Source organism: Vanessa cardui, chromosome 9 (genome assembly GCF_905220365.1).
Source record: "Vanessa cardui chromosome 9, ilVanCard2.1, whole genome shotgun sequence".
Classification (NCBI taxonomy): Eukaryota; Metazoa; Arthropoda; class Insecta; order Lepidoptera; family Nymphalidae; genus Vanessa; species Vanessa cardui.
The window spans coordinates 5,779,413-5,901,308 of record NC_061131.1 but is presented as its reverse complement, the minus strand read 5'-3'; the positions used below and the strand labels follow the sequence as shown (position 1 = coordinate 5,901,308).

General features: G+C 31.0%; 9 protein-coding genes across 31 annotated transcripts; 4 read left to right on the top strand and 5 right to left on the bottom strand.

The window, feature by feature from the left end:
- The first annotated feature begins 2,782 nt into the window (after positions 1-2,782).
- LOC124532199 (glutamate-gated chloride channel) lies at positions 2,783-69,861 on the top strand. Of its 18 annotated transcripts, XM_047106950.1 has the most exons (17): positions 2,783-3,347; positions 47,827-47,921; positions 49,983-50,072; positions 53,097-53,185; positions 53,489-53,584; positions 54,886-54,950; positions 55,075-55,227; positions 55,507-55,657; positions 56,689-56,829; positions 57,733-57,807; positions 58,320-58,472; positions 58,700-58,852; positions 59,566-59,780; positions 60,786-60,836; positions 61,437-61,499; positions 61,825-61,935; positions 62,544-69,861. In XM_047106950.1, exons 3-17 carry the CDS (start codon positions 49,993-49,995, stop codon positions 62,688-62,690), a joined length of 1,743 nt encoding a protein of 580 aa, XP_046962906.1. In that variant the 5' UTR covers positions 2,783-3,347; positions 47,827-47,921; positions 49,983-49,992; the 3' UTR covers positions 62,691-69,861. The 18 variants fall into 18 exon arrangements, 17 of the variants coding, with proteins under 17 accessions (XP_046962906.1, XP_046962890.1, XP_046962889.1 ...); XM_047106934.1 differs by lacking the exons at positions 53,489-53,584; positions 57,733-57,807 and having other exon boundaries at positions 2,783-3,048; positions 3,276-3,347; XM_047106933.1 differs by lacking the exons at positions 53,489-53,584; positions 57,733-57,807 and having other exon boundaries at positions 2,783-3,182; positions 3,276-3,347.
- Positions 69,862-71,985: 2,124 nt separating this feature from the next.
- LOC124532202 (ELMO domain-containing protein 2) lies at positions 71,986-73,670 on the top strand. Its single transcript, XM_047106952.1, has 2 exons — positions 71,986-72,790; positions 72,863-73,670. Exons 1-2 carry the CDS (start codon positions 72,272-72,274, stop codon positions 73,283-73,285), a joined length of 942 nt encoding a protein of 313 aa, XP_046962908.1. The 5' UTR covers positions 71,986-72,271; the 3' UTR covers positions 73,286-73,670.
- Positions 73,671-73,715: 45 nt separating this feature from the next.
- On the bottom strand, positions 73,716-76,034 carry LOC124532201 (thioredoxin domain-containing protein). The gene is made up of 6 exons (XM_047106951.1): positions 75,628-76,034; positions 75,324-75,509; positions 75,026-75,164; positions 74,734-74,895; positions 74,389-74,514; positions 73,716-74,188 (listed from the first exon to the last, which is right to left on the bottom strand). The coding sequence occupies exons 1-6, from the start codon at positions 75,758-75,760 to the stop codon at positions 73,975-73,977; spliced, it is 960 nt and encodes a 319-aa protein (XP_046962907.1). The 5' UTR covers positions 75,761-76,034; the 3' UTR covers positions 73,716-73,974.
- A 955-nt stretch (positions 76,035-76,989) lies between these two features.
- Positions 76,990-105,896, top strand: LOC124532257. Of its 4 annotated transcripts, none has more exons than XM_047107047.1 (14): positions 76,990-77,151; positions 77,422-77,655; positions 77,907-78,101; positions 78,221-78,331; positions 78,497-78,517; positions 79,503-79,608; positions 79,985-80,102; positions 81,949-82,084; positions 95,917-96,056; positions 100,340-100,458; positions 101,756-101,910; positions 102,888-103,017; positions 104,190-104,365; positions 105,593-105,896. In XM_047107047.1, exons 2-14 carry the CDS (start codon positions 77,490-77,492, stop codon positions 105,706-105,708), a joined length of 1,689 nt encoding a protein of 562 aa, XP_046963003.1. In that variant the 5' UTR covers positions 76,990-77,151; positions 77,422-77,489; the 3' UTR covers positions 105,709-105,896. The 4 variants fall into 4 exon arrangements, with proteins under 4 accessions (XP_046963003.1, XP_046963001.1, XP_046963005.1 ...); XM_047107045.1 differs by having other exon boundaries at positions 78,497-78,550; XM_047107046.1 differs by having other exon boundaries at positions 76,998-77,301; positions 78,497-78,550.
- LOC124532258 lies at positions 84,597-87,097 on the bottom strand. Of its 2 annotated transcripts, none has more exons than XM_047107050.1 (4): positions 86,903-87,097; positions 86,027-86,194; positions 85,194-85,351; positions 84,597-85,023 (listed from the first exon to the last, which is right to left on the bottom strand). In XM_047107050.1, the coding sequence occupies exons 1-4, from the start codon at positions 86,932-86,934 to the stop codon at positions 84,839-84,841; spliced, it is 543 nt and encodes a 180-aa protein (XP_046963006.1). In that variant the 5' UTR covers positions 86,935-87,097; the 3' UTR covers positions 84,597-84,838. The 2 variants fall into 2 exon arrangements, with proteins under 2 accessions (XP_046963006.1, XP_046963007.1); XM_047107051.1 differs by lacking the exon at positions 86,903-87,097 and adding an exon at positions 86,321-86,519.
- LOC124532259 lies at positions 93,491-95,426 on the bottom strand. The gene is made up of 3 exons (XM_047107052.1): positions 95,227-95,426; positions 94,368-94,510; positions 93,491-93,863 (listed from the first exon to the last, which is right to left on the bottom strand). Exons 1-3 carry the CDS (start codon positions 95,379-95,381, stop codon positions 93,634-93,636), a joined length of 528 nt encoding a protein of 175 aa, XP_046963008.1. The 5' UTR covers positions 95,382-95,426; the 3' UTR covers positions 93,491-93,633.
- Positions 105,897-108,191: 2,295 nt separating the features above from the next.
- LOC124532326 (transcription initiation factor TFIID subunit 13) lies at positions 108,192-110,893 on the bottom strand. 2 transcript variants are annotated; one of them, XR_006966637.1, is made up of 6 exons: positions 110,758-110,893; positions 110,500-110,678; positions 109,677-109,834; positions 109,275-109,325; positions 108,401-108,434; positions 108,192-108,305 (listed from the first exon to the last, which is right to left on the bottom strand). XR_006966637.1 is itself a non-coding variant. In XM_047107186.1 (5 exons), the coding sequence occupies exons 1-4, from the start codon at positions 110,785-110,787 to the stop codon at positions 108,430-108,432; spliced, it is 372 nt and encodes a 123-aa protein (XP_046963142.1). In that variant the 5' UTR covers positions 110,788-110,886; the 3' UTR covers positions 108,192-108,305; positions 108,401-108,429. The 2 variants fall into 2 exon arrangements, 1 of the variants encoding a protein (XP_046963142.1); XM_047107186.1 differs by lacking the exon at positions 109,275-109,325 and having other exon boundaries at positions 110,758-110,886.
- Positions 110,894-111,262: 369 nt separating this feature from the next.
- On the top strand, positions 111,263-112,763 carry LOC124532353 (RNA-binding motif protein, X-linked 2). Its single transcript, XM_047107240.1, has 5 exons — positions 111,263-111,404; positions 111,503-111,655; positions 111,738-111,867; positions 112,090-112,236; positions 112,611-112,763. The coding sequence occupies exons 1-5, from the start codon at positions 111,391-111,393 to the stop codon at positions 112,725-112,727; spliced, it is 561 nt and encodes a 186-aa protein (XP_046963196.1). The 5' UTR covers positions 111,263-111,390; the 3' UTR covers positions 112,728-112,763.
- Positions 112,764-112,891: 128 nt separating this feature from the next.
- Positions 112,892-115,042, bottom strand: LOC124532568 (inositol polyphosphate 1-phosphatase). Its single transcript, XM_047107524.1, has 4 exons — positions 114,487-115,042; positions 114,209-114,353; positions 113,853-114,052; positions 112,892-113,365 (listed from the first exon to the last, which is right to left on the bottom strand). The coding sequence occupies exons 1-4, from the start codon at positions 114,920-114,922 to the stop codon at positions 113,133-113,135; spliced, it is 1,014 nt and encodes a 337-aa protein (XP_046963480.1). The 5' UTR covers positions 114,923-115,042; the 3' UTR covers positions 112,892-113,132.
- Between the last annotated feature and the right edge of the window lie 6,854 nt (positions 115,043-121,896).

Here is a 121,896-nt window from a genome sequence, read left to right as displayed (position 1 = left end):
TTCGAGGACGGTACGGTGTATCACAATCGGTTCCGGTAGAACATGTTCATTGAACATGACCTTGGTTTTATCCAAGTTCATCCGTAGGCCAATACGCATAGAAGAATCAGCAAGCGTCTGCAAATCTTAAGTGAGAGATGTATTCGCCATTGATGTTGATGCCATGTCCTTTTCAGTTCAGCGTCTTAACATATCCTCCATTGAATTAGTAAACAATTTGGGGGAAATAACGTCCCATCGTCTCACATCTTGATGCAATGGTATGGGATTTGTTTGCTGATTCTGTACTTGGACAGAAAATACACCTATTTGGTTGGACTCCCTTAATGCTCGTAACAAGGTTCTTATCTTACGGGACCGTGGGAACAGTGCTACTGACCCGCTTCGCCGAAGAAGACCAGTAGAAGGGGTCTTCGCTATGGATGTCTTCTCCTCCCCCCATTAGTGTCCCGGGGTTAAGGGTTTCTGTACCCTGAGAACTCCCTAGGAAGTTAGGAAGAAGGAAGGAAGAAGAGCCTAGCGTTAGGACGTCACGGTAGTATGCACAAAAGATTTCGTAACATCCTCCAAAAAGACAGAGTGGGTCGCTAACGTTGGTTTTTTAGCAGGTATACACCCCGCCCCCACCTCATGTGGAGGAATAATAGTATGCGTTTTTGCAGAGAAAGAAAGGGCGGCATAATAGGTATTGCACGCGGGCGACAAAACAGCTAGCGGCGGGCCTGTTGCGGACTAAAGATCATCCGCGATTTATTATTTCAATATTTTCGGTAGTAAGATGTTTAAAAATTACTTCCTAAAATATATTACTAACCTCTTTCTCTTAGTTTATTTTAATTCGTAGGTTGAATATTATTATTTATTTGTTCAATTTTAGTTTATTTGTAAAATATCAAAGATTTAGTATTTTCAAAGTCTAAATATAATAATAATAGCATGAAACCAAGTGTTTATCTGTACTGTCTGTACTTCTATCTAAATCACTCGATAGATTTTGTACTGATATTTTTAATAGAAAGTGCGATAATCGAGGAATATTTCTGTATATAATTGGAAATATTTTGTACAATATGGCTGATTCATGACAACGTTTTCATCAACAAACTATATTAGTTGTCTTTCATAGCTAACGTTGGCAAAACCTGAGGATGTACATCAAACACATGTACATCATAATATAATTTACGTAACGTAATTAATAATTACTTGCGAAGTTTACTTCTCATTTTCTTTATTAATAAATTTTGCACGTGCGAAACCGTGGCGTGTTGCTTGTCGTAAATATAAAGAGTTGCCGCATAAAAAGTTGTAAACCGTTCCGTTCTTATTTTAGTATTATTATTTAATCTCTAACATTAACTTTCATCCCCTATTTAACCTACTTAGAAGGCACATTATAATAATCCTTTGTTAGTTAGTGACGTAAGATCTTACATATTATTATATTCTTGTATTCTTATTTATACTAATATTATAAATGTGAAAATATATCTGTCTGTCTGTCTGTCGCTCTTTCACGAACAAACTGAATTTGATGAAATTTGTTATGAAGCAAACTTGGACTTCCCAAGGAAGGGCATAGGCTATTTTTTGCCTAACACATGACAACCAACCTGCCAAAACGCGAGCAAAGCTGCGAGTGACAACTAGTATTGTATAAGAACTGTTTGTGCGAAATGTTATCCTGGCTAGGACCACCAGCTTGGTCTGTTTATTGTAGGAATACGTCAATTAGTCTGACCTAGTCTTCTAGTTTTAATAAGTCAATAAAAACATCGCCTCCTTAGTTAATAAGTATAATACATAAATATAATCACTACAGCCTGCCCCTGCCTTAATATCCTAGATATAGAACACAAATCGCTTACAAAACTCGTGTCGTATTTTATAATAAACTCGTAAGTATCGTAATCCGTATTAAGCAATAACTCAAAAATTAGTGAAGCTTCCGTAAAAATACAAATAATGTAATACACAATCTACATTCCACATAAATTTAGAATGACGTCAACATAGATGACACACATAATATATTAAAAGTTGGCATAAGACTGTAGACTTTTTCATCGCGTGTCTACGCTTACGATAGAGTTATTGAAAATTCAATTGAAAGTCAATTCCAATAAATGTATTTCAAACCTTAGAAGTCATATAGGCCTGTTATAAGTCTGTTATAAGTAAAGTTACTAGAATAAGGTAAGTAAATTATATGCAAAGCATAAGTATATAAGCGACGCATCGACTAACATTATTTCCAGTTTATACCATTAAATTTATGTATTAAAAGTTAAAATGTAACTCCCGTATCCAATTACTGGTACAGTTGAGTTTTCTTTGTTATTTAAAATAAATCATGTTTCCAGAAAGTTTTAAATAAAAACTAGCTTACAAGCGAGGCCGTGGATTAAACTCGCCTGCCGTTTTGCCATTATCGTGGTTCACGCGATGTCTTAACGCCCTGACCTCCAGCCACTTTTGTTATTGACTTTCTTATGCCTTACTCGCTATGGATTAAATAGGACGAAGCGACAAATAACGAATCCTAAAAATAAAAACAATTTAAAACAGACCGTACAATGATTACTGGCATATAAATTAATATAATTTACGATATATTATAAAAAATATGATAGCTAAAAATCTCCTTTACGTTACCTAGCTTTGAAAACAAAGGATGTTAAAATTAGCTGGACGAAATACTACTAAAGGTTTAATCGGGAAACCAAAGTTTTTAAAAAGTATGTACGTTTTTTATAAATAAATAATAAACAGTTGTCGTAAACTGACTTTATTTGTTATTAATGCCGAACAATAAATATGTATGTGGCTGAAAATAAAACAAACGACAGTGTAGTGATGTGTCGCAGAGGTGGAGAGTGCGCATGCCCGCCACTGCGCCACTAGGCGGCGCGCTGCCCCCTGGCGGACTCGCGTCGCAGTGAATTGCATAACAAAAGCACACTCGCCTTCAGACGCTACGCTGAAAACTTCAGCTCCGTGCGCGCCGACGGTATGGGGAAGCGTAAATCGCCATAAAACTTTCCCGCGGTGCGCGCTCAATTAAAATAGCGTTTTTTTATTTATTTATCAACTGTCAAAAGGCATTCGAACGCCAACATTATTTGTAGCTTGTAATTGATAACTTTCTATAGTTTTTGTTCGAAAGTTGACTGTGTCGAAAAGTGAGTCGATGCGGATTTCGCCGGTTACGTATGAAATAGTGCGAACGTTCTAAGTGTGTGTGTTCATTTGTTTTGTTTTACTTTGCTTGGTAGCAAGTGGTGGCGGTGCCCGGTGGGACCGCGCTGGTGGTACGAAGGAATCGATACTGCGGTGGGAGCGGCAAGGTAAACTTTTACCGTCCTTTATTATTTAGCTGTATTTCTTTTGCGAATATAGCAAAAGAAAACAATTCATTCAGTTCATTCATTCGTCTTAATAATATTTTCAATGAAATGGATTTATAGGGTTTTAAATTTTTGTCGCATATTTTTTTAGATACAATTCAAATCGATCAACCAATGATTACATTTTAATTCATAAGAATGATTAGTATGTATACGAATATTCTAATTAAAAACAGTAAAGTCTAAAACATAATCTTTGTCTTAGACTTAGCTGCTCACGTAACTCAAGTAAAAAATTATATTCCATATACATTTTTACTATTTTTTTTAAACAGAGATAAAATAAAAATTAACGAAAATTATAGTGTAGTTACTGAAAGTAACTCTTAAACTTAAAAAGAAGCTATTTGTGTATAAATTCAATTAAATATTAAAACCTTGCTTTCGTTAATACGTAATATACTAGAACGCTTACTTAGATGTTATTCTTATCCAACTACAGTCAAGTTATAGGTAATACTTACTAGTTAAAATCAATATGCTTGTATAACGAGAAGTACAACATATACATATATGTAAACATGTTCCACGCATTATGCTTACAGTAAATGATAACATGTTTTATGATACACATCCTATTTATGGACATATATTTTTTTGCAATTATAAATATTGGGTTTCGGCCAAAATGTGACGTAAAGTGAGTATTCTCAAAGATGTAGGTCATAGAGATGTCCGAATTCGTATGTACGAAATGTATTGTGAAGGATTTAATTGTTAGTTCTAATAGTTTAATCAGTTATTAAAAAAAATCTGTATTTAAACCAAGAATCGTTATAATTATAAATTTTAAATAGTATTGATGCGTAAAATACGTACGTAAGCCATCATTTTATAGATAAATTATATTCTAAGTTTAAAACAAAAGTGTAAATATATTCAATTAGTTTCCATTTCATGCTATTAATTTAATATTGATACAATTATTGACTGTTTAATTAATATATAATTAAAGAAGTAAAACATAATTAAATATGTACGTATTGTATATATCATAAATATAAATTTTAGCTTTTGTATTAATAAATAAACGTCAGAAAACATTACGACATTCTACTTACGTTTTATTATTCTTTAACCTTATTTAAAATATACACGTTAAGTAATTGCTGGCTCTATAAATATAAATATGTAGGTATTATTTTCTTAATCGATTGTAGCAGTACACGGCGATGGTCTACATGAAACGCTATTTACAGAATTAAAGAAAATTTTCTAAGAATTCCAACGGAACTGGAAGAGGCATCAACATTAAACCGATCTGTCTTGAATAGATTGGCGTGTATCGCTCTGTTGTTCATTAATAATTAATTCGACCAACATCTACGCACCGATCGTTAACATTGGTTTAAGGTCTTTGGACTAATTAAGACTGTAATAGTCAATTTTCATATACAACAATCAAGACAGCGTCCATCGTCATTATTTAAGTCTTAGTATATACTTAAACTAGCTGTGCCCGCGGCTTCGTTCATTGGCACTTAACAAAAAGAGTTATTGTTGTAGCCTTTTATTATTATCACATCTTTCTATCAGTGAAAATCCCGTCAAAATTGGTCTAGACATTCCAGAGATTAATCGGAACAAACAGACAGACAGAAAAAAAGGCATGCTTACAGTATTAAGTATCTATACTGACATTATAAATGCCAAAGTAACATACACTTGTAACCTCTTCATGCTTAAACTACTGAACCGATTTAGATGGAAATTGTAAGGGAGATGTTTATGCTTTGTAGAAGGATATAGCGTTCTTTAGGTAAAGTTTTATAAATTTCGCTCGGGTAAAGCCGCAAGTTCAGCTAGTAGATTTATATTATGGAAATCATAGTTAAAGAACTATAAAAATATTTAAATTAAATGTACTGCTAGCGATTAACTCAGTAGTTACTCTTTTTTATTTATCAAAACTCCAAGCTTTTGTCTTACAGTCATGTACGCAATACAGTATCTGTATATTAAGTAAATTTTTTTTTTACATTAAACACTTAATATGTTTGCGTAAAAGATCTTGCTGTGTGCATTTAAAAATACTGTCACCATTTATTGTTTGTGGTTAACACGCGTGGGCAATGATTATGTTACGCAATGTCGCCGCAAACACAAATGTAACAAATATATAACACTAGTACATTCAACAAATTAATTTTGCTTTGCGAACAAAATATTATGCCATTTGTTTCCTTTTTAAGAATAAATGCACAATATTAATATTTTTGTGATTATTTTATTTTTTATAGGAAATATTTTTTTGAAATAGTTAGATTCATATTCCCTCTTTTTTTTGATTAGGAAAAAGTTTTAATCCTTAAATAAAGTTAGATATGAAAGTAAGAAATTAAAGTCACGTATACCTATTAGAGATAATCCTCTTCTGGCAATGTCAAAATATTATCCCTTTTGTCTGAATGATATGAACCCTTTGAGATAAAATAATAAATTCCCAATATACATATATGTATAATTAATTTTAAACATTTTTTATTTATTATATTTTTGAAAGGAAATATTTTTTAGAAAGAGATAAGATAAGATTCGTATTCCTTTTTCCCTTAGAATTTCTTAACGAGAAAATTATAATCCGATAGATATGAAACAAAAAAATTAAGATAAGTCACGTTTTTATAAAGATATTATACTCTACTAGACATAGACAATGACATATTTTATTATATGTTGGAAATACTACATCAAGAAGAAGGGACTGTTTATCATTTAAAAACTTTTCTAAAGCTGTCACGAATTACAATATCTTAAGATACGATAAAGTATCTCGTAGTGTCAACCGTTTGTAAAATGCAGTACTATTTCAAGCTCTTCAAAGTCAACTGTTTAAATTCGAAAATAATGTAAGAAAATATATACATTATCTTCGACGTGTATGACGATTCATTGAATTGAGTGTAATTAGTAATTACAGTCTCATGTAACATAACATTGTAGCTCATTTTAGTTCTCAGTGTGGGCGGCGCATTCGGTGTAGAGAACATTTCTTAGAGCGATGTATATAGTACAGTGAACTTACCATAAAGTATTTTATTTGCTCACAGTATATTATCAAGTATAAAATTTACTTTTATACAAACTATGCCCGCGACTTTAGTACGCGTTTGAATTGAACAAAAAAATTTGAAACAAAATTATTGTAGCCTAAGTTACTCCTTATTATATCAGTTATCTGCCAGTGAAAGTCCCGTCAAAATCGGTCCATCCGTTCCAGAGAGTCAGTTAGCCAGATCAAACAGACAAAAATTAAAAAAAATGTTATTTTGGTACATGTGCCTTGTATACTTACATATGCATTGAGTAAAAAAGGGATATTTTAATGTTACCAACAGACACTCCAATTTTGTTTTATGTAAGTATAGATAAATATATATAGCAACAAATACTTAGTCCAAATATTATATGTTATAAGATATAAATATTAGATTGCATATGATCCGCTTAAAAACTTTTGATACATTTGTATGTAAAAATTACATAGTAAATCAACAAAAGAAAATCGTCATAGTAATGACGTATTCTTAATATAAATAAAAGACTTCACCAATTTAACAACTAATTTATTGCTCCTGAATAAAAATGTTTACAATTTCCAATGACGAGGAGTAAAAATTAAGATGTTGAAAGATCTAATTTAAAAATAAAGTAATGACGTATCGTACTACAAGATGTATTAACACAGTACGAACGGACATATTGCTTGATTAGATTAGCTGATTGAGTTAAGTTTATTATCTTATTATGTATTTACAATATATATAGTACTTCATAAAGTAAAATATTAACGAAAAGATTCAAAGCTATTCTATATTTAATTGAATGTCCACCAATGTCTAAATAAGTCTTATCGAATAAAATCTTGCGAATGATCTATATTACGTTCATTATTTTTAACGAGTTTATGGAGCAGTGAAATACGTAGCTATATTTATACTAAATTAATGAAATACCTAGTCACGAAATAGTGTAAAACAAAGTCGCTTATTCTGTCCCTATATCCCTATGTATGCTTAAATCGTATTCTAATGCGGTTTTTTTAAATAATAAGAGTGATTCGAGAGGAAGGTTATTGTAAATAATACATGGACAATATAGTAAAGAAACACTGATCATTTTAGAGGTTGCTAATGTGATGTCGTAAGTAAATAAAGTCTATAGTATATTTAGTACCAGCAATACACCCGTGCGAAGACGGGGCGAGTTGCTAGTGTCCTTTAAATATGACATATCAACAATACAAATACAACTATTTGACTGGTTTTATATTATTAAGTAGAGGTTAAGGAACCCAGTAAAAGATGATTGATTTTTTTTTAATTCTAGTACATATTTGCCTAAAAATATCATATTAAAAATTCCATTTTTAAATAACGCGCGGAAACACTACTTGGACAATATGGCGCTGCAATGGGGTCGGTGACGTCACTTTGCTGTATTTGAATCTGTGGTACATATAGTAGAAAAGCAAGGTTTACAAGAAAGTGACTTCATCATAAGCCCGGCCAATCAGAAGCGTTTTGTGTCACGTGACAGACGTTTGAAAAACTGCATTTTTATTTATTGATTTTTGAATAAATTAAGTATTATTTTCAAGTTTCGTTAGTAAATAACCATTTTTAAACTCATAATCCACACTGATTACAATAATTCACAATTTACTTTTCGCATTGTCAAATAGCCTATTCAGTATAAATAAAGAGTATAGTTAACCACGGAACGACTTGCGCCTTATATAAATGTTTATAAACAACAGTTTTACGACTTTACACTATTTTTGGACGTAGTTTTATTCCTGACGGTTTTCTTATTGTATTCCTTGAATATATATTAGATATTCTACATCCAAACAACAGTAATTGGTATTGTTGTGTTCCGGTTTGAAGGTGAGTGAGCCATAACTACAGTCACAAGGGACATAACATCTTAGTTGCCGAGGTTGGTGGCGCATTGGCGATGAAAGGGATGGTTAATGTTTCTTACAGCGCCATTGACGATGGAGACCACTCACTATCTGGTGGCCCATATGTTCGTCCACCAAACAATAGCATAAATAATATATTTATATAAACGGTTGGCTATAAAACTGACTACTGTACAATATAAGTGGAACCTTATAATTAAAGACAAATTTGCAATTACAAAGCAATATAAATTAATACCAGTAAACGAACCGCCAATTGTACAATAATTGTGCGTGGGAAAACACATGTGATATATTTCGATATTATTATTTTATTATAGTGAAATATAACATATCTAAATACAAACGTTCGCATATTTTAGGATCACAAGCTATGTTTGATTTAATACGTATTTACGTATAAATTGCATTATAGCAAAAATTACATAAGGATATAGTATTAATATTTTTTTTTAATTGTGACATATCAGAATCGTTTTTTATGGTATACATTGGCGGACGAGCATATGGGCCACCTGATGGTAAGTGGTCACCATCACCCATAGACAATGACGCTGTAAGAGATATTAACTATTCCTTACATCGTCATTGTGCCACCAACCTTGGGAACTAAGATGTTATGTCCCTTGTGCCTGTAGATACACTGGCTCACTCACCCTTCAGACCGGAACACAACAATACTGAGTACTGTTATTTGGTGGTAGATAGCTGATGATTGGGTGGTACCTACCCAGACGGGCACAAAGCCCTACCACCAAGAGATCGTTTCACTTATCATACTCACTCGTAGTTCAATAAACACAATATTGTAGTTCCTATAATAATACTTTTTTAATATAATGAAGTAGGTAATAGCGGCAGATTTTGTTCGCGTGTAAAGTTTAATGAACCTAAAAATGACGACGTATTATTTCGACATGACAGCATGTTTAGAAGTGAAAATTACTCAAATGAAATTGAATTATATACAATCTATATTAATATTATAAATTTGAAAGTAACTCTGTCTGTCTGTCGGTTTTTCACGATCAAAGCTTCAAAATTACTTGGTGGTAGGGCTTTGTGCAAGTCAGATATTGTACCTACACAACTGTATGCAGTATTGTTGTGTTCCGGTTTGAAGGGTGAGTGAGTCAGTGTAACTACAGGCACAAGGTACATCTTAGTTCCCAAGGTTGGTGGCGCATTGACGATTTAAGGAATAATTACTATTTCTTACAGCGTCATTGTCTATGGGTGATGGTGACTTACCTTACCATCAGGTGGCCCATACGGTCATCCCAATCTCCAAAAAAAAGTGCTAAACCGAATTTGATGAATTTTTTTGCCTGACACATGACTACCAACACCCTAAAATGTCAGTGAAGTCGCGGATAACTAATAGTATAAAATATACAATTTATAAATTCCACATAAAATAAGCAGAAGATGTATTGTGGTAGTTACGATAATAATTATGTTTAAATAATTAAAGAAATATATACTGATAAAAAATGTTCTTTACACGCATAATAAATTCTAAGATATCATGTACTTAGTCTAATTAATATCAATACATTTTTGTCTCGCATATGTTTAGTGCAAATTAATTTCAAAGAGTCTTTCTATTGTTATATTAAGTATTTATATATTGCAAGAATTACTAGAGTACTAGAGTTTGGCAAAGCTTTGCAAATTTATGGCGTCTGTAAAATATAATGTTGTACGCAGTCGTGAATAAAATACAAAAGTAAATTAGCCTACATGTACTCTTAACTTATCTATTACAATTTATTTCACAATATTAGAGTATGAGAATAAATAGTATGAGAATATTTAAAAAAAGAACATTTTTATAATGTTTTCAAAATAGGAATGACATTCGCCTCATCCATTGTCCATACAAGGGTTTTTTTTTTTTAATGTCTTTATTATTGTTCCTATTCAAGGAACAATGCATAACAAATGTTTCGCATTTTTATGTCATGCGATTAATGTAACACCAAAAAGGTTATATTTTTAATATACGATATATTATGTATCACTGTCTAATATTATACGTGTAAACAATGTTTTGATGAGAATACTTGTCTTGGACACTTGTATCGGCAGCGAATGTCAAACGTTATAATTAGAACGGAGACGTACGGCACTCGCCCTTGAATTGTACTGAATGCAAGAAATGAAAAGTACATTAGCAATTAAAGAAGCATTTACAATTTTAATCTGAAGATTTTTTAGCAACATTTACGTACAAATTTAATCTACACGGTTATTAATGTGTGAAACATAAAGGCGATTATCGTATGCACGTATTTATGTTTCACAAGTACAAAACGACGGTTGACTTGTTTTCGTTTCACCGTTTACTTTATTATATGAAACGTTTAAAAGCACAATAGCAGCAGTAACGCGTGTGTAACAAGGGAAAATGATTTTTATTTTTATTTGAAATTGTATACATCGACAATCGTCAAGCGCTTTTTAATTGAATGGCTTGATTGCTATTCTCTGCATCAAACACAGATTTCATTTTGATAGAATAAATATTTTTGAGGAGTATTTATGCAGTATATCCATGATAGTCGAATAGTCTTTATTATTGAACTTAATCATTACGGGAAATTTTTGAAATTGTGAAATATTTTAATATTAAATTTCCTGTTTCGTTCAATAAATAGATTTTACATATTGCTACTAGTAGATAAAACCACAAAAAAAAGTGAAATGCCAACCGATGAGAACGAAGTTGTTTTTGCCATATATTCTATATCATTTGTAATAAATAACAAACATAAAGTATCAACGTTTGATAACTAAATGACGAGAATTAAAATAAATAAAATTCCATATGAATTAAATCAATAACAAAAAATAAGTTTAAATAATATTATATAAAACCGAATAAAATAGAAATAAAAGGAAAAGGGAGGAAAAGGTCGCCTGGAGGAGATATAACACTTTTCCTTTACGTGACGATTCAGTCTAACGTAAGCCGCGCAAAAAATCTTCATTGGAAATCTCACAAAAATTTCTACTTCGGAAAATTCTTTATGCTAAAGACATAATAAGCACCTCTTATTGTTTATAATTTGCATATTAATTAAGATCATGCACGAAAACTATTACTATTTGACTACTGTAACTCACGAGGTACGTCTGAAATATTAATCCCCATCCAATATCCTATCGCAATCTCTTGCGTTCACGTACAAACCATTACTCCCTTGCGAGATTTGTAATCTTCCAAAACGACTTGAACTTTCGCATTACATTTTATCCACGAGAATGTTACATGTGTAGTCAAATGAGACTCATAAAAAATAAAAAAATGTCGTTATGAATCGATAACATTACGTAACCTTGATGATACATCATAAAAAAATACTGTTTTTTCCGAATGTTTACGGATCTTTTTTGAAGCACGCGATGTGATTCCTGACCAATTTTGCGATCGTTACGCAACGACGAGTACGAACCAAACTGTATAAAAAAACAAAGCTTTTTAGCATACACCTACTGAAAACACAATGATTTAATTTCATGCGAAAAATATCTTTGATAAATTCATAATAAATGAGTCGAAATGAAAAATGTACAAATGATGTAAATTGAAGACGCATATCATATAAATTCCGTAGTACCTAAGTAAGTACAAATGAATGTCATTAAGACCCACTTGCTTAAAATTGGTGTCAGTGCTGTATTAGACTGAAACGAGTGAAGTAAAAGAAATGAAATTCTCCATTTCAAATTAAGCCAATTATAAATATGAGTAGCTTGAGACAATTCCAAAAAATTGGGTACTATCCAATATCCAAGAATTTGGCCATTCGTTTATGGTTCTTAATGATATAATCCTGCCATTTATAATTAGTATGTGTATTTCAATGCAATTGTTGAACAAAATAAAATTATATTTGTAAAAGGAACATGATAAGCAATTGGAGGCTTAGGTGCGAATAAAGAGGCGTGGTCGAACAAACCATTAAATCCAGATATTCCCATGTTTCCGACTCGCAACATTATTCTCAGACAAGGCTTTTAGAGCCGAAATACCTTCTATTTTGTTGCCTCTAATGGACTTTATTTTGGTTGAGAGACTCATTCTGTTACTCACATTTTTTTGTATATTTTTCTCGGTCTTCTTTATTTTTGTCCTTTTCTTTTTAATGCGTACTTAATCAAGCAAAATATTCCTTTAACCATCTAAGACTGCAACTTCTAAACTACACTAAATATCATGAACTATATTCATAACAATTCTTTACTAATTAAATATGGCAACTACGTTTTATGTAATGTACAAATGTGTTGGTTTGGTGTTAACGAGAAAACTCAATTAAACAAAACCTCCATGTAAAATTCAATCGCATTAACATACCGTAACAATGGCAGAACATTCAGTTTATATTATGTAGTTTGGTTAAGCCGACTACAAATTAAACATTACTGATTTAATAACTCACAGTGTAATTGTATTTAATAAAGATCATCTATGTATAATCATCATATCTCAATCAGGCCTTGCTCTCCCAATAAAGAATATTTGGGACTTATACCAGCATACTTTTTTTGGTACAGGTTAAAGTGCTGATGTGATTTTATCTGATTAATATAACCTTTTCCTTTCCTCTCCTAACACGAGCTGATCTAAAAACACAAACTAGACATTAAAAACATTAACTTCATATTCCGTGACATCTCGACTCTTTGAGAGTTTGAAGTAGATAACTTTACCAATTGATTTTTAATGACTATTTATTTTTTATTATCTCTTTCTATCTACTTATGTTATGCTAATAATTTTGTTATGAAAATGTTTCAAGTCATTTCCGACAAAGAAGAAGAGTGGCACCCCCGTATCAACCTGTGTATGTGTGTGTGTGTCAAAATATATATTTTTGTTTGTGGTAAGAGCATCCTACGCTATAAATAATTAACGCCTCAAAAACCGTGTGGTGGCTGAATCTAACCCACCATCCGCCCACAAGGAGGCTTTACTTAAAACAAAGGGCAGGCTGTTAAGTCTAAATCCTTTTTCTCCCAGTTTTTTACACACACTTCGCCGCAAATTACATATGAAATAAAAACTAGTAGATTTAATTCTAAAATTTTAAACACACTTTCTTAAGATAATGTGCAGACAGTACTTAACAAAATCAAAACAAATTTAATGTTTGTATCAATTGCAATCCAATATAATTTCTCAATACGCCGAGATTAAATAATTACACTGATTTTCGTATTAAAAAAAAACTAAACATGTTATTTTGTTAATTTAAGGATGATGTCATCATAAATTTTCTAAAAAAATATATTTGTTTTGAAATTTCTTGCTTTTATCAGAGACAGCCTTTCGCTTAAATTATAAGACTGCGAGTTGAATAAAGCATAACGAGACGACTCCGAGATATAATGAAAGGGCCAGAAATCCGTCTAATGAATAATAAAAATGGTTAGAAGCAGTACCACTCTAGACAATCTAATCCCTTTTGTAAAATATGCAAGAGGGACTTTAAGATATCTAAAGTACCTAAGCTATTAACTACATTAAAAAACGAAACGCGAAACTTCCGTTAATGCTCATTTCCTGCACTTAATCTTGTTAATTTTAATCTATCATTGAGTTGAAGCAAGATTCAGATGACATCGTCGTGGGCCATCACAGAACTTTTAATTGATAAAACGTCATAAAAACCGGTACATTTGTTACATAACAAAAAATCATCATAAAATATGTAATCTAAAAAATAATGATTTTCTACGATTACGAAATTTTTTATGTATCGTCATTAAATATAATTAATCTCAAAATAGGATAGGATATGATAAAAAGAAAAAAAGTAACACAATTTCAGTATATACATATTTGTAACTTGTTATCGCTTCACCAATAGTGTAAGACTGGTCTATTATCGGCCAAACGTAACCCAACGCCCAGCGCCAAGGTTTTTGCACAGGGTGCACCTATATTAAGATAAGTATTCCATTTTATTGGATATTATATGCTAGAGTGTGCTATATGAGGAAGAGGCTGGAGAGGTTGAACTCTCCCGACCTCTCTGGAGGCTATTTGATTTCAATATTGGAATTTAAATTAATGATATTAATTTAAATAGGTTATTTGCTGGTGTTATTTGTTCCCGCTTCGAAAATGTTAAATTCATTTTGCATTAAACGACCAAAAAAAAGATGTTTTTAAAAGATCAAGTTCAGCAATCTTTGCATATGCACTATTAAATAAAAGAATGAAACTAAAACTTACAAATGGTTATAGATACTCGCATTTCTGACTCCAGAGAAATCAGTAATCATTGTAATTACCTAAACTTACAAACTTCAGGCAATGATTGAGAAGTATATAACAGCAACGTTATATTACATGTGTAGGTGGAAAATCAATATCAAAATTAATTTATTTTTAAACTAATATAAACATTTTTTTTTCTTTATTTGTAGTGTAGTAAGTTGGAGTGCACGCGACGCGTGGAAACAAAGTTTTTTTATACCCTTGGGAACGCTTTTGTTTCCGGCCATAAAAAGCTTTCTTTGAACATAGTATATAATTAAGCTATCACTATGCTGAATTTTAATGAAATCAATTTACTGATTTTTACGTGAATGAAGCCTTCGCATGAAAATAAGAAACATTAAAACGTACTAAAAAATCAAAAATCAAAAAGTCTTCCAAAATTTTAAGACACTTTCACTAGATACATTTATGAATACGGTACGTTGTTATGTGCATTTCAATATACTAGCGGCAAGATACGATGGCCGTTTTGACACATTAAAAAAGTGATGAGAAATGTAAATTTATTAGCGATATAATATATTCAAATATTTGTTTTTTTACAAGTAGTATATGATTAAAAAGGTTTAATAAAAAATATATATAAAATAAGTTTAAGTAATATATTCGATCTAAATCAATTTAAATCAAAAATTGGAATTAGAATGAATAACTTTAGAAACACATTACATACAAGAAATAAATTGATACAAAAAAGAAACCAAAAACACTAGTGGTTAGATTTAATCGGAGTCGTCCATACTGCTGCTTTCACGCTCACTACTATCGTCACTCACATTAATTATAAGTTCATTTTCTAAAATATTATCTATTTTCACATTTATTTCATAATCGTTAAAAAGTTATCTTCGCGGTATCCTAATATTTGTAGTTTAGAAATCACATTCGATAAATTTTATGACTAACTGCACGTCACTATTGACAATAAAGAACAACAATTTGCTCCTTTGATGTAATATTTATTAAATACGAAACTTCATGAGCGGGCAAACGTCAAAACGGCCATCATAGCGTGCCGCTACTATAGGTATAATATATTAATAATAAATTTGACTATTTTTCATACTAAGTATAAATAAGATTGATGACTTATTTTTTAGACTATTTATGGTATAAGATATCCTTCTGTCACAACTGGAACTCTGGTAAAATACTCGTCATCTAACCGTGTAAACACAGCTAACCTTCACATGACAGAAAATAAATAGATTACACATAATCGTGGACAAACATACATGCTTACAGGTCAAACGCAGAACCACCTCTTTTTTTATTCGGTAAAAGCACTAAAACCTTCTCCGGAATGTAACAAATACTTTTCTGAAAACCGCACCACAATGGCTTTAGCCAAACGCTAGATAATCGCGGACAAACATACCTACATGCATACAAACAATCGAAATGAGAACCTCCTTTTTTGAAGTCGGTTAAGGATATAAGTGTAATGTCTCTTTAAGTATAAATTTAAATAAAACGATAAAGTACCCAAAGCTACATAAATTTACTATTTAATATTGCTATGTAACGTCAGAATTTGTTCCGATAAAATAGTAATACGCCAAATTGAATATGAAACAAAATACCTAAATATATTTTGTCCTAAAATACAATTATAATAACATTTTTGTTGTTCAAAAAAACAATAAATAATTGAGTATTCAATACAGTGTACTGAATATTCAATGACGTTGTAACAGTGCCTTTTACGAGCCTTCAATTTTTAAATAAAGAATGTCTTGATTTTGATTTGGATAGATTTGCAGTACATCTATAAAGTCGTCCACAAATTGCTCTAACATATCTATGTAATTATGTAAGTCGATGAAAATCTCGTGAGTTCTATGAGGCTGACTCATACGCCACGTGATACTCAGCTAAGATGAAATTTGTTTATCGATTAGATACAAATTTTCTACAAAGGTCTTTATTATCATTCATTATTTATTATTGCTTACATATTCATAAATACATTTTGGATGTTTTATACATAAATATAATAATATATTCTTTATATATTTACTACTATAAACTATTCACATTTAATCGAAATGTATTAAAAATACGCTACAAAATTACCTGGCTGTATGTTCGAGCTTCCTTGCAAAAATATATTTCACCAATAAAACGTCGTACCCGCACATAAAACTTCATCGAAAACTATTACAAGTTTAAAACTTATAATCATTATTTGTGACAGATATGGATAATAATGTCCCCGAAGCCTTACAAAATTATCAAATTTGGGTAATGGACCCAAAAATAATCTACTATGAAATATAAATGAACCTTTTCGACTTGAAACTTAGTAATCTATACAGATAATAAAATTGGAGTGTCTGTTTATAATATTATAATAGCCCTTTTTAACTCAATGCATACGTATGTATACACGTTACATACACCGAAATAACATTTTTATAATTTTTATCTGTCTGACTATTTGTTCCGGCAAATCTCTGGAACGGCTGGACCGATTTTGTCGGGACTTTCACTGGCAGATAACTGATATAATAAGGAGTAACTTAGGTTACAATTTTTTTGCGGGCGCAACTATTTTATAATAATATTTTTAGTTCCATGCAATAAATAGGCAATCTTGTAATGACAATATTTACCTACATAGTTTATGTTTTCATTTCACTAGACAAAATTTAATTCTTACTGGCTAAATAGTGCCTATTGATTACAGAAGTAGGTCTGTTACGAACTGAATGAATTAAATTGTATTTGACTGCAGGTGCAAGTCGTAGATGCAGGACAACATGAAAAAGTTAATTCTCAGCGCAAACGCTCACAGGCCGAATTGAATTAACGTCCCATCGAATTGAGAGTGAACGCTTGAGCTCTGTAATGTTTCTAACCCGGTTGGCATTTCCCAGCTAAGAAAATACATCGTGACAAGGAAAAAAATCCTATTTAACCGCTGCAGAGCTTTGTGTAGACTCTCTACCAAACAGTACTCAGCGCTGCTACGTTCTGGTTTTAATAGCTAACGAGCCAGTGTAATTTCAACCATTTAAGATCCTATATGGACTTATGACTGCCTAAGTGGTTACATACCATCAGGTAGTCTATTTGATCGCCCGCCTATATAATTGAAAAAGTGAACTATGTTAGACTAGTCATCTAGATTATATTTTTAGTGCCAAAACGTACAATTGGTTTGTATTTAAGGCTAATAACGTAGACACCTTCTTGAAATATATTGAAACAAAAATATTAAGCCGAGATGGCGCTGGAGCCGAGATGGCGCAGTGGTAAGAACACGTGCATCTTTACACAAACCCAGGCCAGCAGCGCTGAATATTCATGTGCTCAATTTGTGTTTATAATTCATCTCGTGCTCGGCGGTGAAGGAAAACATCGTGAGGAAACCTGCATGTGTCTAATGTCACAGAAATTCTGACACATGTGCATTCCACCAATCCGCATTCGAACAGCGCGATGGAATATGTTCCAAACCTTCTCCTCAAAGGGAAAGGATGCCTTAGCAAAGCAGTGAGAAATGTACAGGCTGTTGTTTTTCTTTAAAAAAAATTGAAACAAACTAACCACCGTTTTATTTATAGTGATCTCTGAATCATCAGCTCGAATGAAATGAGTGGTTAATATAACTACCAACATAAAAACAATTATTATGTGTAATAAATGAATATACATATAGTCATATATACACTACGTGGATTATAAACAGTCGATTTGTATTAGTCGCGTGAAGCCAGCATTACAATGTGATTTGCCCAACTGTGTAACGAGCAGATCGGTTAAATATAGATATGTCATTTCCACCTGTTGACTCTACCATTTGCACCATCATAATTCTAAATAATTCCAACTAATGTTTAACTTAAAATATTTTGACTATTGAGACATATTAAATAATTATAACAATTCACAAATATTAAGTCACTATGACAAATAATATTAATTAAATTAAATTTACAAAATATATTATCTCGCATGTTACCTACATAATAACATTTTTCCCGGACTATAAAGAACCATATACAATCTTTCATGTGATATAGATATAATAAATAAAATCTTTTATTAAATGAAGTCTACGAGAATCTTAATAATTTAAAACTGCATTACGAAATAATATTTAAAGCGACAACTAAGAGGAATTAAAATGTATCTATATTTTATTTCACTATTCACTGAACATTGCGAAGCCCTATATGGGTAGTGTTTTAATGTAGTGTTGCTTAAGTTTAATGTAGTGGATAAATGTTCATAATGTATTTTTATTATCTCTAAATTTATATCGTGTTATGTTTAATAATTTAGCTGTGTTCAGAAGAATGCTTCAAGATAAACGACACCATATTTGCTCGTTGTGCTTAAAATAATTAAATCACAAATAAATATTAACCTCATTTAATTAAATAAATCTTAAAATTAACGTATTTTTTAATGTATCAAAACTCCTCATAAAATTTTATAGGCACAATATCGTATTACAAAGAGGTTCTAGCAGCTGAAGTCTGGTGTTAAGCGATAATGGTACTTAGTGCAAAATGTAATAGGAAATCGTTAGAATATCATCAACATTTTGCGCCCTATACAAAAGGTAAAATGTAGGATCAATAACGTCTCGACCTAAATGATTCACTTTGCCGCCTTGTTGTCTGGCGTTAGAGTCAAAACAGGCCACTATGAATAGACTTTATGCTGCCAGTTTTTATCTGAAGATATAGACCTATCAGTAATAAAATAACTTCGGGACTATAAAGATGACAAAATGTTGAATAAGATACTCCTACACGTAAAATTTTTTTGTAGACCAAAATAATGTCTATGAAGGACATGAGTTTCATTACTTAATGTTAAACATAAAATATGTATGTACATAATTGTTGGTACCTTTTTTCCTGTCTGTTTGTAATATTTAGTTACATGTTAAAATAAATAAAAAAATCTTCTTCTTATTTTACTTTACTGTATATTTATTTTAAAACTATTACAAAAAAAAACAAATGAGATATGAGCTTAATATTTTCATCATTCCTTACTCTGATGAATTGTTATATGATTAGATCAAATTTACTACCTCTAAATGTGAATATCTATGAATGTGTAACTAAACTAGAGTGAGGCCTAATAACATCATCTCGCTGTCTTTAATTTAAGGGTCATATGCCAAAAGTATTATGCACGATTTTACCATCATATATGATAGGCATGTAATATGTATACTTTGTTCGTCGCAACACATAAATTTTTGTATCGACTTAAAATTAAGGTCGGTTTTGGAATGATTGAAAGTGATCAGAATCATCAAAACTGTTTATTTCTTTGAAGAAACATACCGATCAGCCAGACTAGTCCTTTTTTTGTAATTAGGTTCACCAACAACTTAGAACATAATAATATACATCAATGATAGATTAAAACTTTGAAAACTACTAAAACAAAAAGATAAGCTATTTAATAAATCTTTGTTCGTAACATTAATATATTGTTATTTGTTATATAACATTTATTATAATGTTATTTTTATTATTACAGTTATTATTTACGGGATATTTACCATGTTTTTTTTATTTTTACCCGTTGGAGCTCGATATTTCGACATTAAAGTGAACAAGACATTCGTAGATAATGTCGCTCCAACGGATAAAAAAAAACATGGTAAATATCCTGAAAATAATAACTATAATCAATATATAATTCTAACAGTGCAAGTAATACGAATAGCTTATTACCATTCCAATAAACGTTACATGTGACATAAGCGTATCAAGCAAGTGTTATGTCAATCACTGTGAAAAAGTTTAACCAGAATGACTGAAGATTTTTAGAAGGCGGAAATTCAATTGATCGTTTCCAATATTACAGCAATGCGGCCTATTTCCCGATATTGCAATTTGTAAGCACATTGACAATAGATGTTTCTAACGAGGTCAACGTTTTTGATAGCGCAAAATTGCTTCGTCATATTCTAATATAACGTAACATTAATTTCAAACAACGATCATTATTCTTTCCAGTGTTTTAGGAAGCGCGAAATTTTCTGAATTATGAGACAAGCGAAATGTCTTTCAACAGGAAATTTATTTCATATATTCTTGTATATGTCGAAACACATGAAAAAATTATACCAAACACTAGACAATCTATGAGTTGAGGTTATATTATAAAAAATAAACGCAATCTATGGTCATTTCTTTTTTTTAAAAAAACGAACTTAATGAACGGAAATGTCACTGTGTAATAACAGTATGTTTTTTTTTTAATTAACCAAAGAATTGTTTTGTAGTTTGTTTAATCAAACAAATAACCCAGTTCATTATAAACTAAATTAAGCAATACGAATTTGAAGTCTATTTAGAAACTAATTCTGTTTACGAGTCGAGTTAATATATTCTGTGCACTTGTATCCACTCAGTCTCAGTAGTATTAAAACGTACTATATTATGAAAGTTTCCTCAGCATACTACAAACTTAATAACTCAATTGTTAGGCACCCGCGCACAAGAAGTTTATCTTCCAACGATATAGTAATTAATTTTTGTTTCGCAGTACAAACATTTAGAACATCAGCTTCTCAAACATTAAATAAAGAACTAGAATAATATCATATTTCAACTGACCTGATTAGCTTTTTAATAAAGATTTTATTACTTTTAACTGTTTTCCATAAAATTAAATAAGAATTTAATGGATTTTAGTTGTGTTTTACTACTGTTTATAAAATATCTAATTCTCTTAACCTAAACACCCGAAGTTTAATATTAATTCTTTGACGCAATAAAGCAAAGTCATTACTGCGTATTTATACTATACATAGTATTCAGAATGTCTGGCTTGAGAATATATTACGAGATAATAATAGTTATTATTATATTTTTCATCGTATCGCGTCTGATGAGACCATTGTCTTCTTAAGTATTTTATTTTTGAGATTTTGAAAACATACAAAACTATTTGCATTGGAACATGAAAGCTTTGCCGTCGTTATTTATAACACAACAGCACTATGTGCTAAACCAACCAAACCAACTCGCAAATATATTACTGCTGGTCTTGCAAATGTCTTACTGCAGGGCTAAGACCTCAAGTTGCAACTCGTATATACATATATGCGTCACTTTTACATCGGAAACTTACATCTTGCATCGTCAGCTTCCTCTCGATATTTCCCTTCAACAATTAAGCATATGAAATTTAGTGTTTAATCTTGCGATTTGCGTGTGTAACCTGGTCCATTTCGACATATTTAGTGAAGTCATCATTTATAAAACTAAAATAAATATACAAAGTAAAGAAAGAAATACTTACAAACAATAAAAATAATGTTTTTTTTTTACGTATTCCCAAATACAAATTTTAATAAGATATAAAAAATGCAAAGGCTTATCAAAAAACGGTATTGATGTATTTATTTTTCTTTTCTATTTTTTATATTAATTCTGTCCCTTCACAACCTTTCATTTATCTTTGAGGTAAACTTGCAAAAAAAAGGTTACATCAAGCGGAAGACCTGGTTTGTAAAACAAAGTACTTAAAAAAAAAACAATTAAAATGTTGTTCTATATGAACTTTCATAACCAGCCAATCGGGTGCTATGGATCGATAAAATTAACCAAGCGAGTGGTGCCAATTTGGCCGGTGCCCGTGACCGAGTAGACTGGGGCATGTTCGGGCCGTGCTGGCGATTAGTCTGATCCAGAAATTTGTCTTACAAATGAGACATTACTATGAGTACACATCATTTAGCTAAAATAAGGAAAACTAACATACAATGAGAGCTCTTAATACATCTATTTGATGAACATCTGTAATCCTATACTATTCAATATTATAAATGAAAAAGGAACTCTGTAGGTCAGCTGTTGGTTAATCTTCCACGGCAAAACCACTAAACCTAATTTGATGAAATTCGATGAAAAAATCATGTAAGACACACTTGAAACCTAAGAAAGTACAAATACTACGTTTTTATGTTAAAGTTTGAATATATTTCAATGAGAGAAGTACCTAATATAGTAGGACATTACTAATATTACCTAATTGCTTAAATTATTGAAATGACTGTTTAAAAACATTGCTATTTTAAAAGCTATATATACGACGACGACGATATGATTACGACTAAGTTTTGTTTTTATAAAACAAATATTTTCTCACGTACTCTAATAACGGTTTGTTAATATAGAAAGGGTTATACGTAATAATTCCACAGCCAACGGAAATGATCGCTTCAATTTTGGCCAACCCTCGTCCGTCATGGAGAAGCGCAATGCATACAAAGCATCTCGATATTAATATTTTATGCGGATACTATACGTAATCAATTTCTGACTAAAGTTAGTGCTTAAAGAAGACTTAGTAGCACTTACTGATATCTTAGTTTATATCAATTACACATTATGAACCCATAAGATAATTGGGTACCTACTTACCAAGTACCAAGGGAATACCGCCAAGCAGTAATACTTAGCATTTTTGTATTCCGGTTTGAGGTTGGCTGACCCAATAACTACAGATATAGGGAACATAACATTTCAGATACCAAGGTTGGTGGCGCATTGGCGATGTAATTAATCGGTACAGCACCACTAATGACCACATTCCAAGGCTAATGTCTATGGGCAGTGATGACTACTTACAATCAGGTGGACCATTTAACAGTCCGCCCACTGATGCTATAACAGTTCATACATACATAAGTACAGTATGTATACTGATTTATATAACCAAAAACTATTTACGTATATAGTACGGATAAACTTTTAATCATTCACTTAAACCTTACGAGATTTATATTGAAAAAGCTGCAGGCCATTTTCGCACATTCGTCACAAAAAAAAAATTATATTTTAATGCTGAAATGTAAGGTAACATTGAATAAAATATGTTTCAATTTATTTTTTAATTAAATGTCGCATTGAATATTTTGACACGCAACCGAGAAATATTTATATTAATAGAAATAAGTAAATGATTTTATGATAAAGGTAACAAAAAAATAATACCCATAAAACATGCACACAAAGGCATTTTATAATAATTAGGAATGTAAGCAATATCTTAAAACAATTGGTGAGGAAATGTTTATTCTGCTTATTTCAAAAATGCTTCAGCAATAGTTCTAGTTACTATATTCATCATTATCTTGTCCTTACCCCAATACTTCTCTGTCTGACGTCATCTCACATGTAACATTCTTTCTAGCCATATCGCCTTTCACATCCACCCATCGTTTCTTTGGTCGCTCCCTTCCTTTATATCCATCCATGTCCATGCTCAAAACCATCCTCGTAACATGAACCTCATCCCTCCGCATAACATAACCCTACCATGACATGACAGTGACCACATTACAGCTATATAATAAAAGTCACATGATATTAATATTACAAATGAATCAGAACAGTCAAAGAAACTCACATCTCATCAAAAAATAGTATCAAGAAGATTATTTTCTAACAACTACTTTCTTGCATAGAATATTCTCGCTAAAGTCAACAACTATACATTAAAAAAAAAACTAGATTAAATTTTGCACCATTTAGGAGCTACGATGCCACGGACACAAATGTGTCTCAATAAATGTGTGTCTAAATAATGTATATACATTAAACTTAATTTAGTAAAAAGTTTAAAAACAAAACGTTTTTGTATTTGAAAATAATTCAAACTCATAAAAAGCATCACATAACATAAAATAAATAACAATTGTTGTGTTTTGCTAACGCTACTGTATTCTAACTTTATGTTGCCTTTTCATTGTACCATTCACGAACATAAACATTTTAATACGCGAATTACGTGACTAGATTTTTTCAGCGTTGGCTGTTAGGTGGGTGGTAATAGGGCGTTGATGGTAACAAAAAATATCAGGTTAGCTGTGCACCCCTTTCCCCACACCATCGATATATATTATGTGTGAGCCTTACCTTAACTAAATTAACTTGTTCAGCAATTTCCTCTTGAAAGTTTTAACCCTCCGTAACAAGTATTACCTGAAATATATATGCTCGTAACTTATATGGTGTCTGTGTACGGTATTCATAATGTACTTGTAATTACTCAGCCATCTATTTTCAACCTTCCCTCTATACGAGTGATAACACAACGTGAATAGTCAATAGAATAACCTCTTTTGATAAAGGTAAACGTGTATAAAATATTATACTGATAATTTATGTGATCATGTTATAGTGTAAGCAAAATATATAGAAAGCTATAATGAATTAGGTTATTCTGAATATGGTCGTATAACGTTACGACTTATAAATGTTCACGTTTCCATCATACACAATTAAGCACTGTTAAATGGACCGTGTTCTACATATTCGTATTGAACGATAGTAAAAAAATTATATCCTGATAAACTAGTTTTATTTATTATATACTAGAGTACTAAATCTATATACTACTTTATCAGTCGTCGCTCGCAGCTTCACTCGCGTTTCAGGGATGTGTCATGTATTAGGCAAAAAAGTAGCCTATGTCCTTCCCTGGACTTCAAGTTTGCTTCATACCAAATTTCATCAAATTCGATTCAGTGGTTTGGCAGTGAAAGAGCAACAGACTGACAGAGCTACTTTCGCATTTATAATATTATAGTATAGATTACAGTACCATATTTGATACATATTTATACAGAGTTTTTAAAAGGATATTATATTTATAATAAGCGACATATTTATTTTAGTCCGTTCACATAATTATTGAAAGTAATTTTTTTTATTCACTTACCCTTACTTAAATTTAGTTTTACAACTGTTATTATGTAAAGTCGATCTGCCAAAATGAGGCTCTTGAAAATAATCCATTAGAAAAACTCGTACCAGAGTTTACTAAATTAAAATCAGGTAAACCATTTAATGAGATTACCTTAGGTTTATTGTTTACGACACGGCTTATTTTTATATTACTTACGTGAGAGTTGAAACACGTGCAGTCATTTCTTTGTAAGTAGCTATAAAGCACAACCATTTCATATATAGTTTCCCAAATGTACTGGCTGTTTTTAATTTATAATTAATGGTAGTCAATCCTCTTTCGTAACTAACAATTTAAAAAAAACTGTTCTCTTTGTAATGCAAAATTTAAAATGTTTATTGGAAACAGCGAATTCAAAGATATTAAAGACCAGTATTCTATTCTCAGCTGAACAGGTGTACTGAATAATTAAACTTCCACTTTACTTTGATTGCCTCGTTTAATAAAAGATGACGAATCAAAATATACCCGAGTGACGCTTTCGAATAGAAACTGATATTTAGACGAAGTAATCTGAATCATAAAATTTGTATCATAACTTTTTGGAACGAAATGAAAACTCTTTTCTACATTCCGACCGGGCTTAGCTTTAAAACTATTTTATTTCGTTCTTTTCTGTTAAATGGCTATCAATATAAGACAAGTAACAAATATTTTTTATTTAATTATAATCATAACAGTAATCTCGAAGATTGCAATTAATATATGTAAAAATATATATTTAATTCAAAACTCAACAATTAAAAATACGAGAAACACTTCTTCGAATTACCTTTTTCATAACATTGAAATAAAATATACTTTAATATTCGCGTAGCACTAGTATATATATAGTTATGTATATTTGTCATCACTAATATAACATTGAAAAAATCAAGAATATCATATCCTTATTACCTAATAACAAAAATATTTATCAGCAACTTGATTTATAATATATTTCTTTTAAAAACCAAACAGCATATGCCATTAAAGTATTCCTTAGTAGTATTAATATACCCATAAGTACATATAATCCACCAAACTTCCTAAAATATATGAAAACAGAATCTAAATACTATAAGTAAATAATTAAAACGCTTAATTGCTCAACTTTATTATAATTTGAAACTTTGAATTGCTATTTATATTAAGAGCACTTAAAAATACAGCTTAAGCATAAAGAGCCGTTATAACAGAGCCTAGTTCTTTTGTTTACAAGTGGCTGCTAAAATTATTCAACCAACTGAGCTTACGTTTCTAAAGGAACAATTAAGTACTATAATGCGACGGCTATTGCAATTGTTTTGAATTTAATTTAACATCCAAATTGAAAAAAGATTGTTATAGCTTAGTAGTAAAATTTATGCAACAATTGTTTTAAAATTTGAATAATAGCTAAAGCACAAAGATTGTATGTATGCTTTACCCCTTAGTACCTGAAACTAAGGGTTATAACGTCAACCTCTGGTCATATATGAATCGGAATGCATTCCGATCACCAAGGGTCACCAAGGTAATGTGAAAAGGAAATGCCTTCCACTGTAATAGAGATAGATGTAGAGTGACGAAAAGGATAGAGAATTCGAAATTAGTAAGAGGAAATATCTGAAACGATTTAATACAGAGTTAATATAAGGTTCATACCTATAACCCGACCATTGTAAGATGACTATGAATATTATAATTTAACTAAGAATGTTTTAAGATTGAGATATGCATAAAGAGAATGATACTGGTGACTAGATGACATCTTAAAACCCCGTACAATTAGAGTTTACTAGTGCGTCTATGATTTTTTTTTTATTTCAGTACATTGTAAACTATTGTAATTCATTGTAAGCCCGTAGGTAGGTACCACCTACTCATCAGTTATTCTACCGTCAAATAACAGTAATCAGTATTGTTGTGTTCCGGTTTGAAGGATGAGTGAGCCAGTGTATCTGCAGGCACAAGGGACATAACATCTTAGTTCATAAGGTTGGGGGCAAATTGACGATGTGAGGAATAGTTAATATTTCTTACAGCGTCATTGTCTATGGGTGATAGTGACCACTTACCATCAGTTGGTCCATATGCTTGTCCGCCAACCTATACCATAAAAAAACTGCAAGTCACCCATTAAATTTTTAACGTTAAATATTCAGTCATCAACTCGTTAGAATTGGAGTTTGTCAATAACATTTTACTATAAGTTTGTTTATTTTTTTATACAGCCGTAGCATCGCTCTCTAACCAGCCAGTAATCCGGTCTTTCAAATTAATTATTTGTTCAATCGTAATAATTTAGGAAATTGCAATCAATAATCCTCATTATTTATAACGAGGCAGTGATTTGTTTATAAAATTACGTTCTACTAATTTTATTTTCCACTCAAGAAATAACATTCTACATATACTATGAGTAAAATAAAACGGATAATTTACCCTAAAAACACTTATATTTATTGCTAACTGTACCTAATGTTGCCATTAGCCTTGACACAGTTACATTTGTATCTCATTTACACAATTCTAACTTGAACATAAGCCCTTTGCTAAACGACATGCTCACTTCGGTTTATATAATATTTAAATAAGGCAACAAAACAAATGTACACACTAAAAATACATTTTAACTTTATATTTATAGATATGAAATCGTTTTTAAATAAAATAAATAAATTATTTTCATAAAAAATATGTTTGTTTTTATTCTAAACAATAAATTCGATTATGCTGAGCGCTCGTATAAAAAAATATGACATATGTAAATTAAATTATTTGTAATTTAGAAAGTCTAAATACATTTTATATTCTCGACTGCACACATACATAATAAACGAGCATTTTGAAACAAACACGACTTAGAAGGACTCGGTAAATCCCAAGCGATCTCAGATTTGCCTTAAAGAATAAACGTTACACGTTATGGCACGTATCTTGGATAAAGTTTGGCTTAATTTTATTTTCTTCGGAAAACGCAACTTAAAAGATGCTTTTAGATCTCGTTATTTGTAAAATTTTCGTTTAAATTTTTATCTGCCTGGTAATTATATTAATAGGTTCTTTGATTGTACTAGAACCTTAATATAAAATATAATAGTTAGTATAAAAGAGCTGGTCAATTTTTTGATTGGTGCTTTTGCCACTAATTTAAGACGTCCTGGGTTGTGTAGAATCTATTTTTAAATTTAATATGTGCATACTGAAAGCCTTAGTATAAATAATTATGTAAGTTGAAGAAAAATGTTATTAATAACACTTAAGTCACGCCAAAGATAGTTTCTAAAATCGTTTTAATTGTTTTGTTGTTCGTTTTTATTTTTATATAGACATTAATAGTACATAAGCCCTTATTGTCATACAAAAAAAGCGAGATGTTGTTTCAGTATAACATACAAAATATATTAAAACACACCTAAAACTGCATACGAGTTATAACCAAATATCATTCGATAAATCATAACTGCAAATTTTATGAGATTAATATCATAATTTATTGACTTAAAACTAATTAAAGTAACACAATAAACAAATTTAACGGCATAAAGTATAACGTACACATTAAAGTGTGAAACTAAAAGTTTAAACGAATGGCTTTACCGTCGCAGCGCAAACAAGGAAATAGTTCCGTACTTGTTAGTGTTGCCACATTGGTTTATTTAAAAAAAAGTAAACGATTTCGAAGTATAAAGCGAATTACTTTTAATTATACCAATATTTTTACTATATGAATTGAAATTATTAAAAATTCAATCACACACAAATGTATTGCAGTTATATAAATTTTCAACTACGGGGCAAAGGCTTTTCATTATGAAACAGCAGTGAGATTCTATAAGGAAATTCACACAGTATCTCATTCGTGAAATGTCGATAACTGACTTACGATGATACGCAATTTTATGTTAAATGTTATTATCATTGTACTCAATTTCGGGTATTACATTCTGACCGTTCAAGTTTGTATTTTGAGGTGAATTTGAAAGGAGCGTCAGTCAAGTTACCATCCGCTCTTTACCATCATTACCTGAATACAAATACTTATTTAAATTACAATTTGATATATCGTTATTATTTTTTGAACAAATATTACACAAAATCATCATTATTTTTACATGTCTAAAAATAACTAAGTATTAAAATCACTTTAAACACGTGATACATGTACAAATATAGGATTATGCAAATACTTTTAAATGTACATTTATGATAAATTTTGAAAGTTTTAATAAAAGACCGTTAATTATAAGGGTAACAAATAATTAAGAGCACCCCTCATAATAATAGGAGAGAAAGTGTACCCAAAAACACACTTAATTTTAATTGAGATCTCGACATGACAATGATCTCGAAATTGTAAAGTCATGACATGGATATAAACTTATGAACTTGGTTATCTATATCTATACATATAATAAAATCTGTTTGTTAATATTAAAATAACCGTTTTTTACTTAAAACATATGTATTTACACGGTACATAACCAAAATAACATTTTTTACATTTTTTGTTTGTCTGTTTGATCCGCAACGGCTGGACTGATTTTGAGGGGACTTTCACTGGCAGTTAGCTGATGTAATAAGGAGTAACTTGGGCTACTTTTATTTAATAATATATAACATTTCAGGTTAATACAAACCCGTGCGCTCGGGCACAGTGAAACTATCAAATTATTTGCGTTTTCATTTTTCTATTTCATTTTCCAATCCCTCTAATTATATACAATGACGTTATTACCTATAATATGTACTGATAGATTATTATATTATAAAATATATTATACTTTTGAATTTGTGTGATGTTTCTTGTTAGGTGATATTCTTTTTATATCAAGAGACTACTAAAAATATGCTTGTATAATCTTGAGCTATTTATATCATAGATTTAAAAAAGGAATTCAAATAGTTCTGTTAAATCAATTAATTTTGATCAACGGAAGAACAAGGAATATTTCAATTATAACAACCTTGAATTCTCAATGCGTCACAGTTATTTATAGAACTCTTTTACAAAGTTCTATAAATACATTTTAAAATATTATGCATACAATTGCGGTTTTTTCACGAATTAAAATGATTAAAACTGCTCTATCGCGAGGCTGGTCCAATAAAAATGCTCCGATTGTATAATGGATTTAATTTAAGACGAGCTAAGCGGTTTCAGCCGCTTTTGTTGACAAAGAAGACATTTTAAAGTCATAAAGAAAAAGTACGAAACAAATAGAACAAACTGGCCTGAAATAAAATAATATGAAAATTTTATTATTATAATTTTACAAGAAATTGCAAACATTGATAAAGAATATAAATTATAAATGTATAAAATATATTTTTAAGTTGATGGTTAAGTTTTCATTTTTGTTACAATTACAGACTACAGCCAGATTGTGTTATGACTTTGTGTCCTATCGAATATATTTTTAGATGTTCCTTAAATAAATATAAGGCTTTAATAAAACAGTTCTATTATTTATCAATAACATTCGGTATGTTGCCGCCGTTGCTTTCGAGTCCACCTTGGCTTAAAGCATATATTAAGTATATATTCCTGACATATACCAATATATATTTCCAAAAATACTTCAATAATTCTGTAGTAGATCCAATAGTGTCTATACTATATATAGCATCTATTATGCTTGTTATTTTCTTTTTTATGGAATAGGTGGCAAAAGAGCAGGAGGCTCACACCTGATGGAAAGTGACTACCACCGCCCATGGACATCTGCAACACCAGGGGGCTTGCAGGTGCGTTGCCGGCCTTTAAGAAAGGAGTACGCTCTTTTCTTGAAGGTTCCCATGTCGTATCGGTTCGGAAAAACCGCCGGCAAAAGCTGGTTCCACAAAGTGGTATTCTAGTGGTAGTCATGGCCCTGCATGACAGCGATCGTTATACTGTTTTCCGTTAAGAACTTGGTCATACCAATGACCTTTCAGAGATGTTTCACATAATTTCTGCAGAATTTTGCAAACAAATGAAAAGCAAATTAATCATAAAGCAATGGACAATTAAAACATTGAAAGTTCTTCTAAAATAAATTAATTCATAATTTATCTCAATTATAAAACGTTTTCAAATACGTGCCTGAATTACTTGTCCTAATTAGTCCATTATACAAGTTCGTAAGTGAAGGCAGAAATGTCCTGTTATTAACATAACTAGAATTATTATGCAAGTACTCAAAGTAATAAGTAACTTAGTTCTGAGGTTCCCCCACTGAGAATTATGCTGCTCCTAATATTACACGCCCGCCCAGTCGCGCCTCTAATATTGTTGGTTTATACACTTTAGTTATGTAATTTAGATGAACTAATAGTACTTTTTAATGAAAAAATTAACCACTGTTTTTGTAACTAATATTTTAAATTATATTTCAAAACATAATTTATAATAGTGGTCGCCCGTTGTTCAAAATTCGACCGTAATTAAGTCTATCACTACAATTAAAAAAAAACACCGGTCATCTTTAATATGATGTGTGTTGTCATTGAGTGTTTCATACATTTCAGTGTATATATTAATGTTTCATAATAAATACAATGTAGATAATAGCATAACTGTTAAACGGGTCGTAGTGTGTGATGTTTTTCTTGTTATTTTAAAGTATTTTATTTTTTTTAACTTTAATACTGATAAATAACATACACCTCCGACCGCGTCCTTTTGATATAAAGTACATAGGTATTGCTTCTCCTGTGAATATATTGATGTTTGATAGACATTTACTTATGATGTATTCTTGTTTCATTACCTATATATAAGAGATTTAAGATTTTACATTTAGATGCATAAAATTTGTCACACTACTTAGATGATTTAAGTACAGCTATGTTCTATTGATTTTATTCAGAACTTAACACATGTCACGAAGGTCGAATCATTGTTATAAATAATGCAAAAACTCTTTTCCACCTTCAAATCAAGGTGAGTCATTTCAAAAGAGAATAATATATCATTTTCAAATTAGATTTTCCCTTTCATTTGAACACGATTTATATGAATTTACTCATACACACAATTTTCTACGGCGAAAAATAAATTATCATACCTACAACACTCAGACTTGTATTACAAAAATCAATACTCCGTGTTGCTGTGTGCCGGCTTAAAGGATGAGGTTGCCACTGCAATACAAAGTCGAGAGACCTTAACATTTGTTATAGAGTCCATATATAGCAACAGCCTGTAAATTTTCCACTACTAGGCTAAGGCCTTCTTTTCCTTTGAGGAAAAGGTTAGTTGTATATTCCACCACGCTGCTCAATGCTGATTGTTGGATTCATGTGTGATAGAATGTCGTTAAAATTAGACACATGCAGGTTTCCTCACGATATATTCCTTTACCGCCAACGAACACACATATAAATCACATAAAAATTGAGTGGCGTTACTCCTGTTACTCGACTGCACAGAGTCAGTGAATCCTTTGTTATTGGGCAATGTATACGGTTTTACAACAGGATCCTTGAAAGCGTTCAAAATTGCCTCTGTTGCCAAATTAAAAAAAAAATTAAGGAACGCTTGTGTGCAAAAGGTAATGGCACACCTGGCTATTTCTTTCACATTAAATTGTGTATTTAATATATGAGACAAAAAAACCCGCTGTGTTTCTTTCTTCGCCAGTTCTTCTCAAGTTAGGGTGTTTTCTTTTCCGAACCAGTGGTACTGTTTCAATTGACCGTCAATAAGAAAGTGTAATACTTCTATATTGAATAAGCTAACTAGAGTTTGAGTTTGCCTGGGCTTGAACCCGCAATCATCGGTTAAGATGTACGCACTTCAACTAATGGGCCATCTCATCTCAGCAGCCCATTGACAATAAATTGGCAATGATGACTAATGATGACCAATTACTATTACTGTAAGTAATCTCTTTAATTGTCGGACTTTCTAAAGTAAATATAAAAAAAGAAAACCGCGTACACAAAATTAAAAGCTTTCCAGCAATCAAGTGGATATCATAAAGTCACATAAGAAAATAACTTCAAAAACGTACGTTTACGGGTGAAAATGTAAAATTTTCAGGAATTTTCTTTTCACATCTCACGGCCTAATTTAACATCCACACGTGGCTCAACTGAATAATTATTTTCATATTGTATAAGTCGCTGAGCCGAAACTCGCGTAAATTTAACTTTGTGTAAACGTGATGATAGGTGAGCAAGCCCGTAAATTAAACGACAGTGTATTTTCAATCCTATGCTGCTTGCTGACACGGCTCAAATTCCTTATCTCAGAAAGTCACAGAAAACGGCAACTCAGCTATGTATTCAGTTGAACAGAAGCGATGTGCTTTTTTTAAAGGACAAATATTACGAGTATGTACGATACCTAAAAATAGACGCTTGGTGATTTCAATGAAAAAATATCGTATACATTTGAAATTAATGAAAGTTAATCGAGAGTAAAATTAAAAGTTTGGTTAATTTTATAACCGAAACCGAATAATACCGGAAATGAATAACGACAGAATTCGTTAAACGTTAAAACGCATAGTAAAATATTTTTTAGCGCACACACACGTAGAGCTATATAGGTATGTTACGTTTTACTGAAACGCCTCTGACACTAAGATATACAAGCTTAAATTTCTTTTTCAAAGAGCTGTTCGTTGCGGCCTCATACGGGTAGTACAAGTTAATAAAAACACATAAAACATTTAGAACGAAAGACCAACACAAAATGTTTTTTTACGTCAGGAATTCCCGCGGTCATTCACAGAGCAGTACGTAAAGCATACACACACTTACAAACTAATAAGTGTATTAGGAACGTATAGAGGACATACAAACATTTATATTAATAAAGAATAAACCGGTATATCTATAATGTATATTTAATAAATGCAACTAGGTAAAGCACTGAAAGCACCTCATTTCAATTAATTTATAACTTAAAAGACTATTTCATAATGAAAAAAAAATTAAAAAGCTTCAATAAAAGTATAACACCTCCCCTTATTGCCTCCACTGATGACAGGAGGGCTGGTTCATTTTTGCCCAGAGGATCGGAATTGCGATTCAACGGGGAAATGCTGCTAGCATTCTTGCCACAATTCCATTCGGTAAAGATTTATACAGTAACTATTTTTAATTCATATTTGTACATATTTAAGCACTTAATGTTATTAATTCTTATGTTAATAAAAATTTTTCATAATATATAAGTAAAGTTGTGCACGGTAAGTAGTACGTAAAAATTAATCACTTTATTACCCATGCAGTATTCATGTTATAAAAAGCTCGTATGAAGGTATCCCATTAAAAGACAACACTAATTTAGACACATGCTCATTAATTCCATTACGATATGAGATCTTGTCGAAATGGTTTTTTTATGGAGGTATACTAAAAAGATAGAATGATTAATCTCTTGATACATACGTGGATAGTTTTATTAAGTTATTTCATTTTAATTATAATTTATAAAGCAGATACTCTTTTTCATCTTTAGAATTTCAGTTTGATTATTACTTAAAAAAATTAACAATGATTTTGGATTCATTCAAAGTACATAAGGAAATAATAAAAAAAAAATTGAATTCAACTACACCGATGAAACATTAAGTTCATTGATTAAACATACATTATACAACTGAAGACTTTCCAGTGTAGAAAGAAAACACACAGGACACAGATTGAACTAAAGCTATTCTATCAAGAAATTCGTAGTAGCAGTCTTGAAATTGTCAATACAAGACCGTGCCTCAAAAAACATCTATACCCTTTGGTCTGGACCTGAAGTTTTTCTCTTCATTCCCGAGCATAGAATAATGAGTGAAAGCATAGATAATTAACTGGTGTTTGCGCACACGTCGGTGCGCTACAATATACCCTGCGCAGTTTGCTAGTCTATGATAAAAATCTGTCAGGAGTACATCGTCATTATAAGACAGCTATATAGGTATGAGTATAATAACACACGATTAACTACGAGGCTCAGCAAACATTTCACACTTCCAGATATCATTAATCATCGCGCTAGTCACCAATCCATTGAAGCGTGAGGTCGCATTGCATCATAGATTTCTCACGTAGTAACAGGTGCTCATTGAGTTATGTTTCATGCTCTGCGGACGCGTTGGAAATGCAAAAGTAAAATATCTTTCAGTATAAATTCTGTATGACGGATGAATGCTCTCCGTTCATGCAGATTTTTATTTATATAACGTCAACCGTGTATTATACTGGTTAAAAATAAATATCTTTAAATCTGTTCTATGTATTTCAGCAATAACAATGAATAAAAAAGTGTTTTAATTTGAATCATACTTGAGTCGACAGTATCTCAACGTTGTGGTAATTATATTTATTATGACCAGTAAAATAGAATTTGTATGACGTCTTACAGCCTTTGATTTTTCCTTTCATGTTCGAAGCCCTGGCAAATATAGGGTCGATTTTGGAAGGTAACTAACTCTCTATCCTGTTACCATTACGGTAGAATGTTATTCGGGTGATATCCAAAAGTTTAGATCAGATTTTGATAGTTTACTTTTTTTATGATTAAACTTTAAATAAACGAATTCTGGACTTTAACCGAATAAACTACTGAAAATAATATCAGTTCCGTGGTAATAATCACTCTGTTTGCAAATCGGCAAAGGCCTCCTCAAACCTTTTCCACTCATATGTCGACATCCTACCTTTTCTAAGTTCTACATCTCGTCTTTTTTCCTTTTCTGGGGCAGTGACGGATTTACAAAACTGCCGCTAGTAGGCTAGTAGGCTATTAAATTTTTACCGCCCCTAGTTTTTTTGCAACATTTATGATTTGTGTCCTATCGTCCTCATTATATCGGTTTTTTCCCGTTATTAGTATAATTATAAACTAGATGATATTTCAGTCAGTTACTAGATTAGTTTTCAATTAGTTTCCAATCCGCTATGTAGTGACGAGTATACGGATAACGGACGTAATGTGTATACATATAGTTATAAGTTTTTTTTATTTCTGTAAGATAATAACAAATTTAGGCTTAATTTGCCGCCCCTCTAAATCTGCCGCCCTAGGCTCCAGCCTACTTAGCCTATTGGTAAATTCGCCACTGTTCTGCAGTACAAGCATGTCACTCTTTTGCTCTATTCCAGTCGCAATCCTACTATCAAGGGACCACCCAAGTCCATTTGTCTCTGAATTACCCTTGACTTTTTATATCCTTAATCATAAAAAAATGGTCTATCATATAAATTACAGTATAAGTAAAAGTTTTAATTCATTAATAAATCAAGTAATGTAACATAGTGTAGACCCATTTCTGGACTTAAGATTACAGTCCTTTTGAGTCAAATGTTTATCATTCGAGTACTATGTTCCAATGCGGGTAAGATCTCCATTTGGAAGATTTTCCGTCTGACACGTGCAAGTTTTCTCACGACGTTTTCCTTAACCACCTAACCAGTATATTTGGGATTAAAGTATTGTTATTGCCACGTGAATTGGGCCATCTTATGCTGTGTATTTATATGTTTTACTCGTTGTAATAGTGTAAGTTTTTCATACAAATTAATGAGTCCACAAATATTAATTTTCCTTATACATTCTTGGTGGCAGGGCCTTGTGCAAGCCCGTCTGGGTAGACACTCACTCATTAGTTATTCTACCGCCAAGTAACAGTACTCAGTATTGTGTTCCGGTTTGAAGGGTGAGTGAGCCAGTGTAACTACAGGCACAAGGGACATAACATCTTAGTTCCCAAGGTTGGTGGCACATTGACGATGTAAGGAATAGTTAATATTTCTTACAGCGTCATTGTCTATGGGTGATGGTGACCACTTACCATCAGGTGGCCCATATGCTCGTCCGTCAAACTATACCATAAAAAGAATTTACATTCCATAAAAATGTTTTCGAATTAATTTTGTAAAATGTCGGTGCGAATAAGGAAAATTTACGGAATCGGTTCTGTAACCTCACTTGTTTTCAACCGACTTCCAAAAGGAGGAGGTTATCAATTCATCTGTATATTTTTTTTTTTTTTTTTTTTTTTTTTTTTTTTTTTTTTTTTTTTTTTTATGTTTGTTACCTCATAACTTTTTACTGGGTGGACCGATTTTGATAATTTTTTTTTTGTTTGAAAGGTAGAGCTTCCCGTGGGGTCCCATTTTTTTTATTTTTTTTTCCGATGATGGAATCCATGTGAAAACGACATAAGTCTTACATTTGCATTATGTATACGCGCGACAAATAGGTGAATAACTGAAAATCACGTTAACCAATTTTGATAATTCTTTTTTTATTATAAAATATATACTTCAAGGGTAATTTGGTGAAAGTTTGGTAAGGTTCTGAGCACAGGATCCATGACAAAGTGACGGAACGGAAGGGAACGGAACAATTCTGAGGAGCACGTTAGCGATACTCGGTCGAATCTTTTATTTATAGGTTATTTGGATATTTGAGTCACCTTCCGTAATGTGGTTATGTTTATGTAATTATCATAGTCGAATATTATAATCAACTAGCTACCCACCCCGGCTTCGCACGGGTGCAATACTGATACTAAATATACTACAGAATTTGTTTATATACGACATCACATCGCAAACTTCTAAAATTATCAGTGTTTCTTTACTATATTGTTCATGTATTATATACACAAACCTTCCCCTTGAATCACACTATCTTTTGAAAAAAAACCGCATCAAAATCCGTTGCGTAGATTTAAAGATATAGGGACAGAGAAAGCGACTTTGTTTTATACTATGTAGTGATGGAACTCCTATACGGCTCGCAGTTAGGGTGCGATATGGGGCAGAATTTCTTACTATATTTAATCAAATTTTGTGTATGTGATGTGATGTCATATGATGTACGAAATATAGTTGGTCTTTTTCAAAGTTTTTTTGCTGAGTTCGATTACAGCTCTTTCGAGGGATCCTTGTAGTTTACGCCGCGTGACGTATTAAATCCGCATTTTCGAAAGTCTATTTTTGCTTTATTCGCAAGTTTACTTTGAAATTGTCCTCGAAGTAGTTTCTGACTCATATAAACGGAACGCTTAATCTATCCATATTAAAAAAAAAATAGTTAGTCAACATCAGCTTCACTTAAAATCAAAAAATAAATAAAATTTTAACAAAAAGAAAAACCGACTTCAAACAAAACACTATTTTGAAACAAATAAAAATGTACTAAAAAGTAATAAAAACAATTGAATATTTAACATATTTTTGAGAGTCCTCCTAGGTAAAATGAAATGAAAAATATTAGACTACTTAAAAGTCGATTTACGATTATATCATGTAGTTATAATTATTGTTATATTTGGAGTCGGTGTCAGCCAATAAAACCCTACAGTATATCTATCAAAAAACAATACGAGAATACTTTAACAAATATGTTTTTTACAAATTACCTTTTACACAATAATATACTCGATCAATCAAGGGGCTCGTATCGCTTCTTTCTTTTGATTGTTGGAACAAGGGCACCGTGGCTGACACCGGCTCCAAATATACCAATAACTATAACTACATGATATAATCGTTAATCGACTTTTAAGTAGTCTAATATTTTTCATTTCATTTAACTTAGGAAGACTCTAAAAAATATGTTGAATACGCAATTATTTTTATTACTTTTTCGTGCATATTCATTTGTTTTAAAATAGTGTTTTGTTTGAAGTCGGTTTTTCTTTTTGTTAAAATTTTATTTATCTTGTTCTTAACGCTTGGAATTATTATAAACGACATATCTTTTTTTAATTTATAAAGTACAATAATTTCAATGTATGTATGCAAATAACTTGAGCGTATTTCATGTTTCGTGTTTTGAGTTCTTGATTTTATAAGAACCATTTTTGTTTCTCGAGAATTTTCTTCCAAAAGAACGCATCTTAACTCAAGGAAAAAGGTTCGGCTTTAACCGAGCAAAGCAACCTTCGGGTATATTTATCTGGCTTACTGTAATAAGCTTAATATTATTACATTACCTATGTGCAACCTTACTTAACTTGCAATAAGCATACTGTGTATTGTAAGTCGGAATCCTTATAGCATCTACGATGTCATTGTTTTTATCTTACCGTTCAAAGAATTCTGTTAATGCCTCCGTTTAATTCAATTACTTCATTCATACCATCTCACTATAACAGAAATAAACATTGTTATATACATGATGTTTTGTCTTTTTCTTTCGACTGTCAAATAATTGAGAGAAATAGGGATAAATAAATATTTCACTGTTCTCCGGGAATACTTTATAATGTAGAACTGAAATGAATTAATAATCACTAAATGTATACCCCCAAAATATATTTTAATGTTAAATTATTTAAATATAAAAAAAAATGGTACCTGGTACCAACTGGTACGTAAGTAGATATTTATGTGTTCCAATTTGAAAGGTGAATGAGCCATTGTCTAGGTACAAATTTAGCTCCCACGGGACATTGATGATGTAAAGATATATCGCCAATTTTTATAGGCGGTGATGACCACTTACCATCAAATGCAGCCGACAACCGACCGAATTATAAAACCATAAAAACAAGAAAGACAACAAGATCGACGCTTATCTCAGCTACATTGTCAACTATATCTCATAATACATAAAATAATATGTCACTCGCATTAATAGTTTTAAGTAAATCCGGAGAATGGAGAGCAAAGCTTTTATCTTAATAATATTAATGCATATAAAACACATTACTATAATGTTCTTTAGATACGAGAATGCGTATTAATTTAACACAATGAACTGTTTTCGCTTTTTCCTTTTTTAAAAAGGATTGAGCGATGAGCGTACATTTTTCACTTGTTTTCAGTAAAATGTGCGACTTCCAACATTTCACCGCAGTCCGAAAAGTATTTAAGCGAGTACAAAGTGCAGTATCGTGTAACTTTTAACACAACTCACCGAGTGATAAATAATACTTATATTTGCAGATCTAAAAGAATTTTCAGATAAATAATTTAATTACGCTTGGCTTTAACAATTATCAAACGAGTTTAGAATAACCTATATACCTCATTTGAATATACTTTAATCTAATTTGAAATTAAAACATACTTTACGCAAGATAATTTCGTAGATGTTAAATATTGAAGTAGTTTCTAAGTACTCACCTGGGAGCTCTATTCCAAAAATAAACATTAAAACATCTCAAGCTCATAATAGGATTTAAGTTGTCACCAAAACTTGGCATTTATGTTATTATCTATTCACATAATGCGTACATAAAAGCATAATATAAAATGTTTACATAATATAATACAATTCTTGCTGTACTGAGGGATTCACGTGCCGCTATTTCTAGTATATTTCATGCGGTAAAAAAATGTGATTTTGAGTAAATATACATGCACAGATACGTATATAGCATATACGTAGATATCCTGTATAAATAAATAATATATAGTTGAAGAAATTTTTAAAAATATCCTGATTTCAATTTATGAATAAATTAATTTTGTTAAGAGATCAATACTGCGCAATTTATGACACAATATATTCACTAACTTTTTTAAGGATGTTACACGATTTATGTGCAAAAACGTAAAAAGAGCTGCTTTATGAAGATGTATGAAGTTCGGTACGAGGAGAAACGGATCGCTTAGCTTAGATACATATGTTTCTATTATATAATAGACATATATTTTAAGAGGTCAATGTCCTCCACAAAAATTTGACAATGCTCCACCAACCTTGAAAAGTAGTACCTTATGCCTGTAGTTACACTGGCTTACTCACGACTTTGTCTTAAATTAAAATGGTAACAAAATAATGATATTTATTGCTGTTTGGCGGCAGAATAATATAAAGTTAGTAATACCGATTGAAAAGGAGTTGCAGAAAGTTTGTATCTATTTATATATTTGTATTAAATATAAATAATTGGTTTTAATTATACCCATATTTGTGTATCTAGATTAAAGTAAAAATTAATGAGCAAATTAATATGCTCTTTATTCGCATAAATAAAAACTCGCTAATATAGTAATTCGATTAATAAAGGTAAGATCTGTAATCTCACGTCATGCAATGTGAGTTTATTGACCTCAATTCTTTAGGAATTTTCCTTACATTGAAATTCTTCAGCTTCGCAAACCGTAAGTTCAATATGCTCAATACGTTTATGTAGTTTTTTCTTTAATTTCTTAGAAAGAAATAGTAACCAAAATGATAATTTTATGAGCAGTGCTCCATTTCCAGGAGAATTGGTCAATATTAGTTAAAATAGGCTGTGATAAAACTTTATGTACAAATTACGAACAAAATGTGAAGAGAACAGATATATCATGCTACCCAAACGAAACAATAGACATCAAATCACAATTCTGATGTCTCAGCTAAAAATAAACCTTTACTAATGATGGCAATGGATGGAAATTTAGGTATGTTTATTTTATGATTTATATCTATCATGAAGGTTTTGACCTCTTGTATAAACATATGTAGTTTGACTGACGCAGGCATCGTCGTTTCTGATCAAAAATCCTTAAATTACCATCATATCATACAATTTTAATAGTGCCAATCAATGTTTTTGCCTGAGGAAGGCCGAACCAAGATATTAATTGAAATTTGTGAATGCATTAACATTGTAAATTTGAAAAAATATAATAAATATAACGTGTACTAAGTATTAATTAAAAAATGTTCCGCTTTGATGTTCCTATCGTGTCTTATTAATTTATAAAGTTAATTACCAGTTGACATCCAGCGTCGTCTTGTAATTATTACCAGTTATTATTAGTCAACGCTGCTTTAATTAGCAAATAATTAATTAATATGTATGTCTTCAATTATTGAAACACTAACAGAGTAACTGTAATTTAATACGACGACTGGACCACTGTCTTCTACACAGGTCTTTTTAACATAGGAGTACTATATCTAATATAAAAAAAATATCATGCTACAAAAGCAAACACAAAATTTACTTTGGAAGAATATACATAAGAGCTAACAATGTTTGAAATAGTCAACAAGAATTGTCTTGAAATTTCGCCTACGATATAACGTGCATTAAGCTAGAGCAAGGAAAGTCAAACCCACAAATGGAGGATGGAGAGAAAAAATGTATTTATACCAGGCAACATAGCTTGATCGACCTATTTTTTTTTTTCAGTAGAATTGAACTTCCGTGTGCTATTTGTGTACATTATTCATCTCTTTCTCTACGGTGTGAAAACCTCCATATCTCGGATATAAATCTGCCAAATGTGTATCCCCATATCGGCTGAGGGCCGATACCCAAATTAAAGCTTCGAACCTTCACATCTACTGATGTACTACTGGGCAATCCCAGCATTGAAAACGTAACTGTTACTTTACTTTATTCGTTTTTATTAAGAAAAATTAAAAAACACAGGTCTCACATTTCGAATTACATTTCTCAATACTGAAAATATAAAATACTCGATCGAAATAATTTTTCTGTAAAGTCCAATGAATATTCAATGAGAATGTTCGAACAGTGCTGCAGATATGATAAATAAAACCGGCACTGGGTTCTGCATATTTAGTAGTGACATCTGGTGAAGAATTTAAAATTGTACGGACAACTTCAAGTTAAAAAACTGGTCAAGCACAAAACGAATTTCGCCCTTGTCTGGCTTAGCCTTTGTAATATTTTTTGACGTTTCTCTTTGTCGTAGACTATTTTTATTCTTCGGTCCAGTCGACAAATGTTGTGTTGGCATAACAAACAATTTAATCATTAGCTCGCTAAAGTCCTTCTATGCTGTTCTTTTCAACTTGTGTGCAATGTTTTTGTATTGTTAAGATATTGTTTGCTACGAATTACGCTACTGATATTACTATTTACTTTAGGGGTTTAGCTGTCTACAAAGCAACCAAACAGAGACCAAATTAGTGGGGAGCCGAGTCCCTAATTATTTACTTAAATAAACTTACAAAAAGGTTTTTTTTTGTATCGATGTTTCAATAATTATTAATATTAATACTATTTATAATGTAATTATAATAATTAAATTTTAATGATTTCAACAAAACATATTTTTATATAGTACATTACAACATATTTATTACCTACTATTATATTACTCGATGGATTTGCGAAGATTTTTTTATATTTGTTGTAGGTTGGATGTGGGCCGGATTTAAAGACCCTAAATTTAATATTGTAAGTGGTTTTATGTAATCGATCCTTGTAGGAGGGTCGATGTGTACCACTATAGCGATATATTCAGATAATAAATAGAAACAAGCTAATTATGATATTTAAAATAAATAAAACAATTTATTTATCTATTGCTCCTCATCCTACATAAATTCGAGTAATGTTTCGACATGAAACGCATCTGACGCAAAGCTGCATCTCTATCACGTGATTTGTTACAGTAACAGTAACAGCCGTTAAATTCCTCACTACTGGGCTAAGGTCTCCTCTCCTTTTGAAGAGATATCTAGGAGCTTTTTTCATCACGCTACTCCCATGTAATGGCAAAAATTCGTTGAAATTAGACAAGTTTCCTCACTATTTTTTCTTTACCGCTGAACACGAGAAGAATTATTAACACAAATAGAGCACACAAATATTCAGTGGTGCTTGCCTGGGATTGAAGCCGTAATCATCGGTTAAAATGCACGCGTTCTAACTACTGAGTCACGTCGACTCTTGTATTGTTATTCCATTGCATTCTTGTTCTAACGTACAATTAAAAGTATTGTTATTATTGATTATCTGTTTCCTGCTCACTGACTCGCTTGCCGCTTAGAATTAATCGCCTTCATTTTATTATAGAACTAGCACGCTCTCACTCAGGGTTTCGAAAATTTATAATATTTCTTTATAGGTAAAAGTGAATAAAAGAATAACAATAATATTTATGATGATGGTATTAAATTTTTTTTCTCTTTAAACAAATACAATGGACACTTAAAAATATTAAGATTCTAAGATTTAGTATAATATTTATCAAGCAAAAGATTCTATGAGTGATCATAACTTCATATATTTCAACCCTTATTGCATTGAGGGTTCATGTACACAATAATAAGTTCTTTGACGGTGTTTCAATGCTCCATATACACTGTTTAAAACATTACAAAGGAATATAAAAATATAGGGCAGGGACACTTGTATTTTCTTTTGTAAGGAAGGAAATGAATAAGGATCGTCAAAGAGGTTCTACTTTTATAATTAGACTAACTTTAGAAAATGTATTTATTATCTTTGTCATCATTCTCATAATCATATTATCAGATGCACATAAAAAACTGTACCAAAATGCAGATTCAATCCTGATCATGAAAATATACGTATTTCTATTCATAAAATTAAGAGAAAAATTGAGAAAAGAATATAATATTATGTATATATGTATTTTAGTAACTAAAAGACGATTGCATAAACTAAAAATCTATGTGACCGTATTTATAAATTGGTGTTAGTTTGTGTATTAAAAATAATGATGAAATTTGTAAATGGTCGATCGATATTTACAATTCAAACGAAATGCAGATTTCAATTAACAGTATTGCAGTTAAAGTTGTTTGTATGTCCACGACACTTGGTCTTTAAAAATATTTGAATAATCAAATATATTAATGAACCAAAGTGGATTTTACCTATGGTTGATAAATATACAAGTTGTTAATAAATTGGAAAATATTAAACGAATGGTTTCTACAAAACACATATGGTATTGTGCGAATATATCATGTATGTCATAAGTAACGATTACTGATAGACACAACAACAATTATAAAAAAATATACATATAATCTCGACCGAACTGATCAATCTCCATCGTGTCTTCTCCATCGCACGTGACATTGGCGAAATAATCTGTGCCTATTTGCCACAAATAAAAGCCACAAAAAAATTACCTATTTACATTTTTTTTTGTCTTAGTTGTATAGATGATAACTTTATAGGCAAGAGCTGAATTTAGTTGAATTTACACATTTAATAATCGACCAAAATTATGGTCGAATAAAATAATATATTATGCAGTAATTTCTGTTTGCATTATTAAGTGAACACCTTAATATGACACGTGTGGGCTCATGGCTGAAGCTAACATCGTTAGCTGATAATAATTTAATTGTCTTTATAAAACAAAACATATTTTTATCAATTTCTGGCACGTTCATTATGTATAACACGTACGTACACTCTTTCCATACGAAACAATGTGTGTTAAATTACGTTTTATTTATATGGTCCAGTCATTATAGATATTTGGCAATGCAAATTAACCCAGATTGCTGATTTTTAGATATGTTATGGGAGGGGAAAAGCTTTAATTTGAAATTGTCGACCTCGATTTCCTATGTGCGTTCGCCGCCATCTTGAAGAAAGGGTTGAATTTCTTTTGCGATAACACGGCTGTGCGTGATACGAGCCTTATCCTTATAGCCCTATTATTGGATTTAAACAAAACACTCAAATTACACATTCAAAATAACTGTTTTCTTCATAATTCTTAAAAATGACAAAATATATTATTGTATGTCACATCTTATTTGTTATTGGGTGAAATACTGCACGCTGCCCTAGTTCATTAATTTAGTAAAAAAAATAGGTTACGCGATCTTAATTTTAAAAAGTCATAACAACCCAGAAACATATTAAAAGTAGTAAATTCGAACAATATTTTATTTAAATGTCACATCTAAGTACTCTTAAATTGCATTGTGTGAACTCAATTAAACTTCACCCACTTCTGACTAGCTTCATAGGAAGGAAGTGGATTCTTTAAGAGCGAGTAATATTTGGCACAGTTTTCAATTGCATACATAACCGATCGTCGTTGGCAATGGTTCAGTCGGTCAGTCTCATCAGGGTCTTTATTTTTACCAAGTGTCACTGTTATCAATTTATATAAGGTTATTAAAGTAGTCATTATTTAAACTAAATATTCATTGTAAATAATTACTATAAAATTTATTTTGATAATTGTTTCATTATTATCTGTTAACCATAATATGTACAATTATACATGCTTATTACGAAATAAAAATAAACAAGATAATCCAGATTGATCATGTAATTTAAACCGATGATTGCAAGCTCAAACGCGGGCAAGCCCCAGTGAATTTTCATGTGCTTAATTTGTGTTTATAATTCAACCAGTTTAAACCGGATGTAAATCTTCCACAAGCGTACCAAACAATTGAACTGTGTGATGGAATAACTTCATAAACTTCCCTCAAAACGAGGTCTTAACTTAGTGGTTACTTTATTAATAATTTAACAAAATAAAAAATAATGTAATCCAATAACAAGAATAAAAACATATTTCACTCTGAAAAATAAATTATAATTTATATTTTTTGTTATAAACAATGATACACTCCAATTGTGTACATCAAACATCGTATACACTCAATTTCCTTTTATTAATGTCGTCACATTTTTGTTTAAACAATTTCATTCCGCGAGAGAATGGAACCAGCTTCGGACTTAATTTCATCAGGGACTTGTTTTTGTTAATTAAAAAAGGGAGTGGAACACCACCGGTAAAATAATATTTCCTTTTGTTTCAAAATTCGCCTAGTAAAAACATTTGGGATGATTTAACTCAAAAAAAAAGTATTTTCAACCGATGACATCAAAAGAGTATATTAGCATTCGTATACAATATTGCAAAACATTTTTATTTAAAACAACAATTCAGCTATATTTGTCTAAGATTGTCCCTTTAAATAACGCTACGAAACACATTTTTCTGTTGTTTTAATAAGCTAGGTTTACTCGAATGAAGCTTGGCCAAATGAATGGAGTCAACAAATAAAAAAGTTACGGTATTTTGCAGAGCACGGACTATTTTAAAAGTTGACCTAAACTTCTCTCTTCGTTACGAAACAAAATTCCAACGTTTGAAAAATAAAATATTAAACCGAAAAGTTCAAGTTCTTTTAGTATCTATATTTAATTAAAAACTTAGTAAAATGTTTTAATGAGATATGATTGTGGTGAAGATGTTTTAATTAATGAATTGGTTTTCAAGTGCTTTTAAAATATTACACGAATATGTTTCCAAGACAACACTTAACACTCTGTCCAATTAAACGAATTGGATGTACGATATATACCTACAACTAACCTACGCCTATTTATCTTTTAACGTCATTAATTTATTATATTTCTAGTTATATATTATTCGTGTATTTTCTACTTACTCTACTTTCTATTTGACTAAATATCGACATCAATTATTCCAAATATTAAGTACGTTAATGAAATTCGATATTTGATAGGTACGTATTCGTAAAAATAATAACTATTTAAACTATAATAATAAGAGAATTACTCTAACTATTAAAAAACGAAGTTTATAAAATAATATCGCAGTATTTTAAGGACTCCTGCGCGAGAAATAAAGCAGTGCACTATATGCACATACTGTCTCAGAATCCGGTAGAATAGCAAAACCAAGAAGACCGGAGAGATCAGGCAGTATTTACGACATACTTATAACAACAATATATGTCTATGTAATCAAAGCTACGTAAAGTGTATAACATTTCATTACTTACAGGTGGCAATTATAATAATAATAATAATATTTGTTCCCAGATAACTTTAGCTCATCATGTGGCGGAGATCTAATGCGGCTTGTGCAGATTGAGCGTCTCTCCACATGCCGACAACACTCTGCAGTCAGCAGAAAGGTTAATTACTTTGTAATTATCAATTAACCATTTACCTTTGTTAATAACGTACCTTTAGTAGGTTTTTCTTAATGTTACAATATTTTCATAGTAATTTAGTTATTTTTTTTTTAAATGCAAATTTAACTAGTTAAAAAATGTACCAGATTAAATCCAAAATTTAAGTTTCATTCATAGCTAACTTAGTAGTAAGCAGTTTATGATATATTTCTATAAAATATTAAATAAATAAAATTAAGGTGAAATAATCGATAGAATTTCCAAAATAACTTCGCAGCTTTATCGCTTTTTCAACTGTGAAAGAGGTCAAGTTAACTTTATTCTTCAAAGGAAGACTAACAACGTTAAATAAATGAATTTTGTGTTTATACACATATGTATTTCTGATTATAATTAATCAGGTAAATCATCAAATAAAATAAATATAAATTGTCACGGCTGAGCACTTACTTATTATTTTCTCACATAGATAATGACTAAGATATCAATACAGTTACGTGATATTTTAAATTAAAATTACTTTTCTACATGATATTGAAGTTTTAGCTCAGTCTACAGAATCGAAAAGTATTATTCAATATTTGTAATGATTTTACTATCGTTACTGTTTAACTCAATAACTGTAATTGTATGTATGTAGGTATTTATTAAGCAAATGGATTTTAAAGTACCAATTATGATAATTATTAATAAAATACCAAACGTTAACAGACAAGTTGATTAATTCACAACTTTATGGACCAAGATTCATTTGCTAGTTGATACAAGACAAATAAATGGAAAAAACATTTTAATGTAGAACGCAATTACGCGTCGGGCTTTGAAGTATTCCAAAGGGTTCAAAGGCATCAGCATAATAGGATGTAGGTGCAGCGGAAACGCGGAGAATTGTCTACCTCGAGCATTCTATTGTAGTCCGAGAACATATTTGCGACGCTATTAAACCTCGTGCGACTTTAGAATTTCACTTATTTATTTCAAACTTAATTGATTAACAAGAAATCATAAGATACACATTACTGACATTTTAAAAGGTCCAACGTGAAAGGCGTGGCTCTTTCATTTGTACAAGCTGAAAGTCACGAATAACATTAAGTTTTAAACTTGCCCCCAACCATATTATTCCCAAGGTGTGCCTGTGATGCGTGTGGATTTATATGGATTTAATAAATGACTAGTTTGGTTCTAAAATTAGAAACAAGTCTTTCCCAGTTTTGCCGCAATGGACTATATATAAAAGTCATTATATAAAACAACTACTATAAGTTACAGTTATCATTAATTTTGCTTTCAATTCAATCACACCACTACAATTTTTCACTACAATAATTACAAATATGTTGTTGACGTCATAGCATTTCCATATTCAATGTAGGTCATGTATTTAATTCGAGGCTGTCAGAAAAATCATGTTACGAGGTGGCCTCGCTACACGTCAGTTAGTCGACAACTGTATGCATTCGCATGACTTACAGATTTAATTTACTTGGGAACCATGCATCGATCAATATCGGAGAATACTCTATAGTTCATAGTTCAAACATCGTTCACGTAAATGGTTCCTTGCGGGTTAAAGTCATGTAAAATTATTTCTTTGAGTGATACAATATCTTAAAATATTTTTTATCATGAAATACAGAATTGCGTATCTATTTTTTTGTATAAACTGCTATTAAAGTCAGATAAGCTCTCATAATATTTACATATTTCACATTTCATTAGTACATAAAATTTCCACAAAACAAATTCGTTATTCAATATCGAAATCGTTAAATTGGCGATAATAATGATATTATAAATTTACACTACTAATAAAATTTTCTTAACTTTACAGTTATTATTAATGGCAGGAGAAAATTAATAAACAAACCAGAAGTTTGAAGCCCTCGAACGAGGTTGAGAAATTAATCCAAATTACACGTAATATCGATGAAATTAACGAACTCCACAATAATAATGTCATTATTGAAACTATAATAACACGGCTTTGTTAAAATAGCCCCATGATATGTATAATTATATTATACCTACCTAGTAAATATTTAATAAAAAATCTTTCAGATGTCCTAATATGGGTTGGTCATGCGTGGTGGCACGCGCCGTGGCTTTTCTCCTCATGCTCAGCAGAGCATCCGCGCTAACGTCCGACATGTAAGTATTACTATTTAACATTAGGTAAGTTCAAAACTTACACCGCTAAGAATTCGTTATGTAATTCTACCACAGGTAAATGGAAATTTAGAGTCTTGGAAAAAAACCCTTTTTTCTTGACAGGAAAGGAGGCTTATTAGCTTAGGTTCTGCGCTCAAAGGCATTTAAGAACTCGTTCTAAATTTGAGTTAATTGATGTAATACGATAATCACCACTAAATATGAAAATGTATTAAGTCAAACAAACGAAACTAAAATAGGTCAACGCAACTCAAAGCATTAACATACGAGTAATACGAAGATTATCTCTTCGTCCGTCCTTTAGACTAAAAGCCTCGAATATCATATAAAACAGTAGTTTTATTGCACTCTGCATTTAAACTTTGTGAAAACAAAACTGTACACAGTAAACAACCTACCGAGCTACCAAGCACATGAAACGCCGACTTTAAGTCCTCTATCCACCACATTTGAAACATTTAAATGCTATATTTTTATTTTTATGACAGATTCTGTGAAATAAACTAATTTTTTACTACATTTTATAAAATAAATCGCAGCCAGGAAATATTTTTTTATAAGTTAATTTAAAAAACATGGTATCGTTATTCTAGGATTAGGATTTCCCAAGCAAATCAATGAATATATTTAACGAATATTCAAAAAAATTATATTTTAAATGCATCCATTATTATCCTAATAAAACACTTTCCTGAAGTTTTTGATAGCGGATAATATCGTAAGGGTTAATCGAATTGAACGCAGTGGTGAGAAGGCAGGGTACACCACAAATGAGAAAGGTTTGTAGGACGAGTGGGGGGCGGTGGAGCGGATGTAACACGGTAAACATCTGTTCAAGCGTGAAATACCCCTCTATCTATTTATAGAAGTTTCACTACGAACACTTTTGAAATATGAAACTGTTTTGCCACCAACACTTTTGTTAATTCAATATTGTGTACGTACAATTCATCTGTGTATCTCTGTTGGAGATAATTAATTTTACAGAAAAAGTAAGACTGTATAGTATAGTCTAGTAAAAGATGAAGAAAGAACAAACAATTTTATTTGGTCCTAATAAGAAATGACAAAATACTTATTCATTTTATATAAAAGGCAAACTTGATTTACTGACTATCGATTCCAGACTATCCCATAAAACAGAGCCTTGAAGACAAAACTTCCAGACTCAATATTCCTTCGATATGTAATATAGAGGCGCAATATTATTAAAATAATTGTTGGCAAAAGGGTCTATTCATTTTACATGCAACTAAAATCAACCAAGGTAAAACACACAATATACACACACAAACACCAAGGTAAAAAATAAGGTCATTCGCGTTACTAGGATTGTACGAAGGAAGGTGTTTCAAATATGAAACATGCTTAACGATAGCAAGCAAAGCCAGTGGGTGGAGTCATTTAAAAAAAAAAGGAAAAAAATATAAAAATACAATGGCCTATAAATATGCGAAAAACTCTTGGTTCTAAGTAAAGTAGCTCTTGAGTAATTATTATTGCATCTATCTAATGTTGTATTTTCTAGACTTACTAGCGTAAAACAATCGTAGACATAATTATATGTATTTTAAAAACCCTGTTAATCTACCTCAGCTTATAATCGATTCATCTGAGTCGATTACAGTCGATTAACTGCAAAATCTGAAGAACAAATCGGTCAATCGGTAAATATAATTTCGATCAAAAATCGATGAAGCCTACAAAACTTGCACCTTAAAGTAACATCATTGATATGTGTCCGTTGTTGAAAAATAATCGATCTATCTGAAGCTAAAGTATGACCTATTGAATCAACAATATTCAAATCCAAAGCGCATGTATCTATATTACTTAATATTACATACTGATTAAATTTTAGCCAAGATGTTTTATCTACGTACCATGAAACTACAAAAGTACCCTCAATCCTCATTTAAACAGTCATAAATCGTTGTATGTGACTTAAACGATAATATAATAGTAGAGTTAGTATGACAAGTGAGTATGCAAAATGTCACTTAAGGCCGTTTAAGTACACATAATATATTGAATTAACCTTCTAATGAAAAAATGTTTTACTGATACCATCTTAGTGGTACAAATTACGAAGGTCGCTCTTGTTTTTGTGACCTCAATTATTGTGTAAAATTTGTAGTATACTTTTCTTGTCGAAAACACATTTGTTCTTATATATTATTTTTATATTAAAAATTACAATTTCCATAAAAAAACAACCTTTTTCTGATAGATAGATTAGTTACTGAACTAAAGCAACAGCACTCAGTCGTCTCACTATAGTACCATCTTAAGTAACACTGACGCCTGTATCCGTTCTTCTAAAGCCAAGTGGTCTCTTAAGATGGTGGTGAAACTTATTACTTAAAAGCATTTGCCGAAACATGAGCAACTCTTCGGACCATAGACCACATGACGCATACCTAGGACATACGTTTATAAGAAAATAATAAAGAAAATTAAATAGGAACGTATAAATTACTAAGTTGATAATTATTTTATAGTACACGCTGGACTCGCAGGATTCAATTTTAGAGATGCAAGCCAACAGTCTTCAGACTCACGCTGCTTCCTATTAAATAATATTTTTCTATAATAATTTAAACACAAATTATTTTTATAAAATGGTCTAAACATAAAAATAGCACGATGCTAATCGATTTTTGTACAAGCAGTGAGAGAAGGTGCTTCCAGAATTCAGCTAATCTTAAATAAAAATAACCAGAACTGAAACCAATTTACATTCCCTTTGTGAAATAAATCTGTTGAGCTTAAATCATAGCAATTAGGTTTGCCAATAAACGATTAAATAGATACTAATCTAAAATCAATACCAAATTCAAGGCGACTCTATTCTTGTCTACAAGAAGCGATGTGTAAGAAATTATGTTTAAATACTTTAATGTGAACCTTAACATAACATATTAATGTTTTAATTCATATTATGTAATTTTAACTTATGTTAAAAGGTTGTTTTATGTAAAATATATTTATTAATTATTTCAGCTTTGCAGCGGGCAAGTCGGACAAAGAGATTCTGGACAATCTACTAAAAAACTCCCGCTATGACAAAAGACTGCTTCCACCAGTAGATGGTAATTAAACTAAATATATACATATATGTAGATTACAGCCAGCATATCGTCGCACACTCAAACACAATTTTTTTCAAAAGTTAAAGCGATCCTTGTAATAAGGATCGTTTTTAGTTTAAACTAGGGTGTGAATTTAAGTGTTTCTAAAAATTACAAGCAGCCTTTGGTACTAAAGTAATGCGAAGATTCAAAAGACATCTTATTACTCTAAGATTGAATCGTTAATTAAATAATCATCATTTTTATTTAGATACTCTTCGAAAGAATTTAATTATAATTTCAGCTACAAGTATTAACTTACAGATCCAGATTTTTGTTGTGGTCTTACGTCACCGAACGACACTGTTGACCAAAATAATATTGGGCTACCCTCGCTTCGGCCTCGATCGCACAATCGCGGTTCGTTGTGTCAATGTTTTTGAAAAGAGAAATGTCTTTCCCTAATAATTTTGTTTTTAGTTTATTGTGTATCACCGCAATTATCTCTGCACAAGGTTTATTTTTTTTTACATTGTACAGTTGTTATATGTCCCAAAACTAAATGACAAGTGGTTACCAAGCGAGAGGCCAAGTTTTATTAGGTTCATTTTAATTGAAGTATGACATATATTGTTGTACAACAAAAGAAATATTTTAAAACTTTTATTATGCATTTTTTACAAATTTAATGCTGAAATTGTTTTTGGTATAAATACAGGGTTTTGTATTTATATTTCCACTTCTAGCATTTTCGTGAAAAAGTTTGGCTCGTTTTGGTATTGGCGATCATAACTAAGTTATTTTGTCCAAACTAGTAAAACCTGGATTCTCGTTCAGTGTCCATCTAATAGTGACTTTTCAGGCAACATACTTAAAAACTCGATTTTACCTTGAGCTGTATTTCTCCTTTTGATGCAAAACAACACTTTTTAAAAGAAGATAAATATCCTAAGGCGTAATCGAGGTGTAGATTTTATTTTAAATAACATTGTTTATTTCGGTTTAATTGTATGCAATTGTAGTTTGCTTTTACTTCACCTCTTCTTACACACACAGAAGCAACCAATGCAAAGCTCATTCATTACGTAAACATTAAAAATAATTATTAATATTGATTCAAAACACATTTGCAAACATTAGTTCTAAATTTTATTTTAATTCATGATTACATCGTTAGACTAAGTGGATATTAATATGGAGTAGATTTATAAGTTATTTATTAAACATAGAAAAAGGTCATTCGAAACACAAACTAATCTCTTATTACATTATGTTTTAACTATAAACTCTAAAACACTATCAACATAATATCTCTATTGATTTTTATTTTTCTTTCTCTTTTCACAAACATAAAACACAAATCATGCTAATGTTTTTAATGGAACTATTGAAAGTTCAATGCAAATGCGACGTTCCTTCAGTATAAATAAAATATATTTTTCATACATTACCGCGAAGAAAAAAATAAACTCTTTTTATTTATTAACCAAGCACTTTGATGTTTTCCTTTAGAATCCGAGCATGCGTTTTTCTTTTCGAGATAAATGTCTGCTTGTATAAAGTCAAACAGTGTATGTACGTGTAGTTCTATCTGCTATTCTCTATAAATAGCCTTTTATGTTGCTGTTCTTCTCTACTATATGGAAAATGGATTGATAAAGAAACATAATTTAAGAGTAATCCATAATTGATCACAAACATTATCCGTATTTGATTTCCAGGTGTCCTCACCGTAAATGTTAGCGTGCTACTTCTTAGTTTAGCATCTCCAGATGAATCTAGTCTTGTAAGTTATTTCCTTAATAATCTTATCACATTTATATATGAATTAACCACACATTAAGTTATTCTATAATGTCCTTGGTTTTTTAATTTATTTTTACTTAAATTATATAATTTGAACATTTCAGAAATACGAGGTGGAATTTCTTCTGCAGCAGCAGTGGTATGATCCTCGATTGCGATATTCTAATCAGTCGCATTACGACTTCCTAAATGCCATCCATCATCACGAGGACATCTGGTTACCTGACACGTACTTCATAATGCATGGGGATTTTAAAGTAAGTTCCAATATTACTTAACCTTATCGTCTGTCGTTTATTAAATTAAAATAGAACGACATTAGTTACTCTAATAGATGAGATAGAGATGCATTTAATGATTGAAAACGCTGTTAGTTTTTAGCCTTGAAAAATGTTTTGTTTATTTTTTTTTTCTCATTAAAATAAAAGTATATGTGAATGTGTCAGTTATGATACAAAAATTCACATAATTATCGAATATAGAATCTTTACGTCTTATTATAGTGTACATTATATATTTTTACTGTAATATTTCAGGATCCAATAATACCTATGCATTTTGCGTTGCGCATATACCGGAATGGCACAATCAACTACTTAATGCGGCGTCATCTCATACTGTCCTGCCAGGGGCGGCTCAACATCTTCCCTTTTGACGACCCTTTGTGTTCATTTGCATTAGAGAGTAGTGAGTAATGTTATGTAACTTATAGATGTGCAAGGAATAGCTAATTACTTGGCAATAATTTGCTAAAAAAAAATTCTATGTACAGAATTGAAATTAACTGAGTAAACATAAATTTATTGAAAATAATGGACATAAGAACTGGACATAATCGCAGAACGCTTAATCGAACTATTCGGACAAATTAATAATCGTTTTAATCAATCATAAACGAATGTCACGATTTATGCTAACATTTCACAATTCCTCCGTCGAAATTCCTTCTCCGTCAAATAAGTAGATTAATATATAAAAAATAAATTTTGGTACCAGACCCGGCAAATTAGTTGAAAATGATATATTTTGCAATAACATAAAATATTTGTATTCCAATTGCCTACTATTGGGATACAGATAAGTTTGCATAGCATAAGTATTTCGACTTATAAAAGAAAAGGATTCAACCGAACAACAATAAAAGACCACCACAACTGATTACCAAAACAGTGGCTATTATCAATCCGATTTTCTGTATTTTCAAGAGTAGCAAACTCTTTACTAAGCGCACCTTTCCACCACTGTAAGCATTTCATCAAGCATCAATCAATATCAACTACGATGTTGACAAATGATGGTACCAAAATTCCTTCAGGAGGACTATAAAGAAATATAAGCGTCACTGTAGTATAATATCAGATCACCAAGAATTAAAACCAAGGATTAAATTAGATTGAATGTTTTATATACTCTGTGAAAATCTTGTAAGCTAATGTCAACGAGGGTTGCGATAATCAAAATAGCAAAAACATAATATTGTAGCAATTTATTGCTAAGTAATTGTACTTAGATTGTATGGTATCATTTAGTACATTGAAAGTTCTATCTTACTTATAGTAAGCTTGACTTATTTTTCTGATTGTTAAATGTGTCATTTAGAGTTTTAGATTGTTATTAGGATAGAGAATACTTTATAGAAAATGTTAACAGAGAATTCGATTTGTTAAGCAAATTCTTATGTTTGACTGAAAAATATATTAATTTATTTTTAATTTCAGTATCTTACGAGCAATCGGCTATTACCTATGTGTGGAAGAATGACGAAGATACGCTGAGAAAGTCGCCGTCATTGACGACCCTGAATGCGTACCTCATCCAGAATCAAACCATTCCTTGTCCCATCAAAGCTAGCTGGAGAGGTAAAGGATAATTCTCGTTCAGCACTTTAATATTGCTTATTATGACATTACTGACCAATATATCTAACGTATACAGGGTGTCGATGAACACAGGTACACAAATTGAATTCGATCTTAAGCCATGAATTGGATAAAGGATACAGGATTTTGATATTTGTTTCTAAGATATTCTTAGACATTTTTGAAATTTGGCTAAATGTTGTGTGATGATGTGAATATAATGATTTAATATATTTTAATTTTTATGAGAAATTAATGATTGTCTTTATTAACTGATTGATATGTTTGTTTACTCAGCTTCCAGACAGCAAAGGAATTATTTAGTTTAACTTAGGGACGAAAGTCCATATATACCAAATTTGTGTTTAATTTCTACCCTCTAATAGCCCTTACTTCCTTTTTTGATAAATTGTCTTTATTTATATTTAATTACATACCTAGTTTCGGGACTCCCTGTATATTTGCAGCAAACCGGTCGCGCCCAAATTATGTAGTTTAGTATTCCCGACATACATTCTTTTGTTACGAGCACAATCCTGTACTTAAATAAAACAAATTCTGATTAACTCTTTTCAGCTTGGTCTTGGTTTACTGAAACATACCTTTAAGTTTTTCGTGCTATGTCAAGATATAAAAGTACTTTATAGTACATGTGTAATATACGATAGCTTCTTATTGTTATGTTAGATAATAATGATCAGATAAGAATACTAAGTAGTAGATAATTTAAGTGTAGTTAAATTAGTTATGGCATGTTCATTTTATTATTGGTTCAATACACACATTTTGCATTACTTGTACGATCTTAGTATACCAGCTTTTATTTGTTAAAATATTTTCATGATAAATATAAAAGAAGTGACTATGTAGAATGTAAGAATTTATTCACGTCTTTGCAAGCAGCTGATGGTATTTCCCTTTACGAGGACGATGAAGAGCTGACATGTAATCTTTGCCAGAGACGCTTTGAGGAGCAAGGTACCTACCTCTTGAGTTGAACTGGATGACTGACAGTCCTGTCCGGTGTTGACGTATTTATACCGTATTCTCCGCTTATGTGTGAGTAATTGCGTTGTTGTGTGATAGACAAGTGAAAAACGCTAAGAGAACTTCTTAACCAGTACTTCCATCATTCACTGTCATCAAACATTTACTTATAATTTGTGTTACTTTTGTGCACGTAACTGTTTGAATGCACGTGATAGATTTTAGTCAGTTCTGCTGTTTAAAATGTTGTTACACTACGCTCGTACACTCTGATACACAACACGCATTACTCCTGCATACGGAATCGTAGTTGATTAGAAGTTACTTTAATTATAGTTATTGTAAATAATCTACAAGGCCACTGAATAGAGTTACTTGGAATACATCCGAAATTGACCCTAACCGTTTATTCCACTGTACAACCGAATACAACACTGAACACGATTCTGAGCGAGCACGTGTTGTATGACGTTCAACCGTTACGTATAATATTAACTTCACAGGTAACTACAGCTGTCTAAAGGTGGACCTTATTTTTACGAGAGACCGAGCATTCTACTTTACCACAGTATTTATCCCTGGAATTATTCTGGTGACCTCTTCCTTCATCACATTTTGGCTGGAATGGAACGCGGTTCCGGCCCGTTCCATGATAGGTAAAATTGGCTGGCGAATGGAATGTTCTCGGTCTTGCATCTTGCATCTTCTCTCTTCGTAGTTGTGGCTGCGGCTGTTACATAACACGCTAACTCTACCTCTCGCAGGGTACTTCCGCTTTCCCGTTGGCAATGTAGAACTGTTCTATTGTAACGCCGACGAATTAGCGTCAACATCTGCTTCTTTTATTATTATTTATTTTTAGATATATGCTTAACATTTTTAGGTAATTACAGCTGCCTGAAAGTGGATCTCATCTTCACGCGAGATAGATCATTTTACTTCACTACCGTTTTCATTCCGGGGATCATTTTGGTGACTTCGTCTTTTATTACTTTTTGGCTGGAATGGAATGCAGTGCCTGCTAGAGTTATGATAGGTAAATTACATTATTTCAATTGCATAAAATAAAAATACGACAGACAAAGCACATACATAATCTAAGATATTCGTCGTCAAAGCATTTACATTATTATTTCCAACTTTGACGATCGAGAAGTTGCTTTGTCATATACTAAAGAAAACTATGGTACAATACTAAGTGAGTACTAGAAATTTGTTCTGCGTAAACTTTTCTCTGAATACAATTTGCATGATAAATTCAAATATTATGCTTTTTAACAAGTAGACAAAAGTACTTACTCGTAGAACTTTTTAATTTTTATATATTTTAATAGTAATATTTCACAAAGCTTTACTTCATAAGCACTTATCATAATTAATAACCAATAGTTTTATACTGTATTCAAGATATGGACATCCAGCGAAATCTAAGCATGTTATTTTAGACGAATTTTATTTTAGCCGAATTATATAAATATGCCCTTAAAAATAATTACATAGCAAGCCAATAAATATTACGCAAATAGACTGACCTTATATTTTTTACTAAGCAAACGCTGCTACGCAAAGTCATACCGCCTTAATTAATAAAAAAAATTACTCTGCGTAATTCTAATATATTAATTGTGACTAGCACCTGAAAACAGCAAAGTAATTTTTGTGCCTGCTGCTAAATAGCGAATACGTCCGCTGGTATGTTCATATCATAAACAATGTTAGTCGATCTAATTGATTTTATTTTTGATACAGGGGTGACGACCATGTTGAATTTCTTCACAACGTCGAACGGTTTCCGGTCAACCCTACCTGTGGTTTCAAACTTAACAGCTATGAACGTTTGGGACGGGGTATGCATGTGTTTCATCTACGCATCGCTACTTGAGTTCGTGTGTGTGAACTACGTCGGTCGAAAACGACCTCTTCATAATGTCGTGTACAGACCCGGCGAAAATCCAGTGACGCAGGTGAGTTATTATTTCAACATAAAAAACATTATTCGTGTCGTTTGTATCAGTGTTTCAAATAAAGTGTGAATTATAGCAACGCTTAGTTGTGATTAACGCACCTGACAAGTAATAATAATGATCGCTAAGGTACAAGTGAGTCAAATACTCTAAACATAGCTCTTTTGCGATAGTATGATGTTTTAATATCCTGGAAACGTTAAGTACTCTAATACTTTACTCACACATGCGTTTACATACATTTAAAACTTACTTAAATTTTCTTTTAAAATAACAGTTTTAATCTACATTTATCTTACGTACTAACATATCATTTTAAACACCTTTAACTTCTCGAAACTCTAAAAGGCGCGGATTTTTTCTTCATTTTAGCTCTAAACTTCATCGATAATCAATAAACTTACCTACTTACATATTTTGTATTTGAAATGGATTTTCAAGCTACGCTTATACTATGAATGCAATAACTTTGATCGGTTCATGGGCTTTTTTTTAAATTTTACACAACGCATAAGTATTAATTACTTCCTTGATGAATGAGTCCTATTTTACATTTTCTATTCTTACTCTTTGCAATGTTTTCTTTCATTGACTTACCTATCACAAATATAGCATGTTTTACTTCCATATTTGATATTCCTTCTTCATTAATTCGCATGTTTTTAAATTTATCCTTGCACGCCTTAATCCATTTCCTTTTATACCGATTTTATACAAAATACAAAGACTTTTTTGTGTGGCCATGGTCGTTCCTTCCATATAAATAATCGTATTCATTTAAACATAATACACGTTTCTGTTAGTATAGAAAACATTGCAAAGAATATTTAGACAAACAATCAAATGAATAAAGTAACAATGTGAAAAGTTTTGTATAATATAGCGATGTGTCTGTGTTGATAGACGTTTTTAAGTGTGGCCACATCAATTAGTCAATGTTCACTTATGCACTCCAGTAGACCATCTGTCACAAGTGAACGAAATGTCTGTATAATGTGTTCACAGCGACTGCCCGCAGTTCTCAGCAGAATTGGCATTATACTGGCCAGCCCTTTGGTAAGAACATTCGCCATTATCATTGGCACATTCCCGATACGAGACTGTTATATTTCTTAGTAAAATATTTATTGACTGAATAAATTAAATGAATAAATATTTATAAAGAAATGTAACAGTATAGGACACCATTGCAACCACAGCACAGAATCATTCGATAACGCATGTGTAGTCAACAACATCGAATGTATAGAAATATGATAACTTATAATCGCTTTGTATTTAGTGATAACTATCTCATATAATTGTTGTTAATATGTAGTATTTGAATCGCATTAAGCTATTTCATTTTAATATAATCTTGTATTGAATATACACTATTAATTCTATCATTATACCGTTATATTATAAGTGAACAACCACCAACAGGAGTATGCTTTAAACCACACAATATATGATTATTCACAAGAAGAACGCAACGACTTGGATTTTACAACGGAAATTTTACTTATAGACCAAAATAATCAACCGCTAAGCAATATTACCTTCAACGACGCTTTGTTTAGTGACCATCAAGTAACATTGAGCTTCTGCAAATCATGATTACGAATCCGCATTCGATGCTTCGGCTAAAGTAAATAATAATATTCATCCACGTAGGAGGCGATGGCATTCCTCAATTGGGCTAAATCAGAAACGCCCCAACCGGAGTCTAGCGGTGCTGTAAGTGATGTCACAACGTCCCAACACATTCCGCCAAACACCATACCATCTCAGATCTGATATCACGATATCTAACGCATATTTTTTCTTTAATGCCACTTCGGATTGCTACAGCCTGTAAGTAGCCTATAGATTTGTAGTTTGTTTTTACCATAGCATTAACAGCGATACCTTATCTCATATCTTCATTTCAGTAACATCGTATATTTTTTTTCCATTCAATAGACTAAATTCAGTAGTACTTTAGATATAAAATTATTTAATCTTAACTGTAGTTTCGTGCAATAATTCAGTAGTGTCATTTTAAAAGATAAACTAACCACAGGGAGATAAAAAGCGAGAGTCGACAGGAGCGGCTGACTTGGTGACATGCACGGCCTGCACGGGGGCTCCTGGGTCGTGCACCCATACAACCAATAATGGCGGTGTATCAGAGGTAATTTAAAAACATTTCTCCCTTATTCTTAAGTATTATTTTTTAATAATTTAAGCTTTTCGATATTACTTGATATATGGATTACAAACCCATTATGTTTTTTTATTATTCTTCCGCTTTCTATCATGTATTATAAATCAGCTTTTACCCGGGTCTGATAAATATATACATCCCTCGTGGCGTCATTATTTACCACAAAATAGTGACATCATCAGTAATAAGTAGTCAACAGAAATACACTAACGAACTCATAAGCTACAGTTTTGAAATAGCTACAGCTATTGATGAAAACAAAATTAAAAACAAAATACTGGTTTAAGTCTGATTAATTGGACTAATAATTTTACTAATGCAAAATATATGAAGTTAAAAAATCTTCATCGACCTATAGCTTGGGCACTCTTTATGGCACATTTTTTTTAAATTTCCCTTAGTAACTTATTACCTCATGTTTTTGCAATACCAACATTTTACATAGGTACATTTGCTCAATTGAATATTATATATGTATATTGTACCACATTGCTTTCTTTGTAGAACATCAAAAACATTAGTTACGTATTTTTTCGTTCGCCATCACCATTCATTTGCAAAATAATTTCTTTCAGCCATGTTTCGTCCAGGTCCGTAAAAAGGAGCCGCCGCACCCGATCCGCGTGGCGAAGACGATCGATGTCATCGCCCGCATCACTTTCCCCACTGCCTATGCTGTGTTTCTTATCTTCTTCTTCATACACTACAAGGCCTTCTCTTAATGCTGCCCACAACGCGCTACGAGGTGCTTACCGTGCGTTCGAATATTAGTGCGGCTTCGTATTTTATACATCGTATTTCACGGCTATTAACTAGGATTTATAAAATCACTCGCAAGATCTGATACAATTATTTTTGATGACTTTCAATTCAAATTAAGTAATTGTGATTGTACTAACATAATTAAGTGAAACAGAATAAGACACGTAAGAGCCGTTAATGAATAGATACGAAAAGACTCTAGTAAGTTTTTTGTTAATAATTTAATCAAGAAGAGAATCAAATAAGATCGTAAATGAACATCTGTTTTCCGAGGCTTTGAAATAGGTTCCAGGCAATATTCGACGGTCCGTTATTCCATCGAATTCAAGGAACGATTCCTTTTTCATGAATAATCTTATGATAGGTTAAAGTGGGAACAATTCACTTATAGTTGATGTTCGAGTTCTGAATTGTGTGATTTTTGTATAGTAATTGGATCGAGATCGTAACGTGCGTTTTTGTCGTCCGTTAAATGAAATCTATTTCAAACCTAAAGACAGTCCAATTGTAGGAAATTTATTTAGTATAAGCCAATTTAATGTTGTAGATTTTATAAATCATTACAATCACTTTAGACACCACAATTGTTGTGATATCACCAATATTATAAATCGCTTTTAGAAGAGTGCATGTCACGCTAGGTATTAAAACATGTTTTACCAGATTTGAGTTTGAAGAAATGTTACGCAAAGATTAGAATTAGAAAATAAAGCTCAAATAGATATTTTTTTAGACTTAGACACCACTCAGATAAACTCGTTGTTTCCATATATTAAATATACTTGCGTGTATTTTAGTTAATTTATGTAAAACCGTGAACATGCCTTCTATTACTTCTTCAACTCAAATATTGATTTATTTGCCGTTTAGTACTAGATAATTACTACACAATGTAAATACAGTAAACCTTTATATACGTAAGAGTATAAGTTGTAATGTATTGATAAGTGCGTATTGTGAATTTGTGTTCTGCAAATGTCTTTCATTATTTATTCCAGCAGTTTTTATAAAACAGTTGTATGATTTGTAAAATAAGCTCAAAAAGCTTTATTTAAGAAACCCTAGATGTAAGCGTGCCTTGACCCTATATTATCTAAGTTATTAATATTACTACGCATCACCATTAGTCTTGAAACATATAAAGACATAACTGTTTTGCTTCCATCCGAGTTAAATTAAAACCGCTTTTATAATTTTAAAACGAAGAATCTAAACTCATAATAAGCGAAAACATTTTAATATTTCAATATATATTATTTTAACAACGAACATATTCAAACCATGATAAGCTTTATATCAAGTGGTTTGATTGGATTTTGGTTTTATGAATTGCGATTGATTCGAAAACACTATCGGGTAACTCCTAAGAGGTGATAAACAAGAGTGAGAAATATATTCCTGATAATTTTAAAAGATCTATAAATACCAAATATTTGTGGAAATGTACCGTACCAATCAGTGGCGTATTTACCAATAGGCTAAGTAGGCTAGAGCCTAGGGCGGCAGATTTAGAGGGGCGGCAAATTTAACACAAATTTGATATTATCTTACAGAAATTAAAATAAAACTTATAGCGGGTTGGAAAAATAATCTAGTAACTGACAGAAATATCACCTAGTTTATAATCATACTAATATAGGGAAAAACCCGATGTACTTAATGAGGACGATAGAACACAAATCATAAATGTTGCAAAAAGAAAAGTAGGGGCGGCAAAATTGAATAGCCTACTAGCCTAGTAGCGGCAGTTTTGTAAATCCGCCACTGGTACCAATTCTAAATACTATCAGTGGCTATTTACATTTCTTTCAATTACAGTACCTGATACATGTATATAATACATAATATTGTATACATATTAATGATTCGAAAATTTCAAACATTATAATTAGAAAAAAATATCGTCAACTATATTAATTCTTATTAAATAAGAAATTATAATTATTATGATTTCCGAATTTTATTCTAATATTATATCTTTAAAATATATAATTAATAAATTAATATTACAAATTTTTAGCTGAAAAAGAGAGATAAATTCCGTTTTCTTTTTTCAAATACGAAGAGGTAACCATTAACCACTTAAACTAGTTGAAATAACATTTGTTTTACATATGGATTAGCTAGGTAGGTCACTGTTTGGCGGTGCATAAATCAGACCCCTGCAATCACTTTTAACATGGTTTTAACTTAAGCAGAAGAATATAAAAATCAATAAACAACGAATCACATACTGATCAAACCTTTGGGCCACTCAGTACTTCAGTTCTACCACTGTTCCTAAGTATGTTACGTTTTTGAATTACATTCATTTGTTAAAATATATACTAGTTTTCATGTATATTCATAATCTCCGGTTGTTCATATCGGTACACAAGCGTATATTTAGTTTGCACTAGTCTTTATATTAAAATTACCTTGCACTCGATCGGAATCAACTTACAAGTACCTCACTTAGACTTATTTAATATTTTAGCTCATCAATTCAGATGATATTCATATATCAAATTAGAATTAAAGTAACTCATTACAAATAAAATAATTTATATTATTTTAACGGTGATAAAAATACTCGAGAAATTATGCGGCATGTTTTTGACAAATTATCCGATCAATTAAAATAACCATGGATTCCTTTTCATATTGTATTTTTATAATATCGTATAATATTTATTATTTTAAAAACATTACTTACATTTTATCGTATAAGATACCTCCTGAATATGTGGTTCAGAAACAAACAAAACAAATTAGGTTCTTTCCTGGTATTAATACTATATTTAATAACATGTGAAGTCTATAAATCCTTCTTTATGATCGAACAATATAGTTTCAAATAAACTATTTTATATTGGTCTTACAATATTTGTTTTTCAAAGCAACTCTTAAGTACGCTTTTTAACAACGCTCTTAACAAGTATCGCCTGCAAGGCAAAAATGATTTTATTTTAATTAATTAGCGATTTTTGCACATGTTAAGAAAAAGAAACGATTGTTCGTCGTAAAGAAAGGTAAGTAACAGACACCTGGAGTAATCCTACACATAAAAATATGTATGTGTACTTTATATTTGTCCATTTTAAATAGTGTCTGGTGTAGATCCTAAGCTTTTTATTCCATTGTAACACGAGCGTTCAATTCATAAGTGTAGAAACGACGATTATATGCCTTTTGCTTATTAAAAGAGCGGACCAAAGCGTCAACTTTTGGTAATTATATACCTTATCTATATTGTATGTATAGTTAAATTGTATTTAATAAGAAACCCGTTTTGGCTGTGCTTGAATATTGTAAATTAAATTGTATAATATTACGAAATTATTTTAATTATTAATGTTTTCTTTCTGTTCGATATCATATTTTAAAAATACGTGTTTTGCAACGGGTAAAAGAAAACAGTTTCTCCTGGATTATTTATTATACAATACATCTCAAAATGCTCAAACAAATGTTTCATTGATTAAAAAGATATTGACCAATCAATATTCAATAGCCAGCGACTGAAAGTGCAATATTTAGTATATTAAAATAACATCAAGGAATGCTGTTGCTTAGGCGTCGTCTGAATAATCAAAGCTAGTTTTTTCAACTTCAATTCTTAAAGGAGTCGTTATAAAATGAATTAAAATCCTTTGGCCTGTCTCCTCTCCTTGGCTTTAAAGTAAGGCGATATACTCTAAGACATGCCGTCCCATTAATTGATGTTTATAAACTAAAAAATATTTATAACTTTATACTTTTACCTATTAAAAGTATCGTTTAAATATTTCCACATAAAAATATGTGATGAAATTAATCAATTCAGATACGAAAAGAAATACATGTAATAGATATTTAACAATAATCAATAAATATTAAAAAAAATGAGATTTACTTCTTAATAAAGATCTCCTAATTCAAAATGAAAAGTTCTGAAGATCATGAAAATTATTAAATTTAAACCATTCCCAAATTTTATAAAAATATTCGAAGTGATACTATTTTAATTCGCGATGTATAATTGTATAACTACTGTTAAAATATAAGATAAAATAACATATCATTCGCTTTATAAGACACAAAAATAAATTTATTGTTCTATATTCTGTTAAAAATATATAAGATTATAATATTCTGCCATTGATTCAACTATTTACTGTTAAATTGTGAAATCTTTATCCTCTGACTTTGTTTTATATTTATATTATTATTTATAACATGATACCTATTTCTTTTTAAGGGATTTTGTACAAAATACGCAGTGACACTGTGATATATCTCTAAAGCGTGAAGTTATTACAAAAAAACTAAAAACCTCCTTTGCATGCATGCATGCATAATATATGCTTTTCTAAATATTTCTAATTGAAAGACTCGATTCACACCTGTCGATCCATTTTTAATTACAAAAAAAAAGGACATAATTATAATTACAAATAATAGGTCAACAATAAAAACTTTTATTTCACTAATATTTTGTACAAATACCATTAAATAAGACTAGAAATTTAAATATATTTATGTCATAATATAACTAATAATAAAATTATTGTTATTAAAAGGTTGTTTTGTTATAGAAAATATTATATTTTTAGCGCCACTCATCGGTATATTATAAGATAATTTATATTTTAAACATTGTTAAATAATATATACTTAATTATGTTTCTTACACATGGCGGTAGCGAATGGGTTTAAAAACAAACTAAACTGTAAAGTCTTACTAATAGTAATTATTTAAATATATACACCAAAAGATAAAGAATTAATTTCATATAAGTTAAAATGGTTAATTATTATGTTATAATTTTCTCGCAAGTCTTTAATCAAAATGTATTGTTAAATTAACCTGACAAATTGCAACGAAACCAGTTAATGTAGTAACTAGCATAGAAAAACAAGTATTTTGCAGATTCGCTTACCCTAGTCGTATAATAAAGACTATTTATAAAGCTCGTGTGACAAAAATGCATTTTCACTTACATTAGGGCATAATGCTTTGCCCTATTATAAAAGTTCAATTTGCTTTATATTATAAGTAGGTATGTTACCATAAATTTTTCAATATATTTTAGATTATAAGGAAGTAAATATGCTGTAACTTGAAAACAATAAAATCGAGTAGTCATTTGTATTTTCTAGTGCACGCCTCATCATCTGTTGCATTGTTTATATGACAGTTATATATTTAAAGAAAATTGTGATTTTATTAGGATTCTCTTTGAAATGAAATGAAATTTTGTTAAGAAAAAACCTAATGTAAAAATTCAATACATAATGGGTAAATCGAAGACAGGCACGTATTCCAGTGCTAGTCAAATCGTTATTAATAATAGTCACAGATTCCGACGTGATACCAGTATTCTGTATAATTTTTAAAATATAAAATAGATATATAAATACCGTTTGACTAAATAAATAACAAATTGATTAAAAATAAATCAGATTTATCGGTAAGTGCCGAAACATAATGTAAAACTGTGCCAAAATCCAAATCAATAGCAATAATAGGTAGGTAGTCGTTTAAAAATGGATTGCAAAAATCAGGCAAGAACAGATATCAAAGGTTTATATAAAATGTGAATAATAATGGAATCTACAATTTTTTTATATATATATCTGTGACAATAAATCCAATTCCTCAAAGTGCAGATTAAATACAACCGTATAATTCAAGTATCAAATGGCTGTATACAAACAAATAATAAAAACTCACTATATACTTAAAACGTTTTTGTTGTGTTTTATAGTTTTCAGTATAATTCCGTCCACTCATGCCAGAGAGCTTGCTATATTATTATTAATTGTTAATCAAAAGGATAAATATGCTGTTATAATCTCGAGTACCCCTTGCACAATTTTATAAACACGATTTTTTTTTTAAAGTTATACGTCAATTAAACTGCTTAAAATTGCACCTACATGTCATTTACTTTGTATGATGTACAAGTGAGTTATCTTATTTATTTACTTAAAAATCTTGTGAAAACTTGTTTATACTTAATGCTAAGTACCTACCATTTTTAAATTATTCTACTTTGGAATTATATTTTTCCTACGGCAACTTCTCGATCAGAAATCGAACAATTGTTACACTTTTTTATTTTTAATCAGTACTTTGAGGAAACCTATAGCTACTCTAAATAAATATGCATACACATTTTATTTTCAACGTTTTATTTTTTATTTCGCTATGTTAATTACGATGCGTATATTATATAAGTAGACATGTTTTAGTACACTAGGATTAAGCTGCACGAAAAGACATTAGTGAGATAAATACCAAAAAGAAGCGAAAGCTTTTTAAAACTTTTTAATAAAATATAAAACTGTCTGCCTTCATTTGTTTTAATGCAATTTGTAATGCAACTATTAACCAATCTTTATATTAATTTTATTTTAGCATTCACGATTATTTATGTCGACATTAATATGTAATTAAAAAAAATGAAGTACCTTACACTTTTTTTTTAATCTGCAAGAATTGATTTGAAACATATTATAAAATAAAAACAAGTATTATTTATTGAAGTTATAAGAAAAACATTGTTTTAAGTGTTCAATAAACTTATAAAAGTATTTTTATAGTAGGTTGGCTAAAGTAGAACAATTAAAATCAAAAATAGATAGAAATTACACATTTAAAAATCTTTCTTTCTAGGTTAAGTTGAAACATAATTATGTAAAAACTGTTTTTTATTCTGCATAGACCTGCAAATCTGCAGGTCTACATATAGTTCTATAGAATCTACAAGTGAAAGTCTCGTTTTTATAGATATTGTTCGTTACCAAAACGTGTGAAGACCCTATTTATAAATACATGAATCAAATTTTATACCTATTGATAACGCAATGTATTGTAAGAAATTATTGTTTGTACAATAAAATCCTTAACCTGTTCACTGTGTATTAGAGTATAATAAAATGTAGTACCTGGTTATTATTTTATTCTAAATATAATACGATTTCTTATATCGTATAATCGGTAACTACCTACTTACTACATATAATAATTATGAATAAAAATTGCAATTCACGCATCGCCTTGTGTATATAAATGAAGACAAGATGAAATTGTATGTTGCATTGTAAATAATTTTAATATAGTATTTATGATTACAATTTTCAAAGTAAATAAAACACAATTTCGGACTAAATTACTTTTATTTTGTTCCATAATCCTGATACATGATGGCATGTAGCACAATATCCATATACATTTTATTATAAGTATACAAAGAGTCCTCAATCTACCGCTTAAAGTAATTTTGGGTTAATTTATGTAATGTTTGATTATATAGGGTACCTAGTTGTTTATAAGATTCTATAGAAATTGTAGAAATTACTGTTTTAAAATTGATAGGCTTTTATTATTTTGCTGACGTAGTTCTTCTGACGTTTGGCTGAAAATTGAAAGAATTTTTAACCGAAGATAATACATATCTATATTGCAGTAAACATTGACTTATATTTTAAGTGAATGTAAACAAATACTGGTAAAATTAAAGTTCGCCGCGTCGGGCAGTGGTTCATACACGAACAGTTTAATTTAGGTAAACACACCGAGTGGTCTGAAAAAAATCTTAAGAGGAAACAAATGAATGAATGCGTTATGCTAACTTTACAAGCAGGTGATCCTCGTTACCAATTAATTTTGGTTTTCGTTCTTCATTGTTGATTACCGGTAATAAGTTCTATGCTTAGGCAAGATAGGCTTAAAATTTTTTAAACGAACTTTTTTAATAGTGTTTTAATAACTACTTTGAAAAACTTTACAACATACGTTTTTTTTTGTTTAACATCATTAATAGTAATTAAGTGGCTGCACGACTTAACACTTATGCATTTTTAAGAGAAAACAATTATATTATAAAAAAAATAATCGTTTCTGAATCATAGGTACCGTCTATGAGAATTTACATAGAGTGTTGTGAAAAATAAAGTGTCCTAAACTGAACTCGTACTCGGCATGATTACGATTATTTTCATAACAAATATACCGCGCAGCAATACTTTTATTATTGCAGCAATGCTATAAACATTTAAGACATAAGTTTCCTTCTGATTCTCTTGCAACGTGTTCTTGAAAGATGGCAACATATTTTAATTTTAAATGTTAGTTGATGTTTTCCACAGTAGATTACTATAACGTTTTCCTACAAAAAATACCTTCGGTTATTAATTTCCTTTTCTTTTACCTCAAATAAACCTGGTGGTGACCAGGTGTCTTTGAGAAAAATACAACGAAAATCCACAAGCGATGCGTATCTGATACAAATAAAACTTCTCTAAAAATAATTAATATATTAATAATAAAAAACTAAGAGTAATTTAAAAAGAAAGAAGCAATATTCTATTTGACTGTTTTTTTAAATCCATTTCATATTATTTAGTAGATGTTAAGTAACACAGTAAAAAAAGTCTCTTTATTTCTAGTACATATTTGCCGAAAAATATCATTTTAAAAATTCTATATTTAAATAGCGCGTGAAAAAGCTACTTGAACAATATGGTACTGCAATGGGGTCGGTGACGTCACTTGCCTGTATTTTAATCTATAGTACATATAGTAGACAAGCAAGTGACTCTATCATAATCCGGCCCGGCCAATTAAAAGCGTTTTGTGTCACGTGTCAAAAATGTATTTTTATTTATGGATTTTTGAATAACTTAAGTATTATTTTCAACTTTCGTTGATAAATAACATAATTTTTTTTTTATTTTACAAAATAATTAATATTTTTTTTCGCATTAGCCTATTGAGTTTACGGATAAATTATGAAAATAATACTTCTAGTACTTTATATGACATTGGGACATTTTAAACACGGCAAGCTTATTTTGTCTAGATGAATTTCGAAGAAATAACGATTTAAAATTGAAAACAATTTTAAATTAAATTTATGTAAGCAAATAAGTAAATAATATTAAAAGTCGGTCCAGTATCTTAAATGATTTTGAGATAACTTTTAATAAGGTAGGTTTATTACTCACTAACTCCAAATAAGGCCATAACTTATAAAAATAAATGGGTACACCATTTTAAGTCTTATTTTGTTACTTGAGCTCATGTATTAGAAGTTAGAACTAAACTCGTAGTCTTGTAATCTACTCATCGTGCGGCTATGACGTTTATAATATAAAACGAAACCGTGTCAGAACGTTTAAATTTTAAGAAAATACCGATCACTGCATAAAAAAATTACGCGCTTAACTTTATTTTAAATAATGATGTTATATCCAAAATTTATCGTTCAAACGGCCATGTCTAATGTAGTATATTGAACGTATCCTAGGGTAAACCGTTTAGTCAAATAAAAAAGTTGAATGACATTCTGACATTGTCATTTTTATTGACAGGCGACGGATGTGCAATTTTAGTTTATCTTTTATACTAATACATCTAAATTCTAATCGTAATCAGATTGCTATGTGAATATATTTGTAAGCTTTCATGTGTACAGTAATATACATATGACATAATGCAAAAAGGTTAAAGCATACTGTAATAGAAAAATTAAAGTAATATGTAACAACTTGCTAAGTCAATACATAAAATAAAATGGTATTTTTTAATCTCTGGTCAGTACTACAATGGTATTTAAGGCCTTTTATAAAATGGTTTTTAAGAAAAACTACAAAGCTTTGCGAACTACAGAGGATATGCTATGGCGATAGGGCTGGAGCCGAAAGAACGTGCAATATTGAAAAGTCATTAATGTTGAGTCGAACGCAAGATATTAAGGAGGTTGTGTCATTTTTAGATTCAGTAGTTAAAGAACGAAGATTTATTTCATCCCAGTTTCATGAAATTCTTGATCCATCTATAAACATCATCTTAAGAGTTAAGAAAATAAATCCTAAGCTACATGATGCTTTTGTACCTTCATTTCGAAGAAGCTTACTACAAATTTGGAGCTATCGACAACTGGTGGACGAAATAGAAGATCTTCGTCGGACCCAGTTTGATAGTAATAATTTAGACCATGAAGATAAACTATTGAAGTTGTGGGATTTATTAGTACCTAACAACCCTTTAGAAGCACGGGTGACAAAAGAATGGCAATACATTGGTTTTCAGGTAATTATTGGTAGTATCTAGACTTAATATATGACATATTTGTTCCATATTGTAACGATTTATATTTTTCAGGGAGATGACCCAAAAACTGATTTTCGTGGTATGGGACTTCTCGGCTTAGAAAATCTATTATATTTTGCCTCGGAATATCCTGAAGTATCAAGTCATGTTTTAAGCCATTCAAGACATCCTAAATATGGATACACTTTTGCTATTGTAGGCATCAATTTAACTTCAATGGCTTATTATCTTCTTAAGGATGGATCTGCGAAAACATATATGTTTAATGCTAAACAGTATCTGCCTTGTATTAATTTATTTCATAAATTTTATTGTTATCTCTTTTATGAGTTTGACAAGCTATGGATAGAGTCCAAGCCTGAAAACATTATGGAGTTTTCTGTAATTTTCAAAAAGTTTGAGAATGCAATACATACTGAATTAGCTGACCCAGCATCTGTGTTCAGAATAAATATAGAGGTTGATACCATTTAACAATTAAAACTAGTCATCACATTGTTTTATAGATCTTAATGTCATATTTTATATTATAAAAATATGCATTTTTTGTGTATAATTTAGCAAATGAGAAATTGACCTTAGATATGTTATCACTCACACTGATATTGAAATATATGGTGCTCTAATGAGTAACAATGCTTGTTTAAATATAAATTATTTTTATGTAAGATGAAACAGTTCATGTGTCAGTACAATTATGCAGTATGCAATATCAACAATTTTAATTATAGCTTTTTAAAATTATAATTGTTGATCACTCCATGACATGTTTGTGATATAATTATTGTCTTAGTCACATAATGCAAGGTATTTTTTCACACTATGAGAAATGATTGCAAATAAAATTCACATAAGCACAGATAATAGTTTCATTATTCAACCATGAAATAAAATATTAAAAAAATAATAATATAATAACTTTATTGAAAAAAGTACAAAATATTTACCTACATTAAACCATTACTTAAAGTTTGGATATGGTCTCACTATTACTTAATGCAAAATATACACATAAAATATATTAAAACCCAAAATTTAAATAATAAACCATGCTTCACATAAATAATGTGGACGGATGAATGAAATGCAATATTACTACCCTGCAAATATAAAAGCACTTGTTTCAACTATTTTAAAACATTTTATTGTCTAAAGTTTGTTCTTCATTTACTCTTCTTGTTTTGCGTTTGTTTGTCTTTCTTAATAGTTTTAGGTTTAGATTTTCCAGCCTTAATAATTGCAATGAGAGCTGTAATAGCCACTAAACCAAAACCGACAACACCTATTTGCCAAATCCATGGATATCTTGCTAACAGGTCCAGTCCAAAAGCAATACTATACCTTATCATATCTACACACCAATCAACCAATTCATCACTGAAAGGTTAAAATAATATTTAAAATATAAAATATTTGTAGGTTTATCATTCTAATTTGTAGATGCTTATACAAGAGATATAATTATTTATATACTTGCATTTGATATATTAAGACCAGTAAAAAAAAAAAGAAAAATATTCACATTTCAATTAATTAACTAAATTAAATGCTACATAGTATATAAAATTAATACTTACAATGGTGATGAAAGTAGTGGCACAGCTTCAGCCTTTGAATTTTTATACCAATCTTGTGCAAATGTAACAAATGATTTAATATCATTTTTAGGCAGATCATATCTGTATACTTTGCCTAAGCGGAAGCTGAAAATTTTAAATTACATAAAAAAATACTGGCTTTGCACATGATAGGAATTTATTCTTTAATTTTAAAAAGAATAAATCTTTTTTATATTTACATTAATAATTTAATTATTGAATTTCCATCACCATTACCATCATTATCTAATAGTGACTATAAAAAAATGTGTGATGATGATCTTCAATAACATTGATAAGTATATAAATATTATTTGAACTTACAAAAGAAAAGCTGGTAGTTTCTTGACTTTAAAACGTTTAGCAGTATTTAGACCTGCTAAATTAGCATCCATCCTGGCAACATTAATCCTGCCTCGTAATGTGGCACCCACACCTTCCCAAACAGCATGTAATCTTTGACATTCCACACAGGATGCACCATAGCTGTCATTAATTCAAAAAATAATTATTGCATATAGATTTACCCCATTTGTTCTCTATTTACACAAATAAATGTGTAAAAATAAAATGATAATGTGGTGACATCTATAAACAAATATAAAAATTTACTTACAACATAACAAACCAATCCCCTGTGGTAGCTCCTGTTGCAGCTTGAGTCATATGTTCAAATATTTTATCTGTTAATTCCTTGACTGCCGGGGACTGATTCTTTTCCAAAAACCCATAAACCTCATTTTCATCTGCATCACCTATTTAATTCAAACTTAATTATGAAAGTATACCTTCAGTTTCTATTATCATCATTAAATAAATAACCATAACAAAGTGTTATGGTTATTTTTATAATTATAATAGTAAGTATTAAGGTTAGTCATATCCAATAACTTCATGTATAAAAAAGAATTTACCATCATATAATAAGGGAACACCATGTCTAAAGAAAACAATTGCTGGCTCCTTAGTTGGACAGTAAAGTCTTGCTAAATGACTATTTACTGCCTTTATAGTTTCAGCATTCAAGTGCTTCTGGAAATCTTCATACAAACTATCAAGAGTTTTTTCGAATTTGTCACATATAGCACAATTTTGTTTTGCTGAAAAATAAATAAGTGTATATAATTGAACCAAAATCTGTAGCAGAGAATCCAAACAAAACTAAGTCACACTGGAGGCGATCTGATTACTTATTTTTAAATATGTTTATATACTTACAGAATAGGACAATAAGCTTTTCCTCTTCTTTTATAAATTGCAACAATTCATCATCACTTACACTTTGCAAACTTTGGCAGTTAACATTTAAAAGTGCTAAAAGCAAAATTAACCAGCCACTTTTTAAATACATTTTGTAAATAGGGATGGAAAGGATCCACTTGGCTTGTTTTTAAATTAAATAAATCGACTTATAATTAACTATATAAATTCAAAATAATGTAGACAGAATCATATTTACGACCCTGGATAAAAAAATTATTTGAAATTATATGAATTAATCTACTAAAATATTTTTTCTTCTTATCAAGGTCAAATATAAATATCAATAAAGATAAGGTTAGGAAACAATGCAAAATCCTATTTTTCGAAGTATTCTATAAAGTATAAGTTAGACAGGTGTCAGTTAGTTTAGTGTTGACAACTGTAATGCATCACGGTAGTCTTATGATATAAATTTTTAAGTATGTAACTTTAATAATTGAATAAACAATAGAAAAACAACCCAATGTGTGTTTTTCTTCTTTCCATCTCTTTATTTTTTTTTTTTATTTCAAATCGTCAAAGAATCTCCTCCGAAACTGGATAAATATGCTACCATTTTCGTCAATATCTTTAATTATATATTACAAATTGGTATTTGTAGAATAGGATATGAAATGGTGTTGAGTTTGATTTGTCTCAAAAAGCAATTTTTTTGTGATTTATGATATCTGGTAATTTTTACCGTTGTAAAACATCAAAGAGTATATAATATGTATTTATATTGATGACCGATCTGATCTGATTCGGGTCGAAGCCTCTCAATATAGTCTGTTCCAAGAGAGGTATAACTTTTGAGATCAGTGTAATCATCTCCACTATACATCTCCTCTCATCATTCGATATATTTTGTTTTATAGTTTATAGTCAAGATTCGTTCCTACATTAACTTTGGTCAACTTACACTATAGTACTCATTTTAATATTTTGTTTTCATTGTACATATGACATTGCCCTTGTATATAGAAAAATAAAAACTTGACACCAAGTATTGACAGTTATCGTTGATATTTGTGTATAAATTAAGGTTTTGGTTTAACCTGATCTTTACATTTGGGGGTCTCTATATTGCAGTTATTTCTCCGCTTATATAGGACCACATATTTGATTCTTATGGTACGAGAAGCGTTGCGTTGCATCACAACATCGCTATGTAATCTTAATTGGTATAATATCTGAGCTGTGAATAGGGTTTAAAATACACAAATTTTTATAGTATATATTATATTTAAGTTTTTTTTTTTGTGCGTTTTTTTCCATTATTTAAGAAGTTCTACTCCGTAAATTTGACATTTAATGAAAAGACATGTGACAGTTGGCAATTTGGCATTGATATTTACGATGATTGAGGTTTGAGAAAACGAGAACTATTCAATCCGTATGAAATTAGAAGTTGACATATAGTTCGTTGAACGATACAAAGCGACTGTTTGTATTTAAGCAATTTTTATTTATCTTATTTGAGACTGAGAGACATAAAAGGTAAATTAGTCATCATAACTTCGTAATTATTGGTTTATTTGTTATTAAACTGTAGATAGTTCCTACAGTCATTTTTAGATTTATCATAAACATATCCGCCCTTTTATTGAAGTCGCGAGTAATTGATCTAACAAGTGACTAGAACTTAAGGTTAGCCTGTTTTTAGCCTTGTGCTTTAACTTTAAAGTAGATTGTTAATGTATCATTTGCTAAGAACTCTTTAAAAACAATTTATAAAACTATGAATCATCGGTTGCTTTGCTAATACAGAAGTGAGTAACGAGTACGAAATAAGATTGAGAGGATTCTTATTGGAATTTTGGAAGCTAATAATAATCATGGCAGAATTTGAAGAAAAAGTTATAATGACCCCAAAGAGTAAAACACCCACATCTACTGTATTGATAGTTGAAAGGAAGGTAATAGAAGCAGAGCCTAGTGATAAAATACATGTAGCTGGAGGTGATCACACTGGTATCATAATAAACAAGGAAAAAGTATATGGTAAGTTTTAAACTTAAGTTATTATCAATTTCTATTTTAATTATTATTTTTTTGTTGTTAAATATACCATCAGGTTATTAAATTTAGAATATTTTAATTAAAATTACTATATTATTTTCCTCATCAGATTACAGTACTCTAATAAAAATTGATTATAAAAGGAAATAAAATTGTTATTTAGCCTAAATGTATACTCCATGAATATTTTTCTTTTTTCATTTTAATTATACAAATTATTTTATTTTTTACAGAAAATGGTGTAACAGAACCATGCCATGCTCAGCTAGAATTCTGTGTTTATTTGGTGTCTGCTGTAACTGGTAATCATACACGAGAAGCAAGAGCTCTCCGGTTTTGGTTCAAACCAGAAGTTACTCAAAATGAATGTCCCCATGAGGCACAAGCTTTCTTCCGTGAATTAGTTAGCCCTCAAGACTTTCCTAAAGGTATTTTTCTTAATCTTTACTATAAGTAAAGATTAATAAATAATTTATCAATTTATAAATATTATATTTTGTACCTCACATTTCAAGGCCTTTTATAAGATTATTGTTTATATTTTCAGATTATGTTGGTTTTATAAAGAAGATAATAAAGCTTATGCAAAATAAATATCACCAACTAAAACTTTTAGAAGTTGAACTAAGACAAGAAGGAAGTGGTCCACCGCCTCCAGGTATGTTTATTAAATATATATATATATATAATATATTATATTTTTCAATAAAGTAAAGGTATAAGGTATTATATGTCTTCTGAAATAATAAATATTTGTATTTATTATTATATATTGCTTTCAATTTTTTTAATAAAGATATCTTGTTTTAATTTTATGCCACAGAAGCGAATGGCGATATTACGAGTAAGGCAATTATATACAAGTATTATAATGGTTGTATGTATTTTATTTTTAGTATATTAAGCATGTTGTGTTTTGCAAGAGATGACGTATACATTAATAATTTACATATTTTTTATATATTTTATGATGATGATAAAACAAAGGTTAACTAACAGGATGGACTGAAGCATGTTTCACATAAATAAATAAATAATATGTTTTCACTTTTAACTACAAATTTCAATTTTCACATTGCTTAAGTGATCCATTTTTTTTTGTTTTATTGTATCTTTATAGTTATTTTTACTGATTTTTCTAATGAATTATATATGTGTTTATAAATTATCACTATATATATTTTTTTGGCAAAGTATAATATCTAGTATGCTAAGTTTTATTGTCATCCATACAAAGAGTGTGAACAAAGTATCAGCTTAAGCAGTTGTATGACACTGGTTTAAAATTATTGCAGTTTTGACCTAGACATACTAATATTTGAAGTTAATAAAAGCTAGTAAATTACAATATGAATATGGCCAACTAGAAATATTGACTAATAAGTAATCAGCTGTTTGGTTTTGTTAATTTGCTATTTTATCTCAATACTGACTTTGAAAATTAAAAATGCATATTAAAATAATATTCTAATAAAGATATATTTGGTGTCTGGAAGGTTAATAAAAATAAACTCGAAATTTTAACTCTCAGTATGTAATTTGGTAAGGCTAATTGTAATTGAGTCAGCAGTATGTGATGATGCGTATGATGACATCACCAGCATCAGAATAAAATGAATAAGAATATTTAAAATGATGTAATATTGTTGATTACCAAAGATAAATATTAAATTTTTACTATGCTCATTATTAGATTTTTTTCGTTGATTTTTTTTTTAATAATTACATTGTACAAGTCAATTGCTTTGTATTGCATTGCATGAAGTTAGGTTTTATATTAGGCATTATTCACAAACAATTTAATTATAAATTTGTTTTACTTTTTTTAGCTTTCATCGAAGACACAGTAAACCAAACATTTATATCAGAGCAAAAGGTACTTGATATGATCGAAAATGCCTATCCTAATCCTTTGTCTGTCGAAGACTTTGTGACGTAAGTATCTAATCATGATTTGTAATGTTCATCATACTATCCAAATTATGTTGTTACAAGTAATAAGTGCAATTACCAAAATGAGATTCTAATGGTGTACCAAAGTATGTATAATTTTATTTTATTCTGGTAACTTGCACAAGAAATTTGAATGATTGTCAGATTCATCGATTATTATTCATCCAAACTATATAAGATATTTTGTTGAAATAATGGGGGTCACGATTTTCGTATTAACTGAAGTCGAAAATTTTCTCAAAAGTTCAAAAGTCAATAAAAAAGTTAATTGTAATACGTATATTAATTTCATTTATATAATTTTAAATAAAAATGTTTGCAATGCCAGTAAACTATTAAATTGATATGTTTTTTTTAGTGCAGGAAAATGGTCAAAGACTGAAGTAAAAGATGCACTCGAGTCATTGGAAGAAAAAGGTTTAACGCGTTTAATGTCCGACGGCGTGTATGTGCGTCAGCACAGTATCGACACACAAGTAAGAGTTATTCATATTCATTTTTTATGCTGATAATAATATTAACATAATAACTATTGTGTTACTGGATGATGTCACCTTGGACGGTGTGTAATAGGAATCGATCCTTATTTTTAGTATACTGATTTCTTGGGTCTAAAAGTCTTAAAAATAGTCTCAATGACATAAGTTTCACATTATGTACTACATGCAATGATATTATAATAAACAGATATGTTATACCTATACTAAACAACAGAAAAAAGTGTGCCGCGCCGGGGACCTTTCATTTTACATTTCGTTACAAGTAAAAAGGATGGCTTGATAAAAACAATAAGTAAAAGGGATAACTAGATGTTTTAATTACGCAAAACGTATTACTGGCATAATTATGATATATTAGGTTGGGGAAAAAGTCTTTTCGCATATAGTATGTATGAACTTGTAATAAAATCTCTTTGGCTATACCATTTGTATCTGGCTGGTTTTGGTATCATTAAAAAGTTTTAATTTTAAAGAAGGCACTTCCAAATTCAAATTAGGAATTTGTGTGATTTTCATTTGTTTTTGTTGTTGTTAAAATGAGTGAATCTAAAGAAGATATTCGATACATTTTAAAATTTTACTATAAAAAAGGTAAAAATGCAACTCAAGCCGCGAAAAAAAATTGAGATGTTTATGGACCTAATGCAGTATCTGTGAGAGTAGCGCAAGTTTGGTTTAAGCGTTTTCAAGCCGGAAATTTTGATATCAAAGATACATCTCGCTCTGGTCGTCCTGTTACGGACAAAATTGATGCCATTATTGAAAAAGTGGAGCAAGATCGGCATATTAGTAGTTACGATGTAGCTGAAGAACTGGCAATTGACCACAAAACGGTTTTGGCTCATTTGAATAAAGCTGGCTACACAAAAAAGCTCGATATATGGGTGCCTCATGAACTCACTGAAAGAAACCTAATGAACCGTGTACTCATTTGTGATTCTTTATTACGACGTAATGAAATCGAACCATTTTTGAAGAAGCTGATAACTGGTAATAAAAAGTGTATCACATACGACAAGAACGTGCGAAAAAGATCGTGGTCAAAGGCCGGTCAAGCTTCACAGACTGTGCCAAACCCGGATTAACTCGCAACAAGGTAATGCTGTGTGTATGGTGGGATTGGAAGGGCATCATTCATTATGAGCTGTTACCGCCCAGCATGACCATCGATTCAGAACTGTATTGCGAACAATTGATGAGATTGAAGCAAGAAATTGAGAGAAAGCTTCCAGAATTGATCAACAGAAGGGGTGTGGTTTTTCACCATGACAACGTTAGACCTCACACATCTTTAGCCACTCAACAAAAATTACATTACATTAAAGAGTTTGGCTGGGAGGTATTAATGCATCCGCCGTATAGTCCTGACCTTGCACCTTCAGATTTTCATCTGTTTCGGTCTCTGCAGAATTCCTTAGGCAGTGTAAGGTTAACATCACGAGAGGACTGCCAAAACCACTTGTCGCAGTTTTTCGATCAGAAGCCCCAAAATTTTTACAGCAATGGGATCATGTCACTACCAACAAGATGGCAAAAAGTTATGGAACAAAATGGCACCTACATACTTTAGTCAAATGTAAATAAACTATAAAAAAAAACTTTTTGAATTTTCATATAAAATACGAAGAAACTTTTTCCCCAACCTATTATAACGTATTACTGGTATAATTATGATGAAAACGACTACGGCAAACGTCCCAATTAGGACGTTTTCTAGTCTTCACTTTTTGCGCGTTAATGACATATCTGTTAACTAGAACATCATTGACTACATGTGTGTCTTTAGCTATTATATCGTGTTCCTTCACAATGTTTCTGTCAGGTGGTGAAACAAATGCCTACTCTGTGCTCGTCGCGACAGCCGACCATAGCCGTTGTGACGGCTCTGTACTGCGAGAAGCAAGCCGTCGATGCCATGATGGACAATCAAGAGACGTATGTCCGATACACTACTGTCGGTGAGTACGATCATTTAATAATTATTATACTGCTACCACTGTGTCAGCAGCAATAGTTGTAGTAGGATATATCTATAGTATCGGAAAATGCAATGGAATGAAATTAAAACCGATTACTGTCGTTTTACACAACCAATAGAAATAGCTCCCTATCGCGCCATTCGACGCTATTCGTCGCTATAGATTCACGAGTCAGAGAAAGCAAGTGCATGTAAATCGACGCGTCAAATTGACGAATATATTAGGTCATATGATATCACAAGTTATTACGTTTGTTCAAAGATCATATTCGCATGAGAAATAAATATTGATAATTTGGGATAGCGTACTCAATTCGGATGTGATTGGTTTTACGAATTTTGCCGATGCTACATCTAAGTTGTGTCGTACTATACTTAGTTCTCAATACTAGTTGTGCATTAGAAATGTAAGGGCTGATTATAATTTCTTACGATGCCATGTGATATCGTGACTACTGGCTGACTAGTGACCATCTAAGTCAGCTGGTCCATTTGGTCATTCCCATTTCATAAAAAAGGTGAGTAAGTCAATATCATTTGACTCATAAAACTTATTTTATGCATTCAATAGTAGTACTTAGACTGCCCTTATGATAGCTGTAGCTAGTTACTACCCTCGCTTTAAAAACTGCAGATGTGGAAGTCCTTGGTTCAAATCTCGGATTACGGTAATAATAATAGATTGTTTTGGACGACCTCCGTGGTCGAGTGGTGTGTATGCCGGCTTTCATGGTTACGCCACTCCGAGGTCTCGGGTTCGATTCCCCGCCGAGTCAATGGAGACTATCATTAGTTTTGTATGTTGTCTTAGGTCTGGGTGTTTGTGGTACCGTCGTTACTTCTGATTTTCCATAACACAAGTGCTTAAGCTACTTACATTGGGATCAGAGTAATGTATGTGATGTTGTCTCATATTTAACTAACAATAGATTTGATATGCCATAGATGTTACCTGGCCTATCCTTCTTCTTTTTTATTAAAAATAATAATAATAATAATAAATACGTCTAAAGTTACGACAGTTGTATGTACTCCTATTTGGTATTCAGACGTATGCTGTTTTTTTTTTCATAATCTAATATTTGATATAAGTTAGGTAAGTTAGAAGGATGGATGGATCTGCATTTCAAACAAAACAGTCTTCGTGACCTAGATTTAAATATTCTTTAATTAGTAATTTAAAATGGTTAACGTTAAAAGATTAATAGCAATAGTAATATAATATCTCAATCACCCACCGTAATCTACTGCTAGACATAGGCCTCTCCCACGGTGTGCCTAATTTTCAATAATTTCTTTATTATATGTAAAAAAAAAAACAGTTTTTCATGTTTTATAAGTAATATATACATACATGTATTATTGTTAATATTGCGTTGCATGTGCGTATTGGAGGTGACGAAAAACGCATGTAAGTAGAAATCATGAATACCAAAACAACACTACGGGTACCACCTTAGTTCCCAGGGTTAGTGGCATATAGGCTTTGTAAGGATTTATAAAATTTGTTACGTCCGCAATGTCTATGGGAAATGGAGACCACCTACCATGTGGATCATTGGCTAGTAGATAGATTTAAATCAAAGTATTTCATATTTAATATATTCGATTAATAAATTTTATTTGTTAATATTTGCTACTTTTCTCAATTGTTTAACTTTGTCCTAGATTATTTTTCAAGTTATGTGTATGTAAAAAGTACAAGGTTTAACGTTGGATTTTTTATTTGAAACTAGAATATTATGTATGTTACATACCATACATACTAAAAATATAAAGAAACCAAACATCCATATTCTATAACACCAGTGATTACGCTTCATAAAGACAATATGCCACCAACCTCAGTTAACCTGAATACAACAATACTTCTGCTTTTGGAGTATTTCTTGCTTTTGCCATACTGGTGGAATATATGATGAGTTCTCTCCGCCTTAACTCGCCAGAGGGGCTTGCACAACTCAAATCAAATCAACTTTATTCAAGTAAACTTCACAATGAAGCTTTTTTGAATCGTCAATAATTAAATACTACAAAGCTCTACCAGCAAGTAATTTATTATATTTATACTTATTATCAAGTATTGTATTTATATCACAATTATTATTTAATGAATGACATAGCATCGATCGTTTTTCAACTGACTTCAAAAAGGAGGAGGTTATCAATTCGTCTGTATTTCTTTTTGCATTTAAAAGTGTATTTAAGAATTTTTTAAAAAGTATTAAGTTCTTTAATCACCCAAAGAAAAGCTGAAAAGATCCAATTCTGTAGCAATAATTCAAATCTGACCAAAACCACTAAATTTTCATGTGCTTAATTATTGTTTTTAATTTAACTCATGCATGGAGAATATTCTGGAAAAGCAGATGTATTTTAGGCTGTTTATATTATTTTTAATTTATTAAGTACTTAAAAACTCCAGGTTGTTATAAACATATAGATAATCTATTAATTATTTTTAATATTGAAAAAAAAAAGAACTTCACAAGTCATTTCAACTTAGTACACTTTAATAAAAAATACAAAACAATAACATTTCACATAGGCATTAAATATTACATGGGTGGGCTCATTCTTAAAAATATATTTTATGACTATAATATAAATAGTTTCAAAATGCTTGCTGTTCTTAACAGATATAATACTGATATATAATGGACACATAAAGAGTACAACACTTATACATATTCTACAACTAAGGATATCAGTTGCAAAATAATAAAAAATCTAATTACGCATATGTAAATGTCAGTTCTTCAACTTTGATTACGTCATTGCTTAATGTGAAAAATGTGATGTTTTCTAATGAATTTCTGTCCACTTCTAAAGGATCCAGAGAATAATCCCCAATAGCGATATCTATGAGCATTGAATCTTCATAATTTCTTATTTGTATTTTTAACTTGAAATCTGAAGCTAAAAAAAATGTTCATTAATATAACAAACCACTACAATGTATTTTTATATTTATTTTAGATTATCTCTATATGAATATTGAATAAAGTATAATTCCATACATCTTAATAATTCAACAATAAATTAACTTTGTAGAAGCAAGAATATGAATTATAATTTTTTTTACTTACTGTTCAGTATTCTTGAAGGCCTTTGACTGTCTGGATCTCTTGGTCCACTATTGTTTGTTACTAATGTAATACTGTCTTCAGAAAAATCTATTCCCATTTGTAGTACAAAATCCTGATTATTTGGAGATGGTACACCACTTTTTAAGTTAAAATATAACCTGGAAAAATAAACGAAAAGTTTTAAGTTGTATAATTGTACTCATCCAATCAAATCTCAGTTAATAAATATGAGTATCTTTGATCTAATCTATCGCATATATCTAAAAATTGTGTATTTATTTATTCAATTAATAAATAAACAATATTTAAAATGTTCTTGCAATTAGAAATATTTCCCTGTAGAATATAGCTAGAGAATATATTTTTGGCAATATATCTTCAACAGCATTCCATCTTACTAAAGTAAAGTAAAACATAATAGGCTCGATAAAATCAACAAGAAATAATACAATAATTCGAAGTCTGACCAATGTATTATTTAAATAATATTTTTGTTTGAGGTACTAAAAAAATATTTCAGTATTGTCTAGGCGTGACTCAATAACTGTGATGCTTATCTATAAGCGATAAAAGTGTGTAAAATATCTGCATGATTTTTAAGTGAATCATGAATTCTAAATTTACTATCGAGTTATTTTAAGGTTTTGAGTTTTGGGTGGCGGTAGAATTAACCTACCATACCTTAACAATTTAATATATGAATATTGGTTATCATAAGCATCTGATAATAATGATTCAGAGATAGGCTATATGCCCTGAAAGTTATTTATAGCATAGTTAGATATTTTATTAAATAGCTTAGTTCAGATTGCAAATATAAAGAGTATACTTACTTCTCTCTATTTTCAGTCATGTTTCCACGTATACTTATTATGTCGTCATTTTTCAAAGGTCTTGGTAACCTGAATACTTCTTCGTTTTCTAGTGTTGACCACATCGTTGTCTGCGTATGTCCGTTTAACCTCGTCCCGTATGTATCATGTTCTGTCCGATTGCTAGTGCTGAAATTATGTTAAACTATCATTGAATATCATATGTGAACACACTTCTAAGTTTGTAAGCATTTAAAGTCGTATTGTTCCACCGTAGGATTTGTATAAAATTAGTCACTTCAATAATTTCAGTACCGTATACTTCAATAGAAATTTCGTAAATTTGTTATTTCCTTTTATTTTATACGATTGAATTCCAGACGACTGTTTTGAATAAATATTTATTTCCGTTTGTATTAAGCATTTTATATGAAGTTATCCATTGTATATAAATACACGTTCGTATCTTTCTACAAACTAAAGTAAAATGCGTACGGTTTGACAAATGTTGGAGAATTTTGACATTGACATAATGTTTTCGTAAATTGGAACATACAAAACTAAATCTAACTAATAATCCAACTTTTAAATTGTATCTGTCCGATTGAAATGTGGTGTTTTTAAATACTTTAACAAAAAACACTAAACAAAATATCAGTGTAGTATATATTTCGGTTTCAAAACTTAAATAGAAACCTTGACCTATAAGGAAGTTGAATTGATTTAGAATTTGGGTTTTAAAGTTACACTTTTCTAAAAACTGCGACGTTCATCAAGTAAATGGTATTCATTAAATACATATGAATGCATATTTGCACTGTTAAAAGATGAACTTTATTTTAATAAATGACGATGAGAATAGAAATAATCTATTACATACGGCGAATATAATCTTACCCTATTAAGCACTCGAAACAAGTTTTAAGCATCGTTTGTATTTATTAATAAACACTAACTCAATAACACGTCAGTTTCTATAAAAGTTTTTTTTACACTAGCTATCAATAAAGATTTACAGATGGAATGTAGCATTGACGGAGATGACGTAATGTCCAAAACAAACACGTTCACTGAACGGTATATGGAAATACAATACACACCTTTGAGCAAAGAGATTTAAAGTCTTTAATGTCTTTGCCTTTGAGATTACAGCTACCTTCGCACCGCATCCACGAGTACACAGCGAGACGTCAGACCAGACCAATAGCACAATTAATGTAACTGAGAGTGAAATTTTAAGAGAGCCTTATATATTTTATGGTTGGCTCAAAACGAATCAATTTTAATATATTAAATATATTACATTGTAAGCATATTTATAGTTTAAAAAGTTAGTCATTGACAGGGAAAATTTAGTTTAGGTTATTTTAATGTTGGTTAGGAGTTGTATTTAATAATATAATAAAACAAAACAACATACAAGATCTTATACGTCAAGAGGGAATGTCCTCCCAACGGAGTTTTTATAATTGGCGAACGTTATTATTTCCGCCACCGAATATATTTTAAGTAGTGTCGTGGTATTTAATAGGTACCTTTTTTTTTTTTTAAATGTAGTTATGTCCCTGCGATAAATTCTTCAAACCCTTGAAATCAATTAGTGGCTGTACGGAATAGCATAAAAGTTTATTTTCAATCGTTATCTACCTGCTTACAAACAATATTATTAATGATTATAAATTATAACAATATCAACCCATGAAAAAATTTGAACCGAATTTGTTCCCTATTTTGACCCAAAATTTTCATTCGATCAATACATGTTAACTGTCTGTCCGACGAATTGATTATTGGTGTATAAAGTAATTTAATTCATATTTCAATAAGCATTCTATATTATATATGATATCATCATATATTGATTTCTAAAGTAAGTAAAATAACAGCCTGTAAATGTCCCACTGCTGGTTTAAGACCTCTTTTAGTGTTTTGAGGACAACTTTTGGAGGTTAACTACGTAAATATCTTAAGTCCAGTACTTGTATTTTTTTGTTTTTAAATAAATTTTTATTTAAAATATTTATTATTTATAGATTGATAAAAAACTGCTTTGAGCTTTCTGCCGAGCCCGTTTGAGTAGGTACCACGCACTGGTAAAATTTGAAAAGTTTAGCTTTATATTTATAAAATATTTCCATACAGTTATACAGTGTTAGTATATTAGGTAAGTAAGAAAAGTCATAGGTTCAAGATTTTTATTAGATCGGTCAAAGTTCAATTGAGTTGATTAAGTATAATTGTAAATTATGTTACAATGCAAATATAATGCTTATTAACGTTTGAAGGCACCATAGACGTCTTCCATTTGATTTCACGGGTTACAGGGATAGGACAAATGCTATCTTAAATTATCCTCAGCAATAAATTTTATCATTATGCCTAATTTCATTTCGATCCGTTCAATCGTTCTGGTGTGAGTGAACATTTGCATTTATAAAATTAGTAAGATTAAGTAATTATCCTTTAATCCAGCTTCATGAGCTCACGACAAGATACTCAGTAGCTGCTCTTTTCCAACATATCGTATGACACAACATAGATGTTTATTGAATTTGCCGATGCTACATCTAAGTTGTGTCGTACTATATTTCAATCAAATACAATTAAATTATCTATAGTAACATTATAAATACGAAAGTATCTCCAACTATTTGTTACACTTTCAAGGCTAAACCATTCATCTGAATGATGTTAGTTTTGAAATGAGATACTTTTTATACCAAACATCTGACAAGCAGTGGCACGTGGGCGAACTCTCTAGCGTAAACTAGTATACTATGTATAACCTGCTTGAAGGTCATCAAGTAGTAACTCCACTTTTTTATCATCTACATTACATTGTGTTGAGTAATATGCCTTATTTATAATTACTTTTTTATCAAACGATTTATTTTGATGAATTGGCAAAGATAAAAATATGTCTATAGTTATAGAATCGAATACCTAGGAAGGGTTTATTGACTTTTCATGGTCGTAAATTTGGCGATATCTTAACGTCTTGTTTATATCTGATTATATAGTCATAATGATGTATCTTTTTATGAACATACATCATATTGTTGTAAATATATTTTGTGTAATTTTCTGTTTGTTCATCTCGAAAGTACATCTCGAAAGGAGTCTTTGAAGTTTATCCGATTTTACCTTGCTGTGCAGTGCTATCAATTCATATAAATTGGTCGTAACTTTGTATGCACAGTGTTATAATCGTTTGGTGATGTAATTGCATTAATACAATTATTACTTGATTTGTATTGTATTACTTTAAATTATAAATTTAATGTAGAAAGTGTACCTAGTAGGTTTGGAATTCTGCCTACGTACTATTATAATTTGTTTTGCAAAAGTAGACATGAACTGGAATTGGCGGAATCTATATATGCTTGGGGATATTGCTAGATTAATCAATATATAGTAAGTTATTTGATCATACTGTATGTAGGCGGACGAGCATGTTACCACCTGAACGCATTTGACCATCATAAGACGGGCTTGCTCAATCCAAATTCTACCGCCAAGCAAACATATATGTATATTGTATTTGTGGTAGAATTAAAACTCCAATCTGTTTTTAGGGTTCCTTACCTCAAAAGGAAAAATCGGAACTCTTAAAGAATCACATTGTTTTCCATCCGTTTGTATGTAAAAACCCTTTATCTCGGGAACGCGTAGAAATTAAAATGATATATCTCATCACTGTCACTCAGTCTTTTGCCACAAAAAATGTAGGTATATTCCGACACTCTCAAGAAAATTAAATATGTTATAGACTTATTTCTTATGACTTAGAACTATGAAATTTATCAAATAATACTTATACTTCAAGTATAGTGAAAAATCTGAAAACTATACATTTTTTGAGTCATTATATAACAGGGTCTTGATACCAGGTACGGCGCGGATGTCTAAATTTTGCATAGAATTTACCGTGTCATGTGGGTTATGGTGGGTTTGGGCACAAGCTTGAACAGATCTTTAATTATTTTTATGATGTACAGTTTTAGATTTATGATTTTTAAATTATAGATAGATATAGACTTTTATAATATTCACCTATTAATTCGTACCGAACATTTGGTAGGCAAGTCCGATTCGACTTGATATAACATCTATTATATGTATAAGGAAATTCAAGATGTCCACGCTATTTGAGTATAATTTTTATGCAAGTGAGAAAAGGTGATTTAATTATTTATTGGGAATTCGTAATATATGTATGAGATATACCAGGTAAACGATACGTTAGTTGCATACGCATTAGTGTTTGGAAATTCACGTCAAGTCACGGGATACGATACATCCTAGAGTCAAGGTCTTCAGAGGTACCGAGAGTTCGAGACGTTTTTTTATCGGAAATGAAATTCACTTTTGTGTAATTAAAATTCTGATTTAATTATTTATTAGGTTTGCTGGAGAGCTCTACATTTGTCATTCATTTCTAAGAATTGGGATTATCGGAGACCACGTTTTATCAATTTCATCTTTAAATTTCCAGGTTTTGTTGGATTTCAAATTAAATTTGCATCGCCAATCAATCAACATTTCCAAATGGACTCCTCCTATCTCACATTTGATTGTAGCGTCATTGTTCAAATTAAACATGAATTGTACTCTAATTTAAAGGGAATTTGTCGTTTATTCTGTTCGTTGTCGCTTCTTGTTGTTGTCTTTCCTCTATTTTGATATTCTGCGAGAACGCTTTTCTTGAAATGATTTAGATTTGCAGCATCTTTGATCATGGCCTTATTATCAAATCCATTATATTTCTTGTCTTCGGCTGGGCAAGAAAGCCATTGTCACGCGAAATATTTCCAATGCAGGTACACGTTTTCTGGCGTCTTTTTCTTTTTACTAAACTTTTTTTCTCTGTTAAGTCCATGTTGAATTATCCTTGTTCCTAATTTTTACTGTGTTAAGTCTACTCGTCTTATCTTTTCACTTTGTTCCTAACTGTCCACTTTGTCCAATGTAATTTCAGTGTTAGCACCTTTTTTCTTAATTCCTGTGACAAAGATTTATAAGGAACATTTGGTCGCTTATATGATCATCAGATCTTTCAAATTTAAATTTACCGCTTGGTCTCTTATTTTAATTAGAAAAGTTTCAAAACTTGCCCTTTCCTCTTGTTTGATGAGACAAAAATGTCGCGTGGTGTCTAATTTTGTTTGGGAAGTAAATAGTTATCTAGTTTACTGAGAGATATTCTAAAAATATCTACATTTCCCACGGGTACCATATTTTCACCAAGTCTGTTGTAGATAATTTTTTGCGAAGCACTTCCCCCTAGCAGTTATTTTATTCGGAATCTTGATATTATATGTTCAAGATAAATATGATGATCGTTTCGACCAAAGCACTGTCGCACTAAATACCGACAATATCTAATTTATCAGGTGGCGTTAATTGATCAGCCATACTTAAAGTGGGTCGACCTGAAAATACACCCAATTTAATGGACGTACCTATTAAGACGTCTTTTAATTTAATAACAGTAACTACGTGCAGTGCAATAAATACCTACATACGGGTACTATACTTCTAAAAGAAGTCCGATATGTTCTAATTTCAAATTAATGAACTCTTTCTTAATATAGCGTTGGTACTTACAAATTAATGGATATTTAATTCAATAAAAATCGGGAATTGATTTGGAACTTTTCGTAAGACGGTATTTCCAATATTTATATGATTAGAAATTTAACTTGGACCGAACTAATAATAATAAAAGTTTTTACTTTTGTAATTATTAGTTACTCTAAATATACAGATAATTTATATAATTATCAATAATAATTATCAAAATGTATTTGAGTTTAGGTTTGTATTCTTTATGTAAGATTGTATATAATATATATTTGTATATGATAAGACCTGTGATTAAGCAAAAGTAAACAAATTAAATTTGTAGAAAATACAATATTATCAAATAAAATAAAATCGCTAATGAATTTTCAAACAAGTATTTAATCATAGCAAAATATTAAGTAGAACACAAGAAGGGATTATTACAATAAGTATAATTATCTAATTATCTTGTTATAATTATTATTTAATAAAACAACAAAAGTGCATTGAACTAATAACATGTAATTTTCCTAATAACATATTATATAGTATAATAATAGTAATAATCGTTAGTAACACATGTTCTATTAATTTAAATATTATTAAAATATGACGAAGGTAGTAATGGTGGGTAAAGGGTTTTATCTTTTTCCATTCGATTTCAACGTTTGGTAAATTGAAATCTTATATGACTCAGTACAATTTTTTTTGTAAACAGCATTCCATAGATTACTTTTTCTATTTTAAAATAGAATTCTTACGTAAATATATTGTAATGTGAAATGTAAATACTTTCTTTAAGATTACATGAACAATTTATTCACTTCGTAATGCCATATTCGTTTCTCTTAAAATTAAAAAAATACATTACTGACCTTATCCTCGTCGCCACTCGTAATTATAACGATCACACTGGCTTCTACATGCAGTAGGACCTCAGACGCACGTCTAATCCGCTCGGTGGCTAACACACGAGTCAGATAACCCGTCATCGTGATTTTCGGCTATCCCCACCACTCGTGAACATGAGACAAACACTACAGTATCATAGATTATTGAAGCTGTGATATCGCATCAATTCGATGTCAAATGTTTTTCTTTTTTGCTTACGTCGTCTTGTGGTTGGAAAAGACCAGATAAAGTCGTAACATATGTATTACAAGTAATACATTAAGTACATGACATATTATTATGATATGGTATTTATGTCATGTATTTACTTTCACACCTGCAATTATTTCACATTTCTGATTTTAAAATAGATTTGTCTTATATACTTGCATGCAAGTTGCTACCTAAGTATTAAATTCCATCTTAGTCTATTAATTATTTATTGAAAATATATTTAAATAAATTTACATTACAAATGACAAAACGTGAACATATGTGTTTTTTCCTATGATTACTCCAATAAATAATAATTGAATGATAAAAAATAAATTATTTCATTCACTGTGCGTTATACATACGTGCCTTTATTTATAGTGTAAGAACAGGCAACGATAAGCGCTAAAATGAATACCAGTGATTGAACACATCGAATGCGTGTGTAAACAACACTAAGATCGAGTTTGTTCGAACAAGTGCGTAAATTATGAGGAAGATGTGTTTCGCATATTATGTAGACGTAAGCTACTAACAGGAAGATTGTCGTTTATTCGATTTTACTCTTGTCTTAGTTAAGTTGCGATACAAACTTTCCGAACTTTGTCACCATGTCGATAGCCCGATCATTCAAGGCACAATTGCTCAAACTTGTATCGATTGATTTGATTGATTTAGAATTCCAAACATTCCAAACTTTGAATATCCCTATAGCGTAATATAATTTGCGTGTACAGTCGAGGTAATAAAATAACAGGTATTTAAAAAAGAACATTGATTTATTCGAAACAAAACGCTCGGACCAGCCGAGGAACATTTACCTAATTAACTTAACATTATATTGACTAGATTCTTTATACAACTCAATCGTGCAACCGATATAGGAACAGGCAAACTGACTTTGCATTAAAAGTAATTTTCTATAATATGGTAGGTACATTAACTAATTACTTTGGTTATTAAACTATCTTTATATCTTCTCTTTTAAAGCTAAACGTAACATTATGAACATTCGAGAATCCTTTAACAGTAATGGAATCGATTAAATCAAAAGAATGAAAGTTAATGAATTCTCCTAAAGACCCTCGGACGATACCGGCTCCTTCGTAATATAATTCCATGACGTGTTTGTCTGTATCATCGTCTAACACGGTTCTGGCGTTAAATTGTAAAACGAATGGCGAAGGATCTGCAACATAACACATAAAATTTACTATGCTAATTGACATAATTTACTAAGCAATCATATTCTTATTATATTACATATGGTATGTGGAATAAACATCTAGCAAGCTATCATTCATTTAAATTAATCACACAATTATTTATTTTGTCATCATAATTTTTATATCATTACGTTGTATAGAGCAGAGATGGCCCAGTGGTTAGAACGCGTGCATCTTAACCGATGATTGCGGGTTCAAACCCAGGCAAGCACCGCTGTTTCATGTGCTTAATTTGTCTTTATAATTCATCTCGTGCTCAGCGGTGAAGGAAAACATCGTGAGGAAACCTGCATGTGACAAATTTCATAGAAATTCTGTCACATGTGTATTCCACCAACCCGCATTGGAACAGCGTGGTGGAATATGTTCCAAACCTTCTCCTCAAAGGGAGAGGAGGCCTTTAGCCCAGCAGTGGGAATTTACAGGCTGTTGTTGTATGTGGAATAATGCTTGTTTAATATGCTTACATGATATGATCTTCGGTTTCGGCAAAGAAACAGATGTTTCAACGCCGTCGTTGGTCAGGAGAAACTTTTTTTTCTCAGGAATATATTTAACATGGTACTCGTCTTTTGCACTCATATTCTCCCCCGAAAATGTTAAGCTTATTCTGTAAGGAAATTGTTTATTTAACACACAGTGTAAGAAACAACAGTATATTTATAAGATTAATGTAATTTCATAAATAATTAATGATCAAATACGATATCCTTAAAAAAAGGAATCTATTGAAAAAGCTTAAAGTTGTCAGATCGATTAAACTAAACGAAATTTGCTTTAGTTACAGGATACTTAATAAAATGCAAAGCTAACAATTTTAAAATACATTTTAAATAACCCAAAATGAATTCGAAATGTTTGTAATCACGGACATATTGTATACGAGCTTTTGATTAGATTCGCATTCACTTATTCGTTTTTACGCCTTTTAATGGGTTAATTAGACAATCAGCGCTTCAATTGCATCGCATAGAATAGTTTGAAATTAAATTACTGGAAATTATTCATAAACCAGCTGTGCCCGTGACGTTATTCGCGTTTGAATTTAACAAAAAAAAATGTAGCCTAAGTTACTCCTTATTATATCAGTTATCCACCAGTGAAAGTCCCGTCAAAATCGGTCCGGCCGTTTCGGAAATTATCCGGAACAAACAGGCAGATAGACAAAAATTGTAAAAAATGTTATTTTGCTATATGTACCCTGTATAGACCAGACATTGATGATGATGATACATACATATGCATTGAGTAAAAAATGGCTATTTTAATATTAGAAACAGACTGTCCGATTTTATTATACGTATAGATATAAACACCGGTACTTACTGGTCATGTTCGTTGTTTAACATTCCTCCTAGTATAATGTTCATTCCACTTTCAATAGCGATGGGAAGCTTCAGAGTAACACTTTCATCAATCGGTCTCAATTCGGTCCGATTAAAAAGAAAAAAGAAAATTATCATATACATAAAAAACTCCATTATATTTCACACTATTGTCTATTTGTAAAGTAAATTTTATTTGAATTATTTGATTAATTAACACTATATACAAATTACGTGTTTAATGTCTCATGTATAAATTACTAATGATACCTTTGTAAATACAATACGTATATATATCATTAAGTAATATAATGATTCACGACGAATATTCGTTTCGTTAGGTTTGGTTTCTAATATGCACGTATCCGTTTAACTTAACCAAATAATTCCTTTTAAAGATGAATGAAAATCTACACGTTTAAATTTTTTACTATAAAAGGCAAAGTTCCTCATGACATACTATCACAATGACGTATATACATATATATTATGAAGTATTGTGGCAAAACGAACTAAATAATGGATTTTGTGAAATTTAGTTTTTGATGATTTAATTTCTTTTTGAACTGCTTATAAAATCAATTATTATTTTATTTGCGACGTTTTATTATTCTAGAATTATATATATGAAAAAAAATTAAACTATACATTGTGATCCTAAAATCATGTGATCTGTATATTTGTTTCACAGGTGAATCAAATGTCTACACTTTGGGTACGATCGGCAGTCATCGAGTTGTCACCACTAAGCTACCATCAGTTGGAAGGACTAGAGAAGCAATGACAGCAGCCGGAAACACCACAACAAGGCTTCTTGGAATTTTCCAAAAGGTGAGATGTTTTCTTATATCTAAATTAATCTATGTGTAATTAATTTAAGTGTAGTATAAATTCGCTTCGCTTTTTTAGACAATACAAACCGCTATGTCCCTAAATGTTAAATCTGTAATTTTGTTTTAATGTCAATCACATGGTTTAAAGTGTCTGAAAATATTAAATGGTTGATCTATATTAAAAGCACAATGTATTTTAGGTACTTCAATCAAAAATCAAAATCAAAATATACTTTATTCAAGTGGGCTTTTACAAGCACTTTTGAATCGTCATTTAACAATTAAGTGAAGCTACCACCGGTTCGGAAAGTAGATTCTACCGAGAAGAACCGGCAAGAAACTTAAAAATTAACTAACAGTCATGTTAGTTAATTTTTAAGTTAATACAATTATTAAATTAATATATCCTGCCTGGAAGTCAACAGGTATTAATTCCACGCTTTTTTATCATCTACAAAATCTTGTATCGAATAATACGCTTTTTTCACCAATGTATTTTTTATAAACGATTTGAATTTACGAGACGGCAAAGTTAAAAATGTCTGTGGAATTTTATTATATAAATGGATACCTTGCCCCAAGAAAGATTTATTGACTTTGCGGAGTCGGAAACTTGGTGTTATAAGCTTATCCTTACTTCTAGTGCATATACAATGATTATCACTGATTTTATCAAAGTTATCAATGTTACTGTGAATATAAATGATATTGTTGTAAATATATTGCGACGCAACAGTGAGTATTCCTACTCTGTTAAAAACATCCCGAAGAGAGTCTCTAGCTCCAAGATTATAAATAAACCGAATTGCTCTCTTTTGTAAAATAAAGACAGATTCAATGTCTGCAGCGTTACCCCAAAGTAATATGCCATATGACATAATACTGTGAAAATAACCAAAATAAACTAAACGAGTGGTATCAATATCAGTTAGTTGTCTAACTTTTCTAACCGCGTATGCTGCGGAGCTGAGTCTCCCTGTTAGGGACGACAAATGGGGACTCCACTGAAGTCTGGAATCCAATTCTATTCCCAAGAACACGGTAGTATCGGCTACATCAAGCGGGCCACCGCTTAAAGATATATTATAATTTTGCTTCCTAACATTGGGTAGGGTAAAAACTACACATTTTGTTTTTTGAGTATTCAAAACCAAATTATTTACATTAAACCAATCTTGTATCTGTGATAAGGCACCGTTGACATCGTCATAGTCAGTTTTTTTCCTGTCAACCTTAAAAATCAGTGAAGTATCGTCAGCAAACAATACTATATCACAAATACCTTTAACAAAGAAAGGAAGGTCATTTATATATACTAGGAATAGAAAGGGACCCAAAATTGAACCTTGTGGAACACCCATTTTTAGCGTAGATCCAGTAGACTTTATTCCATTAATGAAAACTTGCTGGATTCTTTGACTTAAGTATGAAGCAATGAGATCAAGAGCCCTACCTTTAACGCCGTAATATTTGAGCTTATAAAGAAGCGTCTCGTGTTCTACACAATCAAATGCTTTAGATAAATCACAGAATACTCCAATAGCATTCTATGATTTCTCCCAAGCATCGTAAATATGCTTAAGAAGCGCAATTCCCGCATCAGTTGTTGATCGACCTCTTGTAAAACCAAATTGCTCACTATGAAAAATTTTATTTGTACCAAAATGGATAAGAAGTTGATTTAAAATATTTTTTTCGAAAATTTTACTTAAAGATGGGAGTATTGAAATAGGCCTGTAATTATTGGGATCGCTCCTATTTCCATTCTTAAAAAGTGGTAAGACTTTACTACATTTTAACAAGTCAGGAAATGAACCCGTGTCCAAACTCTTGTTAAAAATTACTGCTATATATGGAGCAATATCGTGTATGATGTTATTTATGAATTTTACCGAAATGCCCCATACGTCGTTAGTTTTTTTAATATTGAGTGTTTTAAATACTTTTATAACGTCTATTGCAGAAACTGTTTCAAAAGAAAAATCAATAACGGATTTAGAAACATATTTATTTAATAATCTAGCTGCATCTAATGTAGATGATTTTAAATGAGATGTTATTTTATTAGGTATGTTATCAAAAAATATTTCAAATAAATTTGCAACTTCCAAATCAGAATTTGTGTATTTACTGCCTGTGTTTAATTTGATAGGTATACTTTCCTTTTTAGGTTTTCCACTAACATTTCCAATAATGTCCCAAGTGGCCTTTATTCTATTATCGGAAGTCAAAATTTTGTTCTTTATGTATAAATACTTAGCATAAATACATACTGTTTTAAATATTTTGGAATATTTATTGACATATCCTAGAAAGTCTTCATTTTGATTCCACTGCTTCATACCATATAGGTCGTATAATTTATTTCTACTTTTATATATACCAATAGTAGCCCAGTCACTAAACTTCAATTTTGTATTATTGGAATAATGGATAAAGATTAATTCGGTATTGCTTTAAGTTAGCTTCGAAAACAAGCCATTATATCTGGGTTATCATCCCTAAGATATAGAAACATATAAACACGGACTTTTTGTAGACCTTTTTAAGGTGTAAATTACTGTAGTTCATTATTTTTATCAATATTGAAGGGCTTAGCCAGTGTTTGCATATATATGCGCAATTTTTTTTTATTTAAGACATCACATTAGAAACCTCTAAAATTATCAATGTTTCTCTACTATATTATGCATGTCACTATATATAAAGTAGATTATAGATAGATAGACTATAGATAGACTGATTCAAGACAAAGGTTTCCTCTTGAATCACTTTATCTATTAAATACCGCATCAATATCTGTTCCATGGCATACATATGGACAGACAGACAACGGGAAGCGACTTTGTTTTATATTATGTAGTGATGCGTTGTATTCGTAAACTAAGGTCAATCACTCAATTCCAAAGTTTTAGATCAATGTAAATCAATATCAGTAAATCAGAAGACGTCTTTTTGTGTTGTTTATGTCATGTAGGTATTAAAACTTTTTACCAAATATGGTAGCGTGTTTCGTGAGAAGTTTACAACTTAATTAAAAAAAATAATACTTCAAATTATATAACCTTTTTTCGTTTGATGATATAATTGATTAAATTTTAATAGCTTACCTTTTTAGTCGTGACATTTAAAACAATATTTAAGATACTCCATCGATATTCTAAAATAAATACAGACAAAATTTATTTGGTCTAAGTAAATTTCCTCCTAAAAGGTCCTAAAGGTTTTTCCACAAAACGTTTGTTGGAAATATTCCAAAAAAGCAGTCACACAAGATAGCGGTATGTTAAAATTCGATACAAGGATTTTTTTAGGCCAACTTCATTTGTTTACTTTCACATGGGCATATCCCAAACCACCAACCCCCATTGGAACAGCGTGGTGGAATATGTTTCAAACCCTCTCTTTAATGGAAGAGGAGGCCTTATCTCAGCAGTGGGAAATATACAGGCTGTTACTTTACTTTTACTTTACTATCCCAAAAGCGATCAGGTACAAGACCCAGTGAAATATTCAAGGCTTTTAATGTATGTACATCAACTTAAAAGGTGAATACTTTTGTTTTAAAGACTGCAACATGAATTTGTAGTCGTCCTCAACCAATCGTATTCCCATATGTACGGAAATCAATTAACCAGCTAACGTTAATATATTTAGTGTGCCCTCACAAGCAGTCTTACTTTGTACGACTACGTGAAGTGGCTGCATAACTCAAATCTGTGAATGTTTCGGTACGGATGTTTAAATCGAGAGTAATAGTTCCGAAATAACTAACCGATTGCTTACGAATTCCAACGAGATTATGATTATTTAAGAGACGCGTTTCGAGTGGAACATTCGTTTGAAGTAATTTATGATTGTCTACATATTTCTGAAAATGTTTATTTAGATGAATAATTAATTTATATGATGACGTTTTTATTTAAACGGTTTGGCCTGTGTTCACGCGATTTTCATGTGGATTTTGTAAATTTTTTTTATTTTATTCCTTGAAATGAAATAGTATACTGTATCTGTAAGCCAGATGGCAACGGGGAATGTTATTTATAGATATCACAATTCCAATTAAGCGTTTGTGATTAAAAAAAAACCTAATGGATTATTTATTGTTATTAAATGATTGGCTTTTTCTTTTATGTTCGAAATAATTAAAAACAACTTAGATACATTTGCTCCGAGTTCGAACAAATTTGTATTTCATGACTTGTAACTTACAGCTAATTTGACCTGTTTGGTCATTGTACGTCATTTGGGTATATATGTCAATGTTATGATTCTCAGGTGGATTACGTGTTTTTGGTGGGCGTAGGTGGAGGGGTTCCACACTATACGGACTACTCGAAGCATGTGAGGCTCGGTGACGTTGTAGTCTCAACGCCCGCTTCAGATTTGCCAGATAAGTATGTTATTAATTTGAAATCGAATTTTAAAATATTAGTCAGGGAGCTTACTCTTTGGTACTTCATTTAATTAAACTACTTATTTTTAAATACTGAACTTCAAATCTTAAAACAACTGCAAACAATGATGTTCTAGTAAACAGATATGTCATTAACGCGGAAAAAGTGAAGACTAGAAAACGTCCTAATTGGGACGTTTGCCTTTAGTCGTTTTCATCATTTATGCCAGTAATACGTTATAATACATCATAATTATGTTGTAATACGTTTTGCGTAATTAATACATCTAGTTATCTGTTTTACTTATTGTCTTTATCAAGCTATCCTTTTTACTTGTAACGAAATGTAAAATAAACGGTCCCCGGCGCGGCACACTTTTTTGTGTTGTTTAGTATGGATATAACATATCTGTTTATTAGAATATCATTGACTGCAAATTAAACATTTGACAAATATAATTACTAGTATGGATATGGATACTTTGACTTTTAAATACTTTGAAGACTGAAAACTGGTAATTGCAGTTTTAGTTGATGATTGGAAATGTCCTTTTGGTTAATTCCACGTGATACTGACCACCGTGACCAAAATCGGTCAGGACGACAGCATTTTCTCATTATTAGTATTAGTCATTCAGTACACGTGCAAGTTTTGATCATACGGATAGAAAAACCTTTTCTCGTATCTAATGACCAGAGTTCAAACCTAGTTAGTAAGCTTTTGTTGTTAGTAATAAAGTAAAGGGAAAATACAAACCAGCTCTAAGGGACCTTTTTTATTTTTGTGACTCAATAAAATGCTTTTTATTTACCTAAATTGGATTTGATTCACATTGAACGGGACTTTAGACCATTGATCATATTACCTGCCGAATAACGTCACCATTGACGTAGTAATTACTGAAAACGTAGCATCGGGGAAACTCTTTAAGTTTGTTTATTGCTAATTATATTCAAAAATATCAGTATTCCTGTGAATATTATGTAAGTTTTCCTCTATTTTATATATAGTTAAAAGGATTTGCTATATTTAATGGGGTTATCAGAACTAAACAATTTTCCGCTTTATTGTACTGAGAAAATTAGAACCTAAATCAAAAGTTCAAACATATGCATTGCGCTGGACGTAAGTCTTTACGTATTGAAGAGTCTCCTGTGACGTTTGTACTATCAAGAACGTAAGTCAATAGATTCCTGTACACTTTTACACTCGATTGTACCAGTACAGAAAATTAATCACTCGACCTCATTATTTCTCGGAAATATTTTACTCAAACTTAATTAAATAACATCTTCAGGTACGTTTACATATTCTGCGAAAAAGCGGAACGCAATGACAAGGGTGGATTTGACTACGAGGTGAAACCCTACAAGCCAGCTGACTACCTCTTGCAGGACATCGCTTTACGACTCGCAAGTACATCCGCTTCATGGAGCACTTATGTCAACGAAGGTACTTTTTTATTTAACTTTAAATGCGGTCTAGTAGATTATTTACAAACTTTCCTATTCAATATGTGAGTTATTGATCGTATAACAGAAACAATAGATTTATTTTTATTTCCTTCATTCTCGTCTTTTTATAATAATGAATAGATGTATCTGTTCACTTTAACTGATAATTAATTAATATTGAGTTGAGGTGGTTTCTGAGTTCATTGTACTGAGTTTTATGAAAAACTGCATGTTTTGAAACTACATGGCGAATGATAGTAATCCCATTACATGTACGTTTGTGAATTAAACTGGATACGCGAGGAGGTAAAAGATCATTGCCCTTAAGAGGAGAGAAGATAAGAGTTGTCTGTTTATATTACATAATAGTAATAAAGATTGTCCTTCTCTTATTTCGTGTCTACGTAAACTGGCTTAGTTACCCCTTCTGATTGATAGTAGAATGTTTCAGAAGATGGTACCTGATGGTGTTATACAAAACCCTACTACCTAGTAAAATATTAATCTTTTCTTATTAGGCAGCTTATACAAATCAAAGAAAGAAAAACAATATCGGATAGCCCGACAGTGGCAGAAATTATCGGTTGCATTTAATGCGAATATATTACGTAAACTTAAATGCGTCTTTAAAGGAACATGAATCTTGTATAGACATTTTCCCAGTACTTTATCACATATTCGCGTAATCGTCTTGTGGGAAGGTTATTTATATATAGATTTTCCTGGCGTTTAATTATTATTTCATTTTATCTTTGTTAATTATTAATACAGTACACGTTCTGTTTCCATACCTTTTATGTAAAAAAAAACTGATTTTGGTGTGAAATACGACGAAAATCAGACACAGTTTATAAAAGAATCGTCATAGCAATATTACAATAAATATTTGAATTTGGAATTTCAAGTAGGTAGAATCATTAAGATCTTTGCATAGGTTACAAATTCATAAAAACGCATGTAAAAATTTGTTTACAGGGTTAGATCGTCTACGAGGAGTTCCAGGAAGATGGGAGCCCCCGGAACAAGCCACGGATCGCCTGTGCGTGGATGTCGGTGGAGGAGCCTTCATAGAAGTCTCCCACCCGGCACCGCAGGGTGAAACGACGTAAGTGGCATTTATACTAGCTATTCGACCCGGCCTCGTATTTATTCACTGTAGATTTTGTAAGTAATCATTATTATACCTAATGTATAACAGTAACCGATCTTCTATTCATTATAATTTTCACAAGATTATAGTTATACCTTATAGGGTGACTCGAAAGCCTTTCCCATCTTAGTCCTCCGTTATTATATACTATGTTACATACAATTCGGTTATATAACCTATTAATATGATGAGGAAATACTTAACATTTAATGGTCACGTAGTTTGGTGGCATGAATATCATGCGATGTAGTACCTCGTTTTTTTTTTATTTAGTTTACAACATCCATAGGCTCGCAGATGCCCGTGCCTTTTTTTAACATTTTATATTAAATTACATTTTGGCGTTTTATATTTTATACTAAACATCAGCAGATCTTCGCTGGAAATCATTTTTGTCGTCTTCTTCGGAGACGTGGCCCACACTGATATTTTTTTTTATAATATATACATAATTTATAATAAACAATATATAAAAAATATATATATAGCAGTATATGTGTAATTCGTATTACTACAATCCAGCGGGTCCTGGTCCGCGCTTGATCAGAGAGAGCACGGCTTTGGCGACTCTGATGTCGCGTTTATGTATAGACTAGCGGTCGCCCGCGGCTTCGCCCACGTAAATAACGGTTCATAATCAGTCTTCTAATATCCCTACTGCTGAGGCACGGTCACATTTGAAGAATTACTGCAACCGGCGCTTGGATCTATTGTGATAAACCTCAAATTCGTGATCACAACACCTCAGCCAGACCAACATCAGCCACGAATCTGATGAGGTTCTTAGGGTCGGAGGCCATTATGTCCTCTAAGGACCGGAGTTAGAACATTTTATAGTTCTATCTTTTATAGTTTAGGCATCACACGCAAAAAATCAACTTTTTTGGTAGATTTTTTCCTTTTTTGTCCGAAAAACCCAAAATATCTTACGGAACCCTATTTTATTTTCAAAATAAAATTTAGCCTATGTTATGCGGGATTAATTTAGCTTTCGAATGGTGAAAGAATTTTTAAAATCGGTCCAGTAGTTTTTGAGCCTATTCATTACAACCAAACAAACAAAGTTTTCCTCTTTATAATATTGGTGTAGATGTAGCACCTCGTTACGCTTGTCGTGTGTGTGTCAGGCGCAGCGCGCGCGTGCACTGCGCGCCGGTGGCGGGCGGGCGCGGCGTGGCGGGCGCGGGCGAGGCGCGCGCCGCGTTCGCCGCGCACGCGCGCGCGCTCGCCTACGACTGCGAGCTCGACGCCGTGCTCGACAGCGTCGTCGGCAACTGCAAGGACTGCTTCATATCTATCAGGGGTGAGTGACCTTAGTGTCTAATGTCTATTATAAGCAGGGACGGATTTAGGTGGCAACCGGAGCCATAGTCCTAGCGTACAAGAGAGATGGGCCTGAGTTAATATTTTTTATGTAATGTTCAGATATAGTCAAATTAGAACAATACTATTAATAACATAATATTTAAGATGCAAAGAGTAAACATATTATTGACAAACCTGCCATAAATGAAAATGGTCAAAAAAATTAAAGTATCGAGTTGATTTTATCATAGCACCTTGTTAAACTCCGCCATCGAATAATACGTGATGTATCTAATTATAACGTAAATAAGTACATCACGCATTATTCAATCTTTATAATCACAGCCAACTTCAAATTCCACTACTAAAAATAGTTTTAATAGTAATGGATGATTTTTTTAAATCTTCACTTAATGTATCGTCATTTGTACCGATAGCATGACAATGAAACCTAAATGAGTTGCTAAACAAATAGAAGAGCACGAAAGTGACGTCATAGACATAGTAAGAATAACATGATAATAATAATAATAATATGAGACAACATCACATACATTACTCTGATCCCAATGTAAGTAGCTGAAGCACTTGTGTTATGGAAATCAGAAGTAACGACGGTACCACAAACACCCAGACCCAGGACAACATAGAAAACTAATGGTAATCTACATCGACACGGCCGGGAATCGAACCCGGGACCTCGGAGTGGCGTACCCATGAAAACCGGTGTATACGCCACTCGACCACGGAGGTCGTCAAATACTAAAATATTACGTGATGTATCTAATTATAACGTAAATAAGTACATCACGCATTATTCAATCTTTATAATCACAGCCAACTTTAAATTCCATTACTAAAAATAGTTTTAATAGTAATGGATGATTTTTTTTTTTAATTCATTATAAAAAGCGCTCGAGTACCCTCGAATTGAATGCATCTTAACTTGTACCGATAGCATTTCAATGAAACCTTGAAAGTTGCTAAATAAATAGGAAGAGTACGAAAGTGACGTCACAGACATTCAATTCAATTCTTAGTTTAATGGCTTTTAGTTGTGCCGGCAGGGCACAGATTATTTCGCCAATGTCACGTAGGATGGAGAAGACACGAATGAGATTGATCGGTGCGGTTGAGACACTAAACTCAATTGAATTTTAAAGTCAAGAATAGTAGTATTAATATTATAGTCATAGACATAGAATAACATGAGTGCATATTCCAGGTATCTCGGACTACCGCGACGGCACACGCGGCAAAGACTGGCAGCCGCACGCCGCGCTTGCGGCCGCCGCCGTCATGAAAGCGATCATACTCGCCTTGGCGCCCCCCACTGACTAAACACGGTCGCTAACGAATCAACAATGGTAGGCCTTATATTTTATACAATTATTTATTAACTTATTGGTCTTTTGGACCGGCGATTTGCGGCCTAACGTATATGTATATTATGCGAAGTTTTATTTTATAAATGCTTCAATCGCTTTAGAAATTGAAATTATAATTGATGTATAGTAGGACACAAATTAGATGTAGCATCGGAAAATGTAAGGGAATGAAATTAAAACCGATTACTGCCGATTTACACAACTAATAGAAATAGCTCCCTATCGCGCCATTCGACGCTATTCGTCGCTATAGATTAACGCGTCAGAGAAAGCAAGTGCATGTAAATCCACGCGTCAAATTGACGAATATATTAGGTCATATGATATTACAAGTTATTACGTTTATGCAAAGGTCATATTCGCATGAGAAATTAATATTGATAATTTGGTATAGCGTACTCAATTCGGATGTGATCGGTTTTACGAATTTTGCCGATGCGACATCTAAGTTGTGTCGTACTAGAACAAGTTAAGACGCACAGAGAGATTGAATTTTTTTTTTAAATAATTTATGGAGTACTGCATTTTGAATTTTTACTTCATTTAACTCATCGAGTCTTTGTTATACACTTTTCATGTAGAATAGAATTAGAAGAAACATATATTTGTAGTTAAAATTAGACGAGATTACAGGTCCACTTGCCTTACATTACTTGTTAGAATTTTAGCATATAGAACTTTTTTTATTCATATACTATTAAACAGTAGTTATACATCCGTTTTTTAATGTTACAACTTTATTAACGTTACATCGTAATACATGATAGAATTCCTCTCATTATCTATTTAAATATCTTCGAATAAGTTATCATCGTTCTGATGTTGAAAAATGTATCTACGTTAAGTTTTTATAGGCCTTCCATAAATAATAATTAATTTTCTAATCGAGAGTAGTATCTCTGTGTTTTAACTACTCTTGAATATTTGACACTATTGATGTTATTTCACATTTTTCCATTTTATAACTATATACTGCCATGTGTCTTCTTATATTGATAGTTTTCGTGTCACGTTCATAGTGTTGAAAGTGTAACCAGTAGATTAAGAGGGAACAATAATTATAGCGATTTATTGTTGAGAGAAATCCCTTTATTATATACAATATTAAATTGACGCGCTAACGCAGTTCACAAAGTTACCAAAGTTTTAAAAAGTCACTTAATTCATTATTTATTGTTTCGATAAATGAAAAGTTAAATGAAAACTTTTTATTGTTTTATTGCCGGAACATAGATTATAGAAAAAAAATGTAGACTAACTATTCCTCTGCCATAAATGGCCTATTTATGTAGGAAAATATTTATATTCAGAAATTGAAATGTTTTACAATTTGTTGTGAAAACCAAAGGTTTTACTTTCGGCTGTTTTACACAGGTCTAGTCGCCTGGAATGTTACATTTATTTACACATAATATTAAACTTAGATATACCTTATACACATATTTAAACTATTTGATATATATATGAACGTTAAATTTGAATGTTATAAATCATTCACTAAAATTTGTTACCCTTGTGAGCAATGTTGTGATTATCATTCGTTTCGTTACAACTTGTACAAAAATATTTTTGTCATACATTTTAATGTTTTTTAATGCTTTTAATTTTTAATCTGGCAACTTAGTAGCAACGATTCTCAATTTAATATGAATAATAACGTTTGTTTATCGTAACAGTCTGCAGAGAAATAAGTATATTAATAATATTTTATTTTGTACAATTTCTAATGAAATGAACGGACCATTTTAATGTAGTTATTTCATATTCAATATCATAGCATTTTCAGTAGTTTCAAGTAGACATATTACATTAGACATGAATAATCATTACACATACATATACTTAATCATGGACCATTTAATTTTTTTTTATATCAACATATTTTGTACGAATTCATTAATTATTTTATTATTAGGATGACATTTGAAAATCATTACTTTGTATTGTGATTCCAATGATATAGTGAGATATTTGTTCTGTATTCAACCAGTAAGTTATTTAAAATATTAATTTAATCATAAACGATTACTGTTGTATTATTTACTGTATATTTGAGTGTCTTTTTTGTGTTAGTCTTTTCTATTTTGTAATCGCACAAATAAATTATTAGTAAAAATGTGTTACTTTTATTTCATTTCCTTGCATGAATTCTAGCAACGAACTTCTCAATATAAAGACAAAGAAAATCTTCTTCTATATAAAGCAAAATAATAATGTTGACCTCAATTTTGCACAGCTTAATAACAGATCCAAATTAAATATGAAATATTAGTCTATCTTAGATAATAGCACGGGGTCACATACCTGTAATGGGGGTGAAAGGGATGAAATGGTTGTTATATCTATTGATAAACATTTTAATTGCAACAATGTGTGTTGTGAGCACGGATAAAAATGTTAAAATAAAAACAGATACATGTTGTAAAAAAAAGTTTATTATACTTAATCAAACTACATATTGGAAGGTTATTGAAATGTCTTTTCTAAACCTGTAATATTTGTGTTTGTTTACATTGTCAACCAGAAATCATGGACCTTCGCAAAATTAATCTGAAAAAAATTAAATCAGTTTTAACAATGCATTCAAATAAAGATTTACAAAAAGTTCATTATTTCTCATAAAAATGAAATCATAATTTATTTACCTCACCATAGACATTCATTATCCAAATTTTCATTCTGAAAAAGAAAACAAATCATTACAAGTATTGAAAAACAATAATATTAAATAGTAAATGAAAGGAACAAGAACCAAAGCTAAACCCAAAGACAATGTGTATATTTTAACATTAACTCCCATTAGAACAATTCCGATATTCCCACACAGTTAAATCCTCATTTTGTTTTAAATAATAGTCAATTATGAAGACTGCTAAAAAGTTTTATATTGAATATGTCCATGCAAACTAGGGTGTATTAAACGTGATTACATACAAAATATTATTAGTCTTAACAGATAATGTTAATATAGTTTATAAGTAGTTTTGAAAACAACAAAAATGGAGCTTACAGATGTTGTATAAAACTTGTATAGCTACTGCATGAAGTCTTTTATAAGAAAATATAAACATGACGCAAGCTTACAACGGAATAGATTATAGTAGCTAAATAAATACTTTGTATATTTGTCCATAAAAAGAAACATAGCAAGTAATAAGGTCCAAGCTGATCTAATAATAATATCACTATAAAAAAAAACTTTTATTTGAAAGGACTCTTTCACAGAGAAACCATAGATTTAAATTTTTATTATACATGCCTGAACTCCAAGGAAAAAAATAGGTTACTTTCAAGGCCTAACAGTTGACAACTTTTGAAAGGAGCAAGCAAAGCTACGGACAACAACTACTTTTCAATGTGTTATTAAAAATTGTATATAAGATAAGAGGTAGTACGGTTAGTCAGTGGATTGATATTAGTAGGTACCTTTAAACACAAAGCACAACAAGTTTTAGTAATGGATTTAATAAATAGCGCTAACACAAAAGCAATGTGTCAATATGTAATATTGTTACTTGCATCAGTCTGAGAGCATGATGTTGTTTGACCACCAAACTTATTGTTGGTCTTCTATAAGTTAAAAAAATACATCAAAAAACATTCTCTATTAGATTTTTAATTAGTTGATTTCAATAAAAAATAAATTTTGTTCTTTATAATATGAACACAAAGTTTAATTTATCATTTACTATCAGGCTTTATTTCTTTTTAAAAGAATCAATTATCATTTATATACAAGTTTTTTCACCAATTCTATAAAAATTAGTATATAAATTAATAATTAATTTCTTTTATTTTAATTATAAAGAAAATTACAAAAATAGTAAGTTTAAAAATTGATATTTGTCATGCTTAATGCAAATACTCAAAATTAAGTGGTAGATTAAAAAAAAATAAAGTATGTAACAGATTTAAACTCACCGACATACTTGACTTCATCAAAAGCTTTTCTAGCTTTTTTCAACTCTTCATTCATTGTCAATAGATCCTTCACTCTAGCATATTTTCTATGATCTTTGCGAACTAAAAATATGATATCTTCAACTTGAACTCGGCCTGGCCTACCAACTTCCATTGCTCTAGAAAGTACAATAGAACATAAATCTATCTCTAGAAGTATATATATATGCATATTTATATGTTCTCATGTGGTTTAATAGAACATTGTTCTTTTGAATACAAACATCAATGACATCAGCTATCAAACAAATAAAAGTTATTTCCAAAAAACATTATCTCTCTAATAATGAGATTATAAGTAATAGTTTTATGACCTGAAAGTTATAATGGATTTATAAAAAAATCAGTGAGGCTGAATGTAGTAATAAGTGGAAGCTGGCAAAATCTATATATATATATATATATATATATATTTGTAGTGTATAATTATTGTATTTATATAATTGGAGTGGAATTGAATAGTACTGAATAATTAAATAGTGAATTACTTTTTCCTAAATGCATATACAGAGCACATATACAAAATTGATATCTTTTTCAATTTTGTTCTGTCTGTCCCGGCTAGTCTCTGGAACAGCTGGACCGATTTTGCATCACTTATACTAGCAGATAAGTTATGTAATAATAAGTAACTTAGCCTACAAAAATATCTTTTTTGATAAATTCAAACACGCATGATTGGGCCCAGCCCACAGCCCATAGCCCACCTTACAATTGTACAAGCAATAAACCAGAAAATCGTAAGGATAAATGTATGTTTGAAAAATTAATATAAATAACTCACCTGTGTGTAGTTTCAGTTATAAACTCTATTACAAGATCCTCTAAGAAATCCACACTTTCAGTGTACGGATTTTGGTCATCACCAAAACCATACATCATACAACGAAGTTCTTTACTGAACAGTCTCTTCCTACCTGAAGCTGTAGCTCCCAACTGCTGATCTCCATCTTCATCATCAAACTAAAATGTTTACAAATTACAAATAATAAATGTGTTATAAAAAGTGTTTTATGGACACTTGTTTTCAATGCATTCATACTTGGTCAAACTCAGGTGTTTCAGCACTCATAATGAAGGAAGTGAATATTTAAAATATAATCGATAATCTAATTTTTTAAACTCCCGTTTTTCATATTTTCAATATCATCAATAGGTATCATCGATCAGAAGGACGGTACAAGTGTCAAGTCAAGTCAATAATCATAGATAATTGTAATATTTATCCTATTCGTCTTAGAGTCATAAGTCATTCCGCCTAAAGTTTTTTGGAAAATTTTTTTAAGTGACTTACAAGGGTAGAGAAAAAATATATAATATTGTGTATTATAAGTTAGGGTATTTAGTCATTAGTGGTAGTAGTCATTTGAAGTTATATTTATTTATTTAATAAAAATAAAACGAATGTCGAATAAAAAATTAAGCGAATTATCGAAAAACAAATTTAAAATAGACTTTAAAAAATCTTCTTGACTGCCAACTTAACTTAAAGTCTTACAATTTAGAATGAATAATCGCTACAATTTTATATTATGCGTCTGTGTCAAGTAAACAATCACTATGTTATACGTCAAAATTTTTAAAAACATTTTTATTGACGAGGTTGTGTTATTAAACAATGTAAAGATAAATCATTAAATTTTCTATTGAAAAAGACCATATAACATATTTTATAATGAATCCTATGACGTAAGTCTTTGTACTCAAATGAGAAATCATCATTATTAATAAAAATTATAACCAAGTATTTACTATGTATTCTAATGTTATACATTTTTTTTTTACAGAAATGTAAAGAATGTTTTAAAATTAAGTGAAAGAGAACTTTCGGGAAATTCTAAAAGTTCTTGGCATGACCAGTACAAAGACAGTGCTTGGATATTTGTCGGAGGCTTACCGTATGATTTAACTGAAGGAGATGTCATTTGTGTATTTTCACAGTAAGTTTTAAAATTGGTAAATATTTTGACAAAATATTTGAATGAATAACTTAACAGTTACGTTCTTGTTTATAATCGACAGGTATGGGGAAGTGGTTAATATAAACTTGGTTAGAGATAAAGCTACTGGCAAATCGAGAGGATTTTCATTCATTTGTTATGAAGATCAAAGGTCTACTATTCTCGCTGTTGATAATTTAAATGGTATCAAGGTAAGCATTCATTCTAGAATCTTTGTAGTTAAATAGTATGTAAAGGTTGGTTTATCTAGTGCAAGTCTGTCTTAACTGGTAAATTTCAAATTTTCGTGATATCATATAGAAAAACTCTTTTTTTCATAGTCTTACCCGGTTTGAATTATGTACCTTAGACGCTGCCGCCCTAAATACCACCTTTATATCAAGGAACAGTCATTTTTATTATATCTGTTATAGATCCTGGGCAGAACAATTCGTGTGGACCATTGTGAACAGTATAAAGCACCAAATGCAGACATGAGCAAGATAGATGAAATTACTGCATCAGTTAGAATAGAAGGATGTGCACCTGTTATTCCCAAAGCAGAAATACCTATTAAAGCAGTAAACCAAATCTATTGATATAAAAGCATGAGAATGTTACTTTCCACAAATTAAATTATCTATTTTTGAACTGCAAAAATAATCTTTATTATTAGTGATTGATAATCAAGATATAACAAATAATTATGTTACCAAGCCGGTGCCGGTCTTAAAGCTATGTTACAATGTAATGGCCAAACAATTTAAACTAATGTGTAACTAAGAATAAGTTATTAGTTGCACATTAGTTTTGTTTTATAATATAATTTACTGTATTTGAAACAGGTTTTCTTAATATATTAAAAAGTTAATTTTATATTACGATTTGTTATCATCTGCAAATCATAATATTGTTCGACAGTTTTCAGAATGTATTAATTTTTTTATTATTACAGGAGAAAATAGAAAAGAAAGAACACAAAGAAAAAAAGAGAAAGCATAAAGAAAAGAAAAGTAAAAAAAAGAAAAAGAAGAAGAATAAATCAGAATCTTCTTCTAGCTCTAGTGAATAAGACAATGCTCATATAATAAAATAATACTATCCTATATTATTTGTTTTATAATTTTTATAACCTTGGCAAATTAAATTAAAAGGAAACAAGAATGATGAAATAAAATTTATTAAATTACACAAATATATTAATATACATTAATTAGTATTTTTATGAGATCAAAGATTCAGGTACATGAAAGATAATAAAAATAACTCTCTTAGCTTCTATCAAGAAGCAATATTAAAAATTATAAAAATACAATAGTAAATACATAATTATGATTGTAACTTACTGATAAAACAAGGTTTTAGATTTAAAGATAAAACAATTGGTACAGATTTCTCAACAATCAAAGTTTTAACTATGCTAGTAGACTCAAAGAATTGAAAAATAAGTAAAATATAAAAATCATATGAAAGTATTTTAAGTAATGATATGTTTTAGCTCATTTAAAATAGATTCATTTGTGTAAGCTATAATACCATCTTTATTACAATATTCCTTGGTATCAAGGTCTTTATCATCATTGTATGTGATTGGCAAAAAGTCCTTGTAAGATAGCACATTACCACCTTTGGCTAAGATAATAGCATGTGGACCGCAAGTATCCCATCGGAATGTTGTTCCCTGTGATACAATATATGCCGATACCTCACCTAAAAATATATTTTATATGAATTAATTTGCACCACTAATTAATGCATACTTAAAAAATATACAGGAAAATGCCTGACTCGGCGAAAATGAATGATATGTACAAACAAACAGTATCAAGTTTACAGTTTCTTTTAATTTTTTTATGCTAATGGTTGGCAGACAAGCATATGGGCCACCTGATGGTAAGTGGTTACCACCACCCATAGACAATGGTGCTGTAAGGAATGTTAACCATTCCTTTCATCTCCAATGTCAAACCATCCTTGCAAACTAAGATGTTATTCCCCTTGTGCCTGTAGTTACACCGGTTCACTCACCCTTCTAACTGGAACACAATTCCAATTATTGTTGTTTGGCAGTAGAATATTTGATGAGTGGGTGGTACCTACGAAGATGGGCTTGCACAAAACCTAAGTGTTAATTTAATTTATCTTTGGAATTCTTATTGTAGCTCTCTGTATTTAGGATTATTTAAGTATCACATACCTAAAGCTACTTTCATCAGCTTATGACCAGCTCCAGGAACAGACTTTACTTGCCATCCGGAAGTCTTAAACTTTTCTATAACATCTGGCTTTTCAGCTCCACTCATTAAAATGACTTTCTCATCAGAATCAACTTGTTCAGATTTAGACCACTCTCTTACATCCTCATGATTAAAACCCCAGATTATCCTGCCTTTCCCACTTAAATAATAAATTTAATGTTACATTAATTAGTTACATCATCAATAAGTTTATAGGCAATTTTAATTTCATCATAAGTACTAACATATAGAGAACCATGTCAAAAGATTGGCTTCACTAAGAGGCAAAGCATTAAAACAACTTACTAGACCTTACTTTTCATAAAATGGTTGATTTATTACTCCAATTACTGGTTCTCCAGTAGACCTCAAATAAGCTCCAATCAAAACAGTAACACATGGAAGACCATGACCTATTTTTGCTTCATTTCTTACACCGGCTATAAATTCTGCAGTAGCATCTATTTAAAAAAACAAGAGAAGATAAAATGTATGTCATATGTAAGGCATTTACAGATTTTTGTAGGCTATTCCTTATAATATACACAAAAACTGGAGTCCTTATAATTAGCTACCAAAACACTTGATATTTACCGATTGGGTCAATCCATATTCCTAAATTATCAAGATCAAGGTCTGGAAGAGATGAGGGAAGATCTAAGTTAAGGTCGATATCACAGTGTGCTGCTTCTGACATTCTTTTAGCGGTTACCGGCGGTATTAAACAGCTAAGCAATTCACTGGTTCTTTCTACGTCCTCTCGCAATCCAATAGTGTGGCCGCCAATCTCGGAACATTCTTCTCCTCGAACGTGAGATGCAAGGTCTGGAAAATGTGAAACTATCAGCGATTTCGCCGATTCTTGCGCCAAAACATCTGCAATTGTCTTAAAATCTTTATCGAAGCGTGTATTCGCTTCAGTTTCACATTTTTCAGCAACAAGTAGGGTCTCGGAGTTTTCGCAACACGATTTCGCAACACGCGCTGCCTTTTCTGAAGCGTTTATTAATACTTTTAAAATATGGGTCATTTTTATTAAATCAAAACAAATCTATTAAATTATTTAACGTTAAACAATATATTTAATGTAGCGGCTTCTTTAACTTTACTACTTCTGTCATTTAATTTAAGGCATCTGTCAATATTGAATTATTGTCAAACAGTAAAGCCAGTGTACATAGAACAAAAATTTAGCGAAGTGACTTAGTAAGAATACATTGTATTATTAAACAGTGATGTAAAAGTATCGGAGAATTAACTTTGTTAGCAAATTCCCTTTACAGTGAAGTATGTGAAGAAGCGAACATGTATCATACCACTGTATCCCGATTAATAAATAATACACCATTCTTGACTAGTGCAATAAATTGTCGTCGTCTTATAAGTTTTAACGTTTGCCAGCCACTACTAAATACCGAGTTATAAAATACTTATAATAATAATAACAACTCACCAATGTAGATTGGGCTTATAACATATAGTTTTAAATTATAGAAACCTTAGATAGTGAAGGTTGAGGGGTAAAAAAGTAGTAATAAGATTAAATGAGAAGCGTTTGTCGGGAACGGCGAACCCATACGATCTGCAAACGCAGCATATAGCTGGACAAAAAGTGACCCTTACGATTAGTCTATAACGGTTATTGCAGAGGATTTAGTGGGTGGGTAATCCTTTTAAAAGAAACTTGTGAATATTCTAAGTTATTAGTGCTGCTAATCGAAAATAAAGTGATATCATACATATTTAAATCATGGATTGAATCCCACCTTGGTTGGGCAAATAAATAATAGAAAATTTTCAGCTTTCAAGAAATTTTCTTTCCTATGTCTTGGAATATATTATTGCTACTTAAATAAACTTCTTTCCTACTCATATTATATTATAATCATAATAATATAAGTAGAATATCTTATATGTAGAATATCTTCTGCGTTGTTGGCCAGTATCCGACGTTCGTAGTGGTTAGCAACTGCGAAACTGAACAACTGAAAAGTGCAAATTTTAGAATCAAATCGATGTAACAATCCTATACTTAGTTATAAGATATTAATTGAGAAAAAAAATTGTTAACGTCAATATTAACTTGATCATAATTATAATTCTTAATACTAGGCACTGAAAATAAACCAAGACGGTGCAGGTTTTATTTCAAATTTCCAAACAATGTTTTCTTTCGGAGGACCTACCACTGGCAATTTTGTATTAAATTGGTATTTAAAAGTATCCACCTCGAGGTCTTATTTATATTCCGATATATAAGAATTCATACTTTTATGTATTCTATATTACGTCTAAATTGAATGGATTTAAAAGTATAATACAATTTAGATAATATTTCTTTTAGAGATGAATAATTTAAGTAATCAGGAAAAACGACAATTAAGTGGAAATCTGTAATTTAAGATTTACAGTTGTAATAAAAATACGATAGGCTTTAACCAAAAGTATTGCATACCCTATGATGATTATAATGTTGTTTCCATGTAATTTGTATGTTGTATGTATTCTTTAGGATTTTTGTCGGTATACCCTTGTCAAAAACCTTAAGTACGCCATGGAGAGTAGTAAATATAGCCTTTCCGTTCTATTGTATTTGGATAAGTATATAAGGAAATACGGATATTCTTAAAATAAGATATTAGAGCCTAAGAGAGAACTCTATCATAAACTACATTTAAATTGTTGAAATTTACTTTTATAATAATATTTTAAAGGGAAAAAATTGTTTTAATGTTTTTTATTCGAATTAACATAATTACGACTTTTTCTATAAACGATCGAAGAAGAAATATTTTGGTTTCATAATATGACAGTACATAACAGCCATAGCTAGCCAGCTCATTTAAACTAGCTAGCCCATTTTAAATGATGTATAGGTTAATCCTGTAATTTGGTATGAGGTAAACAAGCAATTCCTAATCAAAAATAGTTTACGAATAAATTATTACGCTTTGCATACAAATTGCCACTTTTTTAGGAGAAGTCGGTAAATTCAGTGACTTTACTAGCTTTAGTAGGGCACCAACCTTTCATCAATTATTCTACCGCTAAACAAAAGGTATAAAGGTCGAGTGAGACAACGAAATTATAGGCTCAAGGGATATAATAATTTACATCGCATAGTTGGTTACTCTGCCAATTTAAAAAGTGCTTCTTACAGTACTAATGATGATGATCTTAGGTGATATCTTCTTTAATAGGGTTGGTTGAGGGTAGGGTTATAAAATAAAAAAAAAATTAAAAGCCTGATGGACGATTCAGTATCGATTGGCCATAGTCGTATATCGATGATACCTTTTGTAGGTTTAACATGGCGAAGTATGAAGAAAAGAACATATATTAAATATATGTCGGGGACGATCACACTCCAAGACGAAATTTAGCTAAAGGGCTTAGAATGTTAACGACACTGGCAATTAATATATAAAATAGTGTTCATTGAACGTGTTAATTTATAAAAGTAATGAAATCGAAATGGAATAAAGAAGGATTGTGATTTTTATATAATAGAGGACGATGTGGAGGTTATTACTGCTTGATTACCTAAATATCTGCCCGCATAATGTCTAATAACGTAAACATAAATACAGCCAGTCCATCTGACATGATTACACATTATGATTACTTTTACTTGTTTTTCCATAAGTTTGTCAATATCGAGAGTCGTGATGGCCCAGTGGTTAGAACGCGTTCATCTTAACCGATGAATGTGGGTTCAAAACCTGGAAAGCACCAATTAATTTTGAGGAGAGGAAGCCTTTACCTAGCGGTGGAAAATTTACAGGCTGTTATTATTATTATTATTTATTAATATCACTATATATTGATGTACTTATAGAAAAAAAGTTAAAGTGCCAGTCCAGACCAGGCTCATATAAATATAGACTACTATATGGGCTGTTTATATGGGTCTGGTCCGGAGTGCCAAATGTCTTAAGCACTTACAATAAAATAAATTAACGTGAACTCATGCGCGGACCTGAATTGTGTGGATTAAGACACTGAGACCACAGACAATCATCAAAGTATATTGTCTTTACTTTTTTGAAAGATGTATATTAATGTACGTAAATAAAAAAAACATATATCTATTTGTATATAATGTACCTAACTATAAAACTAAAATAAAAATATTTGTATTTTTGCGAAGGAGTCAGTATAATATCAAATTATTTATTTACCCACCATTAAAAAAGCACGATGACGTAATATATTTGCTGGAATATATCGATTATTATAGGTGCAAACTTTGATTCACATATAAATTTGCCAGTTCTGGCCAGTTCCTTAGACAACAGGGATTAAGCCACGTGTCTTGTTATCTAAGAGAGTTCGCTATTTTTTTTGAACGCGCATTACGCAAAATCCGCTGTACATTTTGAAATGATATTGGCATAGTTATGTTTAGTATTTTTGAAAGCAGATTTTTAGTAAAACATTATGTCAATATAGATGTACGTCATAGCAATATGACGTATGACGTAGCCACAACAACGCATGACGTCTTTTCTTTTTTATTTTTTTTTTCTCGCTGAAAGGATGCATTAAACGCTTCCCCCGCGTTATGGAAAGTGTGAGGGGATGGGGGTGTTGTGTGGGACTCCCCGGAGCCCTGGACGCCGAGTGCGCCCAAGTACGCCGAGTGCGCCCAAGTACGCCGGGTTTACCCACTAAAAATCCAGCGGTACCCTCTCCGTCTTTCGGCGGACGCCAGGGGATCGCTTACGCATGCTACCGTGACGCCCTGATGGTTGGCGCGCCTATGCGGGAATCCAAAACCTAGGAGGGATTCTCGGGGTACCGGGCCCCCCTGGTCCCTTGGGTGCCTATTGAGGCGGGGGGAGAAGGTGCGCGTAGCGCCCTTTCCTACTCCCCGGTCGTCTTCTGTGGAGCAAGTCAGCGGTGGCATTATTTTCCCACTTCCGCTCCGCCGCTTCCTTCTGCGAAATGATACTTTCGCAGAAGGAGCGCATCTCTGACCAACACATCTCGCTAACGAGCATGGCGTTGATAACGCTCGGCAGTGAAATGTCTCCGCATAGTCGCCGCAAGTATGTGCCTCTGGGGCCCCCACGAAGGGGGTCAACTCCTCCCGCCGCGCTCTAGTGCAGGCACTTACCGAAGCATTCGTACTCGATAAGTATCTGCGTTATTCTATACGACAGTGTGCCGTGCTTCCTCTCGACCCAGCGACTCAAGTCGGGACGGATCGTCTCCACTGTCGCCAGGCCCGCCGTGGGTGACCCCAGATCACCTTGCCATCAGACGATCAGGGCTTGCTGGGCTAGAGCCCTGATCCCACGCATGACCGGGTCTGCTAATGTGGTATAGATCAGTTGGTACTAGAAATGGATTCGATCTCATAATGATGCTGCATTGAAGATTACGTGTTCAATCCCGAATACATATTATTGAGACTGATTCAGCGGTTTTGGTGGTCGTCTTCAAGTTGTATACTACTGAGTGTTAGATTATTTCGAAAGAGGTTTATTATATAAAAAATAAAAAATAATTAAATAAAGTTGCAACCTTGCTATGCTAATTTTCTTTTCATATAATTTTAAATTTATGTATACAGTTGTTTTTTAATTCTATATTCTTATCGTAAAAATATACCTAATACTTTAATACATATATGCATTTACATTTTTTTGTGAGACCATGCTACGACGACTTATGACGAATTACTTACTTAGGAAGATTAAGTGAAATTTATTCCTTAATAATTTGTTCCTTTTAATCCAAATTCTTTATTTATTTTTTCAGTACAAAAAAATTAATCAATTTAAAATTAATATTATAATTATGTCGTTAATATTGTCGTTTAATAGCACGATGCCGCATATTCTCATTGCTATTGTTTTATGAAGTAGCAGTTATTAATTCCGGCCATAAATAAAATATGCGAAGTATTCGAAATTTGGAAGTACAGAGGGAAGCTGTGATTACCATGGAAATAATATATGACATAAGTAGACCAAATTTATACATGTTTTCAATTTAGAACACCTGCTCATGAAGAGAGGTAAGATTAAGAAAATGGGTTTCGTCAACGAAGATTTTACTGTTTGCCAGTCATTTCAAATAAACTGAACGTCGCTACTAAGAATTGTGTGACAAACAGTGAAATAGTTCCAATAGCCATAATTCAAACTCCGATAGAAGATGGCATTTGCAGGTGGAAAAGGTTTCGCTTGAACAAATAAAAAAAAAATTATTTATGGTATAAGCTGTAATTGAGTAGTAACATAATGTTACTACTCAATTACAAATACTGTAATACGAATGTTCGCGGTTTATATTTTCGTTTTTACTTAAAATGAACACCTTTATTTAAATAATTATTTTTTAGTACACCACACTAATCCAAGCTACTGAATTTAAAACATTATAATTACAATTTTTGAACAAGATAAATATAATCTACAAGACCAATTTCCGAGTTTTGAGATCACTCTTAACTCATGTAAGGCTTTTGATATTGCTTTACGTACGAAACCATAAAACAAATAAATTTAAGTAAGTATTTAAGCAGATGTCTCCGGAAGGCATTGTTATAATTACGTTTTAATGAAAAAGCAATTGAATAAACATGTCAGTTTTAATATATTTATTTAATTTTTCATAATAATTTGTTTAATTGTTAGATTAATGTACTTGGCGGTAGGGTTTGGGCAAGTCTGTCTAGGTACTACTGATCATAAGCAGGTATATATTCTACCGCCGAACCGATATTCAATATTGTTGTGTTCCGGTTTACCGGTGACGTATTAACGTAACGGTGTAAGGATTGGTTAATATTTCTTTTGGCCCTAATGTCTAATATATTTATGTGGTGAGCAGTTTCCATCAGGTGGCTCCTTTGCCCGATTAACCATATCAACGTATAAGCTCATCCAATAAAATAACATTTATTTGTATAAGCTGTATTTCTTAGTTACAACAACAGCCTGTAAATTCCCACGGCTGGGCTAAAGGCCTCCTCTCCCTTTGAGGAGAAGGTTTGGAACATATTCCACCACGCTGTTCCAATGCGGGTTGATGGAATACACATGTGGCAGAATTGCTATGAAATTTGTCACATGCAGGTTTCCTCACGATGTTTTCGTTCACCACTGAGCACGAGATGAATTATAAAGACAAATTAAGCACTTGAATCAGCGGTGCTTGCCTGGGTTTGAACCCGCAATCATCGGTTAAGATGCACGCGTTCTAACCACTGGGCCATCTCGACTCATTTCTTAGTTAGCTGTTTCAATAATAAGAGTATCACAGTCTTTCGGCGATATTTGTTTTCCACCAGTTCGTCGTCGTAGTGTTATCGCAATGGTCAGGTCTATCTTTGACATCTTCAAATGTTTAATAAGAATTTATGTATATATCCATATCATATCCATACATATCATATCCAAATCAAAATCACGTTCTGATATTGTTATATAACTATACCTAGAGCTCTTTTCAAGATTGTCCTTATTCCATTACCCAAAATTACTTAGTAAGTAATACATAGTAAATTCAGTATAAGTAGGTAAAGATTTACTTTTTTGTTCCATTTGCTGTCGAAACGCTTGGCCCTTGGACTAGTGGTGCAAAAAGCTTCATCAAAAGTATAATACCTCGCCTCATTGCCTGCACTGGTGACAGGAGGTTCGTTTTTTGCCCAGCGGATCGGGATTGCGATTCAACGGGGAAATGCTGCTAGCATTCTTGCCACCAATCCACGCAGTCAAGATTTATACATTAACCAGTTTTAGATCATATTTGTATATATTTAAGCATTTAATGTTATTAATACTTTGATGTTTGTAGAGTTAAGAATGTCAGTCACATTGGAAATATTGAACGTATCTAATTGCTATATTTATCTCAAAATATTCATAATATGAAATTCTGAATACGATATTTAAAATTTAAATTTTTCAATTGTCTTTATCATTTCACGATTGTCGCTTTAAACGAAATGTTTTATTCGTATTGCTTGCTTTTAATATATTTTTATAA

Coding starts and splice junctions, on each gene's coding strand:
- LOC124532199 (XM_047106950.1), top strand. CDS start 49,993: ATGGGTTGGTCATGCGTGGTGGCACGCGCCGTGGCTTTTCTCCTCATG. Junction 53,585..54,885: donor GCCTCGATCGCACAATCGCG/GTTCGTTGTGTC, acceptor TTTGATTTCCAG/GTGTCCTCACCGTAAATGTT. Junction 56,830..57,732: donor CATCAAAGCTAGCTGGAGAG/GTAAAGGATAAT, acceptor CTTTGCAAGCAG/CTGATGGTATTTCCCTTTAC.
- LOC124532202 (XM_047106952.1), top strand. CDS start 72,272: ATGGTATTTTTTAATCTCTGGTCAGTACTACAATGGTATTTAAGGCCT. Junction 72,791..72,862: donor GGCAATACATTGGTTTTCAG/GTAATTATTGGT, acceptor TATATTTTTCAG/GGAGATGACCCAAAAACTGA.
- LOC124532201 (XM_047106951.1), bottom strand. CDS start 75,760: ATGTATTTAAAAAGTGGCTGGTTAATTTTGCTTTTAGCACTTTTAAAT. Junction 75,510..75,627: donor AAAGCTTATTGTCCTATTCT/GTAAGTATATAA, acceptor TTTATTTTTCAG/CAAAACAAAATTGTGCTATA. Junction 74,515..74,733: donor AAACTACCAGCTTTTCTTTT/GTAAGTTCAAAT, acceptor TAAAATTTTCAG/CTTCCGCTTAGGCAAAGTAT.
- LOC124532257 (XM_047107045.1), top strand. CDS start 77,490: ATGGCAGAATTTGAAGAAAAAGTTATAATGACCCCAAAGAGTAAAACA. Junction 82,085..95,916: donor TGTCCGATACACTACTGTCG/GTGAGTACGATC, acceptor TTTGTTTCACAG/GTGAATCAAATGTCTACACT. Junction 101,911..102,887: donor GAGCACTTATGTCAACGAAG/GTACTTTTTTAT, acceptor ATTTGTTTACAG/GGTTAGATCGTCTACGAGGA.
- LOC124532258 (XM_047107050.1), bottom strand. CDS start 86,934: ATGCTTAAAACTTGTTTCGAGTGCTTAATAGG. Junction 85,352..86,026: donor ATGACTGAAAATAGAGAGAA/GTAAGTATACTC, acceptor TTATTTTTCCAG/GTTATATTTTAACTTAAAAA. Junction 85,024..85,193: donor GCCTTCAAGAATACTGAACA/GTAAGTAAAAAA, acceptor CATTTTTTTTAG/CTTCAGATTTCAAGTTAAAA.
- LOC124532259 (XM_047107052.1), bottom strand. CDS start 95,381: ATGGAGTTTTTTATGTATATGATAATTTTCTTTTTTCTTTTTAATCGG. Junction 94,511..95,226: donor TTAAACAACGAACATGACCA/GTAAGTACCGGT, acceptor ATTTCCTTACAG/AATAAGCTTAACATTTTCGG. Junction 93,864..94,367: donor GAAACCGAAGATCATATCAT/GTAAGCATATTA, acceptor GTTATGTTGCAG/ATCCTTCGCCATTCGTTTTA.
- LOC124532326 (XM_047107186.1), bottom strand. CDS start 110,787: ATGAGTGCTGAAACACCTGAGTTTGACCAA. Junction 110,679..110,757: donor AAACACCTGAGTTTGACCAA/GTATGAATGCAT, acceptor TAAACATTTTAG/TTTGATGATGAAGATGGAGA. Junction 109,835..110,499: donor ATAACTGAAACTACACACAG/GTGAGTTATTTA, acceptor TGTACTTTCTAG/AGCAATGGAAGTTGGTAGGC.
- LOC124532353 (XM_047107240.1), top strand. Junction 111,656..111,737: donor GTCATTTGTGTATTTTCACA/GTAAGTTTTAAA, acceptor TATAATCGACAG/GTATGGGGAAGTGGTTAATA. Junction 112,237..112,610: donor CAGAAATACCTATTAAAGCA/GTAAACCAAATC, acceptor TTATTATTACAG/GAGAAAATAGAAAAGAAAGA.
- LOC124532568 (XM_047107524.1), bottom strand. CDS start 114,922: ATGACCCATATTTTAAAAGTATTAATAAACGCTTCAGAAAAGGCAGCG. Junction 114,354..114,486: donor AATATGGATTGACCCAATCG/GTAAATATCAAG, acceptor TTTTTTAAATAG/ATGCTACTGCAGAATTTATA. Junction 114,053..114,208: donor AATCAACCATTTTATGAAAA/GTAAGGTCTAGT, acceptor TTATTATTTAAG/TGGGAAAGGCAGGATAATCT.